Source organism: Equus przewalskii, chromosome X (assembly GCF_037783145.1).
Source record: "Equus przewalskii isolate Varuska chromosome X, EquPr2, whole genome shotgun sequence".
Classification (NCBI taxonomy): Eukaryota; Metazoa; Chordata; class Mammalia; order Perissodactyla; family Equidae; genus Equus; species Equus przewalskii.
The window spans coordinates 11,718,265-11,843,450 of NC_091863.1; the positions used below are offsets into that span (position 1 = coordinate 11,718,265).

Here is a 125,186-nt window from a genome sequence, read left to right on the forward strand (position 1 = left end):
GCTTCTGTCTTTCCAGTTTCATCGTAGTTTTTGCTAAGGAAGTGGATACTGGAATAACAGCTGTATTTCCACCTGCTTTACAACATTTTATTTCCAGTACATATCACCTGGTAATGTGTTCCCTTGTGGCACATTAGAGGATCATTAAATTAAAAATGAAAGGAGTGGTTGATGATTGACTGCTCTCTAATTACCTGGAGTGTTTGTCAAAGGCAGTAGGCAGGAGACATAAGCTCCATTTTGCTGTTATATTGACTGTCGGGTTTACAGCACATCTCTGCTCACATAGAAAACTTCCCCAACAAGGATATTTAGTGGAGCAGACCTTTGCAAGTGGAATAAATCCCTTTGGCATCAGAATAAACAGACAGTGAAGAAAATGATCTAGTGATGAAACTGGTTTATCCGCTGCCTTCAAAATAAGAATCCTATCTAGGATCAGTGTTTCTCAACCATTTTTCCCCACATTATTGAGACTTTTTAGAGATCTTTTCCTAACAGCTCACCCGTGAAATTTTAATACCATAGATATATTTTTTATCTGTTTATGTACTGTGGCCCTTTGGAGGACTATAAATTATTATAATATCTAAACTTTTTTCTCTCCACCAAGAACAATTTCCATCCTCTTGAGAATGCATGTCTTGAATTATGCTTGCTAGTGCACACTGATTGAATTCATATGTTTCATCAACCTTATATGCAAAGTTATCCTACTCTGGAGTGTACAATTCAAGAGGATGTAAGATAGAAAATGGTTCTTGAGTGAATCATATATTGCCAACCAAGAGGTCAAATCTCATTCCTCCCCTAAAAATAAGAAAGCTCTAATAACATTAAAGAGTATATGTTTCCCAAGCCAAAATGGTGTCCAAGTCAAAAATCTTGCACCCAGAGATTCAAACTCTTCCATGTACAGAGAGAGGGGCATGCTTCACTCTCAGAGGGGATAAGACTATGAGTTTGTGACAGCTACTATCTCATTTGCTTGTTTATTAGCACACATTTACTGAGCTCTGACTATGCAGACTTTCAGCACCATGAGGGCAGGGATTGTGTTCAATTTTGCTCACCACTGTAAAGGGAGAAAGGAAGGGAAGGAAAGAAGACAAGGCACTATGCTAAGTAACTTGAACACTCTAAGTGTTCTAATTATATTTAGTGTGAAGTTACAGATATGTAAACAAAGTGAAATATTATAATCATTATAATTAAAAATATGTATAGATATGGTGAGGTTCCAAAGTCATGGCTAATTCTATCTGGTTGGAGGTGGGAGCAAAGTGCAGTGGGTTATGAAAATGTTTATGGAGACAAGGCTTTATTAGGACTTCTGTGGGCGCTAGGGCAACTCCTGCCTTTGCGGTCTCTTTCCTCTAGAAAAACACATTTAAATATGATATAATTATAGTGTAACAGGATGAGTATAATTATCTGGGCATTCTAGGAGCACATAGCCGGGAGGTCCAGCAAAGACCTCCAGGAGGACAAGATGTTTAAGTGAGAGAAACCCTAAGGACAAGCTGTAAGAGTGGCTGAGAGAGAGGGAAGAGTGTTCCAGGTGAGGGGAGGAAGACTTTTCCTCTACCTAATGTGGGTTCGTCTGGCCGGAGAACGAATTAAATTCACATGAGACAGAATAGCAAGAGAAAATTAAACAAAGCTTTATGAGGACCATGGCCCGGGGCCTTTCTTCCTGAAGGAAGAAAGGGCACTGAAGAAGTGGGGTGCACAGAGTGGTTATATACCCCCAAACAGGATATTTCACATATGATTGAAATGTCCCTCCCACAATAGTCACAAGATTGCCCTGTCGGCACAGCGCTTGATGGAAACAGCAGGTAGGGGTCTGCTATCTCGGAGGGTGTAGCAGGAGGCAAGTCTATTGTCTTGAGCTGGGTGGTCACAGGTGAGCGCAGCAATCAGTTCCTAGCCTAAGGAAAGATGCTTAATCCTTAAAGAAATGCCAATGTTGGGAGGGGGAGGGAAGTCAGTTACAGGAGGTTACCAGACAAGCACAATAAACAAATGCAGATTTAAGTCCTTGCCTTCCCCATTGATTAAGAGTTTCTAGAGATAAGGTCATCTCCCCTTCTTCCTGGTACAGAGGGCAATATCTTTACAGACGGAGAGTTCCTTTACAATGTAAATGTCTCTTACAAAGGGTAAGTAAATTCTACTTTTCAGTTGCTTTCCTGTCTGCAAAGTAACTAGCCTGAAATAATCATCATGCCAAAGAGACATACCTTGGGGTGGCCAAATCCAGGCCTCCACACAGGTAAACAGAACAGCTTGTTTAAAGGCCTGTGAGAGATCTATTATGATTGGACGAAAGAGAGAGAGAGACAGAGGACAAAAGGGGAGGAGGGGTGGGAGATGAAGTTAGAGGGGAAGGTGGGGGTCAAACCACAGGAGGCCCTGTATTAAAGAGTCTGACTTTGTCCTAAAGATAATAAGAAGCCATTTAAAGGCTTCTATGTTAGGAATCAACAGGATCAGTTTTGCATTTTGAATATTAATTAAAGCTACATTGCAGCCAATGGACTGGAGAAGGTGTGGTGGATATTCTGGGGGTCCACCAGGCCCCCTCTTCAGGGCCCATGTACCCATCCCCAGCTTCTGGAAATAGTGACTTTTGAAGGCCCACAGCTGAATTCTTCAATGGGAATTGCTCTCAGCCACAGTGAACTGCCTTTCCCAAGGGCAGATACTCTCCTAGAGAGCACCCATGGTCACGAGATACCAAGGTCCAGCCACCTTATCTCAATCAGGAACAGTCTCAGCTCCTAAGCTCCCTGAAGGATTGGCAGAGGTCTCTGTTGTAACCATGTTGCTAGTCACTTTGCCCTCTGCCTAATCCTAATCTATTAGTTTCCTATTGCTGCATAATACGTTACCACAAACTTGGTGGCTTGAAAAAATACACATTTATCATCTTGCAATGTCCATGGGTCAGGAGTCTGGGCACAGCTTAACTGGGTCCTCCGCTCAGGGTGCAATCAAAGTGTTGGCCAGACTGCATTCTCATCTGGAGACTTGACTGGGGAAAAATCTGCTTCAAAGCTCACTCCAGTTGTTGAAAGAATTCATTTCCTTGTGGTTTTAGGACTGAGGACTCCAGCTTCTAGCTGGCTGTCGGTTGGAAGCTGTCTTCAGTACTGAGTGGCCACCAGCAATTCCTAGAGGCTGCTCACAGTTTCTTTCATGTGGGCTTTCCCAACATGGCCATTTACATAATCAAGCCAGCAAGGAGAGTCTCTAGACTTGCCTGCTAGCAAGACAGACTCAGACATAATAGAAAGTAATTGCAGGAGTGACATCTCATCACCTTTGCTGTATTCTATTCAATAAGAAGCAAGTCACAAGTCCCATCCTCACTCAAGGAGAGGGGATTACATGAAAGCATAAACATCAGGAGATGGCAGACACCTTAGAATCTGTCTGCCACACTTGCCTTCCTCACTTCGCACAGGTATAACTCCTGAGAGCAGTCCCCAATAAACCTTCTGCATGCAACTACCCACCTTAGAGTCTGTATCCAGGGAGCAACACTGCAGGCAGAGATGAAGTGAGTTAGAGACTTGCTGTAACACCAATTATGGGTGATAGCAGTGAGAGATTGAGCATCAAATTTTCTTTCTATTAATAAATGTATAATAATTATTATCAGAATTTAGAATGATGCATGGCCTATCTGGAAGTAAAATCAAGTCTAAAAACTACAAGATGTCTTCAAACAGGGATACACGCAACAAAAATAATGCATTTCTAGGGCTGTAGAGCATATTAAACATAACTAACAAGAATTAGGGTTACTATGTTCCACCGTGTGAAAATAAATCTCAGAACACAATTAGTCATATAATCAAAAAGAGATGATTAGCACTTTATTAAATTAGCATAGATTGTACTTTTACAAATTGCAGAAATAGTCAACAAATAGAGCTGCCTTATTAGAGACTGATAGTCAGAAAATATACAAGCAACTGTTGGTATGATAACAGGATCAAATTCCACCTTGTGTATCCACACTGCCATTTCTACTCATTCCATTTACATTCCATTACTTTTTATTCTTGTTTACCTAGTCATATACAGCATGATATAAGTGATATTCAAAAAGGATCCATTTTCAATGATTTCTTCACCACATTATAGGTATTCTCCACTGGAAAAATATTTTTCTTAGGTCTTCAAAATGAGAAATACATATATATAGTGGCCTGACCTGATTTCTGGAAATGCTTAAATACTAAAGCATTTTTAAATCAGTAACTACAAACGCCACATGACTACACTTACGCACTGTGTCGTCAGAGAAATATTTTAGAATATTTTGAGTACTCAACAGTTTATGATTCCAGTGGTCTTCAGGGGAATAACTGATTGCTTTTCACTTTCATGCACATTCAAAATTTCTTACAAAAGAAGAATGGTGAAACAAAATACATAATCTGCCCTTGATAATTTGTGACACTCGGCAGTTGCAGAGAAGCCAGTATTGAGTTTCTTAGAGAAGCAGAACAGCAGCCCTTCAGAGAGGGGTGAGTCGCTCATCTTCTGTCATGAAGGCATCATTAACGTGCCCTCCCTTTGTGTCTAGGGGATCGCATGGGATGCCATTTTCAATTGTGATTGTGTTTTCACACTTATCTTCAGTGTCATCCACTTCAGATGGCCCTTTGTCCTTCCTAAATGAACATAAAAAGAATGATTGGTATCTAGGAGGAGAAAGCATGGTCTTCTGTACAAACATGGAGAGCAGGAAAGGGAAGGGGAACCTTAGAATGATGAAATAATTGATGACATTGTGTATTTTCAAATAAATTTCAAAGATCATAAAGAGCTGATAAGCTGAAAAGATGCTCTCAAGATAAGAAGTCTGCCTGGATGATATATACATATTGATCAGAACAAGTGGGTCTTATTTGGAATACTAAAATAAACATATATGAATATGTACATGAATGTGTACATATGTATGTTTATATGAATGAATATGTTTGTATACACCCACATATACACCTATACATTTACAGACACAAATTGCATGAAGGAATGTGAGGAAATATATGGTAAATGGCAAGTTAAAAATTTAACTCTAGGAGAACAACTTGATAAAAATTGGATTTAAAAAAGCAATAAATTCCTCTCACAGGATTTGACAAATTAATGGCCTGAAAATGTTGAGTGAAAATCAAATTGAAATGAAATATCAAGAAGCAAACTCTCATTACTTTGCAGAAAGGAAGTAACCATTATAAATTGCAGATATCACTGCTTGGCTCTACTTATTACAAAATAGTTGCATTCATTTGTAAGTCAGGTTTTGTAACCCAGAAAACATTTTACTAATTAACAACTCATAGCTATAATTCCAGGTCATTCCAGAAAACTCTATAAGACGGGGTAAATTTTTGAGTTTCTCTTTCTCAGATCCTTAGTAGACCCTTCTACTCCAACCCAAGTGGTAACCAGACCCTTAGTATTTCCTTAGAGTGTGGAAAGCTGTAGCCTTGAATTCAAAGGTTCTTCTTGTCTTTTGTGAAAGACCAAGCCACTGAGCCAATTATGCTTGATATCATGGAGGGAGGGGGAGAAAAAAAGAGTGGTGCATGATGATGCCCCAATGATGACTGAGACAGAGTTTCCTATTAGTCCTATGTAAAAGTCCACTTTAACATGCTTTAAAGAATATGGTGGAGGAAGGGAGTGAAAAAGAGAGAGCTCTTGTTTACAAAAGAATGACAACTAATATAGAAGGAGTAACAGAAATAGAAAATCATCACTACAATAATAATTGATTATGTTGAGGCTCATCAATGGATACTAAACCATTGAGTGAGAGATGGTTAGGGAACAGGACAGTCACATGCTCCCACAAGCAATGTACTAAATATAAAGAGACATTTGTATTTTGTAAAGGGAGAAATTTCGTGAATATCACCAACAATGAGACAAAGTGACAAGTGTCTCCAGATGTGATGCAATGAGAAGATTTTATATATATATAAAATATATAAATATTTTTAATATATATAATATATATATATATATTATCCTGGCCCCCTACCAAATTTTTTTGACCTGAATCTCTCAGGAGGAACTAATCAGACAAATCCAAATTTAAAGATATTTTGTAAAACAGCTGATTTAAAGATATTTTGTAAAACAGCTGATCTGGACTCAGCACAGAGTAGGTACTCAACTACAGTGCTTAGAGTTGGATGGACACATACATGAGTGGCTTGCTAGCTAGTTAGACAGACAGACAGATGGATGAATGGATCAATGAATGCAGATCAATGGCTGGCTGGTTGGATGATAAACCGATGGATGGATGGTGGTTGGGTAATTGAACAAACAATTGGATGGATGGATGGACAAACAGACTAATGCTGTAGGCAAAGTTACTTAGACAGTAGCCCGAGGTAGATCTTGAATGGGATCCACCGCAAGAAAGAGAAAGAAGGAAGGAAGGAAACAACCAAGGAAGGAAGGAGGGAAGGAAGGAAATATATACATGTGATACTTCTTGTATCTCTTATATTGTTATTTTTTCAAATGGATGGAGGAAAATATTCATTTTCGTACCTTAGGAATTAGGAGTTAGTATAGATTTTGCCAGGCTTTGCTGATAGTTTCAAACAGCTAGATAATTTCAAATAGCTAGATTTCAAAAAGAAAGGTAAAGTAGCCTTCTGATACTGCAGATTCCACTGTCATCACTTGAAAGTATTTTGCCATTGTATACGCCACTGTCAAATGTCACAGTGTGTCATAAGGCCCAATACAGGGTTGTAAGTCAGGAGTTATAGTCCCAGAGACCTAGGAAAGGATAGGCTGCTGTGTTTTTCCATCCCAAGGGTGAAGACACTCCATGGCCATTCCAAGCATCAGCAACCAGCGATCGGCGCAGGTTGGGGTGGGCATCGAGTTTCATGTGATGAGAAGGTCCTCCAGCAGGTGAACTCACCTACCAGAGGACTAGAATACTTTGGTCCCTCCTCCTGCGGACAGGAGTATCATAACTTTCCATGTCCTCCAGAAAGCATAAGCAATTGACATTCTATAACCATCAATCACATTACTTCCATTCAGTGTATCCAACTTTCATTCAATATTTTGAGTGCCTACTATGTGTTGGAAGAGACACAGTCCTTGTTCTAAAGTGAAAAGAAAGGACTCAATAAAAGGAAAAAATTCCGAATTTCCCTGGTCCTCCCTCCCCTCATTTTTTATGGATTATAAAAGGAGGGATGAAACCCTAGTAACAAATACACATTTATAAATTATCAAAAATGTCTAGCTCGTGCAATTTTCCCCCAAATCACTCCCCATTGGGCTTGGAGTGAATAATAATTCTCCATAACAATAAATTTTAAACAGTCAGATCTTACCCTGAAATTTGTGTATGTAAGTATGAAACCCATATTACAAAAATCTTAGTGAATGGAGCATTCTGAAGTAAGTGGCAATGCAAAAATAGTGTTAGAAAAAATGGTTGTCAGTGTTTATTTGACAGTTTCTTCAGTTAAAAAATGTTTCGGGGCCAGCCCTGTGGCCGAGTGGTTAAGTTCGTGCGCTCCACTGCGGCAGCCCAGGGTTTCACCAGTTCGGATCCTGGACATGGACATGGCACCACTCGTCAGGCCATGTTGAGGCGGTGTCCCACATGCCACAACTAGGTGGACCTGCAACTAAGATATACAACTATGTACCAGGGGAATTTGGGGAGATACAGCAGAAAAAAAAAAAAAAAGATTGCAACAGTTGTTAGCTCAGGTGCCAATCTTAAAAAAAAAATGTTTTTATGGAGTTAGAAGAAAAATTGCCGAGAACTGGACACATGCAGATCACTGCAAGGAATCTTGCCTCTCCCTCCACCAACCACAAGGGAAAAATAATCTATCAGGTGTCACAAAAGAACGGGAAGAACTAAAAAGGAAGATGCAAACGGATGAGGACAAGTTTCTCTTCGTTAGTAGAAGGATTTCTCAACCAAAAAGATTCTGAGCGCAATCACTCTGGAAATTTATCAAAGCGAGCTGTGTCAGTGGCAAATTAGGTACATATTGTTCTTTTGTGACCTTAGATCCAGTTGTTCGGAGTCATGGCATTGCTGGGCTTCACAAACTGCAGTGTCAGTAACTTGCTGGTTGGTGGACATGATAAGCAGCTCAAAGGTTATCTAACAGTAACATAGCACTTTGTCACATCTCATAGTGTGTACTGTAATAAACTGATTCACTGCCCATGCATTGCTCTTACTAAGAATAATAAAACTTAACTATCTTTCTGGATCATTCTGATTTGATGTTCCGCTAAAAACATGAATTCTTTTTCCTGAAAAATAAAATTGAGCTTTAATGACTTCCGCCGTTCCTGTAATGTCAGCTGGTCCAGGAAGAGGATAAAACAAACAATAAAAAAAAGTGACTAAAATACCTGAAACTAGCTCCTAGGAGCCTTGAGAATGGATATCTCTCATAAATCCAGAGAGAAGAGGGGAAAAAGAAAGGACGAAAAAAGCATCAGGTGGCCCTCGGAGCTGGGAGTGTTGAAGAACAGGGTTTGCTCAAGATAAAGTAGTTGCACCTAAAAGCAGAAAGAGTATTTCTATCTCCTTTCAAACAAGATAGGGCAGAAGAGCCAAGGTCCAAGAATAGCCAGAAAAACAACAAAGGATAGACAAATATGATTTTAAAGCAGGACAGAATCAATTATTGGGGAAATAGGACTGTCCTCATAATCAGTATGGATGATTCCTGGTGAAAATGTCAGCAACGATGTTGTTACTGGAATGATTTCAGTGGGCATTGCAGCACACTGATTGGTGGGCTTTGGGATCAAGCCCACCTGGTTTTAAATACTGGTACTACTACTTTCTAATCATGTGACTGTAGGCAGGTGGCCTTTTATCTGTCATGTGATAGCAATAATAATAATAATCAGTATCTATCACATGGCAGAAACCAGACTAAGTGCTTTGCATACATCATCTCAACTATTCCCATTGCAATATTGTGCACATTTTATTATTATCATTGTTTTTCAAATGAAGGAGCTGAGACTCAAATATATACAGCAACTTGTCTTTCAGAATGGAACAAAATTGGTAAAAAGAGTGGACCTAGAACTCTATAATCTCCCCAAGCTTCACTCAAAACACGTATTTTATTCCTACTGAGTATGTACATTTAAGAAGAGCAAAGAAAGACAATTATTAGCTCTAACATTTCTGATTTTATTTATACGTCTATTTTCAAGACTATTTATTTAATTAAAGGTTATTTTTTTTAAGATTGGCACCTGAGCTGACATTGGTTGCCAATCTTTCTTCTTCTCCTCCTTCTTCTTTTTCCTTTTCCTTCTTCTTCCTTCTTCTTCTCCCCAACCCCCCCCCCACCCCCCAGTACATAGTTGTATATTCTAGTTGTAGGTCCTTCTGGTTGTGCTATGTGGGACACTGCCTCAGCATGGCTTGATGAGTGATGCCATGTCTGCGCCCAGGATCCGAACCAGCGAAACCCTGGGCCGCGGAAGCGGAGCACGGGAACTTAAACCACTCAGCCATGGGGCTGGCCCCTAATTAAGGTTTATATAAGAATATGAAGTTTCAGTATATGAAAATGTCAGCTGAGTCCCATCCCCTTGTGTGAAAAGCAAGATTTGTAGAAATCCAAATTCACTTCTGTTTACTATTGACCTTATGGGAATAGAAATATAACCAGAAATAAACCAAGTGAATTTATTAATTACTCTACTCAACTGTGAGCATTAGGTAGGTTTCTGTGTCCTGAGTCCTTGACTTGGCTTTGCTACCAACTACAAGATTTTAATCTCCTTTAGGCAGGGACCATCCTATCTATGTCTATATATCTCTATCTATATATGTCTATTTATCTATATATGTCTCTTCCACGGTATGTACCATAGCTCCTATCACAGAATGGATGGTCAATAAAGGAATAGGATATTTTTACCTCTGAGGCTTGGTTTTTGGAGAGATGGACTTAGTTCATCGTTAAGGTTGCTTCCTAAGATCCTAACGTTATAACAGTCTATTTATATATGGGATTCTTAAATCAATTCTACTATGCAAATGCAAGTCTGAAATTGTGCTGTATGTGTGACTCTCCTTTCATGGCACAAAGTGCAAGGTTACATAGAATCAGCACTTTGTAACTGCTTTTTGATGGTAATGCTAGTAACTTCCATTGATATGACACTTTCCAGTGTATAAAGCACTTGTGTATATTCTCTAATTTTGTCTTCTCATCAACATAACTATTTAAGAAAATATTATTATCCTCATTTTCCATATGCAACCTTCTCAAGATCACTCAGCTAGTAAATGCCCGGGCCTAAGACTGGAAACCAAAACCAAGAGTATTGATCTAGAGCTCTTTCTACTAAAACACACATCACATTATCAACTTAATCACCATTGCCATTATCACATCACCCTCACCATTATAACCATGATTGCCCTTGTCATCATCCACCATCACTATCACCATCATCGTCATCACCATCACCATAAAGCTGACCAGAGAACTAAAACACCTAGCTCTGGGCTGGCGCTACACACAGATCTAGTACAGACATCATTGTGAAGTACATGCAGCTCATCCTGGCTGCCTTCCAACCTACCCAGCTCCCTAATTGTTGCCCAAAAGTTAAAAAAAATAAAAATCACTTCTCCATCTTTTCCTTTCAACAAAACTCTCTCTTCCACAAACCATTCTCAACTAGATGATAATAGAGAAGCAGCCTCCTCAAACTATTTCAAAAGGAGATGGCAGTGGCAATAGTGTGTTGAAGCTGGCTGTTACAGGCTTGCAAGGGGTGACTTAAATATTCAGAAATTTCATACTTGATAGGAAATTGACAAATGCTACAAACCAGGGTATATTTTTTAGAGAGCTGGTTAACCACTATTATAGTAAACAGCAGACCTAATAAGACCATTTACCTTTTAAAATAGGCGTTTGTTGACTAAAAAAATCCCAAGTAATGAGCCATGGAAAATTTTCTACAATATGGTGGCAATATCTGGATAGAAAAGATATCCTTTTCCAGCATCCCTTAATCACAGAAATGGGTTAAGCTGATCTTGGATAATAATTACTGATTATTTAGTGCATACTATACCCTAGCTACTTTATACACATTTATCTCATCTAATCCTCATGGAAGCCCTGTGAGATATTATCTCCATATTACAGATGGAGAAATGGACTCATGGAAATTAGATGACTCAACCAAGGTCAATCAGCTAAAGAGTATAGCTGGTATTTGAGTTCACCTAGTTCGGGCTCCAATAACTGCATACTTTCCACCCATGGCTCTGAATGATCAGTGTAACACTGTTAGTGACACAGTTAATAGAACTATTAAAGTTTTACTTGAGAAATTTCCTCAATAGTAAGTTTAAATATTTGGGGCTGGCCCGGTGGTGTAGTGGTTAAGTTTGCACACTCTGCTTCAGCATCCCAGGGTTCACGGGTTCGGATCCTGGGTGTGAACCTACACACCACTCATCAAGCCATGCTGTGGCAGCATCTCATATACAAAATAGAGGAAGATCGGTACAGATGTTAGCTTAGTGACAATCTTCCTCAAGCAAAAAGAGGAAGGCTGGCAACAGATATTAGCTCAGGGCCAATCTTCCTCACCAAAAATAAATAAATAAATAAATATGCATATATGTTAGATAATACTGGCACTCTTTTCCATAGAAGCAGAATGGTGACTTTTTATGACCCCATTGTCCTTCCTGATCTTCTAAGTTTAAGATTTTCTATCATGCAAACTATGCTCATTATTATCTAATGTGTATGCATTGGATTGCTGAACAAATCTTTGTCTTGCCCAAGACTAAAGACTTTGGGGCAACTGCTATCTTTTCCATGATTAGAAAGGGATTTCATCACAATTATCAGGACTCGCCTCACTTTAAACTGCACCCTCTCCTCACCTTTGAAGCAATACTTTGCCCAAGAAAAACCCACTGCAGACTGTATCAAACTTAAAACATGACAAATCAATTTATCTTCAAAAGGTTGTCATAATTGTCCTGACTATATTTGCTAATTATTGATGCCCTCCAGGTTTACACAAGAGATCTGTCTATCTGTTTTTCTAGTTTGAACATGAAATGAATTTATGAAGGCAAGGTTGTGACAACAGCCTCACTCTTCCTGGGCAACAGATTATGATGCTACACACCCAATTATCGTGTTACTGCAGAATCTACTCAGAAGGAAAGAGATAGCTGATCCCAGCACAAACTAGCTGAAAGACCAGCAAATGGCAAGATAACAAAGTAATAGTAAGAGCTAACACTTACTGAGCATTCACTGTGTGCCAGGCGCCACTCTAAGCACTCTACTGTATTAACTCTTTTTAGCCCACCAAGTTAATTATTTCCCTGATACTTTGCTGTCGCTCTAGCAAAGCTATCTATGCACAGACAGCAAAGAAAAAATTAACCAACTTGACTCTAGCACCACAAACCATATTCTCCTGAGTTTCGTTTCCCTGACTCATTGCCTGTGCTTCCTGATATCCATACAGTTAATGGATTATACCCAAGAGTAGAATCTAGGAGATAAATACTTTGGATCTAAGCAGTCTATTTCCAGAGCCCATTCTTCTAACTTCTGCACTATATCGTACTAGTGAGAAAATTGGGAACTACAGAGATGAAGTGAATTCATAAAGGTTACAATCAATAGAAACTGAAGAATCATAGCATTTTAGGATTAATACAAAACTTTAAAATATTAAACACAGATATTCAAATACTATAAGAGAATATTTCTTAATATTCTTAAAAAAAATACCAAAACAAATTAACAATTTGTACCAAGTCTCTTTGCATTACATGTCAAGCCAAAATCAAGAAAATCAAGAAAGTACAACTTGATCTTAATCTTTGAGTTTAATTCAGGGACTAGACATAAATTTTATTTATTCCATAGAGTTTCACTTATCATTTGTGAAAAAAATTACAAAGCCCCAAATTTAAAATGATTACCTTCTGCTAGTAACTAGGGTGAACCATACAGGAAGTAGTAAACCTCAGGAGAAACATTTAATTGAACACAGACTAGGCCAGACACACCCCATATGTTCCAAGTGGGCACCAACACTTTTGAAAACCAATGCATGGCCCTGTGATTCCCACTTACCAGAATTCATCTCCCTTGGCATCAGAAGGGGAGGTTTAGAAGCATCAAAACGTCTAGTGAAGAGCTGAGGACTCTTTCCACTTCCCCTCTGGATCAGAGGTACTTGCCAACAAAATTATTTTCTCCTTTCACTGCACTGAGAAACCCTGCCTGTCTCCTCTCCTCCTGTCTCACTACCTTAGTAACTCTTCCACTGATCTGAAATTCTCTCTTGAAGTAATATCAATAATTTAGACAGCAAAGTTTACAAGTGCCCCAGAATCCACGTAAATGAACTTGAGGAGTGGGAATCTATAGGTAAGGAGTTAAATTGGAAGCTTTCAAACTAAGTGAATTAGAATAACCTGGATATTTATTAAAATGCATCCCCTTTAGAAATTCTAATTTAGTGGGTCTGTAGTAGGGGAAAGGAACGAACATTTTAAACAAGTGTTCTAAGTGATCTGATGCAGGGAGTTGATTCAAAGGCCACTTTGAGGAACATGGTTCTGTATAATGTCATAGGGACTAGAAGATGAGCAACCATCAAAGGGAGGGAAGTACAAAACAGCACAAAAGTACCTGGGGCAAGATGGCGGCTGCATGTACTGGGCCAAGAGGAGGCAGGCCAAGGTGGAGAGGCATGGAAATGACTATGGAGCTGCTAACATTTGGAAGTGGATGACTATCAAAGATTAACTCTGCCTACCTGAAAAGTCAGCTTAACTCTGTATATCCAGTTTACAAAATCATAACACAAGTATTAAAATCAACTCTGAATATGAAACATTCATATGGTGTAGAAGAGAGTGAAAGATAGTAATGGAAGGAGCCATAGTCAAGTAAGGGACATTGGACTCCAAAAAGTCTCTAAAAACAAGAGCATAAGTGATATTTTGAAAATCATCAATTTTTTCAAAGTTTCAGATTTAAGGTATTATCTTCAGCTAGGGGAAAAAGATCCTCTCCTTATTTTTCCAAGCCATGAATAAACAGGAAAACACCCTTTAAATTACTCCCTTTAAATATCTTACCTTCTACGTTGCCTGATTCCTGATAAAATCAATAGTATAATTGCAACTATGACGATGCAAAATATCACACCAAATATAATAATCCAGATGGGCACAGGTGGGTCAGTGGGTGGTATAAGAGTGGAAGGAATTTTTAAAAATTCCAGAGTCTGGTCATTCAAAAAGAAGGCATTGTTGATCCGGTTCCTATTCATCCTAAAATACAATGATGATTAAAAACAAACAAGACAGAAAAAAACGTTAGAAACAGAAGGCACAGGCCTCTCTCTCCATGATTATAACTATCCCTATAAACAGAGCTCCCCCTAGCAGGAGGCTTCAGGTTGAATAGACAGTTCGATGAGGGCAATCACACTGTGGTTTTCTTTTCATAAGTTGCTTCCAGAGAGATGCTCGTCTATGCACCACTGCCCTCCATGTTGCGAATGTCCTAGAAGTAACCAGAAATCCTGAGCTCTGAGCTCTGCCCACCATGTTTTATTTCCTGAGAGGTAGCATCTAGATTTAAATGACAGAACTCTATTGAAGGTGGCTTACATAAATACCAACAGGCAGAAAAAATAAAATAATATGTAAAAAGTGGGCAATAAGCATGAGAAGAAAAGAAAATCAGGAGCAGAAAAGAAAACAGGAAGCCAGGAGCAGCTGCAAATCCATCAATTTGATCTTTTTTTATTAATTCAACAAATATTTGCTGAAAATTTGCTAAGTACCAGATAGTGTGCTAGGTGCTAGAGATACAAAGTGAAATAAAAACACCAAGGAGCCTACAGTCTAGAAGGATGGCAGATCGGTCACTCCACAATCACAGTGCAGTGCAAAGTGTCCTATGAAAGAGGCAAATATGGGCACAGTGGGAGCACAGCAGAAGGGTGAGTACATCCCAGTGAGAAGTCAGGGCTGTTTTCCTGAGAAGGCAACTTTCGAGCTGTGTTTTGAGGGACAAGTAGGAGTTCTTTAGACCAGAGTGTGTAGTGAGCACAGGAATGGAGACATGGTATAGTATGACTTGTTCAGTAAACTGCAAGCAGTTCCGTTTGACTAAAGTAAATGGTGCTTTAGGAGTCCAAAAGTCTAGAAAAATATAAAGGTAAATGTGTTATTTTTCCTGGGGAAAATCTGCATTTGGGTGGTGGTGGCAGTTAGGGAGGGCTTGGTAGCAAAGACTTATTTGACTGAAGCCAAATAAGTGAATTTCTAACTGGAATTTGCAAATTGGGTGAGGAGATTTCTTAGAGCTATTGTATGGCCTTTACTGAATCCCCACTAGATAGGCTGACTTCATCCACCTCTAGGGCAGCACTGGGAAAGAGAAATACAATGTGAGCCTCATGTGTGGCTTAAAATTTTCTAGGCACTGCCATTTTTTTAAAAAGTAAAAAGAAACAGGTAAAATTAATTTTAATGGTATACTTTTGCCTCAATAGATTGAAGAAAATATAATTTCAACATATCCTCAATATTGAGTTGGCTCACATTTCGTTTTGTACTGAGTCTTTGAAATTCAGTGTGTACTTCACACTTAGAGCATATTTAATCTTGGACTGGCAACCTTCCAAGTGCTCGATAGCCACATGTGGCTGACTGCATTGGACAGTGCAGGTCTTGAACGATAGTGATGGCTTGAGAACCTCTGCAGACCAGCACCAGGCTATCAGGAAAGACCTCCTTTAGCAAACAGAAATCTGTGCTGAGGCATGATTATTCATGAATGTGAAGGAGAATCCCAGCCAGACAACCTACAGCAGGGGGTAATTTCAATGTAATTTTTATCAAACCATGGAATGTTTTCTTTTTTCATAATTTAATATTGATAATCTGGGGACACAAACCTTCCCACAAAACAATGAACCCTATTACTAAGGGTATGACTCAGAGTAAAATGAACGTTCAGTACAAACTGAATCTCCATCCACCACTGAAATCCCCAGTAGGTGTCAATCGCGATGGCTATCTTCCAGCCAAGACTGGCCTTGACTAAGTCGAGGCCCTCACAACAGAGCTAAAACAGACATCTTAGAACTGGTTGGTCTTTGTCTCCCCTCATTCCATAGGTGTGGACACTCTAGCAGAGAGAAAAATACTCACTGGATATGGTGGCAGCATGCCTGGGTTCAAGTCTGCACTCTTTATTTTTCTAGCATGGCGGCCTTAGCGAATCAGTTAATCTCTCTCAGCCTCTATTTCCTCATTTATAAGCCAGGGATAGTAATAATTACTTAAAAATGATTGGCATTGATATTAAATGCCACAGATGCATAAGAACACATCTTGTGAACCAGAAAGTCTTATGCAAATATTTGGTGAAACTACTATTATTTTGCCCAACCACGTAGATTCTTCAACCTTGAAACTCCTATTACCTGCCCTCTAGCTACCATCTCCTTTCTCTTCACTCTTTCTTCCCTCTTGGTGGTGTTTCCTTTACTTTCATACAATCCTGATGAACCCTACCCATTCCCTGACATAAATTCTCATTCTATTGGCCATCCTCACTCCCTCATAGCTTCTCCTGCTTGGACCTTTCAAATAGACAGTTTGTTGTGAACATATCCATCTACATCCTTGACCTTCACACCTTCAAGAGTGAAGAAGGTCACTCTTCCTTCTCACGTTAACTGAAGCCTGGTTTAACCACAGTGCCTTCATTTTCCTTGTAGCCCTCCCAGATCACATGGTTTGCATAAAATCTCTTTTCACATGAAATACAATATTCCTCATTCTTACTCTCTAAGTGGTGGGTCTTAGTATTCTTAGTGGCAAAAGTGCAGAAACAACTTAGTTCGAACCTTCTTGTTAAAGCAGATTAAATCATTTTCCATTCGTATAGATCTTTGCTTCAGCAAGGGAAATAGAACGATCGTTCACACAAAAACCTTTGGCATTTGATTATATACTCATTATCTTCAGTGTTAATATTTTACAGAGAGCAAATGAGTTCTTTCACTAGATATTTCTCCTTGGTAAAGAGAACAATATGCATTTCAGTAACTTATAAATCCTTTGTGAGGAGAGTTCCTTTGTTTCATTCTTTCTTTTTTGGGAAATAGTTTGTTTCCTGAACTCATCCAATATACCTTTGCCCAATATCAATCATGTGTGGGATTTGAAGTTTTGACACGCATAAAGTGCACAGCCATTGAAATAAAAACAAATTGCATCCTTCTGCTTCTTTAAAGTAAAGAATACATTTCACTTTTGAAAGTTTGTTATGATCACAAGGAAAGGAGGAGGAGAACTGTCAGGAAAAACTGTATAAAACTTGAAATGGGTAAAAAATATTACTGAGTGTCTGGCGAGAGTAACTTTCTGGACAATTTCCACTTTCTATTGTCTTTGAGTTATCTTGCAAATCTGTAAGTTGTAGAAAACTGAAATAATGTAAATGATTCTTGCCAAAGAAAATCAAGTGAACCGTGTCTCATGGAACATGATTGATTACTGCCTGTTGGAAAGACTGGTCCATCTTTTTGCAAATGAACATCACCATTCTTCAATTCCTATATATGCATGGTTCCCTGAAATCTCCTTTGAACCAGTTTTAACATGTCACTAGCTTCTTCATTAATTAATAAGATAATAAAATCTTTGATATTATTTATTTTTAATTTGTATGAGAGTCATGATTTTACCTTTTTAAAAAAATATAGCTTTTAAAGATAAAGACTGTATATTGACTAAAGAAGGTAAGTCTTTAGATATCCAAGAAATGCGAATATTTTTCTTGCTTTTTAAATAAAAGTCAAAGGTATGACTTGTCCCTCAAAATGCCTTCCATTTATTAACTCATTTCATCTCTTCAACAACTCTGAGAGATTAAATTCCCATTTTACAGATGATAAGAGGAAAGTAAAAGAGGGGAAGTAATTTGTCTGTATTCAAACAGTTAGCAAAAGGCAAAACGGAATTACAAACCTAAGCATTTGGGCTCCAGAATCCATGTGATGAACCATCACATAAGAGTGCTGTACACGGTGTTCTTGACAAATGAAGACAGTACTAAACATTCTTAGCTAATATTTAAAGCAGAGTTTCTCGGGGCTGGCCCTGTGGCCGAGTGGTTAAGTTCGCGCGCTCCGCTGCAGGCGGCCCAGTGTTTCGTTAGTTCGAATCCTGGGTGCGGACATGGCACTGCTCAACAGACCACGCTGAGGCAGCGTCCCACATGCCACAACTAGAAGAACCCACAACGAAGAATACACAACTATGTACCGGGGGCTTTGGGGAGAAAAAGGAAAAAATAAAATCTTAAAAAAAAAATAAATAAATTTAAAAAAATAAAAAAAAAATAAAGCAGAGTTTCTCAACCACAGCACAACTGACAATGGGGGGCGGGGGGGGGGGGTTGGCGAATAATCCTTTGTTATGAAATGCTGCCCTGTGCATAGCAGGATATTTAGCAGCACCCCTAACTTTTGCCTACTTGATGCTGGTGACCCTCCCCCCACCACCACCAATTATGACAACAATAATGTCTCCAGGCATTGCCAAATATCTCCCTGGAGGGAAAATTGCCCCTAGATGAGAACCAGTGATGAACTCTAATCTCTAATACAAACTAACAAAATAAATCTTTGACATCTTAACAAGTAAATCATTGTGAAGCAGAGAGAGCATTCTTCAATATCTATGAAAATAACTGAATTAATCACCTAGTGGATTTACCGTAGAAGGCAGTGATTACCTTATGGCTTCCTGTACCTCAACAGCAGGAAGGGTGTGCTTTTCCGAAGGGTCTGTAACCACAAACCAGAATGACACCCGCTGAGTTACATTGCAAAGTAGGACGTGGGAAATTCTGCAGATGATGGGAAGAAAAAATACATTATAAATAAATAATACCAAATTGTATTAGGCCATCCACTCTGGTGTAATGACCATCTAAGAGGCGTCCTAGCTGTGTATGAAAAGTCATTTCCACCATTATGAAGAAATGTTTTATTGAGAACAAAATTATATAGGAAATTTCCATTGTTTCAAAATCATATACTTGAGAATCATTCCTTAAATAAGCAATCTACCAAACAAGAAAAAATAAAGAATTACTCAATAGAGAGCATTAGGGATCTCATTCTCTATCACCTGTCAGCTGATAGCACTCCTGCTTCCCCAACACTTGGCCTCTCTCTGAACCACAGACGCCTTTTGTGTTTCCTCATCAAGCTCTTTTCAGCGTCTGCCTCATTCAGCCTTCCACCTCTCACATCCAGACAAATCTGTTGTCCACACTTGATTCAACACTTGCTTGCTCCGTTGGCCACCATTTCTGTCCCTCTCCCACTGTAATATTGGGGCCTGCCCAAAAACAGACCTCCAAACTGAAGTGCTATAATTAATTTATCGGTGGCCTTTGAACATTGTTTCTCCAGTTACCTGCTTTCCCACTGTAGATGGGAAATGTGACTTACTCTACTCTGCGTACACGGATTATGAGCAGAAATGACAAGAAAGAAATGGATTAGTGTTCAGACTGGAGACAATCAATATATGAATGTATGAAATGTATGAAGGCTGAAAATTCTAGGAGAGTCCACATTAAATGAACATTATCATGCTAAAACATAAATCCTGAACGTCTTTCACCATTTGCTTAAGAGCAAAATTACAAAAAGTGACATTAGCAACCATTCTAGAAAAATGACCTTTACTAACAAAAGTAAATTTGTTGTTTTTCCTTAAAAGAGCATTCAAGTGCATTAGGTTCGTTTTCACAATGAAAGAGCAGCCTACTGTCCATTTTCTGTAATTTTCAGGACCTAGTAGAAATTATTATATTTTCTCCCTTTATCTGCCAACTATAAAAGTCAAGGCACTCCTGGGCCTCTTTGCCCAGAGCCCCAGAGCCAAGCACTGGGAACCAACAGTGGGAAGCCGGACGTTCCTGTTCTCAGAGAGCAGGCGGCCTCCCCCCGCGTGGGGTCTCTGTGTTCGCAGGGCTGGCCTGGCACGTGCGGGACCCCGTGCCCGGAGGGCCCGGACGTGCGACACCCCACGCGCTGTCCTTGCGCCCGGTACCAACGGTCACGCAGCCTGTGCGCTTGGCGTCTGAAGACTTCGGACACGTCTGGGAGCCGAAGGCCCCGACCCGCCGCACCGCGATCATGGGCAGCTACCTGAGCAGCTACCTGGGCACAGCCGAGGCCGCACAGCCGCCCCCAGCCCCGGATCGCAGGTCCCAGCGACCCAGACCCGCCGGCAGCCAGCGGCACTGGGACCAGTGCCCGGTCAACCACGTCCACCCGGAGCGCTGGACGCGGACCCAACCCCGCCACACCTCCATGGGGCTGGATTTGTCCGAGAATCAGAAGAGCTTCAGGCAGCGATGGCTTTGGAATGCCCGGAACCCCCGACACGTCCGGAGCCCGGTCACCGTCAAAATCAATCCTCCTGAGCGCAGAGAGAGCGTCTCCCGAGGTCCACCCCCGGAGGAGCCCCCGGACCCCTGTGCCAAGGAGACCGTCCTGAGGGCCCTCAGCCAATGCCAGAAAGGAAAGAAGAAGTTCGACGGACCTCTCTGGTTTGAGATCCCTGACCCCGAGGAGAGGAGCCCGAGCCCCCAGCCCAGGCCATCTGCCTTCCAGCCTGTACGGAGAAACGGAGTGACCCCTTCCTTTGTGCCCAGGCCTGGGCCTCTGAGAAGCAACCTCCGCCACTGATGCAACAGTGCCTGACAGGAGGAGACTGACCCGGGCCTGACCTCCAGCCTTCCTGGGCCTTCCCGGTCCACCGCCCACCGGCCACCGCCCACCACCCACCGCCCACCCTGCTGCGAGGACACCACCAACCAGCCCCCAGAGCCTCGCCTCGCTGGAGAGCTGGGAGGGATCAGCACTCCACGGGGCCTGGGGCCTCCTGCAGCCTCATGTCCCCCTGTGTCCCAAGAGGCAAGGCCCTGCCACCACCACCTCCTGAGACTCAAACCCACAGTCCTTTTACCCTGTTGGCCCCGCTCTACCCCTCCGTGACTCACTGACACCACCAGGTCACCTCCCACCACCCCAGCTGGCAGGTCTGCCAAGCCCCCAGGCCCACCTCTCTGCTCCCTGTGGAGCCCACGCTGAAGATACACTGTTTGCCTTCCTCCTGCCCAGCCAGGCCTGCCTTGTCCCTGGGACCACGCTTACCCAGAAAGCCTGCTTCTCCACTATTTGCCCAGTTTGTATAGAGGAAAGTTTGTTCTTATTTTAAATAATAATAATGGTGGGCAGCTTTATTATCATAGAGATTGTCATCGTCTTTCTTTCAAAGAGTCACACATTAGGATTTTGTCCACACCATGGCTTCCCCACCTCAGCACTGTTAACATTTGGGGCCAGATAAGTCTTTGTTGTTTGTTGGGTGCTGTCCTCTGCATTGTAGGGTTTTAGCAGAATCCCTGACCTCTAACCTCTAAGTGCCAGTAGTGTACCCATATTGTGAAAATAAACCATATGTGTCCAGTCACCACCAAACATTCAGGAGCCCCTCCTTGGGGGTGGGAGGGTGGTGGGAGTGGGGAGAGGCTGGCAAAAAAAAAAAAAAAAAAAAAAAAAAAATCCCACTGGTAAAGACGCACGGGGGGACGGTGACCCCTACTGGCAGGAACACTCAAGCTTGGTGTCCCAAAATGGGTGGTTTTAAAACACCTACAGGGATGAACAAAATGAAGTGGTGCATGCTTGCCAAAAACATTTCCCCCAATTTTGTAGAATGGTGTGGGGTGTGAATTATTCATGATGTTTGGCTTTATTAATAATCAGAAAATGTATTTTTTTAAATGAGCAACTTAACCACTTCAGGTTGTCAAAATTCAAAAAGGTAAATAATATCAAGTGCTGCTAAAGATGCAGAGAACTAGAATCCCATATATTAAGAAATTTCTATTTTTTAATATAAAAAAGTTAAATAATATCAATTGCTGGCGTGTCAGAGGGTCCAACTGTTCTGGAGCGGCATTTGGAAGTGCTTCCTAGAACAGAGTGTGGCCGCTAGAAACTCTCTTACACACACCCTCACACCCCAACACAGATTGGTGAGGATGCTCTTTGCAGCACACTTGTCAGGGCAGAGAACTGGAACAACCTAAATGTCCAACCTAAATCGAGAGGGGAATGGATCGAGTAAATACGGTGTGCAATCTCAAGGGAATAGCATTCCACAGATGGCAGGAAAGAAACAGCCAGGGTTTCTCAACTATTGGGCTACTGGGCCAGATAATTCTATGTTGGGGAATGCCCTGTGCATTGCAGGATGCTTAGCAGCAAACCTGGCCTCCATCAACTAGCTATCAGTAGGACCACCTCCAGTAGTGGCAACCAAAAATGTCTCCGGGCATTGGCAAATATCCTCTGAAGGACAAAAACACCCCCAGTTGCAAACTACTGAACTAGAGCTACACTGTTTTATAAAAGGAGGAATCTCAAAAGTACAGTGTTGAGTGAAAAAGAAGGGAAGTGGGATACTATGTATAGCACATGCCCTTTACAGAATTAAACAACTACAAAGTAATATTGCTGGCATAATAGAGGAGGCCAGAAACCAGGTAAGAGGCCATTTGGACACTCTGCCTGTATTGTTCTTTCTATCTAGAGCCTCTTTAAATACTGTTCAAACATGAATCTCATGGTATTCCCCTTTAGAGAGTCAGAGACTACGCCGTAAACAAAGCAAAGTCCCTTCTCCTCTGGAGCTTGCTTTCTAAGGAGGTGGAAACAGAAGATAAACAAGGAGATACACACACACACTGCCCGCTGGGGAGAGAGCATATAAAGAAAGAGAAGGCAGGAGGAGGGCTGCACACAGCTCCATCAGCGTAACTGTGGCCCTGTATACTCTCCTGTCCCCGTCACCATGGAACTGCACTATCCCTTACCGTGAATTCAAGTTCTTTATTCATTGTTTCCACTGGGTGGCAACTCATGCTTTAATACAGCCCCTCGGCAGATGAAATGACAATATTTGCTCTACTTAGAAATACAGATTTCCAAATGATTAAAATTATTGCTGAAAATACTCAGTGGAGACAGTTAGTGTTAGATACAAAAAGTCCTGGACTGAATCCCTAAAACTCAAGCTTTTGTCTTGAAGTTTACTACCTGCCATTTACTAGACTTGAGACACTGCATGCCACTCTACATGAGTTAAGAGCAAGGGCTGGAGATCTTAGTGTGTCAGTGAGGGCGCTGTTGGCATTTTGAGTAGGAAATTCCTTGCTAGGTGGGACTGTCCTGAGTTTGGCACCACACTGATTATCTCTCATCCCCTCCTCCAAATGCCATAGCACTCTCCAGTCATAGATATAACCCAAAAACACATCACATTTCCACATGCCACCTGGATATGTTATGGATGGGGTCAGTGTCCATACCTATATAAAAAACACTTATAAATCTCTTCAAAAGTGTCAAGGTCATGAAAAACAAAGGCAGACCAAGTTCATGAAAAACAAAGGAAAATGGAGAAATTGGCAGAGATTGGATCAAACTAAAGTGGAGTAGACTCTGGAACAGAAAAGGAACATTCGTTTTTTAAAAAGGGAAATCCTAAAATACTACAGTTTAATAACATTAAATGAATTTTAATTTCATATTTTTGATATACCTACCATGGTTATTTAACACAATAACATTAGGGACATGGGTGAAGGGTCTAGGGCAGTTAGTTGCTCAACCTCAGCACTATTAACATTTTAGGCTGGAAAACTCTTGCTTGCGAGAGGCTGTCTATCCTTTTGCAGGATGGACAGCAGCATTCGTAGCCTCTACACACTAGATGCCAGTAGCACATCCAAATGTGAAAACCAAATGCCTGCAGACATTTCCAGATATCCTCAGGAGCAGTGGAGGGAAAAATACACCCAGGATGAGGACCATGTACACAGGATCTCTCTGTATTATCTTTGAAATTTTTTTATAAATATCTATTTTTTCAAATTGAATACACACACACACACATACATACAAATACAGGAGCAAAGCAGTTATTTTTAAAGTTGCCTGGGCACAGTAAAATGACCTACAAGAACAAAACAAGGAAATTGAGTAATAATAGTTCTTACTGGCTTCACTGATAAGGAGATAACAGATACAAATGTACTTTGATAATAAGAAAGAGCTATATTCAAATGCAAGATATTGGCATCTATCAGCATAAGGGTGGTCTTAATAATTATGTAAAAATTTAAAAAATTAGTTCTGTTTTCTATTCAGATTTGTCAAGTATTTATTAGAATACCTCCCACTGTACTAGTGTCTTAAGAAGCACCATTTCCATCATTTCTCCAAGATGGATATTAGAAAAAAGGTGGAGAGTTTTAGCTGCTTAGGGTCTTCTTCAACAGAAGAGCACTAGGTACCCCTCCTACACGATGGTTCAGCCAGGAGAAGTAAGTCTAAGATTTTAAGCGAACAAAAATGTAACCGTGTGCTCGACAAATACCAACCATAGAAATACAATTGCAGAGAAGCATTGATAATTTGTTCAGATACTGGCAGCTGAACTAGCAATGAGTACGCCCTCTTCCTAAAGTAGCCAGGCTGTGGGAAAGCACAGCCCTGCTTCTGGAGACAGCTGCGAGGCAGAGGCTGTGGAAGATGATGGAGACACACTCATGGGCTGGGGCTTCCCCCTTGTTTGGATGATTTGAGAAATTAATTGATGTCTTGGCTCCCACAAGAGTGAGAAATTGAGGTCCAACAAGAGATAAAACCCAGGCAGGAGGGAGCTCCTTCTACTCTGGCCATTCCCACCATATCCACCATGGGAGTATCCTCCCATGGGACTAAGGTGGAAGAAGAGGAGAAGTGGGTGGGTGGGTGGGGCCCTGTTTTCTGGTGTCCACTGTGCCCCAATAGACAGGCCTCTGATTTAAGAGCCAGGATGTTAATCATGCTTCATTCACTCACAAATGTTTACTAAGACCTAACATTGATTAGCCAATATGGTTAGGGATGGTTAGGAAGAGTTGCTATTACAGGGGCATTTAGATTTCATGACTCTACCCATAAGTTCCAGGTACAGGAGTTTAGTGCTACTAAGACCATCGAAGCCCAAGGTCACAGTGTCTTGAGCCCACCAGAAGATTAAACGCCAAAGTAGAAGCCAGTAATGCCTGAGATGCCAGAATCTGCACACGAGATTCCATGTCCCACGTGAGAACAGACCCAGGACAGTGGGGAGGGCAAAGGGCTTCTAGATGTCATGTGGTTTGTCCAAGTCTTTGTCAGGAGGGTCTCCAACCCCTGCCCTGGTTTGAACTTCATTGTCTCCAAGCAAAGAACACCCTTTTTAATTTTATCAGCTGAGGGTCACCGGGGAGACTATCAAATATTTTGTCCATAAAGATTTGGCCATTTTGTGCAACAGACGACTTCTCAGGGCCCCAGGACATGAGGGCCAGGCTCGAGTCTGTCCCGTGCTGTGAGCCCCTGTATTCCTGAAGTGTGGCCCACATGGGAGCTCGGTAAGCGATTGTGAAATGAATGGACAGATGAACAAACTAATAGAATGGAGTAGTGACTTCCATTGTTTGTACTCACTGTTTCTACATTATTCCAAGAGGGACAAACTGAGAAAGTAAATTGTGCCAAGACTGCAATAATACAAAAGAGAGGAAGGAAAGGAGGGTGATTACTTCCCAAAACTTTGTTTACCCGACCACAAATATTCAGACAACATAATAACACCAACATGATAACTGTGTAGTCGAAGAAGACTCCTGAATATAGTGTAGATGGGGTAGCCAAGAGGACGTGTAAATGTAAGGAAAGTCGGTGTTGAAATGGAAGGAGCATGAAGGCTGACGGCACAGTCTTCAGTAGTTAACTTGCTTAGCAACCAAAGGATAGAAATTCCTTCCATTTACAGATTGTGTACAACTAGTGTCACTTCTTCCATGGTCTTTCTTCCAAATGTGACCACAGTGAATGTCTTCTAAGATTTGCACAAAATGGAAAATTAACCAAAAAGTACTTACTGAGCTAAACATGTCTTTTTAAAGTATGTTTTAATGTAATAAACCGAAATGTCCAAATCTTAAAAGTTCTCATCAAAAGAAAAAAAAATTCTGTGACTATGTAGGGTGATGGATGTTAACTAGACTTATTATGGTGATTATTTTGCAATATCTACAAATATTGAATCATTATATTGTACATCTGAAATTCATATAATACAGTGTGTCAATTATACCTCAAAAAATAAACTGAAATCCCATTAGTACAGCTAAATAGAAAATCTACATTTTCAAGATTGTAAGTATAGGTGGATCTGATGGAATTATTTGAATTCACTTCAATAATCATTTTATCCAACCCTTTTACAAAGTAATAATACTTATTCATATACAAATAGCTTCTTTAAGCAACTCACTGAACAGGTAAAAACTCTTCACTCCCTTTCCTCAAGTGTGGGGAGCCCTGGTCTGAAGGTAATTCTCTAAGAATTGGCTCCACTGCCATTTCTCATCGATGGCGCCAGACAGGGACAACAGCATGCAAGGGGTGGCAAGAATCGGGCTCTTGTTTCTGGAAATCAAAGGACTAAATAGGAGCTGGGCTGCTGTTTTACAAGCACAAGGCTGTTAATCCCCTTAGCATGGATACAACAGTACGTTGTTCTCTTTTAGGTCACAAGACTTCTCCTTGAATAATTAGGCAGAGGAGGAAATCCATTCCATGCCCTACCCCAGTTAAGTCAGAAAGAAAATGCCGTGGCTGAGTTACCTCTCTTGCTAAAAATGATAAATTATCCTAAGAAAACAATATCTGCTAAACGAGAGAGATAAATTTCCCAGTTTATCCGGGAAATGGATTAAAGTTTAAACATAGATTACATTTTCCTTAGAAACTACTTTCAACATTTAAAAATTCCGGTGAAACTATTTAGTAAATTTGGCCTTAACGTTACTATAAAAACTTGAGAACCCCTGATTGCCATCTTCAGTCGAAGTCCCAAGAAAACTTCAAATAACCTAACCTAAAGAAATAGAAGTTTTTATCATTTAAATAATTCCATCCATTTTCTATTCTGCTTTTAAGCAAATCCAGGAAATAGCAAGAAAATCACTTGATATCAAGATTTCTAGAGCCAGCCCTGGTGGTCTAGTGGTTAAGATTCAGTGCTTTCCCTGTCACAGCCTGGGTTTGTTTCCTGGTTGTGGAACCACACCACCAGTCTGTCAGTTGTCATACTGTGGCAGCAGCTCACATAGAGAACTAAACCAACAACTAGGCTACATAACTATGCACTGAAGCTTTAAAAAAAAATGTAAACAATGATTTTGAAAGAATTGTCTTATTTCTGTCACATTTAGTCCCTATTCCTATAATTTCTACCTGGGCCAGCTTCTTGGGTGTGGGCCCTGTGCTGTGTGGGACCTGATTTTACATATCATACTAATCTCAGGGCCTAGCACATAGTAGGCCTTCAACAGAGGCTACTTCATTCTGTGGCCCCAGCCCAGCAGCGCCGCTCAGCAGGCTGGCCTCAGTAGACCACAGTGAAGAGAGAGGTTCATATGGCTCACAGCGCTGCCTGGGGGCCCTCGGTCAGCTCTCCCTTCCCCACCCCTTGACGGCATCTGGAGCAGCTGGTGTGGCTTTCCTGCCACCGCCGGCTGTTAAAGAGTTCAGGGCAGCCTGATGAAAACCAACTGTCTTCCCGCCTCTGCCGCACAACGGCCCTCCTTGCAGCAGTGCTGGCCTGCATGGTGTGCCCCATGCTGTCACTCTCCGACCTCCACTTCCTCCTGCACATCTCACCTTACCTCCGCCGACAGCTGCTTCGTTCTGGCTCATTTGGGGTGGAATTGGAAAGGGGAGATGGGAGAGGGCGGGAATCAGAGAAGAAAAAGGCAAAGCGCTTTTTCCTTAGCCAGGGCTCTTTGTGGTTCCCTCCTGCTGTTGGGGGTGCTCTGTCATTGGGGGTGTCCTCATGCTCTTAATTCAGAGTGCATTTGTGGGGCCTTTGGGGACCTGTCTGGGGACCTCTGCACTGCATCTTCCCCTGACACGGGTGATGCAGTCTGGCCAACTTCCTCCATCCCAGCCCTGCTCTGCCTCCCTGGTGACTTCCAGCCTCACTCTACCACCTCTCGGCCCTGCAGTTGGTTCTCAGCCCCAAAGGCAGTGACTCCATCCAGCTCCCTTCAGCAGCCCCCACTTGGCCCCAGAACACATTCAAGTGCAGGCTGCTCACAAAGCTGCCCTCTCACCCAGTCACAAGAGGCTCAAACCAGCCTTCCACCTTTAGACTTCTCCAGCTGAGAGGAGGCTCCAGCTCATCCAACCGGGAAGTGGTAGGCCAGTCTCTCCTCTTACAGACAACTCCACTCTCTGAGCAGTCTCTGCCTCACTTGAGCGAGGCAGGAAACAAGCAAGAGTATCACTCAAAACACACACTCACTGGTAGGGCGAGGGCACCGACTCATCAGAATGGACCCGGCTGTCAGCACCCCACCTGGCTGCGTGGTGTCTATGTACTGGAACCCATTCCTGCCCCTGTCCTATGGGGAAGGCAGTGGAAATGCCACAGCCCTCTCTGCAGGCGCACACCCTCTGCCTCTCTGACCCTCTAGCCTTCTCTCCCCGTCTGCTTGGTGTGATGGTGACTGGACCAGGTCAGCTCTCCAGCAAGTCCTGCATGGAAGCAGCCAGAACCTCTCTCTAGAGGTTACATCCGCTTTCATAATCAAGGTTAAACTGACTGGATCAAGGATATGCCAATCTAGGCTTCCAAATGTGAACAGGCATTCTCAGGAGATACTGTGCTCTTATCACTAGCGTTGATTGAGCTTGATATGAGAGATATTGTAGTAAGGACTGGGTGAATGTGGGATGAATCTGAGAGTATTTATTATTCTGTGAATCACTTGGCTATCTTGACTGAGTTACTCTTTACATTTTCAATTCAGTGCATCTCAGTATCAAGTTTTCTGAAATATTCATTGAATACGCAATAACGTGGGAAAAAATAAACATACAGCAAGTGTCCAAGATTTGAATCCCTGAAGCCATCCTGGAAAGCGATATTTCTCACCTTCCAGAATTCACTCTGCCTCACACTGGCACCAAAAGACCTCTGAAAGGCAGAAGATGTAAAATCTGATCCATTTGCCAAGCTACTGGTGTCTTCCATCCACTCACCACATTCAAGTCAGACAGCCCCTCTGCAAAGTTGTTTTCAATGCCATCTTGCATTTTGTGGTCCCCTTTCCCACAGCAGGAAGGCTGTTCATGTAAAGATGCAGCCTCCTTTATGGCAGCGCATGTAGAATCGGGCCCAGCACTTGAATTGCATCTTAAACACATCCTGATTCATTAGGCAGCCCTCATCACTCAGCCCCCTGACAGCAGTATTCCTGTGACTCATGCTGCCTTATATTTTACAGAAAAAAGTTTGTTGACCTCTAATCTAGTTTCACACTTTTCGATTTTTTGAATTGGCAGTGGCAACAAAAGCTTCTATATATCTCGTGTACCCAGTTCCAAGCAAAACACCTTTGCAAATAAACAAGATCAGATATTCACAGACTCCTACCATGCTCCAGGTTCTGCAAAAATAATTTCAAAAGTGAATTTCTCAAAATTAATCTGAAATGTTACATATTTAAATTAACTTCTCCTAAGAATGGAAACATCTGATTTAACATAGTCATTGAAAGGTGAAATTTAGGGGCCGGCCCTGTGGCCGAGTGGTTAAGTTCGCATGCTCCGCTTCGGCGGCCCAGGGTTTCACTGGTTCAGATCCTGGGCATGGACATGGCACTGCTCATTAGGCCACGCTGAGGTGGCATCCCATGTGCCACAACTAGAAGGACCCACAACTAAAATATACAACTATGTACTGGGGGGATTTGGGGAGAAAAAGCAGAAAGGAAAAAAAAAGGTGAAATTTAGGCACTTAGAGGAAGTAATATTATACTGAACACAGCAATGTAGAAAAACCTACTGAACAAGGACAAGAAGATTAAGAGACTAGTTGAGGGGTTAGCATTGTGAGATGACTAGTGGATTTTTTCCTTATATTTTTCCTTTTTAATTTCTTATACTGCAATCACAATTTTTATTGATAATTTTAAAAGTTGTTATAAATAATTGTAGAAAGAATGCTGTAGTTTAAAGGCATAAGAAAAAAGCAAATATATTTTTTCCAAAAATCTACAAAATAGGAATAGAGTTCACTTAGGATATAATTTTGTTTTGCTATATATCTCCTTCTTTTAATTTTTTGAATCACTTGAATATATTATGTGACTATTTTAAAGTATCTATGTGTGTACACACAAATACATATATCATATGTTTATTTTGCTCCCCCATGTTTCACTCTTCTGTTTCCTTCTTTATATTCACAGCCCATGCATCATATATTGTGGGTTTGAGGGAGACCAATAAACAGCAATCCTCTTTGCCAGGTTCTGAATCATTATAGAATTAAGACGAAAGAATGAAGTAGATAGGAGACCAAAATAAAAGGCTAGGTTGGAGGCTACGACTTTAATCAGCAGGCAAATTTCCTTCCTAATTTTAAAAAAATCCTGAAATGAGACAAATTCACCTACAGCGTCCCAGGTAGAGCTGAACTGGGGCACGTGTCATGACATACTGGAGTACTATCCAAGATATTTAATACCCTGTATGATATGGCAGCTACCCATCTAAACAGTCCTCATTTGCGAACAGCGCATACAGCCTTATAGGTATGTATGCATGCCCACGCAGGGCCTGATTCTGTACTTATGTAGGGGATGGCATAGAAAAAATGCCGGCTCCTAGAGAAGCGAACCCATGCCCAGTTTCTCCTTCCAGTTCACCAACCAGATCGGTCATTTCTCCTCTCAATGGGAAGAGGGAGGGAAAGAGTAGAGAGAAACCAGGACTAGTACTCTAATCACAAGTAGAGATGGAAGTAAATATTACAAATAGAGAAGATTCCTCCAGAAGAATAGATAAAAACTAAAGCTTTTAAGAAAATAAACAAGATGCTATGACAGATAGCAACAGTGGGATGAACTCACACACATTTATTTTCAAAATGAGTTCTATGAACTGATTTGTTCCCCTTCCCCCAAAATTCATATATTGAAACCCTAACCCCAAATGTGACTGTATTTGGAGATGGGGCCAAAAGGAGGTAATTATAGTTAAATGATGTCATAAGGGTGGAGTCTTGTTATATAGGATTAGTGTCCTCACAAGAAGAGACACCAGAGAGCTCACTCTCTCTCCCTCCGGTTCCCACCCGCCCCCTGACCACACGCCCCCCAACAAGAGGCCATTCGAGCACACAGCAATCTGGTGGTGTCTGCAAGCCAAAACAAGAGACCTCAGAATGAAACCTCACCTTGCCAGTCCTTGATCTTGGACTTCCCAGCCTCCTGTACTGTGAGAAATAAATTTCTGTTGTGTAAGCCCGTCTGCGGTATCTTGTTATGGCAGTCCGAGCAGACGAATACAATGAGAGTAGAGTCCTTTCTTTCTATCTATCTGTCTATCTGTCTATCCATCTATCTATGTGCAAGAGAAATTATATGTATACAATAGAAATGTAGAAAGCTTATGACATGACTGCAATTTTTTTGGATAATTATCTTCACAGTGCCCAATGAATGAAAAGCATTGTGGGAACATGATATAAATTGCAAGCTGAGCTAGATTATGAAAGTCTTTTAAAATGTTAAATAAAAATGTGGATTCCTTTGAAAAATTGGTTAAAAAATTATTTTCAAGATCGAGTTTTGAATTAATGTACTGTCTCAAATAATACTGCAAATAATCAAGATTTTTCACTGTTTACTTACTCTGTTTTTTCTCTGTTGGCAACTTTTCTCATGGAGAAAGCCACCATCGCTTTGAAGAGATATTCTTCATTTGTATCCCAAGCATACTGAAAGAGAAGTAAAACAGAAAATGTAAAGTGAAGAGGCATGGGGTAAAAAACAGTCCATTGGAATCTAATTGTAGCCACAGTGGTGTGGCGCCCCCCCCCCATCTCATTTTCTTCATACACTAAAGACTGGAGACCATGATAAATCATGTCACCATAATGTTCAGGATAGAGTTTCCTGGACATTCTATCATTCCAAGTGTGGAGTGTTTCTCATTGCATTATCTTCTTCAGAATCTGCAGTATTAGTAGCAGGTCAACAAATAGGGCACTTAGACTTCTTATCCTGGACATATACAGTCCGTTCCCTTTCTCTCTTCACTCATAAACTGACTCCCCCTCTCAGCTTCCTTTCCTTTGTTAACATTGGTACAATTTTTATTTTCATTTTCTTAGCTGGAAACTTGAGTGTGTGCGTACATTATGGGCTGAATTGTGGCCCCCCCTCCCCATTTATATGCTGCAGTCCTAACACCCAGTACCTAAGAAGGTAACCAGGTTTGGAGATACTGTCTTTTACAGAAGTGATTAGGTTGAAATGAGATCATTAGGGTAGGCCCTAAACCAATATGACCGGTGTCCTTGTAAGAAGAGGAAATTTGAACACAGACACGTACAGAAGGAAGACAATATGAAGACACAGGGAGAAGACGGCCGTCTACAAGCCAAGGAGAAAGGCCTGGAACAAAGCCTTCCCTCAAGGACCTCAGAAAAAACCAACCCTGCTGACACCATGATCTTGGATTTGTAGGCTCCAGAACCGAAAGAAAATCAATTTCTATTGTTTAAGCCACCCAGTCTGTGGTACTTTGTTACAGCAGCCCTAGCAGACTAATGTGGCTGACTCCACATTTTAGGCAAGTAATCAAGCGTAACTGGAGAAAGTCACAAAACAGGGTTTGTTGGTTTAACTCTAAATTCATGATGACCTACTCTCAAATTACCTGGGAATCCCTTAGATTTCTCCATCAGTTTTCTCTCCCTCACAGTTCACAGTGACTATTTCAAACTTCTTTCAGGTACCCCAAATCTCAATGCTTTCCCTCATTCCTCACTCTCACTAGACGTTCTTGTTTCATAATTTAGAGATATTTCTCAAGTGATCAACTTAAACTCCCCATCCTCCTGACACCAAATGTAAAACTTCCTCGATAGACACACATCCTATCCACATTCCTCTTTGAAAGGTCAGATGTGGGCTGGCCCTGTGGCCGAGTGGTTAAGTTCACACGCTCTGCTTTGGCGGCCCAGGGTTTCAACAATTCAGATCCTAGGCACGGACATGGCACCACTCATTAGGCCGTGCTGAGGCGGCGTCCCACATGCCACAACTAGAAGGACTTACAACTAAAATATACAACTATGTTTTGGGAGGATTTGGGGAGAAAAAGCAGGAAAAAAAAAAAGAAGATTGGCAATAGTTGTTAGCTCAGGTGTTAATCTTTAAAAAAAAAAAAGGTCAGATGTGATGTTTCTCCTCCTTTCAGTGGCTATTCCATCCACCTCTATTAGGAACTCTTCTCTTCTGCCCTTCTCAGGGTCTAAACAATATCCATTTCCCCCCTTTCTTCTGTGCATTCAACTTTGAGTCCATTGACTTTTAACCACATTCAAGTCTTTCCCATTAAAACAACAGCAAAACCAAGTCACTTTACTCAATCCTCCTTCCACCTACTTCTGTCTCTCTCCTGCCCTTCACAGCCAAAATTCTCAAAGGAGTTGTCCATAATTCCATCTTTACATGTTCACTGCCCACTTCTTCTTAACTCCCTCCATTATCTGCCTTCCATTTCCACCATTCCAGAAAAACAGCTACCTCCAAAGTTACCAATGACCTCCACATTGCTTAACGCAATGAGTAGTTTTCAGTCTCATCTTCCTTGGCCTCTCAACAGCATTTGACGCTCTTGAACACTCCCTTCATCTTGAAGCATTTTCTTCTTTTTTATAATATGACATTCTCCTGGTTTTCCTCCTGTCCCTCTGCCCCTTTACAGGTTCACCTTCTTCTACAGGAGCTTCAAGTTTTGGAGAACCTAAAAGCTCTATGCTAGACCCTTTCCTCCCGTCACTCTGTACTTTCTCCCTCAGAACGGTCATCTACTCCAAGCTTCCATTATTACTTTAGTGCAAGCGACTCAGGAATGTATAGCTCAAGCCCCTCTGTCCTTGCCTATTCGTTAATAATGCCTCAAACTCATCAAGTCCAAAATTAAAGCCTGTTCTTGTCTGTACCTGGTTCCCTGACTCATAAAAGGGCCATCACCCATCCAGTTGCTTCATCTTGACCCCTCCTTCTCCCTTCCTTGTCACAACATCCCTGTGGCTCTCGAATCCCTTAACTACTCTCTCTCCACCCGCACACTGTACTCCAAATGGACATCATGTCTCACCTACACTACTCCAATCACCTCCTGATTCCTCCTTTCTACCCTAGGCCCCTTCAAACTGTCTTCCACGCTGTAGCACAAGTCTCTCCCAAACACTAATTCTACCGTGACGCCTCTTCCATAAAACTTCCACTTGCTTTAAAGATAATATCAAAACTCCCTAACACAGTCCACACATTCTTTGGCCTGACCCCTCCTTTTTCTCTAAACTCATCACGTGCCTTGCTCCTCCTCTCTGCTCCAGTTCCAGACACCTCAGCCTTCCTTCCATCCCACACTCTCACCAAGTTCCTTCCTGTAATAAGCCCTTGCACATGCTGTTCCCTCTGCCTTTTTTTCTTTTATCCCCTGGTTCACTTCTACTCGTGTTTTAGACCTCATGGCAAATGCCAGGTACCGAGGCCCCTGATGAGGCCAAAGCCCCCATGTACTTCTCCTTCCTGTAATACTTGTCAAGGTTGCACATTCGCATTTGGTTCATTGAATATTTAATGGACAACCAATTCTCCCACTACTATAAGCTCCACAAGGGCAGGGACAAGCCTGATTTTAGCTGCATTGCATCCCCAGCATACAGCATGGTGCCTGCCCTCAGAGGATCCTGGGATAAGCAACCCTACACACTGGTAGAGAGAGTGGATTCTACAGTCAGGCTGCCTGGGTTCAAATCTTACCTCTGCCATTTGCTGGCTTGAGATCTTGAGTAGGTCACTTAATTTCTTTGCACCTTGGTTTTCTCATCCATCTACTGAGAATGAGAATACCTATACTACCTTCCTCAAAGAGGTATTGTGAGGGCTGAATGAGCTGATGTGAGCAAAGTGCTTAGCAGGGTCCCAGCTAGAAAGCAAACTCAGTTCTCAATAAATGCTGGCTGTTATGATGATTATTACTCACTGAGTGAATAAAATAATACATTGGTGGATTGAACTGCAAACAGAATACCTCTAAGTTTCTTTAAAACTCTTTTATTGTTTCTAGTCTGAAGCACCTTAATATCACATTCTATTAGGGAAAATTTTCACAGCCCACACTGGAAAACTGAAACTAGAATTGCAGAATGCTATCTTATTCATTTGACAGTCTTTATTGTTCCTATAGCTACATAAGCCCCATGAGTATTTTTTAGCTTCCATTTCATAAGCATATATTTCCTGTTGGTACTTTGATATCTCAGAAGAATTGAAGAAACTTCACGCTAGAACTGGAATTTTGTGCTGTGAAAGATCTTATGTGTGTGGAACATCCCTCTTTTCAATGACTAGAAAACTGAGTCTGACAAAATTCAAATGACCATAGCAGTGAGGAGCAGAGCCCAACCCAGACCTGAGTGCCTGACTCAGGCCCCTTTGCTCCACTATGCTGGGTTGCAATGTTCAAGTTTGCAAAATTGTTTTGTGTAATACAAAACTTCACATATTTTCTAGCATACATTGCAGATGAAATACTTTAGGCAAAGTTATTTTCTTAACAATTTCTGTTTTACTGTAATTTTTTACTTTAAGAAAATAACAGATTTGAGGTCTTTAGAAGTAATCTATACAAGTTTAAGACAACTCTGCAGAAAGGCTTATTGTTAGAGAAAGCACAATGGTATTAGCAAACAAAATTTAAAGTGAACACACAGGTTCTCCACTTACTGCTTTATCTCCCAGAGCTGTTCTGATACTAAGTCTCACTTTAAAAGCATTTTCTGCACCTGCCAGAAAGAAAAAAAGAGAGAGCAGTACATGATGATAAAATCTGCCAAAACAAAGCCTGATGAATCCTAATATTTAATGCAATTCAAATCAACAGAACTGTAATTAAACTGCCCCAAATATTCCTGAAAGTTAACTGCAATCATGTTAGACGGTTTAAAATTTTCTTTCAAACTCATGAAACAGTCACAGGCTCAACTTTCAAGCCACAACATGTCCGCAGATTTAGAAAAATAAAGAGGTCTTTCAGTCAAAGACTTGTCAATCATTTAGAAAACTGTTAATCTATTTTTGAGTTTCAAGGCTACATACCTGGTTGACAGAGTTCAGCATGAATAGCAGTCACCAGAAAAAAGAGCAGCCACAACATTCTCTCAGAGTGTAAAACACAAGGCAAAAGGAGGGGAAAAAATCCACCCTTCACTTAAAGCTGCCTTAGCCATTCTGTGACCCAGATTAGAATATCAGTGAAACAAGCAAGCCACCACCTGAAAGGTTTAATGATTAACCTCCATCATTTGGGTTAATACTTTCATAGAAGCAGCCCATCTCCTGTCAGTTATTTACGAAAATCTGTTTGGAAAACAGATCAGTTGTCCTTTCCAAACTCTACCTCCAAAGAATGTTTCCTCTGCTGACTCCAAGTCGGAATCTTCCCCCACCCCTTCTGTTGTTGTTGGTTAAGTGCATGGTGGAAAAAAGTCAGTCCTCTCTGGAGGTTTTCCTTGGCATGAACTTCCCACCTCTTCAGGGCTAAAAGATCTGGCTCATAGGTAGGCTTCTTAATTTGGGAAACGAACATCACTCCTTTCTATCTCTGGTGAACAAAGGACACCCTTCCAAGAATGGCCTCACCTGACTCTCACCTCTGCAGGTAAACATCCGAGGAGAGCTTCCAACTCAAAGGGAATGGTTTTGGCCAGCCCTAAGATCTGGCAGTTGTGTAAAATCAAAGTTGATGATATAGAGCAGTGCTGTCCAATGGAACATTCTGTGATGATGGAAATACTCTATATCTGCGCTATCCAATATGGTAGCCACTAGACATAGTTGGCTATTGAGCAGGTGAAATGGGGTAGTGCTACTGAGAAACTGACTTTTTATTAATTTAATTTAATTAGCCATGTGTGGCTAGTGATTACATTGGTCTGTGCAGCTATAGAACACTAATTAAGAGCTACCTACCATGAACTAGGTCTGCTAGAGTATTTCTCTAATCCTTGAAACAGCCCCTCACAATTGCTGTTGTTTTAATCATCTTACATATGAGGGAACTGAGGATCCAGTGTTTAAGGTATTGGTGGCAAGGAGGGGAATGGAATGAGTGTCACTTTATCAACCTGGCTGACTTATAGTTGAACCCTATCTCCACCACCCTGAACCGCACTGCATCTTGGGTCATTGTTGGTCAAAACTGAATTGCAACAAAACCTCAGAGATGCTCTGAGGATTAAGATAATGAATGGAAGAGAATCTTATCCCTGGTGGGCATTCTATAGATGCCAATAGAAGCCCCCCAGCAGGTCAATGTCTGGCCTTTCCTCTCTACCATGCTGCCTCTTCATGAATTCGGTCCCCAAATTCCACCTTGTTACTTGAAAACCATGAATGAAAAAATTAGATTGGGTGATCTTGATGTTAACTAGAAAATCTGGATTTTTTTTTTTCTGAGGAAGATTCACCCTGAGCTAACATCCACTGCCAATCTTCCTCTTTCTGTATGTGAGCTGCCACCACAGCATGGCCACTGACAGACCCACTGACAGATAAGTGGTGTAGATCTGCACCTGAGAACCAAACCCAGGCCACCAAAGCAGAGCGCGCTGAACTTAACCACTAGGTCACTGGGGCTGGCCCTACAAAATCTGGATCTTTACAGCAACAATCAGAAAAATATCAACAACTACACTTCTGCAACACTTTGAGAGTCTTAACATTTCCCCCTCCTAGTTAGGGTGATATTTTATCATAGATGACCCATCTCTGTTTGCTGACTCCACCTGAGGAAGCTTTTTCTCCTCTCCTTCACCTTGGTTGGAAGGGCACAAGAGTCAGGAAAAATTGTACTAGAGGGAGAAGCAGCCTAAAGTTAGCCCAGTCATTCTAGCAATTTCACTATCAGGTGAAACGGCAACTTCCTAGAAGGAAGAGCTCACATAACTAAGCCCTGAAAACAAAGTCAGACTGGATGAAGTTATCTTGGGAAAAGTTAGACTAGATAAAGTCATCATGGGAAGGAAAAGCCAATAGATAGAGATGGTAACCAAGCTGAATATTTGCATTTAGGAATAGAGCCATGTTAGAGACATAGAAATCTGATTCAGCTTTCCCTTAATCTTGCACTTCTTAAAAGTAACTAACTTCTCCATTTGCTTTTACTTAGTCATTTGTGTGACTAGGATTGAAGACAGTGAAATACTGAATCATAGTGTAAGCCATTCATTTGAAAAGAGAAGAAAATCTCTTCTCTTTGGAATTATGATTTCTCAATGTTCTTGTCCCATTTTAAAAATGATAAAAAAAAAGAACGATAAAAAAAAGATCGAAAAAGTAGTTCTGTACAGAAAATAGAGAAGCAAAAAGAGAAAAGTACAAAATATCCATAATACCACCAGCATGAATGACCAATGTTAATATATTTAAACAGTTGAAACACACTTTCCTTAGCCTTGGATCTTCTTGTGTGTTCTTGTGTGATGTTGTTATTTTGTCTCATTGTGGCAGCACTATCAAAATAGGGTGATGTAATGGTGGGAATAACATGGACCCTTGTCTTCTTCCTCACTCTAATGGGAATGCTGCTCCTCCACAGGGTCTGGTGGGTCACTTTGAATATGATGTCATGAGACTAAAGTCTCCTTTTATTTCTAGCTTACTAAAAATCCTCTTTATCAATAATTGGTGACGAATTTTCTCAACTGCCTTTTCAGCATCTATTAATATGATTCCAGAGTTTTTATCGTTTGGTGCATTATATTAATAAACTACATTGATCCAACCCTTATATCAGCTCAGTTTGATGATTTTAACATGCTTCTGGACTTAATTGCTGTGGTTTTCCTTAGATTTTTTAAAACTTTTTTTCATAGAAGAATATCACTTGGGTTCCTTTTCAAGTTCTGATTCTTCAAATTTATTTTTTTCCAGCCCTTATATTACCATCCTGAAAATGGTATAGAAAGATTACTAACATTGTCTATGTTTACAAACACTTAAAAATGCAGAAGAAATAAAGAATTCAGAGTTGAAGAATCTGGACCATATATATTTTGGGGGAAGAGTTCTTTCAAAATTTTCATTTCTGAGGCCAGCCCGGTGGCATACCAGTTAAGTTTGCACACTCTGCTTTGGCGGCCTGGGGTTCACGGGTTCAGATCCTGGGCATAGACCTACACACTGCTCATCAAGCCATGCTGCGGTGGCATCCCACATATAAAATAAGTGGAAGATTGGCACAGATATTAGCTCAGGGACAATCTTCCCTCAAGCAAAAAGAGGAAGACCAGCAACAGATGTTAGCTTGGAGTCAATCTTCCTCACCAGAAAAAAAAAAATCATTTTTTTATATTGTCATTTATTGCAGGTTTCATATTTCTTTCTGAGTCCATTTTGGCTGGTTACAATTTCCAAGAGGATCATTCATTTCATTAAGATTTTCCAGAGGCTGGCCCCATGGCCAAGTGGTTAAGTTCATGTGCTCCACTTCAACGGCCCAGGGTTTCACCAGTTCGGATCCTGGGCCCAGACGTGGCACTGCTCATCAGGCCATGTTGAGGTGGTGTCCCACATGCCACAACTAGAAGGACCCACAACTAAAAATATACAACTATGTACTTGGGGGATTTGGGGAGAAAAAGCAAAAACAAATAAATAAATAAAGATTTCCCAGTATTCTCATGGACTTTATACAATATTTCCCATAAAATATCTACATTCATTGCTATATTCCCTTTATGTATTCTAGTGTATATATTAATTTTTTTCTCATTTCTCATTATTCTTGCCAGAGCTTTATCTATTTTTGCTGTTGTTTAATCAAAGAATAAAATCTTGGATTTAATTTTCAATTCTTTACTTTCTGATTCGTCAATCTCATGTACATGTATGAAGTCCCATTGTCATTATACTGGTTTTCTTGTTCTTTTTATAACTTGTGGGTTGGCTAATAGGCTTATTTATTTTTAATCTTTCTCAGTTAATAATGAAAATATCTGTGGCTATCAATTTTCCTTGGAGTAGTGTTCTGGCCACATGACAGAGGAAGTATAAATGTACAGTGATCTCATTCCTATTTTCTAAATAGTCTATAATTACAGTTTTAATTTTTCTATATCCCAGTATTTGCTTAGAAAAGGTATTTGACAATAGCAAAAGAAACAGCAGCCAAAAAGGGAATGATTAAAAATATCAACTTTTATAGCTCCCTTCAGGTGAATAGAAAAAGTATAATGATAAAATAAGATGTCAATAAATTGACTTAAAATATGAAGACTCTTACAAGGTATGGATCACTTAGAACGAGCTAAAAATGATTTAATAATTAAAGAGCTTGATAGATAGCTCAATAAAATAGGTGGAACACAGAACTAGATATTATTGTTCTTGTCTCTCAACACACTGTGTTTTTTTCTTCCACTTTTCAAAACCTTGCACAAACTTAGTCTTTATTTTCATAGACAATTTTAAGTATTAAACCTCCAGAGAACCCATAGTAAACTTGCTTTATTTCACCAGCTTCATATACGAGCTTAATAATTTAGCAGTAACAGTGGTAACAATGACAAATAAAGCCATTTCAATCATTCTGAATATGTTACCATTTACTTCCAATGTTCAGGGTTTAGAGAATGTAGACAAAAAGTTGAGATTACTGTTGCTATGAGCAATACAAAAGGCACTGAGACTCCAGACAGGAAAAAGAAATTGATTTCTCCATGTTTTTTCGTACTACACAACACTATTGAAAAGCAGTTTCTTGGCACACAACTATTGATCTATTGCTCTGGAGGGTAAATTAAATATGAGATCACATGAAAAGAAAACACATGAATCATTCTTTTGATTCACGCAAGAGGCCTTTTAAAGTTCATTGGAGCATATGTATACTCCATTTACCTGCAATAAAACAAGAGGCAGGGAGGACCAATGTCGCTTTTGAATTTTGACCCTGAGTATTCTGTTTCATTGTCACAAACAGACATTTACTAAACCTGTAGCACCTAAATCTACTACAGTAAACTGTGAAACCAAACCATTTCAAATGTAACTTTACTCCGTACATTTTTTATTGGGTTTTGGGAAATACAACTGGCTGTGACACATTAAAAGAAATCAAATAAAACCTTTAATAGCTGAACATGGGAACTTTTCATAAGACAAAAACTTTGCACTTTTAAACTAATGGCTCCACTCAATAATTTTATAGAAGTTGTAGAATTTTGAATAAATGTGATCTTTCATCGTTTAAATTGGAATGAAATCGATATACATTATAATAAACAATATCAAGATGTTTATAGCAATTAGTCTGATATTTTCAGTATAATTAGGAGGTAAAACATGTTATTCTCCTTAAATTGTCAGTACTAAGACGCATGGAGAGATAAATTATTTTTGTCTGTCATGAAAAATATTATATTTTAACTCAGTGGTTCTCCACTGGGAGAGGGAGGGTTGGATTTTTTCCTCAAAAAGACATTTTGGCAATGTCTGGAGACATTTTTGGTTGTCTCCAAATGGAGGAGGGGTGCTACTGGCATCTAGTGGGTAGAGGCCCGGGACACTGCTGAACATCCTACAAACTTTAGAAACATTATTTAGGCCTTTATGTGGTACCTTTTCTCTCCTTCTGTTTGGCTTAATGGGAATAACTCACACAAGGAAGAACAGGAGATAAAAGGGAACCAAATATGTTTGTGTGTGTAAAATCAAGCATCCTATGAGATTTTAACATCATTTCTTCCATATTCTGAAATTATTATTAAAATAAACTCATTTTTTTTTATTAAGATGGCTAATGAGAAAGAATAACTGCCTGGTTGCTGGAGCCCTGGGCACATATGGGCTTCCAGTCCAAGAGCCCATGGTTAGTAAGTACAGACACATCTAAAACTCACTGTCATTGAACGCTCTTCCTACCTTCCATTGTCCTTCTTCTTGTCTTTTACATTGAAGTCATTCACATTGAAATCTTCATCAGCAGCCCAGGGCCTATGTCAGAGAATACAAACTCTTTGGCCTCTAAGATCTGAACCCAACTTGGTTTTTCAGGTGCATCTACACTGATGACGCTTCCCATCTTCCTCTGAGCCATTCCACCAGCTAGTCCTGCAGTGGGCCATGTCCTACCTCTATCCTTTGTGTTCTCATGCTATTTCCTTAACTTGAATACTGTGAGTTTTCATTCCTCACCTTTAAACATCTTAGCCATTGTTACAGGTCCATCTCAATTATCACCTCCTTTGAGAAACCTTTTTCTTTTGTTTTTATTATAGATTTTTATTATTTGTTGTAGACTTGTCCAATCTACTAATTTTTTATTCTCTCCTTCTCCTGTATTCACACGGCATTTTGTTCACATTTGTACACACATCTATCACCAACATGATTTGCTTCTGTGTCTTACAAATTTTAAGTTCCTGGAGAGCAAAGACAATATTTGGATCAATTTTGCATTTCTCATGGGCCATGAATATTTGGTAATTTAATAAAATTAAATTGACTTATTTGAATCCAAAATTGGCATTCTAAGAAGCTTGAGACTGTGGAAATGAAGTATCATGAGGTACACTGCAATTTTTATTTTTACATTCCTAGCCAGAGAAAAACAAATTCTAGTATCTTTGGTAAACAAAGAACTCTGGGCTTTGGAATATTTTTGTCTCCACTCCCATACTTTAAGCCCTTTTTAAGGTGAGAAAAAAAATGTGAAGCTACGATATTTGGAAGACTCATCAAATTTTGCAGGCTAATCAACAGCCATAACCATTATGAACTTTGTCTTTTTTTCCACAGGGTAACATTTTACTAGTTCAGAGAAAGTTAATCTCTACTGTTTAGAAATAAAGATTAATTCAGATAAACTGAGTGAGTGTAATTCTGCCAACTTTACATTTCTGAGATAGGAATTGAAAGGACAGCTTCTTAAATGGAATGCATGTGTGCCTGCGTGTCTCATCCTGCGCATGAAGACCAATACATCATAAGGAGTCCCATGTAGTAAAAGCAAGACTTTACTGACATTTCTTCCTACACGTTTAACTCTTTGCACTGTTGCTTGGGTGTTATATTAAGAGTTTTCTCATAGTTTTGGCAAGTCATGATTTTTTTCTAGGCTAAAATTATTGCAGCCATGCTCTAGAGAGTAGTGTTTCTCATCCTTAATCTTCTGTTTGGCTGCCAGTTGGTGTCACTCAGTCACATCTAGCCTTGCCTATAGGTACTTCCTTTGCCAACATCTATAAAGAGGTGGCGGGGCCATTGGGCCATGTACCTTTTAGGTTAGATGCTCTCATTTTCATAACAGAATCCTAAACAGCCCTCGTTCTGGTTGATATACAAAGCATACGAATTAATCAACAAGTCAGTTTCTGCTCTTAAATTTTGGCCAGCGACAGTGACCTTGACCCTTCTACTGTCTGAAAATCACTAAAAGCTTTATACTAAGAAATGTTGTTTTGGGTGCCGGCCCGGTGACGCAGCAGTTAAGTGCGCACATTCTGCTTCGGAGGCCCAGGGTTCACCGGTTCAGATCCCGGGTGTGGACTTGGCAAGCCATGCTGTGGTAGGCGTCCCACATATAAAGTAGAGGAAGATGGGCACAGATGTTAGCTCATGGCCGGTCTTCTTCAGCAGAAAGAGGAGGAATGGCAGCAGATGTTAGCTCAGGGCTAATCTTCCTCAAAAATAAAAAAGAAAGAAAGAAATGTTGTTTTTGAGGACCACCTAAAAGATATGCATGCAAGACCTCTATTACTATAAATCAGAGATGCCAGATAGATGGTTGCTTGCAGCCTTTCATCCATCCTTCACCCACAACAGACACTGTTAATCTATTACAGAACTTCTCTCTCCTGAGCATGAACTCAGCCACAAAACTTCCCAAGGCAGTTATTCAGTTGACATGTGAGTTGAAACTTACTTGCCATCATAGGGAATGATGATCTAAAGCCGCCCTGAATAAAGCCATACCACTGAAGCTCTGTGATCTTGAACGAACAAGAAAGTTTGGGCGGTTCATTGCACTGATTTAACGCACCGTGCTTTCTAATTGCGGCAACAGTTTACATCGAGGGGATCTGTATGAAACTCCTTATGACACTTTCCTGTTTAGTTCACAGTATCATCATGATGAGGAATCAGGATTTCCCTTCAGACTAAAAATCAAGAAAAACTGTGCTTCTCAAAAACAAACAAACAAATGGACCTGGAGGGCATTATGCTGAGTGAAATAAGTCAGAGAGAGACAAAATACTGGATGATCTCACTTATATGTGGAATCTAAAAAACAAACAAAAATAAAAACCAAACTCATAGATACAGAGAAGAGACTGGTGGTTGCCAGAAGCAGGGTGTGGGGGGTGGGCGAAATGTGTGAAGGTGGTCAAAAGGCATAAATTTCCAGTTATAATATAAATAAGTCAGGAGGATGTAATATACAGAATGGTGACTATAGTTAATAATACCATACTGCATATTTGAAAGCTGCTAAAAGAGTAGATCTTAAACGTTCTCAACACAAGAAAAAAAATTATATGTGTGGTGATGGATGTTAACTAGACTCATTGTGGTGATCGTTTCGCAATATATACACATATTGAGTCATTATTTTGTACACCTGAAACTAATATATGTCAATTATACTTGAATTTAAAAAAAAGAGAGAGAGACCAGCACTTACCAAGTCCTTTTGCACCTATTAGCCAACCTCCTTACTACACCTTCCTTACTTTCTCATCAGTTTTCGTCTCATCCAAACCTAAGGTGGGAAACTTCAGGCTGTAAGCTCCTTGAGGTTTGTCTTATTTGTCGTTGGAACATAGTACTCTATAAACAAGATTTAAACGAATGAATGACTGAATGGCTAATGGAAAATGCCCTTCTCCAAGGTGTGCCCGTTTAGAGATTTATGGATAGAAAAAAAACCTGGTAATAACCTTTTCACTTTTTTCTTGTGGACTCAGAATTGTAAATGGAGGGAATAAAGATTAATCTTAAAGCAGGTCCGGGGCCCAGGTCCCCTCCCACCCCACCGCCAACAGACGTCGAACCCTGTTCCTCCCCTATGAGGGTCTAAGTGTGGTGTTGCCTCCACAGGCCCAAGACAGCAAGAGGGCACTAGGTGCCTAGGGAAAGTCATCGGGAGGAGACATCAGGAAGCAGAGGAGTGTGCTAACGCCATGCATCCGCCTAGCACTTAAGATCTGCTGGGGGGCTGGTAGGAACACAGTTCCAGTCGGTCCCCGGTTATGTTTCCTACCCGGTTTCTGCTCATGGAGTTGTGGGGTTTGGAGCTGGGAGAAATATGAAGAAAGTCAATTTTTAGACCGGGATCAGGTATCCGCAGGCCCGTTTCACTCTACAAATGCCGCTGAAGTCTAGCTCTGAGACCTGGACGGTTTTCTTCAGAAACTTGTGGGCCCCTCCCATTCCTCCGTGGCTTCCCAGGACTAGGCTCCACCAGCAGGGGGAGATAAAGCGCCGCGCACCCAGCCAGAGTAGAAGTGAAACCGAACAGCCTGGGAACTCAGGGAGTGGCCAGGACGGAACGCGGGGAAATGCGCATGCGCGGGACAAGCCTGGCCAATGTATAACGCATGGTCGTGCCGCGTGGCAAGGGCAGAGCGCCGGGATTGGCCAAGAAGGAGGGGCGGGGAGCGCAAGAAGAATTGTGACCCGCGCCTGAGGGGCGGGGCCTGGACACCGTGGGAAACCACGCCGGCGACGGCACTGTTGGGAGGGGCATGACCTGAAGACGTGGGACTTAGTTGTTGCGTGAAGGGCGTGGCGTGGCGTGGCGGCTCGTCAGGGCGTGACAAAACTGGTCGAGATTGTGGGAGGGGTGAGATCAGGCAGAGGGCAGCAGAGGAATTACTAGAGTGGAAAGTAGGGAAATGGGCTCAGGGAGGGACGTGGGGTCAACAGAATGAGCGTGACCGGCGTGGTTAACAGGGATGTGAAAGGACGCAGGGCAGGGGCGGGGCCACCGACGGAGACGCCGGGTCATGGAATGGCATGCGGGATGCTCATGACGAAACAGGAATAAAGGCTGTCGTGTGGGCGGAGCGCAGGGACGTACCGTCAATGTGGGGGCGTGGCTTTGCCGTTCTCAGGGGCCTGACAAAGATGGTCCAGCTCTGAAGGGTGGGCCTAGGCGGAGAGCAGGGGCGGGGCCAAGCTAGCGCGCCTGAAGGCACGGAGGGACGGCAGTAGAGATATAGCCAGGGCAGAGAGCAGCGGGGGAAATCCAGATCCTGGCTGAGTGGACAGCAACTTGGCGCTCCGACGCGAGGAGCGTGGCCAGGGCGGGACTTAAGGCCTTGTCGGGGACGTGGGCCGGGTGGACGCTGGCGTGACGTATGAAGCGAAATGACGTCTCCCGGCGTGAGGGGCGTGGCGAGGCGCAAGGGGGCGTAGCCAAGATGGCCGCGCGCATGAGCCTCTCCCGGTAGCGAGCGGAGGGGTTCGCGCTCAGGGAAACGTTCTGGTAAGGGAGCGCTGCTGTGTGGAGCGTGGTCAGCAGGGGGTCATAGCCTACCAGAGAGGACAGGGATCTTCTGCCCCTCATGGCTACGCGCTGCGATAGGGCCGCGCGAGGAGGCCCACAGTCCCGGCGGGGTTTTTCTGGGGAATGGGCGAGAGGAGGCAAGGCATCGCTCTTTCCCCACTCTACTCTTGTTCCTCCACTATGAGGATCACCAGATAGCTACACTCCGGTTAGAATTCTATTTAAAGGTAGAACAGCTGTCCCAGAGACTTGGGGAAGTGAAGTGGTTGTAGTTCCAGACACTGAGACGCCGCAAGCTGAGACTTACTCAGAACTGCATTGTTGATCTTCCCCCTGCCTATGCCGAGGGTTATGGGCAGGTTCACAGCCAATCCCAGGGCAGGGGGTCAACAGCAACAGCATAGCTGTCCCTTGTGGGCAATTCTGAGCCTTCTCTACTCCTCAATTCTTTTTTTTTATCCTTTTTCTTTTGTGCCCCAGAGCTGGAGGGGAAGAACCTACAAAATACAAACGTTGTTGGTGGCTATGATTCTTTGTGGCATGAGTTAAGAGCTACTGCTCTGAGGCTGCTGGAAATTCGTTTATTATAATTATCGTTATAATTATATAATATTTTTATTTACTTATATATTATATACTACAATATATATTGGTATGTTATATTATTATATTATCAGTATAGTTTTACCTCGTTTATCTTTGTTGAGAAAGTTTGAAAAATATGGGGAGATAACCAAGATGTGTATACCTTAATTTGGGTAGAATTTATTCTCTGTCAGCTACTGAAAACCACACTTTTCTCCTTGCCCTTTTTCCTTTACTGACAGTCTGGTCGTCTCCATTCTGCTATTTAAAAGTCTTGGGGGCCGCCCCATGGCATAGTGATTAAATTTGGCACGGTCCGCTTTGGTGGCCTGGTTGGCAGTTCGGATCCCTGACACGAACCTACACTACTGTCAGCTGTGCTGTGATGGTGACCCACATATAAAGTGGAGGAAGATTGGCACAGATGTTAGCTCAAGGCTAATCTTCCTCACCAAAAAAAAAAAGAAAAAACTCTTGCTGGCGTATGGAGAGAAGTCAGAACTCTCTGGTGAGAGAGTCTGCCCCATACCCTACCATAAGTATCCCTGCACACACCTCAGAGCAGTCACTGTTCTCAGCCTCCGTTGGAATCTACAGTGAACCAAAAAGTTAAGCCCTCCCTTCTGGGCCCTGGTAAAGAGCTGCACTGTTCTTGAGTATTTTGGAAATGAAACCTTTCAGCTTTCTAGAGCTTTCTTCCTTTACTCAGAAATTGTAAACTCAGTACCAGGACTAAAATTCACCTAAAGGGCGAAAGCAGCAAGAGCACCATTCCTGTGCTTGTACACACCTGCCCTCTTGTCTCTGGAGTCAGGCAAAAGGCTGCCACCACTCATGGTTGGAACACAATAAAAGTTGAGCGATCTTTGATTAAATATGACTATTGGGGAAATCTGATGAAAAGAGGGAAATGCATTTCATTTCATTGGCTGCTATAGGGCAGTTAATTGCAGCACACAAACCAGGTTAAGTAATGTATTTTGAAACCTTTGGCAACCCCAGATTGGGATCATGCTCTCAGGGAAGAAGTGTGTGAGAGGAGGATGCTGAACTTTCTCAATCAAGACATAGAAACATACCCTCGAATTTAAATTTCAGAGAATTGCAAAAGGCTGACTTCCTTTCTAAATCAGGAGGTGAGAAAATGAAGGGGCGATCTGGTAAGAATCAAGGAGTTTTTCAAAATGCAATTGTAACCTTTAGTAAGTAATTTTTTTTTGGTGTCTGTTTTGCATATGTATAAATAGCTTGATCAGGCAGAGTTCTAGCCGAGGCATTCAATAAATACATGGTTTATGAATTATTTTAAAGGGCTTTTAGAATCTTTTCTTTTTTCACACATTTGTAAGTCTGCAAAACAGCAGATAAGGTACGTTTAAGTAAAACCCAAGGACATACATAAATAATCAGTGATAGCAAGAGCATATAGCACACAAAGTTTACCTTCCCTGGGACCCATCCTGCCTATGGTCCCAACTTTATGGACAGACTTAAGGGCAGACAGATTGTGAAATCCAGCAATGTGTGCTAGTAGTTCATTGTTGTGTGCTGTGTTTGAGGATTAATCACTATTTGTGGTTTCACAAGCTTGGGGTTTATGAGATCACTGGGTAAGGTGGGTAAATAATCACCTCTTGATAAATTATTTTAACAACCATCATTGGCTTTAGGCAGCAGTGCTGGCCTTAAATAGTATACACCTGTTCTCTCAAGTGTCCATATTTTTATATCTTGGTGTATAATTTTGTTCTTAAAGCCCTAAGGCCACAGCTGACTTGTAATTATTGAATGTGTTTGTCAACATGAACATTGTTTTATGTATTTAGAATCCTTTTATTTTGAATATGTGCTTTTGAGAAAGAGAAGTATTTTTGGTCTAAAACTTCTAGTGAACTATTTCTTGCTCATAGACAATGGTTGATAATAATATAAAACATTTATAATTTCATTCAGTGTTACCTATTTTTCCTGTGCCTGTACTACAAAATATAACTTACTGAGAAAATACATTCTACATTTATACATTCCAGAACTCACCTGGAGCCTATTTAATAATGGCTATTAGTATGTATTTAATGCTAAATTTTGCAGTTTATAGTCTAGGTGCAAATTCATAAACGCTTTTCTGATAAGCATCTTTCTTCCTGAAGCATATGCCTGGACATAAACAACCTTCTGTGTTGTTACAGGTGTTGTAGCCTAGCATTAGCTAACTTGAGTTTCTGTTCATTTGGATTTTCCGGGAAGCCTGCTCGCCCGACCTTCCATGCTCGGTTCCGTCCTTGATTGCCTTTGACTGTTCCTTCACCATCTCTTGGCCTCCTTAATCACTCTATTTTGTCAGCCCCCCTCTATACGCCCGTTACTCCTGGGGAGAGGAGATTTTCCTTCTGTCTCTAGCCTCATGACCTCTCCTGAGCACCAGAGCTGCACTGCCGACTCTCTCCTAGACTTCTCCCCTCGCCTGCTCTCTTGGCGCCTCAAATCCAAGGTGGTTAGCAGTAAGAGTGCCATCTTCCCCTTCCCACCTGCTCCTCGCGCCAGGTTCTGCCTCTCTGTACAGGGATCCGTCCTCATCCTACCACCAGCACCACTCCAGCTGTAAAATCACAAGGCCTTCCTCATCTCCTGTCCTTTTCTGTCTTCCAGTTGAGTGCCAAACCCTCTGTTTTTTATCAAAATGGTGATCTCTTGAATACAAAGTACCTTGTACATCTCTTTTGTCACTGTCTAGTCCAGTGCTTCATAGTCTCTCACTTGGATTATTGGAGTTTCATTTTAAATTCCACATGCCCAAATCTGAGCTACTGATTTCCCGCCCAAAACCTTTCCACACACTGTCATCCTCACCTCAGTTCATGGCAACTGCATCCTTCCAGTTGCTTAGCCCAAGAATCTTCCAGTCATCCTTGACTCCTTCCTTTCACGTCTTATGGGGTGTATCTCCAAGATATAGGTAACACCCAATCACTTCTCACCACGTCCACTGTGACATCCTTACTTCCAGCGCCAGGACTATCCTGAATGATCTCTCTGCTTCTTTCCTGCCTCCCATCCCAGTCAGTTTCTAGGAGGGCGCCCTGAATGATCTTTTAAAACTGCAAATCAGATTCTGTCCCGCTGCACACAAACTCCATTGTGTCCCCATTTCACTTAGAGCAATGGTTTGTAATCAGAGGTGACCCCTCCTTCTCCAAGGGACATCTGCAATGTCTGGAGACATTTTGGTTGTCACAGTTGGAGGGAGGGTGTCACTGGCATCAAGTGGGTAGAGACCAGGAATGCTGCTAAACATCCTACGATGCAAAGACCAGTCCTCTACACCAGAGTTATCTGGTCAAAAATGTCAACAATGTCGAGGTTAAGAAACCTTGAGTTAAAGAAAGAACCTTTACAGTGGCCTAGAAGTCTACTTGATCGGCATCCATTATCTCTTGCCCTCATGTCCTACTACCCTCCTCCTGGTTCACTCCACTCCTGCCCATATTGGCCTCTCTACTGTCCCTTGTATGTGCCAGACAAGCTCCTACCTCAGGGTCTTTGCACTAGTTTATATTTTTATATATATTTGCACATTATATATTTATGTTTTTGTATGTATGCCCTTCCTCTAGATAGCCGCGTGACTAATTCCCTCATCTCCTTCTAGTCTTCCCTTCAATTTGCCCTACTCTGAGGCCTGCCCTGAGAAGCTTTTTAAGGTGCAACATTCCAAATTCACCTTACCCTGCTCTACTTTTCACTGAGCCTATTCTAATTTTCTCCATAATTTACTCATTTATACACTTGCTGTTTATTGTCTGTTTCCTCCTACTAGAATGTAAGCTCTACAAGGATAGGGATTTTGTTTTAGTCCCCTGATGAGCCTAGAACAGTTTCTTGCATTTAATAGATGTTTCATTGATGTCTTGATGAATGAAAGGGCGAAAGAGTGATGGAGTGAATGAAGGATGGTTGAAGGACTCACCTCATCACTGACGTTCCTGGCTCCACTCTGCCCACTCCCATCCAGCCTGTGCTGTGCTGACAGAGTCATCAGAAGCCATCAGTGCTTCATCCTATATGCGTGAAATAACATCAGAAAGTCATCCAGTTTCTTGGACATTCATATTCCCCGAATTAATCTCAAATCCCCATCCAGCTCCACCTTCCACTGTGTACCCTGGACATCTGCTTAGCTAGACTGACACATAAAATTAACCATCCTGAGTAGAGAGGCTGGGAACAGATAGTTCCCTCACAATTCTCAGAAGGAACCAACCCTGCCGACACCTTGAGATGAGACTTCTAGCCTTCAGAACTGTGAGACGATAAATCTCTGTTCCTTAAGCCAGCCAGATGATGGTACTTTGTTTCAAATTAATACACTGGCCTGAAGACAGCAGGTGGAGAGCTAGGCCTGCAGGTGAGGAGTCTCCGTGGGATTCGTGAACTTCCTGCCAGTCCTCTCTAATGTGACGGTGCATCTCTGCCTCTTGAGTTCAGTGTGTTCAATGGCAAAGTGATGCGTACGACAGAGTGCGTGGCACCAGGCTGAAAAGCTGGCTGTTTGCCACCCTTCATTTTACAATACTTGTCTGTGACATAGCTTGTTGTTAGGCAGTTATAGAGTTCTACCTGGAGCCTGCGCTTGTTCCTCTCAGGGTAGTAATAGGAAGTAATTCTGCTTCCTGCTTTCACTGGACACACATCGGGTGTGATTTTTCTCTCCTTCCCCTTGGGTGTAGCCTTCTCCCCTCTAGCTCAGATCTAGCAGGGTCAAGGGCAGCAGTACGGGGAAAAAGAGCTAGTTCAGAGCCAATTAATAGTGAAAGACATGAAGCAAGGGGAGGATGAAATCAGAGTGCATACCTCCTTGCTCAGCATCACTGGGGATCATCATGTGCTTTTTTGTATCTAACATTCTTCTTGGAAAGATGGTGTGAATGAATAATATTGATGTCAGTAAGTGACCTGTGCCTTAGTGTTCTCTCAATGTCTCTTTTTGTGCCTTTTGTCACCTGTCTTCCCCCCCTCCCCGCCCCGGCATTGCCAAACTGTTGGGAGGCCTCCAGTAGGCTGAAGGTAGAAAGTGAGGAGGCACTAACGCCTGCTGAGAGCTGGATTGGTCTGTGTTTCCCTTCCCATATGATGTGCATTTCAAGAGGCTCCAAAGAGGAGAAATTGCAACACCGGGAAGGTAGAGTTCATGCCTTGTACATCTTTGCATCCCAGCACGGTGCCTAGAGCAAAGGAAATGACAGTGAATGTTGAAAGTGTTTGCTGGCAGAATTCTCATCCCTGTGAGACTAGGCTAGGTTCATATTGGAGTAGGTTCCTCTTTCAGATTAGGCAGGAAGGACTTTGGGGATCCTTCAGATATTATAGGTAGGGTATGAGACCCTCCTCTTAAATGACAAGCATTTAAAAGTGTTTCAAAATTACAAATGGGTGATGGTGGCATCTAGGAAAAAGAAAAACACTTAATACTGTCTGAGAACATGCTGGCAGTCACTTCACAGTTCTGGGTTCTTGAAATTAGGATCAACATCTTCACCACTCAGGTCATTCCACTAATCCTCACTGAGCAGCCATCATGTCCCAGGCATTGTGTCCCTAAGAGATGCAGCTATGACAGACAGACACAGTCCCTACCACCATGGGGCTTAGATGCTGGGGAGATGGAGTTGTAAAGTACATCCCTGATCAGATATTTAATTCAACTGAGATAAGCACGGTGACCAAGGAGAAGAGGGCGCTAGGCTCACCTGGTGAGCATGTGGTCAGGGCAGGCTTTGAGGGAGTGACGCTGGAGTGGATCACCTGAGGAGAGGGTAGGAATTAACTAGGCACAGATGGAGGAAGAGTGGTTTGGGGGAAGGAGGAGTACATGCACCAGCTGGAGGGAGCTTCCTCGGAATTTGGAAGAACTAAAGGGCACATGGCTGGTGTGCAGGCAGGAGCATGAAGTGCATACGAGGGAAGCAGATCAGTCTGAGGTCCTGGGGAGACCAGTAAGTTTGAGGAACAAGACTGGATAAACTACTGACTCTCATTTGGGTCCTCCCCGCCGACCCCCAGTGTACTAATAGTCTGAATTCTGAATGTTGTCCTACTTAGAAGTTTCCACATGCTGTCAATCTCTGTTGTTTACAGCTTTTCCTCCTCTGTCCTCCTGCCTCTAGGTTATTAGATTCCTGCAAGTTATTTGGGAACTGATCAAGATTTCAAGCTAAAGATGGAGATAATGAATTGTCTGAGGGCCGTTCTTCAAGCCTCTCCATGCAAGTCACCGTGGAGAAGATTCCAGATTCCGAGGTCCATGCCAGTGAGGCCCTGCAGCCTCTACACCTGCACTTACAGAACCCGGAACCGAGCCTGTGAGTACACCACTGCCTTAAACACAGCGAAAGGCTGGTTGTTTCCTAAGAATCACGTGTGTGTTAAGTGTTTGCACATACTATGTCAGTGGCATTCCAGAGTGGGATTATATGCCATAAGAACTGAAAATAGCTACTTGTTTCTCTATTTGTCTTCTGAAATGTGGAAAGTTCTTTTTTTCCTAGCTTTATTGAGATATAATTGACATTTAACATTGTGTAAATCTAAGGGGTACAACTTGATGATTTGATACGTGTATATATTGCGAAATGATTACCACAATAAGGTTTGGAAAGTTTTTTTCTTGACGAATTTTAACATGTTAGAATGATGTCATGCAAAAATAGAAAAAGGAAGATGTCCCAGTTTCAAATACTTTAGAACCTGTTATTGTTTCTTGTTAGCAATTATCTCCTTGCTAATGTTGATCCACAGACTGCAAATTATTTCTTTGAATCTTAACGTTCTGGAAGTTGCATATTAATGTTTGCAAGCTCAGTAGCTTCATGTTCTGGAATATTTCATCCCTAGTTACAAATTGCAGTTACTTCTAGCTGACCACTTTGCCACGTGTGTGCTCTGCTGTAAACGCAGAAGAACAAGTGAGGCAGCACATGGTCTTCCCTGGAACCTCTCGATCTCCTTCCCCTCCTGAAATACAAGTTACCGTCCATGTCCATGTGCAAGGATTCTCCACCGAGACACTGCTGACTGGGGCGTGGGTCATTCTGTGTTGTCGGGGGCAGTAGTGTACACTGTGGATGTTGAATGGCATCCATAAATGTCTCAAGACATTCCTAAATGTCCCCTGAAGGACAAAATAACCCTGGTAGAGAACCACTGAGAAGATAATGTGTGTGTTGGTGGTGAGATGAGTTTAAAGAAATGATGAAGTATATTTTATATATTTCCCACTATTCACCATGAATTCACACAGTTTTCAAATGTTGACTGGCTTCAAAATTCTAGGTTTCTTAACTTTGCCTCCTTGCGTTTACTCTCTTTGACCCCTTGTGCACATAAGAAAAGGAACTCATTAGTAACGTCAATTTAGCTAAATCCATTGCCTTGAAACTGCTTCATAAATATATTTTTATTGTAAGTTTATTTTATTTCCTCCAACACTGACTGTGTTCTCATTAAGATGAACTGGCCAGAGTCATAATAAATTTCTGGTTGCTGGGTGTGGCTTCCTGCCAGCAGGCCCACATCTTGCCCAGACTGGTTCATTCTCAGTGCTGGCACTTTGTGGTCAGAGGCTTAAAATGGAAAAAAACAGTCATGTTTATGTAGTTACTAAAGTGGGGTTTTTCCTTGGAGTTTTTGTTTGTTTATACTTACAGAAAGATGAAAGTTAAATGTCTAAAATCCAATATGCTCATGTCTTTAAGATAGTTCGCTTCTTTAAGTATTGACAAAAACCAAAAAGTAGTGACTTGGAGGGTGGGGGCTCCCCTTGATTAATTTCCTACATCAGATGAAATATTCTTATTTGTAAGTTACTACAAGAAACAGGTGAGTCACCATTTGATTTTGCCTTTGGCATATTACACTGTCCCTCCCTGTTTTCACCAGGAGAATATTATAGTCTTTGCTGACCTGGGCCATTGAGCTTGTCCTGTTCAGATATCCTGCTCCCTCATCTGTTCAGTTGTAAAGACAGTTCTCATTGTTTCTGGAAGCTCAGTACCCCAGCAGAAGGCCCAGTGTACACTTGTGACCAAGAATGACCCAAGATTGTTGAGAGAGAGAAAAGGTAACGTGTACAGTCCTTAGCTAGTGCCTGCCACACAGTGAGGACTCAGTGTTGGCAGCTACTTCTGCTACTACGATTGTTAGCGGCAGCAGCAGCATCTTTATCATCATCACAGGCTCAGTGCCTCCCTCATGTGTTTGACCATTTTTAAGATTGGGAGAAGCAGAATAAGAAGTACACAAAGGAGGAGGTTATAGCAAATTCAGAAAGCAGCGTTTCTCTGGAGCCCTGTGCTCTGTGCTTTACCCTCCCTGCCCACCCTCCCCCCAGGTAATCACTGGCTGGCAATTTGCTTTGCTGTTGGCTGTCATCTCAAGTAGCAGACAATAACTGTTGACAGTCCTAACTTTGTGGACTAGTAATATAATAAAGATGAAAGCCTGCACCTGTTACCCAAGATGAAGATAAAATCCATTTCACTTAGTGTATCATCTAGTGAAAGTTAACCTAATTGTCACATGAAAAAATTTAGGCATGAGATCTTAGACTGTAAGAAAATTAATTTAATAATGTTAATTTTTTATTTAGTGAAATATAAAGAATGTCATCTAGAATGGAAATGGTACAAATTTGTTATTATTCCAGTGATTCTTAATGTTCATGATCTCCCTAATTTTAGAAGGAAGAGAAACATTTCTTTTTAGGACACCTTGGAATAGAGTGGCACTGTGTAAAATGTAGCCACTAGCCCCATGTGTATTTACATATAAATACACTTTACATTTACGTGTAAATAAATATAAATTTATGAAAATTTTATGGCCACATGTAGCTCTCACTTACCATATTGGAAATTTCCATTATCAGAAAATTCTATTTAACAGGACTGGTCTATATTATAACTGAACTGTGTTAGAAGGTTGTTGTCTTGTTTCTGCAGTTAATTTTAAAGAACACAAATAAAGCCTGGAGAACAACAGTATTCAAAAGCTTGTTTTGCAAGGTCTTCACAAAGAATTCTGTTAATCCCCAGATGATATAGGCTGGGATACCAAGACTGTGTTGTTTTCCATTAACTTTCAAAGAATCTCGAGAAACAATGGACCGAATAAAAGCCCCTTGGAATTGTATTAAGGGCCTCAGGGGAATCTGCAGCTACAAGGAAGTGACAAATAGCCCTGAACTGACCACCAGGAAGCTGCATGTGTATGCTGTGCTTATCTGGGCTCAGCATCAAAGTGCCTTTTACAGCCCTGATGCTCTGAGAAGACAATTTGTGATTCTGTGATCATCCTCAGCAATGTCATATGGAGGGTCCCTGGGTATCCTGTCACTGCGCTAAGCCCTAGGCCTACTAGGATGGTCTTCAGTTAGATGAGGGAACAGCGCATCTCAGGAAAAAGGACGGTACAGGGCAAGGCAGGGGAGAAAAAGCTCATGAGGGTATAGAGCAACCATGTCCAGGAGATAAGTAATGTGAGCCACAAATACGAGCCATATAGGCAATTCTATATTATCTAATAACCACATTTAAAAGAGAACAAATAGTATGTCAATTACACCTCAGTACAACTTGGGGGGGAGGAAGAATAAATAAATTTAGTTGATTTGTGAAGTTATTTCTACTAATATAGCAAATATATGTGAAAAATAGTATATAGGTGAAATTAATTTTACTAGTCGATTTTATTTAACCCAATATATCCAAAATAATATCACTTCTACATGTACTCGATATAAAAATCATGAATGAGATAGTTTATATTCTTTATTTTTATGAAGTCTTCAAAGCCCAGCGGGTATTTTACATTTACAGTACTGCTCACTTTGGCTGACCAAGGGGAGTGGCATGGCCGAGTTCTGGGATAGCATAGCAAGACCAGACTTTGGGAAGAATGAGGAGAAGTGAAATGAGATGGGTGAGGTGCGTTCCTATTAGGGAAACCTTGGCACTTGGACACAGAAGTTAGGACTTGACATATAGTCTTTAACTCAGGAAGAACACGTTGAAGGTGGTCATTTAGGAAAGCTGATGGAATGAGAGAGGAGGAAAAGCAGCCAAGAGACATTGTATAAAGTCTGGGATGTAGCGTCTAAACTAGGCTGGTGGTCATGGGCAAGGCAGCGAGAAATCTGAAAGATCCTTAAAGAAGAAATAATGTGATCAGTAAAGATAAAAGGAGAATGAAACTCTCCCAGTGATGCTGTTTATCTTATACATTCTATGCAGAAGCAGTGATAAAAAGCCAGCTCAGTTTTTCATGGGGCTTGCAGAGCAGTGGGGGAGGCAGATAATTAAGCATATATGCATATAATTATCATTATACTCAGGTAATAAATATTTTGAAGGAAAAGATCAGATGCTGTGATTTAAAAAATGAGGGGGTCATATAATAAGAGGGTAGTCTGAGAGGTGAGGAGGTGACGCTTTTGCTGAAGAGGTGGTAATTAAGCTAATAATAGGAGCCAGCCCTGAGCTGAACCAGGGGAAATTGATCTCTGAGGAGGAGGAGCAGGAACTGAGGGGCTAAGGCTAGAGTGACCTTTCTATGTTTCAAGGACTGAAAGAGGGACACCTCCGAGGCTGGAGACATAGGGTGGTGCCAGCACAAAATAAATCAAAGCCAGGACTAGTGATATAAATAAGAACTAAAACAGAGCACATCCCCACTATGGAATCTAAAGGGCTTTTGCTATTCATCAGGAATAAATTAGTGACACTTTTGTAATGGCAGTGTCCCTTTGCTCACTTAAACCATGGTTGATAAAATCACTCTATTTCATTTTCCTCAAACAAGAAGAACCTGAAAATGAAGGCTCTGTGGTCAGAACACTTAATCATCTTCCTGTTTTGAGGGACAGTATGAGCAACTACGAAGAAATCATTTCAATCTGCATTTGGTTAAAATGGCAGAAGAGGAAGGGAGGAGAGAACAAAAATGTGAATTTATCTTTAGCAAAACAAGCCCTTGGCAAAAGCTGGCTTCACTAAGGGGACAGTGACCAAGGGCCCCCCTAGTGGGGAAATGGTCTGGGTTTGTAAAGAAGGAGGTCGTGGGGGGCAAGTGGAGAAAACCTTCTGGAAGCCGAACTTGTGAACTGAAGGGCATCAAGTGATAGGAGTGTTATGGTCATAAAAGAGCAATTGGAGGAATAGGCCTGGTTTTCTTGGGCTAGTGTTTATGTGGGTGTGAGAGTAGATTCTGGCCATTTCCTGAAGGAAGTGGGGAACGATGGAGGGTGAAAGAGGGCATCGTGTCAGGCATCTGCTCATTATTCCACCTCTCCCCTGGTCTTCACAGGAGACCCTCGTAAATTGCTTTTGAAGGGTGATTCTCAAATCCTCAGCCAAGGTCTGAGTATCTCAGAGAGGAAGAGGGGGCAAGGTCTCTTTGTGCTGGGCATCTTTAAATCTGAATCAGGGCTGTTCTAGGGGTTTCTAATTTGCATCCTAATCAGATTATAATATTAATATATTGTACTAGTTCAAATGCATTTTCCATTTGAGATTTCTGAAACAGAAAATTCTTCTCTAAGGAGCAAGTTCTTTTATACTAAGAAACATAAGTAAAAACATTGGGTTTGGATCTCTCCAGAGAGAAGACAGTACTGTGTTATAGGAAGAAATAGAGGGAAAAAAAAGAACGCTCCGAGTTTGCAGAGACCGAGCTTTCTCAGCTTTGGCATCATTGACACTTGAGACCAGATAATTCTGTATGCTGTAGGGTGTTTAGCCACGTGCCTGGCCTCTGCCCGCTAGATGTCAGCAGCACTCTCCTCCAGTTGTGACAACCAAAAATGTCTCCAGATGTTGCCAAATGTCTTCTGGGGCAGAATCACTCCTCTTGAGAAGCACTGGGCTACTCTCAGGAGAGCTCTATGTTGGTACCATTTTTGCCAAAAACAAACAAACAAACAAACAAAACCCGAAACAAACAAAAAACTAAGGCTGGGATTTTGAATTTATAGCAGCTACCCAAGCAGAACTCCAGGGACCTTAGCAATGCTGATTCTCTGCCCAGGTTTTGCAGGATGGCTGCCTCGTGCTCACAGTTCGCTTACATGGGAGGTAAACTCAGCAGACGCACTTCTATGGGACCGTATAATCCCTCCAATGGGATCAATGTCTCTGCGTCTCTTCCCTCTGACATACTTCTCTGCTGTGATTCAGGAAGGGTCTGAGTCTCTCCTTAAGGCTTAGGGGTCTCTGTGTCCCCTACTTTCCTCTTTCTCCTCCATGGTATGACATGGCCCCCAAACTCTGAACATCTTACTTACACTTCTCAAATTAAGAAGAAATTACTCCTTTCCTTCCCAGATTCATCGGTATCTTTCTTAAGTCTTTCAAAACCCTAGAGTGTGTCCCCATCTCAACCAGAAGCCTATAATATTACATTGTGTCTAGGATTCCAGAAATTTCAAAACAGCAAGCTAGATTACAGGATGCATGCTACGCAAGCCTTTATTTCTACTAGCCAACCAATTAAAACCTTACCATGCTTGGTTGAACGTTCTGTCCAAAAATTCTTCCTCCTCTTCCCTCATTTCCTTTGTTGAAAATAAGTTCAGTACTGAAAATGTCATTAATTTGTATTTGTATTTAAAGCTGGCTTGGCAGGTTGGGCTCCGAAAATTATCAATAAAGAGAAGGAACTCGTTTGAGAATAGCCTATTCCACATGGCGCTCGTCTCCACGCATTTTGCTGTTATCGCAGGACTGGGTGTCACTCGGTTTAGGTGAAATTAGAAGGTCACCTGAGACGCTTTAGCTTGATGAGACAGCAGAAGGCCACTTCTCTACAAGCTGCTCTCTGACTGCTTTGTCTTCTGCTTTGGTCAGTCATTTATGCCCCTGAGCAGATAATTCCTAAGACTTCAATTCCATCGGCCTCGACAGGCTCTCCGCAACTGGAATTGCCTGGTGTGTGATCCCAGATAGTGGACATCTTGGTGATAGCCCGGATGTGCTTTCTCCTAGTGCACCCACTCTGGGAGAGCGTGGACCTGGTCCCGGCGGGCGAGCACCAGTCGCCCATCAACATCCGGTGGAGGGACAGCGTGTATGATCCTGGCTTAAAACCGCTCACCATCTCTTATGACCCGGCCACCTGCCTCCACATCTGGAATAACGGGTACTCTTTCCTCGTGGAATTTGAAGATTCTACAGATAAATCAGGTGAGAGCCAGACTGGTGTTCTTGTCTGGAGTTAAAGGGACAGTTTCTTGTCAGCAGAGGCCATATCACACTGCCTCCATGCGAGCATGAACCTCTCCTGTTAGCAGTGGCATGGCACTCATTGGACTTACTTTCTTTTAAATTGTGCTAAAATGCACGTGGCATGAAATTGAGTGTTTTAACCATTTTTAAGTGTACAGTTCAGTAGTACATTCACATTGTTGTGCAACCATCACCACCATTCATCTCCAGAACTTTTTTCATCTTGCAGAACTGAAACTCTCTACCCATTAAACAGTAATTCCCCATTTTCCCCACCCTGTAGTCCCTGGCAATGACTGTTTTACTTTCTGTCTCTGAATTTGAATACCGGGTACCTCATATAAGTGGAATCATACAGTATGTGTCTTTTTATGACTGGCTGATCTCACTTAGCAGAATATCCTCAAGGTTCATCCATGTTATAGCATGTATCAGATATTCCTTTCCTTTTTAAGGCTGAATAATATTCCACTGTGTGGATGGACCACATTTGGTTTATCCATTCATCTGTCCGTGGAAACTTGAGTTGCTGCCACCTTTTGGCTATTGTGAATAATGCTGCTACAAACATTAGTGTGCAGACATGTTTTTGAGATGCTATTTTCAATTCTTTGGGGTGTATACCCAGAAGTGGAATTATTGGGTCATCACTGGACTTTTTTGAGTGTATGAAAAATGTCCTTTCTTGTTTTTATGTACAATTTCTTCTACAAGTAGTATTTTCTATTAATACATCTCTCTCTATGCATAGATTGTCTAATTGATATAGAAGATAGGGCATGAAATTAAAACTTAGCTAGAAATTTATTTTGTGTGTGTGTGTTGAATACGTGCTAATCTTCCTCTGCTTGCTGACTTTACAAATAACTTCTATATTAAATAGTAATACTGGGGCCAGCCCCATGGCCAAGTGGTTAAGTTCACGCACTCTGCTCCAGTGGCTCAGGGTTTCACTGGTTCGGATCCTGGGCACAGACATGGCACCACTCATCGGGCCACATTGAGGTGGCATCCCACATGCCACAGCTAGAGGGAACCACAACTAGATTATACAACTTTGTATTGGGGGGATTTGGGGAGAAAAAGCAGGAAAAAAACAAAAGGAAGATTGGCAACAGTTGTTAGCTCAGGTGCCAATCTTTAAAAAAAAATAGTAATACTGTTTATTCACATTTTACGTGATAAGATTGCAATACAGAGTAAAAGGATCGGCAAGCAAAAAGTCTACATTTTTGGTCACCTAATAATATATATATATATATTTTGTCATTCATTGATTTATTTATTCATTCAGCATTTACTCAGTGCTAATTATGTGCCAGGCACAACACTAAGTCCCAGGAATACTAACTTGATTCTTGACCTCCCAGAATTCAAAGTCTGGTGAGAAAAGTATGCATGAAATTAGAATTAAAAGCAAGTGTGTTTTGGAAAAGGGTTTCTAAAAGTACTGTGAGACCACAGAGGAAGGTGTGATGTAGACTGCTCAGAGGAGTCTATGATGATTTCAAAGGAGGAACATTTCCGTTGGGTGTTGAAGGATGAATAGGAGTTTGCCAAGAGGATTAGAAGGGCATTCCAGACTGAGGGAAAATCATGTGTAAAAGCAGATGTTCATAAAATGGCCAAAAAACAAAGGGACCAGAATGCAGAATGTGTATTGTGGGGAGAGGCAGGAAGAATGGTGATCATTGAACTTAAGAGGGTAGATGGAAGGCAGGCTCATCAGACACTGGTTATTTTTAAAGAAGAGAGTGGCACAGCATAGTTTCATTTAATTAGTCAGTTACTTTATTTTTTGACATTAACCCAGGCAACAGTGCAGGGCCACAAGGTTGGATTAATCCAACTGAGAGATGGTAGAAGCCTAAATGAAAGGTGTGACAATCGAAACAGGGAGAAGGAGCAAGTTTTAAAAAGCATTTCTAAGACAAAAGCAACAGGACTTGGAGGTGGAGACCTCTTCAAGTTAAACGCAAAGTTAACCATGACTTTGAGGTGTCTCACTTGGGAGGCTGGAGGGCTGATGATGTCAGAAAGTTCATGAATGACGGATGAGGAATAATTTGTAGGGAAGTATAGGGAGCACATAAGAAAATAAAATTTCTTCTTACGACTTTTTCCCCAATTTAATTTTATTTTAATTTTAAATGTTACATTAAAAATAGAAAGAAACACATTTTAAGTGGTTATCCCTCAAAGAAGAAATGTCTTCAACTCCTGATTCTCATAGGGAGAGTGTTTCTCTCAAGATAAACATCATCTCTCCTTTTGACGCAAATGCATTTTGGATTTCAGTATTTCCTGCAAATCAAGATAGGAATAAACAAATGTTGATCCCTCACTGAATTGTTACTCACTTTGCTATATAAGTTTTCTTTTATTTTTCTCCCCAGATAAATCCCCTCATTCCAAAGTAATATTAATTGCTGCTCCTGCATAAATTTCTTCCTCTTCTTTATTTCTGTCTCATTTTGCATCAGATTGTTATATGCTTTTGCCAGTAGCTTTATTTTGGGTGAGGAGACATAATTAAATATAGTAGGTTGAATTAGGCTATTGCTATTGATTTATTTTGGAATGATCCTATATGGTTAGGCATTAATCCTTCTTTTGATGGTATTTAGCTGCATGTGGTGCATCAGAACGCAATCAAATTTGAAAGCTTTGAGGATGCGGCAACTGGAGGAACATGGTTATTATACGAATATTTTTGAAGGTAAAAATGTTACCAACTTTAAATGATGGATTTTAGAATGAAAGAATATTACAATATTGTTTTTTACTTTAAGAATATTGGGATCAATACATTGGTAAGATAAACAATGCTTAAAACATAAGATTGTTAAGAATATGTTTCAAATGGCATAAAACTGTGCTGTCCATGGTAGCTACAAGCCATGTATGGCTGTTGAGCACTTGAAATGTTGCTAGTGTGATTGAGGAAATGGATTTTTAATTTTATTTGATTTTAATTAATTTAAATTTAAGAACCGATACTCAGTTCAGTTATTGGAAAACTTTTTAAAATGTTTGGAACAACTTGGGTATGTGTATCCACATTTTCTAGTGTAAAAATAAAAATCAAGTATTTCTGATCAAAATTTAGCATCCAGATTGGTATGTGCTGCATGTGTAAAATACATACAGCAGATTTCCAAGACTTAATATGGAAAAAATGGAAACAGTCTCATTAATAAGTTTTCATAATGATTACATGTTGAAATGACAATATTGGAATATATTTGGTAAAATAAAATGTTATCAAAATTAATTTCACCTGTTGTTTTTTAACTTTTTAAATGTGGCTCCTAGAAACTTAAAATTGCCTCTGTGGTTTGCATTACATTTCTATTTTTAGGCACTGGAATAAAAGGATAAAGGCAAATAGCATAAAATAAATGATGGTTAAAATGTGAGATTAGTTAAGAATATTTTTTTTAAGATTGGCACCTGAGCTAACAACTTTTGCCAGTCTTTTTCTTCTTCTTCTCCTCCCCAAAGGCCCCCAGTACGTAATTGTATATTCTAGTTGTGGGTGCCTCTGGTTGTGCTATGTGGGGCACTGCCTCAACATGGCTTGATGAGTGGTGCCGTGTCCGTGCCCGGGATCCAAACCCACGAAACCCTGGGCTGCCGAAGCAAAGCACGCAAACTTAACCACTTGGCCACAGGGCTGGCCCCAAGAATATATTTAGATGGAATAAAAAGATAAATACAAACAATTATGGGACATGATCATGAAAGGAAAAAAAGAGGTCTCTGATGGCAATACTGTCGTTTTCATTTTTCAGATGAAGAAAGTGAAGCTCAGCGGAGGTGAAGTGCTTTCTTGCCAGGTCACACCGCTAGCAACTGAAGAAGTGGACTGAAAATCTGTGGACTGTACTCTGTGTAGGACCTCTGAGCTCTTGCAGGTTTAGCAGGTTCAGGCCTCCCACAAGCTCCCTGCTTTAGTCCCGTCTGGAGGCTGAGTGTTTTCAGGGTACCTAGGATTTGTTTTAATCAGGTATAGCAACACACAGACATGGAAATGACTGTTGTGAAGGAAGGATTTTATTATACTCACAGATTCCTAAAAACAGGAGGCATGAAACACCATGCAGGGTCACATGGGGAAGCACCAGGCATGGTCAGGAGGCAGATAGAGCGAGGGGAAGATGTGAACAAGAGCCTTTATTATGGCTTCCATGGAAGGAATGGGTGAGGCAGCATAAGCAAGCTTAGGATTGCTTGGTTTGGATAATTTCAGCAGGCTCTGGGACACAGAGGCTGCCCCTCGTCTGGTGCCTGATTCTGGGATAATTAGGGCAGAGGAATAGTGGCCCAGAGGGTGAGAATCTTATAAAGGAGGAGTTGGGGTCTGGGGTCTGGATTGGTTGGTTTGCGTATTAAAGACGTCCTCCCAGTTTGTTCTGTATAGGAATTAGCTAGCTCGGGGAGGGGCACTTCCTCTAGGGTCAGCAAGGCCTCAGATATCAAAGCATGAAATACAGAAACCAGAAAATGTGGCTATTATGCTGAAGCTCCAGAAATGAGCCCTTGAGGACTCAGGGGCCTGAGCTAAAAGCTGTGCCTTCCCACACTCTGGCTGGCTCTGAGAGCTTCAGCCTCGAGAGCCCCTGTGGGCCAAGTGCCGGTAAGGCTCAGAGGGAGAGGCTGATGGCACAGGGGACACCTTTCCCTCCAGACTGTGGGCTCCAGCTTGTCAGCAAACGGCCTACTCATTTGTTTTGTATCTACTTTCATTCAGTGATGTTTATAACATTCTAAATTGTCAGCTTAAGTGCAGGTTCAGTACTGTGGATTATTTTTAGGTAGTCACCAGGTATCTGATTTTAATTCACATTCCATTACAATTCTAGAGTGAGATGTCAATTGTTTTTAATATTTTCTCATTTATTGTTCTTTACCTACACAAACATCATAAAAAGCTACAGAAATTGGTGGATACTGTGCCATCAATTAAGCATAAGGTAATTTTTCTTTTTCCTAAATCAGTTGAAATCTACTTTATGTTTCAGTCTCATAGTGGAAACACTAAATAGGGCACTTTGAATTGGGAAATATAATTAACCTCAATGTAATTCAGGTTTTCTTTGAAAGTTGCTGAGGGGCCAGCCCCGTGGCTGAGTGGTTAAGTTCATGCGCTCCGCTTCGGCGGCCCAGGGTTTCGCCCGTTCAGATCCTGGGCGTGGACATGGCACTGCTCGTTAGGCCATGTTGAGGTGGCGTCCCACATGCCACAACTAGAAGGACCCACAACTAAAATATACAACTATTTACTTAGGGGATTTGGGGAGAGAAAGCAAAAAAAAAAAAAGAAAAGAAAGTTGCTGAGAAGACAACTTGCCATTTATGATGCTTGTGTTGAGAGAGCCCCTGGCCCTGGGCTACCTTGCAAGGTACAGAAATGATTCTTTAAAGAACATTACCCATATTCTTCAGGTTGGATACCTCTGTCCAGCCCCCGAGATTAATTGTTCAACATTCAGAGTCCCAAAGGGGCTGCTCCCTGGAAGTCCATGTATTCTCTCTCTCTTTTCCTCTCCTCCCCACCTCTGTCTCTCTCCCTCCTGCCTCTTTCCCTCTCCCTCTCTTTTTCCTTCTCTCCCTCTCTCCCCTTTTAGTCTCGGATCCTGGCTCCTCCTAATTTGTATTGCATTTTAGAAAGGAGAATTCTATGAATCTCTTTGAGAAAGGAAAGCCTGTTTACGTACCAGCTACCACCTAATGCCTCCCAAGGAGTTCAGAGGAGATCACCTGCTGTAAAGTCACTAGAATGGAGGGAGCAAATGGTGTCTGCTGTGTTCCCACTGACAAGTATCAGAAATACACAGTTGTCAATTATATTTCAATTTTTTAAAAAGTCAATTATATTTCAATTTTTTAAAAAAGAAATACAGTTAATTACAAGAAGAAAGCATGGGCATAATTCTATCCTAAGGTGCCCAGAGGTACCTAGAGCTCCTCTGGACCACTACTGGTCCCCAGACACCCCTAGAATCATCATCTCATCATCCGATTCCTCAGTGGTTTTTACCACTAAATGATAGCTTGGTGATCTCCTTCTCTTGGCCAGGATGCCCTTGTGGAATCTGGGTCCTTTGATCCTTCCTGCCTGATGCCCACTTGCCCAGATGGACCTACTCAGGGGCCCTGACTACCCCACCACTTGCCGAGTCCATCACCTGGATTATTAAGAAGTAACCTGTAGAGGTTGATCATGATCAGGTACAGTCTTTCTACATTTCTATGTAAGGAAATTCTAGTCTGCCTCTTTAAAACAAGGTTGGGCTCAAACTTTGGCATCAGTTTTTAACATCTTGTAGCGCTTATACGTTTTCATTAAAGTGTGCTAACATCTTGTCTCAGTTTGGACATGAATTTGGTGATACTTCAAGTTAACCAGAGAGAGGAGTTAAAACTAGAAAAACATAAGCTTTTTACTTTCATTCTTGACAATGACGTATATTTTACTGTATACGCGTTATGTAGGATCTCTATAAAAATTAAGACTCTTTTAAATGGAAAAATGAAGCCTGGAAATGGATGTATTCAGAACCCTTTAATTTCCTTAAGGGAGTTTTACTATGGAATCTTGGGGTAAAGACAGAACCAAACAACGTCCATACAGAAATTTTATTCTAAGTCAGGAGTTTTGACTTGGTATTTGTTTTTCCTTTAGAAACTAAAGTTTAAGTGGTAGTTACTACATCAACACACAAAATCCTCTTTAATTTATAACCTAACCAAACTACAATAACTGCTTTTACTTGTTTGTATTGGATTTTAATTGATTAAAAAATTTTTCTCAAGAACAAAAGCTTCCAAATTCTTTTTTATGAAGTCAAGATAACAGTGAAACCAAAACCCACCAAAGATTGGATACCCCCCACAAAAAAGTAAATAATAGGCCAATATCTCTCAAAAATTTTTAGGAAAAAAAGAAAGCTAAATAAAATATTAGAAACAGAATCCAGCAGTACATCAGAAATATATACTTTGCCCAAGTAGGGTTTTTCTAGTAATGCAAGGATGGTTCAGTATTAGGAAGGATATAGTTATGATTAATATACTTCATCCTATCAGCAAGTCTAAAGGGAAAACTCATATTTTCATTTCTATAGTGTAGGGGAGGAAGACATTTCCTCTACCCTGTCTGGGTTCATCTGGCCGGAGAACAAATTAAATTCACATGAGACAGAATAGCAGGAGAAAATTAAACAAAGCTTTATAGCATGTATACATGGGAGAGGCTCAGGCAAGCTGAGCAACTCGCCAAAATGGCTGAAGCCCCCACCTTAAATATCATATCCAGCTAAAGGCAAAGGAGGATGTTGGGGGTGGGGGGAGTCAGTTACAGGAGGTTACCAGAAATAGGAATAAGATTATTATGCAGATTTAAGTCCTTGCCTTTGGCATTGATTAAGAGTTTCTAAAGATAAGGTCACCCCCCCCCTTCTTCCTGGTAGAGAGGGAGATACCTTTACAGATGGAGATTTCCTTTACAATGTAAATGTCTCTTACAAAGGGTAAGTAAATTCTACTTTTCAGTTGCTTTCCTGTCTGCAAAGTAACCAGCCTCAAATAATCATTATGCCAAAGAGACATATCTTGGGGTGGCAATTCCAGGCCCCCACAATAGATTCCTAAAACACATTTTGACAAAATTCAGCTATTTTATAAAAATGCTTTTTAGTAAAACAGGAATGAAAGGACAGTTCCCTAACTTGGTAAAGTAGATAATAGTATGCCTAGTTTGGAAAGGATATCTACTAATTCCACTATTATTAGCATATTAAATATTAAATTAAATTCTGGTAGTAGCCAATAAAGTTAGGCCAAAAAAGATAAAGGAAACTAGAGAAACAATTAGTGGAGTACCATAATTCATAGAAACCAATTCCTTTGAGAAATATAAATCACAGTTAGAAGATATAATGGAAGAAAGAACCCTACTTACAAGGAAAACTAAAAAACTAAAATACCTTGAAACGAAGTTATAAAATGTTAACAAGAAAACTGTAAAACATTCCTAAGGGACACAAAAAACTTGAACTAATAAAATTCATACCATGTGATTGCATAAGAAAACATCATCAAGACGTCTTTGATGTCAATTCCCCCTAAGTTGTTATTCTCCATGAATTGTTTATTCTCCATAAATGTTATGTGGTCTCAATAAATATACCAATAGTTATGTTGTGAGGGGCTGTCCTGTGCATTGTAGGATGTTTAGCAGCATCCCTGGCCTCAATCCACTGGATGCCAGCAGTACCCCCAAGTAGTGACAACCAAACATGTCTTCAGACATTCCCTACTGTCCACTGCAAATTCACCCCTGGTTGAGCACCACTGATAGATGCTAATCTCCAGTATCAACTAACCAGTGAAATTCTTTACCTCTTGGTGCGTGAGAAGAGGAAACGTCTTCAGTGTCTATGAAAACAAAACGGCTTTTAATTAATCAACACATTGATTTACCAGTAAAGGTATATGAGTGACTCACTTATTATTGCCTGTAGCTCACCAGCACACTCTGGTTTGTCAGAGGGTCATTAGTCACAAACCGGAATGACACCCACTGAGTTATATTGCAGATAGGATGTGAGAAATTCTGTAGACATTGGAAAGAAAACTACGTTAGAAGAAATCCATACCCAATGGCATTAGATCATCCAATCTGATACTATTACCATCTTAAGAGAGATGTTAGTTATGTAAGAAAAGTTATTTCTATCCTGAAAAATGCCTTGAAAAGAAAATTATACCATAGGAATTTTTCTGTTTTCAAAATCATATACCTGGGGATCATTCCTTAAATAAGGAATTGGCCAGAAAAAAAAAAAGAATTCATGAGTGAGTAGACTGTTAGGGATTTCATTCCCACACCTACCAGCTAACCACACTCCTGCATCTCAAAAGATTTGGCCTCTCGCTGACCTCAGAAACCTGATGCTTCCTCACTAAGCTCTACTAAGTGTCCTCGCCACAGCCAACCTCCTCTCCGATCTGCAGTGAATCTGTTGCCCACTCTTGGATTCCTTGCAGGCTTCTACTTTCTGTCCCTTCCCAACCCAGCATTGGGGCCGGCCCAACAGGTGCCTTAGGCATGTGCTTTTGAGGGAAATTTTCACAAGAAAAGACTCATTTTTTTCACACCACCTTGAACGGACCTGCAAACCTAAGCACAATAATCAGTTACCCAGCAGCCCTTACACACTTTGTTTTGTGTGAGGAACACTGGCCCTAAACTAACATCTGTGCCAATCTTCCTCTATTTTATGTGGGATGCCACCACAGCGTGGCCGGATGAGTCATGCTAGGTCCGTACCTGGGATCTGAACCTGTGAACCCTGGGCTGCCAAAGTAGAGTGGGCAAACTTAACCATTATGCTGCCAGGCTGGCCCCTTGCAGAGTTTTTGAAGTTGGATGTTTTCAACTACTAGTGAAAAATGTGCCTCGCTCTACTTGCAAGACTGCCATTAGAAATGAAAGGAGAGGGGCTGGCCCAGTGCCACAGTGGTTAAGTTCACACGTTCTGCTTCGGTGGCCCAGGTTTCGCTGGTTCAGATCCCCGGTGTAGACATGGCACTGCTTGGCACGCCATGCTGTGGTAGGCATCCCACATATAAAGTGGAGGAAGATGGGCACGGATGTTAGCTCAGGGCCAGTCTTCCTCGGCAAAAAGAGGAGGATTGGCAGCAGATGTTAGCTCAGGGCTAATCTTCCTCAAAAAAGAAAGGAGAGAAATGGCATTAGTGTTCAGAGAGAACCACCCATCTATGAATGTTTGAAGGTTGACAGTTCTAGGAGAGTCCACATTAAATCAACATTGTCAGTGCTAAAACATAAATCCTGAATGTCTTTCACCAGTTCCTTAAGAGCAAAATTGCAAAAAGCGACATTAGCAACCATTCTAGAAGAATGAAGTACACATCCCCTTTACTAACAAAAGTAAATTCGTTGTTTTTCTTTAAAAGAGCATTCAAGTGTATTAGGTTTGTTTTTACAATAATGAAGGAGCAGCCTTCTGTCCATTTTCTATAATTTTCAGGACCTAGTAGAAATTATTATATTTTCTCCCTTTAAGTGTCAACTACAAAAGTCCAGGTGCAGGTGGGCCATGACCGAATGGTTCAGTTCCCACACTCCACTTCTGGTGGCCGAGGGTTTCAGATCCTGAGCGCAGACATGGCACCGCTCATCAGGCCATGCTGAGGCGGGTCTCCTATAACACAACCAGAGGCACTCACAACTAGAATATACAACTATGTACTGGGGAGCTTTGGGAAGAAGATGGGAAAAAAAAGATTGGCAACAGATGTTAGCTCAGGTAACGATTGTTTAAAAAAAAAGTGAAGGCACTAGTGGGCCCCTCTGCCCGGAGCCCCAGAGCCAAGCACTGGGAACCAACAGTGGGAAGCCGGACGTTCCTGTTCTCAGAGAGCAGGCGGCCTCCCCCCGCGTGGGGTCTCTGTGTTCGCAGGGCTGGCCTGGCACGTGCGGGACCCCGTGCCCGGAGGGCCCGGACGTGAGACACCCCACGCGCTGTCCTTGCGCCCGGTACCAACGGTCACGCAGCCTGTGCGCTTGGCGTCTGAAGACTTCGGACACGTCTGGGAGCCGAAGGCCCCGACCCGCCGCACCGCGATCATGGGCAGCTACCTGAGCAGCTACCTGGGCACAGCCGAGGCCGCACAGCCGCCCCCAGCCCCGGATCGCAGATCCCAGCGACCCAGACCCGCCGGCAGCCAGCGGCACTGGGACCAGTGCCCGGTCAACCACGTCCACCCGGAGCGCTGGACGCGGACCCAACCCCGCCACACCTCCATGGGGCTGGATTTGTCCGAGAATCAGAAGAGCTTCAGGCAGCGATGGCTTTGGAATGCCCGGAACCCCCGACACGTCCGGAGCCCGGTCACCGTCAAAATCAATCCTCCTGAGCGCAGAGAGAGCGTCTCCCGAGGTCCACCCCCGGAGGAGCCCCCGGACCCCTGTGCCAAGGAGACCGTCCTGAGGGCCCTCAGCCAATGCCAGAAAGGAAAGAAGAAGTTCGACGGACCTCTCTGGTTTGAGATCCCTGACCCCGAGGAGAGGAGCCCGAGCCCCCAGCCCAGGCCATCTGCCTTCCAGCCTGTACGGAGAAACGGAGTGACCCCTTCCTTTGTGCCCAGGCCTGGGCCTCTGAGAAGCAACCTCCGCCACTGATGCAACAGTGCCTGACAGGAGGAGACTGACCCGGGCCTGACCTCCAGCCTTCCTGGGCCTTCCCGGTGCACCGCCCACCGGCCACCGCCCACCACCCACCGCCCACCCTGCTGCGAGGACACCACCAACCAGCCCCCAGAGCCTCGCCTCGCTGGAGAGCTGGGAGGGATCAGCACTCCACGGGGCCTGGGGCCTCCTGCAGCCTCATGTCCCCCTGTGTCCCAAGAGGCAAGGCCCTGCCACCACCACCTCCTGAGACTCAAACCCACAGTCCTTTTACCCTGTTGGCCCCGCTCTACCCCTCCGTGACTCACTGACACCACCAGGTCACCTCCCACCACCCCAGCTGGCAGGTCTGCCAAGCCCCCAGGCCCACCTCTCTGCTCCCTATGGAGCCCACGCTGAAGATACACTGTTTGCCTTCCTCCTGCCCAGCCAGGCCTGCCTTGTCCCTGGGACCACGCTTACCCAGAAAGCCTGCTTCTCCACTATTTGCCCAGTTTGTATAGAGGAAAGTTTGTTCTTATTTTAAATAATAATAATGGTGGGCAGCTTTATTATCATAGAGATTGTCATCGTCTTTCTTTCAAAGAGTCACACATTAGGATTTTGTCCACACCATGGCTTCCCCACCTCAGCACTGTTAACATTTGGGGCCAGATAAGTCTTTGTTGTTTGTTGGGTGCTGTCCTCTGCATTGTAGGGTTTTAGCAGAATCCCTGACCTCTAACCTCTAAGTGCCAGTAGTGTACCCATATTGTGAAAATAAACCATATGTGTCCAGTCACCACCAAACATTCGGGAGCCCCTCCTTGGGGGTGGGAGGGTGGTGGGAGTGGGGAGAGGCTGGCAAAAAAAAAAAAAAAAAAAATCCCACTGGTAAAGACGCACGGGGGGGACGGTGACCCCTACTGGCAGGAACACTCAAGCTTGGTGTCCCAAAATGGGTGGTTTTAAAACACCTACAGGGATGAACAAAATGAAGTGGTGCATGCTTGCCAAAAACATTTCCCCCAATTTTGTAGCATGGTGTGGGGTGTGAATTATTCATGATGTTTGGCTTTATTAATAATCAGAAAATGTATTTTTTTAAATGAGCAACTTAACCACTTCAGGTTGTCAAAATTCAAAAAGGTAAATAATATCAAGTGCTGCTAAAGATGCAGAGAACTAGAATCCCATATATTAAGAAATTTCTATTTTTTAATATAAAAAAGTTAAATAATATCAATTGCTGGCGTGTCAGAGGGTCCAACTGTTCTGGAGCGGCATTTGGAAGTGCTTCCTAGAACAGAGTGTGGCCGCTAGAAACTCTCTTACACACACCCTCACACCCCAACACAGATTGGTGAGGATGCTCTTTGCAGCACACTTGTCAGGGCAGAGAACTGGAACAACCTAAATGTCCAACCTAAATCGAGAGGGGAATGGATCGAGTAAATACGGTGTGCAATCTCAAGGGAATAGCATTCCACAGATGGCAGGAAAGAAACAGCCAGGGTTTCTCAACTATTGGGCTACTGGGCCAGATAATTCTATGTTGGGGAATGCCCTGTGCATTGCAGGATGCTTAGCAGCAAACCTGGCCTCCACCAACTAGCTATCAGTAGGACCACCTCCAGTAGTGGCAACCAAAAATGTCTCCGGGCATTGGCAAATATCCTCTGAAGGACAAAAACACCCCCAGTTGCAAACTACTGAACTAGAGCTACACTGTTTTATAAAAGGAGGAATCTCAAAAGTACAGTGTTGAGTGAAAAAGAAGGGAAGTGGGATACTATGTATAGCACATGCCCTTTACAGAATTAAACAACTACAAAGTAATATTGCTGGCATAATAGAGGAGGCCAGAAACCAGGTAAGAGGCCATTTGGACACTCTGCCTGTATTGTTCTTTCTATCTAGAGCCTCTTTAAATACTGTTCAAACATAAATCTCATGGTATTCCCCTTTAGAGAGTCAGAGACTACGCCGTAAACAAAGCAAAGTCCCTTCTCCTCTGGAGCTTGCTTTCTAAGGAGGTGGAAACAGAAGATAAACAAGGAGATACACACACTGCCCGCTGGGGAGAGAGCATATAAAGAAAGAGAAGGCAGGAGGAGGGCTGCACACAGCTCCATCAGCGTAACTGTGGCCCTGTATACTCTCCTGTCCCCGTCACCATGGAACTGCACTATCCCTTACCGTGAATTCAAGTTCTTTATTCATTGTTTCCACTGGGTGGCAATTCATACTTTAATACAGCCCCTGGGCAAATAAAATGAAAATATTTGATCTACTTAGAAATAAAGATTTTCTAAGGATTAAAATTGTTGCTGAAAATACTCAATGGAGACAGTTAGTGTTAGATACAAAAAGTCCTGGACTGAATCCCTAAAACTCAAGCTTTTGTCTTGAAGTTTACTACCTGCCATTTACTAGACTTGAGACACTGCATGCCACTCTACATGAGTTAAGAGCAAGGGCTGGAGATCTTAGTGTGTCAGTGAGGGCGCTGTTGGCATTTTGAGTAGGAAATTCCTTGCTAGGTGGGACTGTCCTGAGTTTGGCACCACACTGATTATCTCTCATCCCCTCCTCCAAATGCCATAGCACTCTCCAGTCATAGATATAACCCAAAAACACATCACATTTCCACATGCCACCTGGATATGTTATGGATGGGGTCAGTGTCCATACCTATATAAAAAACACTTATAAATCTCTTCAAAAGTGTCAAGGTCATGAAAAACAAAGGCAGACCAAGTTCGTGAAAAACAAAGGAAAATGGAGAAATTGGCAGAGATTGGATCAAACTAAAGTGGAGTAGACTCTGGAACAGAAAAGGAACATTCGTTTTTTAAAAAGGGAAATCCTAAAATACTACAGTTTAATAACATTAAATGAATTTTAATTTCATATTTTTTATATACCTACCATGGTTATTTAACACAATAACATTAGGGACATGGGTGAAGGGTCTAGGGCAGTTAGTTGCTCAACCTCAGCACTATTAACATTTTAGGCTGGAAAACTCTTGCTTGCGAGAGGCTGTCTATCCTTTTGCAGGATGGACAGCAGCATTCGTAGCCTCTACACACTAGATGCCAGTAGCACATCCAAATGTGAAAACCAAATGCCTGCAGACATTTCCAGATATCCTCAGGAGCAGTGGAGGGAAAAATACACCCAGGATGAGGACCATGTACACAGGATCTCTCTGTATTATCTTTGAAATTTTTTTATAAATATCTATTTTTTCAAATTGAATACACACACACACACATACATACAAATACAGGAGCAAAGCAGTTATTTTTAAAGTTGCCTGGGCACAGTAAAATGACCTACAAGAACAAAACAAGGAAATTGAGTAATAATAGTTCTTACTGGCTTCACTGATAAGGAGATAACAGATACAAATGTACTTTGATAATAAGAAAGAGCTATATTCAAATGCAAGATATTGGCATCTATCAGCATAAGGGTGGTCTTAATAATTATGTAAAAATTTAAAAAATTAGTTCTGTTTTCTATTCAGATTTGTCAAGTATTTATTAGAATACCTCCCACTGTACTAGTGTCTTAAGAAGCACCATTTCCATCATTTCTCCAAGATGGATATTAGAAAAAAGGTGGAGAGTTTTAGCTGCTTAGGGTCTTCTTCAACAGAAGAGCACTAGGTACCCCTCCTACACGATGGTTCAGCCAGGAGAAGTCTAAGATTTTAAGCGAACAAAAATGTAACCGTGTGCTCGACAAATACCAACCATAGAAATATAATTGCAGAGAAGCATTGATAATTTGTTCAGATACTGGCAGCTGAACTAGCAATGAGTACGCCCTCTTCCTAAAGTAGCCAGGCTGTGGGAAAGCACAGCCCTGCTTCTGGAGACAGCTGCGAGGCAGAGGCTGTGGAAGATGATGGAGACACACTCATGGGCTGGGGCTTCCCCCTTGTTTGGATGATTTGAGAAATTAATTGATGTCTTGGCTCCCACAAGAGTGAGAAATTGAGGTCCAACAAGAGATAAAACCCAGGCAGGAGGGAGCTCCTTCTACTCTGGCCATTCCCACCATATCCACCATGGGAGTATCCTCCCATGGGACTAAGGTGGAAGAAGAGGAGAAGTGGGTGGGTGGGTGGGGCCCTGTTTTCTGGTGTCCACTGTGCCCCAATAGACAGGCCTCTGATTTAAGAGCCAGGATGTTAATCATGCTTCATTCACTCACAAATGTTTACTAAGACCTAACATTGATTAGCCAATATGGTTAGGGATGGTTAGGAAGAGTTGCTATTACAGGGGCATTTAGATTTCATGACTCTACCCATAAGTTCCAGGTACAGGAGTTTAGTGCTACTAAGACCATCGAAGCCCAAGGTCACAGTGTCTTGAGCCCACCAGAAGATTAAACGCCAAAGTAGAAGCCAGTAATGCCTGAGATGCCAGAATCTGCACACGAGATTCCATGTCCCACGTGAGAACAGACCCAGGACAGTGGGGAGGGCAAAGGGCTTCTAGATGTCATGTGGTTTGTCCAAGTCTTTGTCAGGAGGGTCTCCAACCCCTGCCCTGGTTTGAACTTCATTGTCTCCAAGCAAAGAACACCCTTTTTAATTTTATCAGCTGAGGGTCACCGGGGAGACTATCAAATATTTTGTCCATAAAGATTTGGCCATTTTGTGCAACAGACGACTTCTCAGGGCCCCAGGACATGAGGGCCAGGCTCGAGTCTGTCCCGTGCTGTGAGCCCCTGTATTCCTGAAGTGTGGCCCACATGGGAGCTCGGTAAGCGATTGTGAAATGAATGGACAGATGAACAAACTAATAGAATGGAGTAGTGACTTCCATTGTTTGTACTCACTGTTTCTACATTATTCCAAGAGGGACAAACTGAGAAAGTAAATTGTGCCAAGACTGCAATAATACAAAAGAGAGGAAGGAAAGGAGGGTGATTACTTCCCAAAACTTTGTTTACCCGACCACAAATATTCAGACAACATAATAACACCAACATGATAACTGTGTAGTCGAAGAAGACTCCTGAATATAGTGTAGATGGGGTAGCCAAGAGGACGTGTAAATGTAAGGAAAGTCGGTGTTGAAATGGAAGGAGCATGAAGGCTGACGGCACAGTCTTCAGTAGTTAACTTGCTTAGCAACCAAAGGATAGAAATTCCTTCCATTTACAGATTGTGTACAAGTAGTGTGACTTCTTCCATGGTCTTTCTTCCAAATGTGACCACAGTGAATGTCTTCTAAGATTTGCGCAAAATGGAAAATTAACTAAAAAGTACTTACTGAGCTAAACATGTCTTTTTAAAGTATGTTTTAATGTAATAAACCGAAATGTCCAAATCTTAAAAGTTCTCATCAAAAGAAAAAAAAATTCTGTGACTATGTAGGGTGATGGATGTTAACTAGACTTATTATGGTGATTATTTTGCAATATCTACAAATATTGAATCATTATATTGTACATCTGAAATTCATATAATACAGTGTGTCAATTATACCTCAAAAAATAAATTGAAACTCCATTAGCACAGCTAAAGAGAAAATCTACATGTTCAGGATTGTATGTATAGATGGATCTGATGCAGTTATTTGAATTCACTTCAGATAATTATTTTATCCAACTGTTTTACAAAGTAATAACTTATTCACCTATACAAATGGCTTCTTTAAACAACTCACTAAACAGGTAAAAACTCTTCACTCCCTTTCCTCAAGTGTGGGGAGCCCTGGTCTTAAGGTAATTCTCTAAGAATTGCCTCCACTGCCATTTCTCATCGATGGCGCCAGACAGGGCCAACAGCATGCAAAGGGTGGCAAGAATCAGGCTCTTGTTTCTGGAAATCAAAGGACTAAATAGGAGCTGGACTGCTGTTTTACAAGCCCAAGGCTGTTAATCCCCTTACCATGGTTACAACAGTAAGTTGTTCTCTTTTTAGGTCACAAGACTTCTCCTTGAATAATTAGGCAGAGGAGGAAATTCATTCCATGCCCTACCCCAGTTAAGTCAGAAAGAAAATGCCATGCTGAGTTACCTCTCTTGCTAAAAATGATAAATTATCCTAAGAAAACAATATCTGCTAAACGAGAGAGATAAATTTCCCAGTTTATCCGGGAAATAGACTAAAGATTAAACATAGATTATATTTTCCTTAGAAACTACTTTCAACATTTAAAAATTCCTGTGAAACTGTTTAGTAAATTTGGCCTAAACGTTACTGTAAAAACTTGAAAACCTCTGATTGCCATCTTCAGTGGAAGTCCCAAGAAAACTTCAAGTAACCTAACGTAATGAAATAGAAGTTTTTATCATTTAAATAATTCCATCCATTTTCCATTCTGCTTTTAAGCAAATCCAGGAAATAGCAAGAAAACCACTTGATATCAAGATTTGTAGAGCAGCCCAGGTGGCCTAGTGGTTAAAATTCAGTGTTTTCCCTGCCACAGCCTGGGTTTGTTTCCTGTGTGGAACCACACCCCAGTTTGTCAGTTGTCATCTGTGGGGCAGCAGCTCCATAAGGGCCAACTAAATCCAACTCTCCATACGCAGGGCTAGCCATAGACATAGTGCACATGACCATGGAGGTCTTTCAAAAATATATGTGAACACTGAAATTTGAAAAATTCAGATCATATTTCTGTCACATTTAGTCTTTCATTCCTGATAATTTCTACCTGGGCCAGCTTCTTGGGTGTGGGCCATGTGCAGTGTAGGCTGACCTGGTTTTACCTGTCATTCTAATCTCAGGGCCTAGCACATAGTAGGCCTTCAACAGAGGCTACTTCATTCTGTGGCCCCAGCCCAGCAGTGCCGCTCAGCTGGCTGGCCTCAGTAGACCACAGTGAAGAAAGAGGTTCATGTGGCTTACAGTGCTGCCTGGGGCCCACGGTCAGCTCTCCCTTCCCCACCACTTGATGGCATCTGGAGCAGCTGGTGTGGCTTTCCTGCCACCGCCGGCTGTTAAAGAGTTCAGGGCAGCCTGATGAAAACCAACTGTCTTCCCGCCTCTGCCGCACAACGGCCCTCCTTGCAGCAGTGCTGGCCTGCATGGTGTGCCCCATGCTGTCACTCTCTGACCTCCACTTCCTCCTGCACATCTCACCTTGCCTCCCCCCACAGCTGCTTCGTTCTGGCTCATTTGGGGTGGAAGTGGAAAGGGGAGATGGGAGAGGGCGGGAATCAGAGAAGAAAAAGACAAAGCGCTTTTTCCTTAGCCAGGGCTCTTTGTGGTTCCCTCCTGCTGTTGGGGGTGCTCTGTCATTGGGGGTGTCCTCATGCTCTTAATTCAGAGTGCATTTGTGGGGCCTTTGGGGACCTGTCTGGGGACCTGTGCACTCCATCTTCCCCTGACACGGGTGATGCAGTCTGGCCAACTTCCTCCATCCCAGCCCTGCTCTGCCTCCCTGGTGACTTCCAGCCTCACTCTACCACCTCTCGGCCCTGCAGTTGGTTCTCAGCCCCAAAGGCAGTGACTCCATCCAGCTCCCTTCAGCAGCCCCCACTTGGCCCCAGAACACATTCAAGTGCAGGCTGCTCGCAAAGCTGCCCTCTCACCCAGTCACAAGAGGCTCAAACCAGCCTTCCACCTTTAGACTTCTCCAGCTGAGAGGAGGCTCCAGCTCATCCAACCGGGAAGTGGTAGGCCAGTCTCTCCTCTTACAGACAACTCCACTCTCTGAGCAGTCTCTGCCTCACTTGAGCGAGGCAGGAAACAAGCAAGAGTATCACTCAAAACACACACTCACTGGTAGGGCGAGGGCACCGACTCATCAGAATGGACCCGGCTGTCAGCACCCCACCTGGCTGCGTGGTGTCTATGTACTGGAACCCATTCCTGCCCCTGTCCTATGGGGAAGGCAGTGGAAATGCCACAGCCCTCTCTGCAGGCGCACACCCTCTGCCTCTCTGACCCTCTAGCCTTCTCTCCCCGTCTGCTTAGTGTGATGGTGACTGGACCAGGTCAGCTCTCCAGCAAGCCCTGCATGGACGCAGCCAGGACCTCTCTCTAGAGGTTACATCCGCTTTCATAGTTAATCAAGGGTATGCTGACTGGATCAAGGATATGCCAATCTAGGCTTCCAAATGTGAACAGGCATCCTAAGAGATACTGAGCTCTTATCACTGGAGTTGGTTGAGCTTGATGTGAGAGATATTGTAGTGAGGACTGGGTGAATGTGGGATGAATCTGAGAGTATTTATTATTCTGTGAATCACTTGGCTATCTTGACTGAGTTACCCTTTATGTTTTCAATCCAGTGCATCTCAGTATCTTCAAGTTTTCTGCAATATTCATCAAAGATGCAATGAGGAAAAAGAAGCATGAATAAATAGTGAATGTCCAAGATGTGGGTCCCTGAAGCCATCCTGGAAAGGGATATTTGCTACTGTGTTGTAGTGTGTAACTAACACTACAGACTTGGGGGCTTAAACAACAGAAATTTATTTTCTTACAGTTCTGGAAGAGAGAAGTCCAAGATCAAGGTGTCAGCAGAGTTGATTTCTTCTAAGACCCCTCTCTTTGGATTGTAGATGGCTGTCCTCTCCTGTCTTCACATTATCTTTCCTCTGGTGCATGTCTGTGTCCTAATCTCCTCTATAAGGACGCCCGTCATACTGGATTAGGGCCCACCTATTGACCTTATTTTACATTAGTTACCTCTTTAGAGACCCTATCTGCAAATATGATCACATTCTCAGTTACTGGGGATTAGGACATCAGCATATGAATTTTGGGGCGCCACAATTCAGCCCATAACAGCTATCCTCCAGAATTCACTCTGCCTCACACTGGCACCAAAAGACCTCTGAAAGGCCGAAGATTTAAAATCTGATCCACTTGCCAAGCTACTGGTGTCTTCCATCCACTCGCCACATTCAAGACAGGCAGCCCCTCTGCAAAGTTGTTTTCAGTCCCATCTTGCATTTTGTGGTCCTCTTTCCCCTCGGGGGACGCCTGTTCATATAAAGGTGCAGCCTCCTTTATGGCAGCGCATGTAGAATCAGACCCAGCACTTGAATTGCATCTTAAACACATCCTGATTCATTAGGCAGCCCTCATCACTCAGCCCCCTGACAGCAGTATTCCTGGGACTCATGCTGCCTGGCACAGCAAGATCAGCACTTTGTCCCTCCATCCAGGGCATCCTGCCAAGAGCTAGCTCTTCCCGCCTGCAACATTTTTCCCCCTTGCAGGCTCCTTCTTGTTAACCCAGTTTGAGTTTAAATGGCATCTCTTCAGAGAGGCCTTCCCCTGATGACTCAACATAGAGAAGCCCCCACCCCAGCCTATTGTTATCAAAGTGGTCAGTTCTTTTCCTTCATATCATGTGTTTACCACCAATCTCTACATTGGTCTACAGACACCATGAAGACCACTTCCTAAGGATAATCTCAATAGTCAACCATGTTGCCCAGTTTGTGTTTGGGAAATTTTGCCTATGAACAGCTGTCATCTGTGTCATTTGTGTCCCACAGTTTATTGCTGCTTTTTCATGCAACTTTACACAAATACAGGTGTAAGTATGTAGACAGTAGTGGCCCCAAGGGATGATTTGAGGGAATTTAGCCTGTGTTAATTTCTGTCAGCACCTCTCTCGTAGCCACTCCATATAAATGTGAGATCTCAGTGAAAGGGGAGCTTGCTGTCAAAATATTATTTCAACAAACTCCCTTATAGCCTCCCCACCCATCAGTAGACAAAATCTGAAGCCACCACTGTGTCTGAAGCATTCTCATTGACTGAAAACCAGAGTGAATGTCTTTTGTGTCAGTAATAGCTATTTGGCCCAAAGGATGGATTTTAAAAAGTACAGTAATTTACATTACAGTGAAACAACTATCTGAGCATGAAGGAAGAACTGGCTTTAGATAGGCTCCCTTGTACTATCTATAATAACTTCAGACAGGTAAAGAATGACTTGCTAAAATACAAATAAAATCCAGATCTTCATTTTAGTGAATAATTTTAAGATCCTCTTTCCTCAAAGTGACTTTCATATATATAAGGAAAAATGAATGTTAGTTTCATTCTCTCCTTGGTTTCCTGCCCTGCTTAAAGAGCTGAAGTGCAGAAAAAATTCATGTCTACAAACTTAAAAATCAAGAAAGACCGTTCTTGATCAAGGATTGGCACAAACACTCTTCAGAGAGGAAAGGCTTGTTAACAGAATGCTGAGGTGGGGGATAAACCTGCTCAAGTGCAGATGAGAATGATAAGCTTGGTGCAGCAGATAAAAATAAAGATGCTAGCCAGCTCTCCTTGGAGCATGAATTTAACTTGTTTGTCTGATGTTGGGGATAAATTGACCTGATCTCCTGTCCTTTCATTGGTTCCTCTTAAATCTAAGAGCATGAGCTGGCTGGTGCTGGGTAGGAGTGGAGTTCTGGTCACAGAATGAAGCCTCAAACTATTTAGATCAGAACAGGGTTCACGTAGTTCTAGATTAAGTATCTTCCCAATGGAACCACTTATCTTGGGTAAGTGTTAAAGGATCGAAAACTTGTGCATTGGATGTAGCATATTTCTACTAGGCACTCAAAACATTTCAAAGAGATAGGCTCCATGCCTAAAAGGAATCGAAGTGTACAACTTAAGAGAGGATAAGGGAAGAGTTGCTAAAGCGAAACATATGTATGCTCTATGACCTGCAATTTCCCTCCTGGGTAAGCACCCAAGAAAAAGAAAGCACATGGAAAATAATGGACAAGAATGTTCATAGCAGCGTAGCTGCCTGCTGTGCATATACTTGACGTGTAATAGGTGCTCAATAAACATGTGAAATTGAGTTGAACACATCTTTATATCTCACATATGGCTTCACAGATCAAGCAACACATATTAGCTGCATATATTTATCCATCAGTTTGAATTTCTAGCCTATACTAGAGATTAAATACTTTAAGCAAAACCGTTTTATTAACAATTTCCATTTGAATCCATTATTACTTTAATAAAACATCAGAGTGATGTCTTCGGAATAATTTTTTTTTAAAGATTAGCACCTGAGCTAACAACTGCTGCCAATCTTCTTCTTTTTTTTTTTCTCCCCAAATCCCCCTGGTACATAGTTGTATATTTTAGTTGTGGGTCCTTTTAGTTGTGGCATGTGGGACGCCACCTCAGCATGGCCTGACGAGCGATGCCATGTCCATGCCCAGGATCCCAACCGGTGGAACCCTGGGCCGCTGAAGCCAGGCACAGGAAATTAACCACTCGGCCACCGGGCCAGCCCCTCTTTGGAATAATTTATTCAAGCTTAAGATAACTATGCAGACGACTTACTATTAAAGAAAGCACAGTGTTATTAGAAATATATTTTAAAATTGAGCACACAGATGTTCCACTTACTGCTGTATCTCCCAAGCTGGTCTGATACTAAGCTCACTTTAAAAGCATTTTCTTGTGAAGGGAATGGTTTTGGTCAGCTCTAAGGTCTGATCGTTGAATACAATCAAAGTTAATGATATAGAATAGTGCTGTCCAATGGAACATTCTGTGATGACGGTAACGTTCTATGTCCGTGCTGTCCAATATGGCAGACACCAGACATAGGTGGCTTTTGAGCACTGGAAAGAGCAGCAGCATATAATGACAAAATGTGCCAAACAGCCTGCTAAGTCCTAATATTTAATGCAACTGGAATGCCAGAGAACAGAGCTATAAATATGCTGCCCCAAATATACCCAAAAGTTTAACCTCAATCATCATAGATGGTTTAATAGTTTCTTTCCAAACTCGTAAAACAGAGGCTCAACTTTCAAGCTTTGACACATCTGCAAATTTAGAAAGACAACAAGTTCTTTAAGTCAAAGACTTGCTACATCAGATAACAGAAAATTTAATCTATTTTTAAGTTCCAAGGTGACGTACCTGATTCACAGAGTTCAATATGGATAGTAGCCACCAGGAATAAGAGGCCACGACATAGTTTCAGAGTGGAAAGCTAAAGGCAAACACGGAAAGGAAAAACAAATGTCCTGCCCTCCACTAAAAGCTGCCTTCGCCATTCTGTGACCCAGATTAGAATATCAGAGAAACAAGCAAGCCACCACCTGAAAGGTTTAATGATTAACCTCCATCATTTGGGTTAATACTTTGATAGAAGCAGCCCATCTCCTGTCGGTTATTTACGAAAATCTGTTTGGAAAACAGATCAGTTGTCCTTTCCAAACTCTACCTCCAAAGAATGTTTCCTCTGCTGACTCCAAGTCGGAATCTTCCCCCACCCCTTCTGTTGTTGTTGGTTAAGTGCACGGTGGAAAAACTTCAGTCCTCTCTGGAGGTTTTCCTTGGCATGAACTTCCCACCTCTTCAGGGCTAAAAGATCTGGCTCATAGGTAGGCTTCTTTTTTTTTTTTGGCACCTGAGCTAACATGTGTTGCCAATCTTTTTTTTTCTTCTCCCCAATACATAGTTGTATATTCTAGTTGCAGGTCTCTCTAGTTGTGCTACATGGGACGCTGCCTCAGCGTGGCCTGATGAGCAGTGCTAGGTCTGCACCCAGGATCCGAACCAGTGAAACCCTGGGTCGCCAAAGCAGGGCACGTGAACTTAACCACTCAGCCACAGGCCCAGCCCCCAGAAAGGCTTCTTAATTTGGGAAACAAACATCACTCCTTTCTATCTCTGGTGAACAAAGGACACCCTTCCAAGAATGGCCTCACCTGACTCTCACCTCTGCAGGTAAACATCCGAGGAGAGCTTCCAATTCAAAGGGAATGGTTTTGGCCAGCCCTAAGATCTGGAAGTTGTGTAAAATCAAAGTTGATGATATAGAGCAGTGCTGTCCAATGGAACATTCTGTGATGATGGAAATACTCTATATATCTGCGCTATCCAATATGGTAGCCACTAGACATAGTTTGCTATTGAGCAGGTAAAATGGGGTAGTGCTACTGAGAAACTGACTTTTTATTAATTTAATTTAAGTAGCCACATGTGGCTAGTGACTACATTGCTCTGTGCAGCTATAGAACAATAATTAAGAGCTACCTACCATGAACTAGGTTTGCTGAATTATTTCTCTAATCCTCAAAACAGCTTCTCACAATTGCTGTTGTTATAATCATCTTACATATGACGGAACCAAGGATCCAGTGTTTAAGGCATTGGTGGCAATGGGAGGAGTGGAATGGGTGTCACTTGAACCCTATCTCCACCACACTGAACCACACTGCATCTTGGGTCATCGTTGACCAAAACTGAAATTGCAACAAAACCTCAGAGATGCTCTGAGGATTAAGATAATGAGTGGAAGAGAGTCTTTCCCCTAGTAGGCATTTTCTAAATGCCAATAGAAGCCCCCAGGGGGTGGATGTCAGAGCTTTGCTTTCTAGCATGCTGCCTCTTCATGAATTGAGTCCCCCAAAATCTCTCTTTGGCTTTTACTTAGTCACTTATGTGACTAGGATTGAAGACAGTAAAATGCTGAGTTTTTGTCAGTGTAAGCCATTCATTTGAAAAGAGAAGAAAATCTCTCCCCTTTTGAATTGTGATTTCCTGATGTTTGTTGCATCATTTTTTAAAGATGAGAAAAAGAGCAATATAAGTTCTTTATGGAAAGTAACAGAGAAGCCAAAGAGAAAAGTAGAAATCACTTGTAATTCCGCCAGCATCGATGAGCATTGTTAACGTTTTATAAATATTTGGAACATATCTTTCTTAGCTTTGAGTCTTTCTTTGTGTATGTGTGTGTGTTTGTGTAAACACAGATAGATTTCTTCTTAAAAACAAAACTGGGAGTAGAATGATGGTTACCAGGGTCTAGGGGGTGGAAAAATTGGGGAGATGTTGTTTAAGGGTACAAACTTGCGACTAGTTTATAAATAAGTTCTGGAGATCTAATGCACAGCATAGTGATTATTATCAACAATACTATATTATAAACTTCAAAGTTGCTTAGAGACTAGATCTTAATTGTTCTTACCACAAAAAAGAAATAATTTTGTGATGTGATAGAGGTGTTGACTAACGCTACGGTTGTAATCATATTGCAACATATAAATGTATCAAATCAACACATTGTACACCTTACACCTACACATTGTCATATGTTAATTATGTCTCAATTTTAAAAAGCTGGAATCATATTATTATGAAGATTTGTTACCTTCTCTCTTGAACTTAACAGTGTATTTGAATATATTTCCACATTAAATATTTCTCTATAATATAGTTTTTAATGATTGTCTAATGCATTTATTTTATAGATATATGCTTTTAAATCTAATTTCTTATTTTCTTTTTTTTACTATAAGAAAAAGTGCTGTAATAAATATTATGGAAGCTAGTAATTTTTTACTCGTTTATAATAATATCTTTGGTATAAATTGTTAAAATTTAAATTTAGGGGGTCAAAAGTTATGCAAAAAGGTAAGATTTTGATACGTCTTAATTTCCTTTCAAAAGTGTTATGTCAGTGTACGTATTTTTTGCAGTATATACATGTTCCTTTTCCAGTATCCTCAGAACTCTTTGGCAAAACAAATGGTACAGCAGTATATAAATGCTACTTTGATTTCAGTTCTTTGTTCATAGTAAAGCTGAACATTTTATATGTTGAATGGCCATTTGTATTTCTTTTCTTGTAAATTGCTTTTTTGACCCTTTGCCCTTTTTTCTGCCAAAGTGTTCATTTTCCTTAAATTTTTTTGCACAAATTTGTGTGTGCACATTCTTTGTCAGTTGTTAGCTCCCCCTTTCAATTTGATATATGATTATTCTTTTGCATTTTCCTGGAAAGCAATCCTGTATTTCATGTCATATATACATAATTTTGAAATGTTCTCCTACTTTTCAACAGTAATACCTAGCTGTTGACGTTGCTGTGGCTGTGTTGCCTCATTGTAGCAGCTCTATCAGCGACAGAAGGGTGGGAATAGCGTGGACCCACAGGGTCTGGGGAGTCCCATTAAATATGATGTGTCATGTGATAAAAGTATCCTTTATTCCTAGTTTACTAAAAATTCTTTTTATTGATAATTGACCTTGAATTGTATCAATTGCACTTTCAGTATCAGTCTGATCATTGGGTTTTTACCACTTGGTGCATTATTCTAATAAATTTCCTTACCTTGATCCAACTCTTACATAAACTCAGTTTGATGATTTTTGACATGCTACTGGACTTATTTTGCTACTTTTTCCCCTCAGATTTTTAGATCTATTTTCACAAGAAGCATAGCATGTGGGTTCCTTTTCCAGAGCTAATTCTTGAAGATTCTTTTTTTATCATTATCCTACCACCTTCAAAATCGTATAGAAATATATCCAACATTTTCTATGTATAGAAATACTTAAAAAGCATAAGAAATAAAAACTTTACAGGTAAATAATCTGGATCACGCATCTTTGGGGCAAAGAGTTCTCTGAAAACTTTCCATTTTTTCCATTGTGAGTCATTTCAGATTTCATACTTCTTTCTGAATCCATTTAGACTTCTTATAATTTCCAAGAAAGTAATTTAATTCATTCAGATTTTCCAGTATTCTCATAAGCTTTATAGAATATTTTCCATAAAATATTTATATTTATTGCTATGTTCCCTATATATTTGCTGGTGAATACATTTTTTTCTCATTTTCCGTTAGACTTGCCAGAAGTCTTGCTATTTTTTTGCTGTTATTTTTTCAATGAATGTGCTCTTGGAATAATTTTTATTTCTATTCTTTCTGTTTTCTGATTTATACATCTTATTTACATTTATTGAGTCCTTCCTCCAGCTGTTATACTCATTTTGCTGGGGTTTTTTTTAATAACCCTTGAACTGACTAATAAGCTCATTTATTTTTGGTCTTAGTTAATAATGAAAGCATCTGTGGCTATGAATTTTCCTCTGACTACTGCTCTGGCCACATGACATAAGAAGTGTAGATGTACATAATTATTATCTACATAATGTACATAATAAAAATAATCTCATTATTATTAATTTTCAAATTAGTTATAATTACAGATTTCATTTTTTCTATAACCCAGTAATTACTTAGAAAAGTATTTTCTAAGTCCTTTTCAGATTTATCCATAAATATGTATGTATATATCATATTTTAAATAGTATTCTTATTAGTCTCAAGTATATTAATGCATTTTTAATCTTAGCATTTATAAGAGGATGTCTGTACAATTTACCCATTAATCTCCAAAGATATTTCATTAATAACTTCAAATGAGCTTCTAACAATATTCTTTGTAAAGGAATCATGAATGAATATTACACTGTTAGAGTAATTTTCCTTTTTCACAATAAAAGCATTATATGTGACTATTTCATGTTATTTTAAAGCAGAGCTATCATAGTATTAAAGAGCTATGAAATGAAAAATTTCTCAAGGTAATAAAATTTTCATATCAAGATAAAGCAAATTCATGACCACAGGCTGGTGTGTTTATATGTTTAGATTTGTTTGACAACAGCAAAAGAAATTGTCAGATGTGTGGCCCCAAGTGGCATAGTTCAAAATATCAACTTTTATAGGTCCTGTCAGGTGAATAGAAAGACAAAAACTCAAGTGACAAATAAGAGACACTGTCAATAACTTGACTTCAAATCCTTAAATACCACAAGTTACATATCACATAGAAAGTACTAAAAATGAATTAATTGTTAAATAGCTTGATGGAGATGGAAAAATAAAATAGTAAAATAGATGGAAAACAGAATTATATGCTGGGATTCTTACCACACAACATGCTGTTTCAACATACTTACACTTTTAAAAATCTTGCACAAATTTAGTGTTTGTTTTGGTGGACAAGTTTTAAGTAGTGAACTTCCACATGCTTCCTATCTGTGTAACTTGCTTCATACAATGCTCATTTCAGCAATTCCACATATAGAAGCCTAATAATCTATTAGTAACAGTGGTAACGGTGACAAATAAAGCAGTTTAAATTATTCTAAATATGTTACTATTTACTTCCAATGTTCAGGGTTTAGAGAACGTAGACAAAAAGTTGAGATTACTGTTGCTATGAGCAACGCAAAAGGTACCAAGACTCCAGACTGGAAAAAGAAATTGATTTCTCCATGTTTTTTCATACTACACAACACTATTGAAAAGCAGTTTCTTGGCACACAACTATTGATCTATTGCTCTGGAGGGTAAATTAAATATGAGATCACATGAAAAGAAAACACATGAATCATTCTTTTGATTCGTGCAAGAGGCCTTTTAAAGTTCATCGGAGCATATGTACACTCCATTTACCTGCAATAAAACAAGAGGCAGGGAGGACCAATGTCGCTTTTGAATTTTGACCCTGATTATTCTGTTTCATTGTCACAAACAGACATTTACTAAACCTGTAGCACCTAAATCTACTAGAGTAAACTGTGAAACCATTTAAAATATGACGTTATTTTGTACATTTTTATTGGATTTGGGGAAATATATATGTACTTCCTTTGCCAGTCTTTATAAAGAGGTGGAGGGGGCATTGGGCTATGCACTACTTTAATTAGATGCTCTCATTTTCATAACAGAACCTTAAACTACCCTCCTCCTGGTTGATATACAAAGCATATGAATTAATCAATATCTCAAAGTTTCTGCCTTTAAGTTTTGGCCAGAGACAATGACCTCATACTCTCTGCCACATGATAGTTATCAACAGCCCTGTAATGAGAAATATGGGTTTTGGAGGACTGTAAAAGACCTGCATGCAAGACCTCTCTTCCTACAAATCAGAGATGTCAGATAGGTTGTTGCTTGCAGCCACTCACCAATCCTGCAATATTAATCAATCACAAAACTTTTTCCTTCTGAGCGTGGACTCAGCCACAAAACTTCCCAGCACAGGGGCCGGCCCCATGGGCTGGGTGGTTAAGTTTGTACGCTCTGCTTCCGCGGCCCAGGGTTTCACTGGTTTGGATCCCGGGCGCGGACATGGCACTGCTCATCAAGCCATGCTGAGGCAGCATCCCACATACCACAACTAGAAGGACCCACAACTAGAGTATACAACCATGTACTGGGGGAACTTTGGGGAGAAGAAGGAAAAAAGAAGATTGGCAACAGTTCTTAGCTCAGGTGTCAATCTTTAAAAAAAAAAAAACAAAAAACTTCCCAGCACAGTTATTCAGACAGCTACCATGAATAGATCAGAGATAAAATGCAAGTTGAAACCTGCTTGCCATCCTGGAGAGCGATAATCTAAATGCCACCCTGGATTAAGCTAGACCATTCAAGACCTATGTATACTTTACTCCGTTGAACAGGAAAGTTTGGATAGTTCATAGCATTGGTTTAATGCACTGTGCTTTGTGATTGTAACGATGGTTTACATCCAGGGGAAATGTGTGTAATTCCTGTGGTGCTTATTTGCCGCTTAGCTCACGACACCATCTTTATGAAGAATCAGGGTTTTTCTTGGTATTACAAATCAAGAAAACCTGTACTTCTCAAAATCAATCAAACAAAAACCCTAGCTTTTATCTTATGAACACTGGAAAATCTTAAAATGATTGTCATTCTCTTTTGATTCAGACACTTACAGTCAAATCTCTGGCCCACCTTTAACAAGGACATTTTCCTCTGTGCTCACAAGGAAAACGTTCAGGATCCAATGGCTTGCCTGCTTGTTTATCTTATCATTGGCTGAATTATTCTTTCTTTTAAGTTCCCCTTTCCTTAATTCCTTCAACTATTTTATCCAGTATTGTCTATATTTTCATAAATTGCCTCAAATCATTTGTGGAAGAAGTAAGCTATTGATAACTACATAAAAATTAACACAGTAACTTACACAGTCTGTATCTGGTCTCATTTCTTGTTATTTTTTAAGGCAAGAAATGAATGACATTTGAAACATTTTATATAAATGAAGCAGAGTTCTCATGGTCAGAGTGAACTTAACATGTGTTCTGTTGAAAATTGTTCTTATCTCTTGTGTTTCTTCTAGCTCAACATTGTGAATATTCCCACTGTCTTTAAGGCACAGATGGAAGGGAGGGTGGGAGGGAAGAGAAGAGAACTAATATGTGATCCTAAAATCTCTATTGCTGGCATATAAAGAATTACATGTAGCAAATCTTGCTGCTATGGAGGGGGAAAATGTAGCTCTCTACATGAGTTAAAGGAGCATACATTGAGTGAAGATTTATTGAGAATTTATTGTGCAAGGGGCTGTAGTAAGTACTATAAAAGTGGCTTCTTATGTTTTCTGCCCCAAAATAGTCTTACTAATCGGATCAAGAAGACCTGTGGTTACGTTCAAGTGACAAAACTAAAATAATTTAGTAAAGAGTTCGATGTTCTTTATTCAAGGGAACACAGTCCCTGGATTGGGGGGGTGCGGTGCCTCACAGGCAGTGGAGCCCTCTTCCCGAGGGAGTTGGGGCAAGAGCAAGTTTTACTGAGAGAAGAGGCAACATGGAAACAGGGCACGATAGGCTGGGAGGTTGAGGATTTCCTTATGAGGTCAGCGGGTCCTGTCGTCTAGGGTCAGGTGAGCTAGCTAAAGCTGAGTTGGAGGATTGTGATTGGTGCATGTTAGATTTCCTTGAAAGGTTTTTCCCATAAGTGCGGGCTGATTCAGGTTTAGATTTGTGACTTGGGCCAGGCCACTGGGGAGGCCTCCATTTGTGGCTCCTGATATACAAATTAACTTTATCATTACCGAGTCCTTCTCCACCTATCAACTCCCTTAACACACCTTCCTTAACTTTCTAGTCATTTCTTGTTCTATCAAAACCCAAGTTTGGGGCAACTTCAGGCTGTAAGCTCCTTGAGGCTTGTCTTATTTGTCACTGGAACATGGTACTTGATAAATATGGTTTGAATGAATGAGTGGCTGAATGGCTAATGGAGAGAGCCCTTCCCCCAGGATTGCCCATTCAGAGATTTCTGGACAGAGAAGAAAGCTGGTTATAACCTCTTCAATTTTTTTTCCTGGACGCAGAATTGTAAATAGAGGGAACAAGGATAGCAGAGTGATCCCAGAGCACAGGGCTGCAACCAGAATTTCAGTCTAAGTGGGGGTGGTGTCAGGTCTGGCCCTAGAAAGCAAGAGTGCACTGGGTGCCTAGGAAAGGCCTTTGGGAGGAGGCATCAGGAAATAGAGGATTGCTGCTCACTCCACACATCTGCCTAGCATTTAAGGTCGGCTGAGGAAGGAACAAGGTTTTCCAGGCCCGGTTAGAGGACTTGAAAACTGGCTGGAAGGAACATGGTCCTGTGACCCATCTACCAGTTGTGTTTCCCCACTAAACCACTAGATTGCTGCTCATCAAGTCGTGGTGTTTGGAGCTAGGAGAAATCTGAGGAAAGTCACTTTTTAGATAAGGACCATGGGTCCGCAGCCTCATTTCATTATACAAATGCCACGGGACCAAGCTCTGGGGCCTAAGAGGGTTTCTCTGGAGGCCTGGGCACCTTCTGCAAGTGCATCCTGAGGTTCCAGGGACCAAGCCTCACGGGTCAAAGAATGAAGGGGATATGGCACGCACAGTAGGGCGAGGACGAGACAGAGTGCACCTAGCTTTCCTGCAATGGGATGGGGGTGGCCACAGTGGATTGCAAAGATGTGGCATGGGCAGAGAGTGGGAGATAGACCAGTGGGGAAGGGCATGGCTGGACCAGAGGGGCATGAACAGTGGGTGTGAATGGGGCGGGACTATAGTGGGTCGGGAGGGACTATTGACAAGCACAGAGGCTAACCAGGGGAGTGACCTTGGAGGGAGAGGAATGGTGGATACAGGAGGGAATGTGGTTAGCACTGAGTTCATTTGCCATGGCCCAGCCAATAGGGGCATGATGCAGGTGGAGAACAAGGGTGTGGCCTTTACTGAAGGGGTGTGGCAGGTTGGGAGGGGGCTTGTTTATGACAGAGCACCGAAAGCAAGGCCCTAGATAGAGATGTGCTCACAGCTGAGCTTGGAAGACTTTTAGCCTGGCCAAAATAAGAGTGTATTGGGAGGTAGGAAGTGACCAGGTGGGAACAAAAGGAACTTTGCTAGACACGGCGATGGTAGAGGTGGGGCCTGAACAAGAAGTACGTGGTCAAGTGGACCTGAGGAGTATGGCTTTGAACTTATGGGCATGGCCATACAGAATTGCATAGATGCGTTGAGGCAACAGCTGGAGACCAGAGAGACGTTGAGGGGAGTGGGGGGGCGGGGGAGACATGAGGAAGGGTTGCCCAGATGGAGTGCAGGAGCATAGCCATATCAGGAGGGATATTGCTCATGCAGGAAGGTCAGGAGAAGCCTAGAGACCATTTACCTATACATCCCACAATATCTTGTCTTTCCTACAATTCCTTGTCTCTCCTGAAAGGCTCTGCATCTCCCACTATTCCTTATTCTCACCCACAGTTCTCCATTGTCACTCACAATCCTCTGTTCTCTCCCACAATGCTCCTTTCTCCCTCATAATTCCTTCTCCCACATCTCTGTTTGCACCCATAATTACATGTTTCTCTTGCCAATTTTTTTACCATCTTTTTTTTAATTGAGGTATAATTGACATATAATATTGTATTAGTTTCAGGTGTACAACATAATGGTTCCATATGTGTATATATTGTGAAATCACCACAATAAGTCTTGTTAACATCTGTCCCCATACATACTTACAAATTTTTTTTCTTGTGATAAAGGACTTTTAAGATCTACTCTCTTGGCAACTTTCAAATATGTAATACAATATTATTAACTATAGTCACCATGCTGTACATTACATCCCCAGGACATTTATTTAATAACTGGAAGTTTGTACCTTTTGACCACCTTCACTGATTTCACCTACCCTTCACTCCTGCCTCTGGCAACCACCAATCTGTGCTCTGTATCTATGAGCTTGGGTTTTTGTTTTTCAGATTCCACATATAAGTGAGATCATGTGATATATTTTTTTTTTTAAAGATTTTGTTTTTTTAGTTTTTCTCCCCAAAGCCCCCCGGTACATAGTTGTATATTCTTCGTTGTGGGTCCTTCTAGTTGTGGCATGTGGGACGCTGCCTCAGCGTGGTTTGATGAGCAGTGCCATGTCCGCGCCCAGGATTCGAACCAACGAAACACTGGGCCGCCTGCAGCGGAGCGCGGGAACTTAACCACTCGGCCACGGGGCCAGCCCCTAGATCATATGATATTTGTGTTTCTCTGCCTGACTTATTTCATGTAGCATAATGCCCTCAACGTCCATTCATGTTGTCACAAATGCCAAGATTTCATTCTCTTTTTATGGCTGAATAATACTCCATTGTGTATGTATATATAGATATATCTCACATCTTCTTTATCCATTCATACACTGATGGATATTTATGTTGTTTCCATATCTCAGCTACTGTAAATAATTCTGCAGTGAACATGGGGGTGCACTTATCTTTTCAAATTAGTCTTTTCATTTTCTTCGGATAAATACCCAGAAGTGGAATTGCTGGAGCATATGGTAGTTCTATTTTTAATTTTTTGAGGAACCTCCATACTGTTTTCCATACTGGCTGCACTCTAACATTCCCACTAACAGTGCACACAGGTTCCCTTTTCTCCACATCCTCTCCAACGCTTGTTATTTCTTGCCTTTTGGATAATAGCCATTCTAACAGCTGTGAGGTGATAATCTCATTGTGGTTTGGATTTGTCTATCCCTGATGATTTAGTGATGTTGAACATCTTTTCATGTACCTGTTGGCCATCTGTATGTCTTCTTTGGAAAAATATCTATTCACATCCTCTGCCCCATTTTTAATCAAGATTGCCTTTTTGCTATTGAGTTGTATGAGTTTTTTATATCTTTTGGATATTAACCCCTTATCAGGTATATGATTTGCAAATATTTTCTCCCATTTGATAGGTTGCCTTTTCATTTTGTTGCTGATTTCCTGTGCTGTGCAGAAGTTTTTTTGTTCGATGTAGTCCCACTTGTTTAGCTTTGCTTTTGGAGTCAGATCCAAAAAATCACTGCCAAAACTGACGTGAAGGAGCTTACTGCCCATGTTTTCTTCTGGGAGTTTTATGGTTTCAGGTCTTACCTCCGAGCCTTTAATCCATTTTGAGTTAATTCCAGTTTCATTCTTTTGCATGTGGCTGTCCGGTTTTCCCAACACCGTTTATTGATGAGACTGTGCTTTTCCCAGTGAATATTCTTGGGTCCTTTGTTGAAAATTAATTGACCATATATGCATGGGTTAATTTCTGGGCACTCTATTCTGTTCCCTTGATCTATGTGTCAGTTTTTATGCCAATACCATGCTGTTTTGCTTACTATAGTTGTGTAATACAGTTTGAAATCAGGAATTGTGATGCCTCCAGCTTTATTTTCTTTCTCAAGATTGCTTTGGCCGTTTAGAGTCTTTGCAATTCCATGCAAATTTTAGGATTGTTTGTTCTATTTCTGTGAAAAATGCCAGTGGAATTTTGATAGGAATTGTACTGAATCTGTAGATTGCTTTGAGGAGTATGGACATCTTAACAATATTAATTCTTTCAATCCATGAGCACAGAATATCTTTCCAATTATTGTGTCTTCTTCGATTTCTTTCGTCAATGTCTTATAGTTTTCAGTGTATACATGTTTCAATTCTTTGCTTAAATTTATTCCTAGGTATTTTATTCTTTTTGATGCAATTGTATTCTTAATTTTCTTTCTGGTATTTCATTGCTAGCATATAGAAATGCAACTGATTGGGCTGGCCCCGTGGCTGAGTGGTTAAGTTCATGTGCTCTGCTTCAGTGGTCCAGGGTTTTGCAGTTCGAATCCTGGGCTCGGACATGGCACTGCTCATCAAGCCATGCTGAGGTGGCATCCCACATGCCACAACTAGAAGGACCCACAACTAAATATACACAACTATGTACTGGGGGTTTGGGAGAAAAAGGGAAAAAAAAGAACAGCAACTGATTTTTGTATGTTGATTTACTGAATTCAGTTATTAATTGTTCAGTTATTCAGTGCAGTTATTTATTAATTAATTAGTTATTATTCATTAATTAGGTATTAATTGTTCCGTTGTTCAGTATTCAGTTATTAATTTTAACAGTTTTTTGGTGGAGTGTTTAGAGTTTTCTATATATAATATATCATCTGCAAATAGTGACAGCTTTAATGTAATTCTTCCTTTCCAATTTGGATGCGTTTTATTTCTTTTTCTTGCCTAATAGCTCTGTCTAAGACTTTCAATAAAAGGACATTGCCACTATGTTGAATAAAAGTGGCGAGAGTGGGCATTCTTGTCTTGTTCCTGGTTTTAGAGGAAAACCTTTCAGCTTTTCACTGTTGAGTATGATGTTAGCTGTGGGCTTGTCATATATGGCCTTTCTTATGTTGAGGTACATTCCCTCGATACACACTTTGTTGAGAGTTTCTATTACAAATGGATGTTAAATTTTGTCAAATGCTTTTTTTTCATCTATTGAGATGGTCATATGATATTTATCCTTTGTTTTATTAACGGGTGTATTGCATTGATTTGCAGATGTTGAACCATCTTTGCATCCTTGAAATAAATCCCACTTGATTGTGGTGTATAATCCTTTTAATGTATTGTTGAATTCAGGTTAATATTTTGTTGAGGATTTTTGTATCTATGTTCATCAGGTATATTGGCCTGTAATTTTCTTTTCTTGTCATGTCCTTGTCTGGTTTTGGTATCAAGTAAATGCTGGTCTTGTGAAATGAGTTTGGAAATGTTCCTTCCTCTTCTGTTTTTTGGAAGAGTTTGAGAAGGATTGGTTATTAATTCTTCTTTGAATCTTTGGTAGAATTCACTAGTGGAGCTGTCTGGTTTTGGACTTTTGTTTGTTGGGAAGTTTTTGACTACTAATTCAATCTCCTTACTAGTAATCAGTCTATTCACATTTTCTATTTCTTCATGATTCAGTTGTGGATGGTTGTGTTTCTAAAAATTTATCCATTTCTTCTAGGTTGTCCAATTTGTTGTCATATAATTGTTCATAATAGTCTCTTATGATCCTTTATATTCTTGTGTATCAGTTGTAACATCTCTTTCATTTCTAATTTCATTTATTCAAGCCTTCTCTCTTTTTTTTCTTGATAAGTCTAGCTAAAGGTTTGTCAATTTTGTTGATCTTTTCAAAGAACTAGCTCTTAGTTTCATTTATCTTTTCTATTGTCTTTTTAGTCTCTATTTCATTTATTTCTGTTCTGATCTTTGTTATTTCCTTCCTTTTATTAACTTTAGGCTTTATTTGTTCTTCTTTTTCTAGTTCCTTGAGGTGTAAACTTAGGCTGTTTGAGATCTTTCCTGTTTCTTGAGGTGAGCATTTATCACTATGAACTTCCCTCTTAGAATGGCTTTTGCTGCATCCCATAAATTTTGGTATGTTGCACAGTCATGCATTCTGAGAAATACATCATTAGGCAATTGTGTCATTGTGCAAACATCATAGATTGTACTTACACAAACCTACAGGGGATAGCCTACTATACACCTAGGCTATATGGTATTAATCTCATGGGACCACCATTGTATATGTGGTCTGCCATTGACTGAAACATTGTTATGCAGCACATGACAATATTTCTGTTTTCATTTGTCTCAAGGTATTTTTTTCTTTTTTGATTTCTTCACTGACCCATTGGTTGTTCTCTCCAGCAATTCTTTTTTTTTGTCTTCTTCTTTATCTCCCCAAATCCCCCCTGGTACATATTGTATATCTTAGTTGCAGGTCCTTCTAGTTGTGGCATGTGGGACGCTGCCTCAACGTGGCCTGACGAGTGGTGCCATATCCGTGCCCAGGATCTGAACCAGTGAAACCGTAGGCTGTCACAGCAGAGCATGCAAACTTAACCAATTGGCCACGGGGCTGGCTCCTCTCCAACAATTCTTAGTAGCCAGTAAGTAAGAGGTGTAGCTATGACATAGTGTGGGGGTGTGGCCATGGACAGCCACTGTGTCTGGCCCCAGCAAGAGAGGCATTGTGTGGCAGGAGTAGAGTGGCCTAGGAGGGAGGGATACCACTCAGACAGTGATGGCATGGGCAGAATGTGAGAGGCATAGGCCCTGTGGGAAAGGAGGGTAGAAGAGCAGGAAGCGAATTCTCTTTCTGCCACAATTCCATTTTCCCTCTCAAATTTCCTGTCTCTCCCACAGTTCTCTGTACTAACCCACAAGTTTGTTTTCTCCCACAATTCTCTTGTTCTTTCATAGTTCTGTTTTCTCCCACAATCCTCTATGCTCTCCCACAATCCTCTTGTTTTCCAATAATTCCTCATGCTTTCCCATAATGCTGTCCTTCTCCCACAATCCTCAGGGCTGTCCCACAATCCATCAGTGCTCTCTAATAATCCTCCTTGCTCTCCCACAATCCTCTGTACTCTCCCACAATGCTACCTTTCTCCCACGATCCTCTATGCTTTCCCACAGTCCCCTTTGCTCTGCCATAATTCTGTTTTCACCCACAATCCCTTCTGCTTTCCTAGAATACTCTGTGCTCTACCACAATCCTTCATTATCTCCCACAATTCTCTTTCCCCCCATAATTCCATGTCTTTCCCATAATTCTCCCTGGTGGGTAGGTTAGGGTCTTGGCTATGATAAGTGGAAGGGTGTGGCCATGGATAACTGTGGTGTGTGGCCATAACAGGACAGGCATTCAAGGTACACTGTGTGGTCATGAAGGAGCAAAATTGGTATGACATAGGAAAGAGGGCGTGACTCAACTTTAGGGCATGGCCAAAAGGTGAAGAATGGCCCTGAAGGAGGAGGATGGGTAGAGTAGGGAATGAATTCTCTCTCTCTCCCACAATACCTTATTTTTCCCACAATTCCTTGTCTCTCCCACAATTCTGTTTTCTCCCATAATACTTTGTTATCTCCCACAATTTTCCTGCTCTCCCACAATTCCCCATGCTCCCCCACAATGCTATGGCTCTCCCACAATCCTCTGTACTCTCCCACAATCCTCCGTGCTCTCCTGCAATCCTTGTGTCTAGGTTTCCCCCACAATTCTATTTTCTCCCAGAATTTTCTCTTCTCTCCAAAAATGCTCCATTTTCTCCCACAATTACCTATCTTTCCCAGAGTTTTCTCCCATAATATTATGTCTCCTGCAATTCCCTGTGGTTCCTAGGTAAGAGGCATGGCTATGATGAAGCATAGCATGGCCCTGAATGAAGAGTGAGGTGCCATGAAAATGCCTGGGGGAATGGTCATAGTGGGAGAGGTAGATTGGCAGCTTTCTGGGCCATGGTGCTCATGGAGGAGCAAAGATGGCAAAGCAGAAGAGGCAGGGCAAACAGAGGGTGAATTCTCATTCTCTCCAACAATACTTTGCCTTCCCATAGTTCCCTCTCTCCCAAAATTCCCTGCATCTCACATATTTCTGTTCTCATCTACAATTCTGTTTTATCCCACACTCCTCCATGTTGTCACACAATCCTTGCTTTTCTCCCATAATTCTCTATTTCAAATCTTCTATTTCCTCTCACAGTGCTCCTTTCCCACAATTTCCTGTCTCTCCCACAGTTCTCTGTTCTCTCCCATAATTGTGTGCTTCCCATAATTCTTTGTGGTGTCTTGGTAGTGGGCATGTCTATTAAGGCACACAGGAGGTGTGGCTCTGGCAGTAGCTGTGTAATCACCACATTGATCAGAGGCCTTAGCTTGCTGAAATAAGAGGGAAAAAGACATGGCCTAGATGGAATGTTAGGAGCTTGCCCAGGCTGTAGTGGTCAAGGTGGAGCACAGGGATTGTCTGGGAAAAGGAGGAGCATGGTAGGGAGGAGGGATGAGTAGCGACTCATATGAGAATGGTTTGGTCAGGTGGAATAGACGGGCATGACTCTAGAGTGATGGGAACGGCCACAAAGGAGCATAGGGGCAGCCAAGGGAATGTCCTGAGTCTGAGAGGCATGGGGGGCTGGGGTGACTAGAACTGAGCTCAGGTGGCAAGACCAAGGTGTAAGGGGCCAATTCTCAGTCTCTCCCACAATACCTTGTGTATCAGTCAGGGTTCTCCAGAGAAACAGAACCAACAGGATATATATAGGAAGCTGGGTACCTGAGGGTTACTGTATATATTGAACCAATTTGCTGTTTTCCTGTTTAACTTGAGAGGTGACTCAGGGGTCTCGAGGAGTTGTGAGCTTGTTTTCCAGAGCATTTGTGAGCTCGTTTTGCAGAAGAAAGAGAATGTCTTTGGGGAGGTTGCAATCACCTAATGACTGGCCCTCAGGTGGCTGGCCCTCTACAGCCGCTGAAGCCCAGAAGTCAGATTGCCCAGGGGCTTATTGGGAGTGACCCTTGTGTTTCCCCCAGGCTCATCCTGCCAAGACCCTTGGCTCTATAGAGCCCCCTCTCAGAAAGCCCCCCGCTTTCTGTTCTTGGGGAGGCGAATTTGAGTGAACCCAGGCTCCCACCTACTCGTTTTGGCCAATTCAAATAAATCTTTCTCCATCTCCAAGCACCAACGTCTCAGTGTTTGGCTTGCTGTGCATTGGGCACATGAACTTGAGATTAAGAGGCTCAGTATCATATATTTATATATGTGGAGAGATCTATTTTAAGGAATTGGCTCAAACGATTGCGGAGGCTCAGTAAGTCCAATATCTTCAGGGTAGGCTGGTAGGCTGGAGACTTAGGGAAGAGTTGAGTTCAGTCCAAACACAGTTGGCTGGCAGAATTCTTCCAGGGAGGGTTAGTCTTTGTTCTATTAAGGCTTTCAATTGATTGGATGGTGCCTACCTGTATTATGGAGGGTAATCTGCTTTACTCAAAATCCACTGATTTAAATGTTAATCTCATCCCCCTAAAAGACCACCTTCATAGAAACATCTAGAATAATGTTTGACCAAATATCTGAGTACTGTGGCCCCACCAAGTTGACACATAATATTAACCATCAAACCTTGTCTCCCAAAATTTCTTGTCTCTCCTACAATTCTCTGTTCTTGCCCACAATCTTTCATTCTCCCCCAGAGTTTCTCCTCTCTCTCACAATTTTCCATTCTCTCCCACAATTCCCTCTCTTATCATTCTTTCCTATCCCACAATTATTTGTCTTCCACAATTCTTCCTTTATTCACAAAATTCCCCATTCTTTCCTATACTTTTCCATTCTCTGCTACAATTATCCATTCTCTCCCACAATTTTCTGTTCTCTCCTACAATTGTTTATTATAGCAAGTGATGAAAAATCTTGTAATTGTGTCTCAAAGTGTGTATTTCTATCTGCCTATGAGTTTCCTGAAGATGGAAAAAATATAAATACATAATATATAAAATATATTATACATAATATACATAAAATATACATACATATACATATACATTTTATGTATAAAAATACATAAAAACATAATACATAAGCATTACATAACATTGTATATTTTTATCCTCTATATCAGTGCTACTCAAAATGTGTCCCATCAGCAGGGGCCAGTTCTCACACTGTCACCAATCTAGGATTAGAAGAGGACCCTGCCCCAGAAGAGAAAACAACTCATTGCTTCCTTCATCAAGAAAGCCTTGCTATGAAAATTTTTAAAAGTCGTCCTAACTAAACACTGTGCTAGTGACATATCAGATTTACATTCTAGTTCAAGCTAATCAACAAATCTTGAACAGCATCATTCATTCAGCAATATTTACGGAGCATCTCCTGCTGTGCCAGGTACTGTGTTCAGTGCTGCGAATACAAAGTTGAACAAACTGGTCAAAGTCCCTGCTCCTATGGAATTTACATTCTAGTAAACAACCAACCAACAAACAATCCAATATACAAACAGATAAAGAAATAATTTCGAATCGTGAGACACACCACGAGGAAAATGAAACAGATAATGCAATAGAGATGGAGAGGTGGGGCTGCTACTCAAAGTGCCTTCCATGGAACATCAGGTTTGCATCTCCTGGAAGTTTGCTTGAATGCAGACTCTCAGGTCACATCCCAGAACCACTGAGTCAGAGTCTGTACTATAACGTGATCTCTGTGCCCAGGACAGATTGAGAGGCTCTGGATACAACTTCAGATATGGTTGTGAGGAAAGATATCTCTAAAGAGATGACATTGTAGCTGAGAACTGAATGATGAGAAAAACCCAGCCTTGTAAAGCTAGGCAAAGAGTGATCCAAACAATGAGAACAGCAAAGGAAAATGTTCTGAGATGGGAATGGACAGGAGAGGACCAGTGTGGGTTGGTCAGAGTGAGATAGAGACCTTGAACTCTCTACTGTAGGATATTTATCAAAAGCCCTATAATGAGAATTGTTGATTTGGAGTAACTACACAAAAGCCCTGCATGCAACCTCTCTATTTCTATACATCAGAGATACCAGATAGGTTTTTGCACACAGCCACTCACCCATCCTGCATCCATGACAGACGTTGTTAATCAATCAGAGAACTTTTTCCTTCTGAGCCTAGACAAAGCCGCAAAACTCAACATAGTTATTCAGACAGCCACTACAAATAGCTCAAAGTTGACATATGAACTGAAACCTATTTGCCATCCTGGGGAAGGATTATCAAATGTGACCCTGGATTAAGCCAGACCATTGAGGGCCTATGTACTTGGATGAATAGAAACATTTTGATGGTTCATGGAGTTGATTTAATGCACTGTGCTTTGTGATTGTGCCAACAGCTCACATTTGAAGGGCCCCGTGTTTAACTCCTGATGACACTTCTTTCCCACTGAGCTCACTACATCATCTATATGAGGAAACAGGATTTCTCTCAGGGCTAAAATTCAAGAAAAACTGTTTCTGAAAAAACAAAAGGTTGATTTTGATCTTGTGAACACTGAAAAACCTTAAAATGATTGCTATTTCCTCTTTTCTATTTTCTATTTCCTCATTCAAAAGCTTAGGGGCAAATCTTTGGCCCACCTTGAACAACTGTTTTGGATCTGATGGCCTGCATACTTCACTGCTATTCTTATCGTTGGGTGTGTTATTCTCCTTTAGCTTTCCCTTCCCTGGGTACTTCAACTATTTCTTTAATCCAGGAATGTCTGTATTTTAGTAAGCTGCCTCAAATCATCTGTGGAAGGAGGTGAGGTAGAACTAACCATGTAAAAATCAACTCAGCAGTTTATACAGGCTGTATTTGGACCAATTTCTGTGAATTTATTTTTCAGGCAAAAATGACTGACAGTTGAAACATTTTATAAATGAGGCAGGGTTCTCAGGGTCAGGGTGAGCTTAATAAGAGTGTTCAGTTGAAACATGTTCTTTTCTCTGTGTTCCTTCTAGCGCAACATTTTGAATATTCCCACTATCTTCAAGCCAGAAATGGAATGGAGGGTGGGAAGAGAAGAAAAAGTAACTATGCTATCATAAAACTTTTATTGTTGGCATCTGAAGAAAAAAGTAGTAAATCTTACTGCTAGGAAAGGAGAAATGTTATCATCCTATACCAGTGAAAGAGTAGCTATTGAATGAAGATTTGTTGAGAAGTTACTATGTAAAGAAGTGTGCTAAGTCCTATAAAAGTGGCTTCTATGTTTTCCACCCAAAAATATTCCTACTAATCAAATCAAGAAATACTTTTCCACCCATCAACCCCTTGCCACATCTTCTCTAACTTGCTCATCATTTATTGTCACATCCAAACCCGAGCGGAGCGCAGGGGCGTAACCAAAGCGGAGGGGCGGGCCCACGCAGAGCTCAGGGGCGAGGCCCGGGTGAGGGGCCTGGCTGTGGAGGGAGGGGCGTGGCCAGGGCAGCACGTAAGGACGTGGAGGGAGCTTGGCCCTGTCATATGGGAGAGGCCTAGATGGGTGGGGCGTGGCCCAGGCTGCGGGGTGTGACCAGGGGCGTGGCTATGATGGCAGAACGGGCAAGCCGCGGGTACCGGGACTGGAGCGAACCTTAAGGTTCGTGCTCTGCGGAAGCCCTCAGGTAAGGGCGGGCCGAGTGGAGTGGGGGCCACAGCGCGGAGAGGCTGACTCGGGGAGGGCTGGGACCCTTCTCACACTCTGCCGTCCTGCCACGCCAGGTCTCAAAGCCGGGACAGCTGTTGGTCCTGCGAGCCGGGATCCCCACGGGGCGCCCAGGGGAATAGGGAATCCAGTAGGTCATCGCCCCCGTGCTCCTGGCAGCCCTCTTTTGCTATGGGAGTCACCAAACAGATAGCTGCACCTCCTTTAGGGTTATTTGCACTTGATGGGAAAACAGCTGTCCTGGGGAGTTTGTCGCGGGGGGCGGGGGGCGTGTGGGCAGTTCCTTAGGAGGGAGTGTTGTTACGGGTGGTTGGCTGTGAATAACTCAAGAAAGTCCAGCCTGCTGTGAAATAGCTGGAGACAGGGCTAAAGGCTACAAATCTGAGATTGCAGTTCTAGAAACTAAGGCGCGGCAAGCGAGACTTGGGTCTGCCTTGTATTTCTAAGCCTGCCTCTGACTATGCCAGGGTCTGTGGATGGAGTCACAGCCTCACCCAAGGCAGGGAATCAGCATCACAGCTGTGTCACGTGGACAAATCTGAGCCTTCCTCATTCCGCAATTCCTTCTGGTCTTTTTGTTTTGTGCCCCGCCCCAGAACTGGGGGAGACTCTCTGAAGTACAAACATTGTTGATGGTTGAGTCTTTGTGGCATTCAGTGTTAAACGCCACTGCCTTGAGGCTTGATGGCAACTCGTTAACATTAATGTAAGTGTCCTCCCCTCCCTTGTGTTTTCACAGGGAAAGTTTGAGAAATATATGTTCACGTGTACATCTTAATTTGGATAGAACTTATTCTCTGCTAGCCGCTGAAACCACAGTGATTTCTCCTTCCCATTCTTCCTTTACTGACAGTCTGGCCATCTATACTCTGCTTTACAAGCCTTGCTGGAATATGGAAAGGAGTAGCCAGATTTCTCTAGAGAGGGAAGCTGCCCCAGACCCTACCCCTGATCTGCCCCTGCACAGCCCTCACAACGGTCACTGTTCTCTGATATGTTGGAAATGGAAAACCTTTCAGCCATCCAGAGCCTTCAACCTTTACTCAGATAATTTTTACCTTAGTACCAGGGCTGAAATTCACCCAAAGGGCACCATTCCTGTGGCTGTACATACCTGGCCTGCTCTCCCTGGAGCCAGGCAAAAAGCTGTGACCACTCACAGTTGGAACACAATGAAGGCTGAGTGAACTGTGAGTGAATGAGTGCAGAGGAATATTGTGGAATTCTGATGGAAGGAGGAAAATGCATTTCAGCTCATTGGTGGCACTGGGCCAGTTAGCTGCAACACACAAAGCAGTTACTAGAAATGCATTTTGAAGCCTTTGGCAGCCCAGATTGGGATCATGCTCTCAGGGAAGAAGTGGGTGAGAGGAAGAAGCTCAACTTTCTCAGTCAAGACATGGCAGCATAACCTTGAATTTACATTTCAGGGAATTGCAAAAGGCTGGTGGCTTCCTTTGGAAATCAGGAGATGAGAAAATGGAAGGTCAGTTTGATGAGAATCAAGGAATTTTTGTTTCAATGTAATTGTAACCTTTAGTCAGAGTACTGGGGTGTGGTTTTTTTTTTTGCTGTCTGTTTTGCAAACACATAAATGTTAATCAGGCAGAGTTCAAACTACTTGTCATTTAATAAATACATGATTTTTGAGTGATTCCTTAAAGGCTTTCAGAATCTTTTCTTTTTTCACACATTTCTAAGTTTGCAAAACAGCAGATAAGGGACTTGTTAGTAAAATCCAAGGACATACATAAATACTTATAACAGCTAAGGCACTTAGCACAGAACACTTAGCTCTCCTGGGGCCCATCCAGCCTGTGGTCCCTTCTTTAAGGACAGAAGTAAGGACAGATTTTCTCTGAAATCTGGTAGTGCACACTACTAGTTCATTGTTATATACTATGTTTGATTATGTTTGCATTATATTTGTCAAACATTATTTGTGGTTTCACAAGCTTGGGTATTATGAGATCTGTGGGTAAGTTTAAATAACCACCTCTCGATAAATTATAACTTTCAGTGTAACAGAGGGGATTGACTTTAGGCTTTAGCATAAACAACATCTTGTATTGTTGTTACCTGCACGTTGGGTTCTTGTCATCCCCCAGGATGGAAATCAAGGGAGACAACAAACAGGAGTAGAGTAAAAGTTTATTAGCTTGTGCACAAGGGAGGCACAAGGGATCCCATGCAGAAAGGAAAGGGACAGGTGACTTTCTCTTCAGGGAGTGGGGTTGTGGGACTTTTATTAGGCAAAGGTTGAGGAGGAGTGCCTTGTCATGGCATGCAGAGGTGGGGCTGTGCTTGCACCAGCACTGTCATGTAGCATGCTACTACGTGTGAAACATGTATCATCAGCATGCTAACTCTCCACCCATGGGTGAGATTTTTACTATGCTAATGGGGCTAGGGTCACCTTCAGTGGACTCCTGGGTGCTAGGGCACATGCATAAATAGGGAAAAGTCCTCAAACTGTGGAATTTGGATCTTGGTGGCCTTTATCTGATTCTTCCTAGGTTGTGGATTGGTTAGAGGCCTTATGTTGTTAGGTCTGGGGCCTTGCAGATGGCCCTGTCTCATTAGGCTGGTTCCTGTCTCTTTCTGCCCTGAGAGATTTTATCCTCCTTAATCTTAAGCATCATGGGCAACGGTCTCTTCTGAAGCTACTTCCTGCTGACAGGGGACATTGAGAAGGGGGCCCTATATCCAGGAGAAGTAAAAATCTTTTTCAGCTTGTTGCAGGGTCCAGTAGGAATGAGAATGAGGACCAGGTAGGTTAGCTCTTGGAAGTGGCTGGAATCCTTGCATGACTATCAGTTTAACGTGGAATTGTTGGAGCCTAGAGGACTCAAACTTGACAAGAAGGTTAAAACGACATGGACCAAAAATTAATAGAAGTATGATGATTACCAGGGGTCCCAAGAAAGGAAGGAGCCAGGTGAGGAGTGGCAGGGCATCCTTGATCAGTGACCATGCCCAATTGGGGTCTGTTCCTTGGTTATATCAGTGAAGCCAGGACACTTGTTCATAGATTTCCCAGATGTTGATCTCAACCTTCCCTGAGTTATTAACATAAGTAATTTCTGGTGAAAAAAAAAAGAAAAACACGGTTACTGGTGGGAGCAAATTATAAACCAGTTTCTGAGCTCAGGGAGCAGTCAGCCAAAAAGATTTCTAGACGTCAGAGTTGAAGCATCTTTTATAGCTTGAAATCTCTCTGATGATGTTATCGGGTGTCCAGGTATCTTTCTGAGAGACTTACACAGCAACAGACATGAATTTCTCTTAAGTTTATATCAAGTTGTCCAGCTTCAGTTTTCAGGGCTTCAGGAAAATAACAGGTTTAGTTCTCAATGATTCCAAATGAAAGTGATGGGAAAAAACTGAAAATATTAGTTTGGAGATTTGTAGCCAGATATTTCAGGAGACTAGAAGAATTCAGGATCTGGTCCAGTTTACAGATAGAAACCTCAAAGACAATTATCAGAACTAGAACCTAATATCCATGAATGTGTACTATAGTTTCTATTGAAGCATAATTTTTCTCTCTAAAATCACTCTCATTTTTACCAAAGATAGCCAATTAAGACTCATTGGTTTCAAAATAAGTCTAGTTTCAATAAACTTGGCCCAGTTATTTACATAAGTATAGCAAGAATAGCAATTGATTATATAGGTTCTTTCAAATCTGCTTTGCTGGAACTTTTTATAAGGAATCTCAGATTGAACTTTAAAGGCCTCTCGAGTCCAGGCCAAGCAAAGCCAAGGACTTGTCAGACTCCACCTGCAATACCTACAAATCCTTGAGGTTCCTTGCACCTGCCAGAGGAGTGACTTTTTTTGCTCACCCAGTAAGGTTGCTGGGAACTCTGTAAACAAGGTACCAGGCCAATATTTCCAAGTGGCTTCATTCCAGAAAGTCAACCTTTATTCCTCTAAAGCTGTCTTGTCATATCTAAGTCTGTATGTTTCCCTCAAATATGACATTCTAGTCAAAGCCTTGGTAATATAACCAATGTTTCCAATTGTGTCCTGTTATAAGGAGAACAGAATCTTATTGAACTTATGCAAATAACTATATTGCCATGAAAACAATACTCACTCACTAAAAGTTTCCAAATTTTGGAGGGATCAGGTAGGGAGAGAAAAATAAATGTTTTGGTTCTGCTTACAAAGGTATAATTTATCAAATTGCTGTAAGTCATAGTTAGCATGAGAGAAGAGAAAAATATTTCCTTAAATCTGAAAAACACAGAACATTAAAAAAATTGACAATATTTCAAACGAAAAATCATAAAAATTATAATCATTCTCATCAGTTCATTCTGTCCTGTGTGATCAATTCCTGATCTTAATCTTCTGTCAGCAGTTTCATGAAGTCATCAATTTCTCTGTTAGAGTTCTGTAATTTAATGTTTCAGTATTTTATCTTATTTAAAAAATGACCCAGATATTCAATGAGTTTGGTTTTTTTTTTGAGGAAGATTAGCCCTGAGCTAACTACTGCCCGTCCTCCTCTTTTTTGCTGAGGAAGCCTGGCCCTGAGCTGACATCCATGCCCAACTTCCTCTATTTTCTATGTGGGACGCCTACCACAGCATGGCTTGCCAAGCAGTGCCATGTCTGCACCCGGGATCCGAACCGGTGAACCCTGGGCCGCCAAGAAGCGGAACGTGCGCACTTAACCACTGTGCCACCGGGCCGGCCCCTCAATGAGTTTTTTATTGTTTAATTTCACCTAGCAAAACTTCAAAGTTTCAAGTTACCAGAGAGATTTTGGAAGTTATCTTAAATACGCAGTCATGACACATAACTATTGTTAAAAAGTTCACTCAATACTCTTATCTTTTTCAATCTATTTAGTTTAATTGTTCCCAAGAATTACTTAGATTGTCTATAAAGACTTTGAAACATTAGACAAAATAAGTTATCATCCTGAGCCATTATTTTGCTGACAAATTTGTAAGAGGGGTAACATGGGCTTGTTTGACTAGTAAACCCGGGCTGTACGTCTGCATCATATCCAGTGCTGCTAACTCTGGGGACGTCTCCATTTTAATCAAACCAACCATCTTAAATAAGCTTTCAGTTACCAAAGATCAATTTATATCATGTTAACTTAAAAGACCTTTGGGTTAGTTTCTGTTACATTTACAAATAATTTATATAAGTGCTTGCTTTAAGCAAATGGAATAGAGCACTTTAAAAATTATGCCATCTGGAGGTAAAATATCACGCATATTTAACATACATATAGGCACACATATATAGAAACTACACAGCTATTATTTTAAAATTACTGCCATGAATCAGGTATAGTAATACAAAGCTCCCTAGTTAGGAATCCAAATTTTGTTTTAAGCCTTTATACTAATATCTGTGGAGAAGACACTCAGGATGCTAGATTCTTGGCAAGAGCACTTTTATGGCCGTTTTTCTTGCTTTTTCCTTTTTTTCCCTTCAGTCCTAGGAATTAGTGATGGGCTAGATATTCCTCAGAGGATTTGCAAGCTCTTTCAGATAAGGGAAATGGGGGGAACCTGAACTGCCTCTAGAGCTTCATTTCCAGTCTTGCAAGGATTTTCTAAGGACAATTGCTCTTGATTTCTCAGAAATTGGGTTGTAACTTAAATGACGTTGTAGGTTAAACTGCCTGTCCAACTGCATCACAAAGGCACAGAGAAACCATTTAAGTTTTCTCCAAGATGGCGTTTCTGGGGCATAACACATGCAATTGAAAGTGTTTCCAATTAGTTAAAGTGCACCTGAGGGGTGAGTCTCCCGAGATGCTTGGGGCGTTCCCCATGGCAGTAAAGCTCGAGTCTGACTGACAGTGGGCCTAGAGAAGGGTGCAGAGCCCGACTGTGGGTGTCAGTATAGTTGTAAGATTTAGTCAAGTCCTGCTAGCCCAGGTGCTTAGTCCCTGAGCCAGCACCAGGCAAGCCAGGGAGGCAAGAGGCAAAGGCCTGGAGCAGACCAGAGGCCAGGGCTCCTAGTGCTCGGGTTGATAGTTAAGGTCCTTGGCGAAAGGTTTTCAAGTTTCAATTTTACAAAAGGTCCAGTTCTGCTGCTTGGGTCCAGCCCCAACTTAACCTCGACTTGGTGATAACAGAGGAGGTGACAAATGAAAAAGACAAAGAAGGGAAAGAGGTGATGAGGCCTCACCCTCATAGCCTTTTTCCAAAGGTTATCAAGATAAGGGTCACACAAACAACAGTTCCCAGGCAGGACAGTTTACAGAATAGATTACAGGCCTCCCATTCCCATAACTGACTCAGTAGGCCCCTAAAATGCTCAACAGGTTCTTGACAGAAAACAAAATAGGATCCCAGATGTCAGTCAAATGACTTACAGAGGGGCCAAGCTGGAATCACTCCAGGTGCCCAAACAGATTAACAGAAACCAGGACCGCCAGGAGAGGGCACCTCACTTGGGGTTGCTGGGGTGATCAGGTCTGGAAGAGGAGAGCGCCCACAGGTGGAACGCAGAGTCTCCCAAACCAGAAAAGCGAGATTGTCAGGCTAATGACTGACCCAGGGGCTCATGGTGCCCCTGAAACCGGAGGAGAGAAGATACTCCGAAAGAGGATAAAAGATTGAAAGAGAGAGAAGGAAAAGAGGGAGACTTTAAGAAAGTTGGTTGGACTGGAGAGCGTTGGACCCTCTGAACACTGGAGTCCAAAACAGGTTAGGATGTGGCCATTTATGTCCACATCTGAGCAGCCAGGCCAGTCTGGTGCCAACCTGTCCAATCTTCGACCGGGACTCAAGAAAGTCCCTTCAGGGTCACCGAAATGTTACTGGTGTACTGGGTCCTTGTTGTCCCTCAGGATGGAAATCAAGAGAGACAACAAATGGGAGTAGAAAAGTAAAAGTTGATTAGTTTGTGCACAGGAGAGGCACAAGGGAGCCAGTGCAGAAAGGAGAGGGGCAGGTGACTGGCTCATTAGGGAGCAGGATTGTGGGGCTTTTATTAGACCAAGGCTGGGGAGGAGGGCCTTGTCATGGCGTGAGAGGTAGACTTGTGCTTGCGGCTGCGCTGTGGCATGTATCATTAGCGGGCTAGCTTTCCAGCCCTGGGTGTGATTTTTACTATGCTAATGGGGCTAGGGTCGCCTTCAGTGGACTCCTGGGTGCTAGAGCGCATGCGTAAGCCCAGGAAAGTCCCAAAACTGTGGAATTGGATCTTGGTGGCCTCTATCTGATTCTCCTAGCTTGCAGATTGGTTAGGGGCCTTATCATTTTAGGCCAGGGGACTTGCAGATGGCCCTGTCTCATTAGGCTGGTTCCAGTCTCCTTGTTACAGGTGTTGTAGCCTAGCATTAGCTAAATTGAGTTTCTGTTCATTTGGATTTTAAGGGAAGCCTGCTCGCCCGACCTTCCATGCTCGGTTCCGTCCTTGATTGCCTTTGACTGTTCCTTCACCATCTCTTGGCCTCCTTAATCACTCTATTTTGTCAGCCCCCCTCTATACGCCCGTTACTCCTGGGGAGAGGAGATTTTCCTTCTGTCTCTAGCCTCATGACCTCTCCTGAGCACCAGAGCTGCACTGCCGACTCTCTCCTAGACTTCTCCCCTCGCCTGCTCTCTTGGCGCCTCAAATCCAAGGTGGTTAGCAGTAAGAGTGCCATCTTCCCCTTCCCACCTGCTCCTCGCGCCAGGTTCTGCCTCTCTGTTCAGGGATCCGTCCTCATCCTACCACCAGCACCACTCCAGCTGTAAAATCACAAGGCCTTCCTCATCTCCTGTCCTTTTCTGTCTTCCAGTTGAGTGCCAAACCCTCTGTTTTTTACCAAAATGGTGATCTCTTGAATACAAAGTACCTTGTACATCTCTTTTGTCACTGTCTAGTCCAGTGCTTCATAGTCTCTCACTTGGATTATTGGAGTTTCATTTTAAATTCCACATGCCCAAATCTGAGCTACTGATTTCCCGCCCAAAACCTTTCCACACACTGTCATCCTCACCTCAGTTCATGGCAACTGCATCCTTCCAGTTGCTTAGCCCAAGAATCTTCCAGTCATCCTTGACTCCTTCCTTTCACGTCTTATGGGGTGCATCTCCAAGATATAGGTAACACCCAATCACTTCTCACCACGTCCACTGTGACATCCTTACTTCCAGCGCCAGGACTATCCTGAATGATCTCTCTGCTTCTTTCCTGCCTCCCATCCCAGTCAGTTTCTAGGAGGGCGCCCTGAATGATCTTTTAAAACTGCAAATCAGATTCTGTCCTGCGGCACACAAACTCCGTTGTGTCCTCATTTCACTTAGAGCAATGGTTTGCAATCAGAGGTGACCCCTCCTTCTCCAAGGGACATCTGCAATGTCTGGAGACATTTTGGTTGTCACAGTTGAAGGGAGGGTGTCACCGGCATCTAGTGGGTAGAGACCAGGGATGCTGTTAAACGTCTTACAATGCACAGGACATCCCCCAAAACAAAGAGTTTTCTGGTCAAAAATGTCAACAATGTCGAGGTTGAGAAACTGAGTTAGAGAAAAAACCTTGACAGTCGCCTAAAAGTCTGCTTGATCTGGCATCTATTACCTCTCAACCTCATCTCCTACTACCCTCCTCCTGGTTCACTCCATTCCTGCCATATTGGCCTCTTTACTGTCTGTTGCATGTGCCAGACAAGCTCCTGCCTCAGGGTCTTTGCACAGGCAATTTCCTCTGCCTGAAATACCCTTCCTCCTGATATCCATATGCATAACTAATTCCTGCACGTCCTTCAATCCTTAGCTCAAATTTCACCTCACTAAGCTTCCTGTGAGCGATTTATTTAAAAATGCAATACCCCTTCCCATTGGCACTCCAAATTCACCTAACCCTAACCCTAATTCTAATGTGGTCAGGGTAGGCTTTGAGGAAGTGACGCTGGAGTGGATCATCTGAGGAGAGGGTAGGAATTAACCAGGCACAAATGGAGGTTGGTCAAGGGAAGGAGGAGCTTCTGCACAAGCCCTGAGGCTCGAGGGAGCATCAGGAGTTGGAAGATCCAAAGTGCACGTGGCTGGTGTGCAGGCAGGAGCGTGAAGTGGATGTGACGCTGAGAGATCAGCAGGGCCAGGGCACAGGGCCATGCAGCTGAACCGCACTCATGGTTGCTCGAATGGTGTCCTGAGCAGCTGTCTGAATGCATCTCAAGTAATCACTCTAAACTCTTTGAAATTTATAGTGGAGTGAATGTATAATCAAGAAAAAAAATTGTTTTTTCATTTCTGATCCTGTTTGCTCACTTATAACAAGGAAAGGAGTTTTCAGGAAAAGTGGATAAAGCAATATTGGGTGGGAGAGGAGAAGCATTCAAAGTTAACATTACCATGATTTCAGAACACTGTAGTGAATGCCTTACAAAGCATCATCTTCTGAGACTTTCACTGTGAACATGTGAGGGGTAGAGGGGTCATCAGTGCAGTCATATATTAATATTCAAATTGAATCTACCTGTAGAGTAGTTCAGGATTACCCTTCTCCATTTTCCCCGGGATTCAGGGACATAGCATTACACCTAAAACTGGCAAAGAGTCACAGAAAATATTTAAGCTTAGATTTCAAAACCGCCCATGACTATTTTGGCAGAATGTATCTTGGGGCTTTTTTTTAAGCAATCCCAATGCAGATTGATTTTTTTTATTCAGATTGCCTGGAGGGAACTTTAATCTTTGGTTACTTCTTACATATAAATATGCTGGACAATTAATTTGGATTTCAGGGAGTAAATGTTTTCTTGTTGTTTTTTTTTTTTAAAAAGAAACTGTAAACAGTCTTTTCATTCTTGTGGATAAAGAGAATCATTTCTCTGGACCTCTACTATTTGCCACCCCAAAGGGAAGGCAAGGCGCCTGAGTCAGTCATCCGGTCCCTGCCAGTGAGGTGACCAATGAGTTTGAGGAACAAGAGTGAATAAACTATTCACTCTCATTTGGGTCTCCCCGTCCCACCCCACGCCCCCCCCAGCCCCAGGTATACTAATAATCTGAATGTTGTTGTCCTACTTAGAGGTTTCCACATGCTGTCAGTCCCTATTGTTTACAGCTTTTCCTCCTCTGTCCTCCTGCCTCTAGGTTATTAGATTCCTGCAAGTTATTTGGGAACTGATCAAGATTTCAAGCTAAAGATGGAGTTAATGAATCGTCTGAGGGCCGTTCTTCAAGCCTCTCCATGCAAGTCACCGTGGAGAAGATTCCAGATTCCGAGGTCCATGCCAGTGAGGCCCTGCAGCCTCTACACCTGCACTTACAGAACCCGGAACCGAGCCTGTGAGTACACCGCTGCCTTAAAGACAGTGAAAGGCTGGTTGTTTCCTAGCAATCACGTGTGTGTTAAGTGTTTGCGGGTACTATGTCAGTGGCATTCCAGAGTGGGATTATATGCCATAAGAACTGAAAATAGCTACTTGTTTCTCTATTTGTCTTCTAAAATGTGGAAAGTTCTTTTTTTCCTAGCTTTATTGAGATGTAATTGACATTTAACATTGTGTAAGTCTAAGGTGTGCCATGTGATGATTTGAAACACACACGTATTGCAAAATGATTACCACAATAAGGTTTAGAAAGATCTTTTCTTGACCAATTTTAATATGTTAGAATGATGTCATGCAGAAGGAAGACAAGGGAGATGTCCCGGTTTCAAATACTTTGGGACCTGCTCTTTACTGTTTGTTGTTAGCAATAGTCTCCTTACTAATGTTGATCCAGAAACTGAGAATTATTTCTTTGAATCTTAACGTTCTGGAAGTTGCATATTAATGTTTGCAAGCTCAGTAGCTTCATGCTCTGGAATATTTCATCCCTAGTTACAAATTGCAGTTACTTCTAGCTGACCACTTTGCCACGTGTGTGCTCTGCTGTAAACGCAGAAGAACAAGTGAGGCAGCACATGGTCTTCCCTGGAACCTCTCGATCTCCTTCCCCTCCTGAAATACAAGTTACCGTCCATGTCCATGTGCAAGGATTCTCCACCGAGACACTGCTGACTGGGGCGTGGGTCATTCTGTGTTGTCAGGGGACTGTAGTGTGCGCTGTAGGATGTTTAGCAGCATCCCTGGCCTCTACCCGCTAGATGCCAGTAGTACCCCCCACAGCTATAATAACCAAAATGTCCGCAGACATTACCAAATGGGCTCTGGGGGACAAAATTGCCCCTGGTTAAGAACCATTGAGATGATAAGTAGATAATGTGTGTATTTGTGGAGAGATGAGTCTGAGTTTGTGGAGAGATGAAATGGGTAAGTATAGCAGTAAGGAGGAATTTTTTCATCTTTTCAATTATTTTAAGGGAACTGACACAATGTGTTCAAATGTTGGCTTCCTTCTAGATCTAGGTTTCTGCACTTTTTCTCTTTGGGTTTGCTCTCTTTTGACCCCATATGCACATAATTAAACAAATAGTTAAGAAAGGAATGCTTGTAAATTAGTAATACTAATCTAGCTAAATCCAAGGACTTGAAGCTGCTCCATAAATATATTTTTATTGTAAGTTTACTTTGTTTCCTCTAACATTGACTCATTGAAATGAACTGGCCAGAGTCATAATAAATTTCTGGTTGCTGGGTGTGGCTTCCTACCAGCAGGCCCACATCCTACTTGGACTGGCTCATTTTCGATGCTGGCACTTTGCGGTCTAAGGCTTAAAGTGGAAAAAAATAGTCATATTTAGCTAGTGACTAAAGTTTTACTTTTTTTTAACAGGAAGTTGAAAGTTAAAGGTCTCAAATCCAATATGCTTGTCTTTTGGATAATTTGCTCCTTTTAGTGTTAACAAAAACAAAAAGCAGTGGTGGCTTGGGGATGTGGGGGCTTCCCTTGATTAATTTTCCACATCAGATGTTCTTGTTTGTAAGTTGCTAAGAAAAACAAGTGCCAGTCATAATTTGATTTTGTTTTTGGCAATTTCACTGCCCCTCCCTGTTTTCACTGAGGAGAATATCATGGTCTCTGTACCCTGGGCCACTGAGCATATCCTGTTCCTAAATCCCAGAGGCTCATCTGAGAAGTCTGACAATATTCTTTGTTTCTGGAAGCTCAGTACCCCAGCAGAAGGCCCAGTGTACACTTGTGACCAAGAATGACCCAAGATTGAGAGAGAGAAAAGATAACGTCTATAGGCCTTAGCTAGCACCTGCCACACAGTGAGGACTCAGTGTTGGCAGCTACTTCTGCTACTATGATTGTTAACATCATCGTCTTTATCGCCATCATAGGCTCAGTGCCTCCCTCACATGTCTTTTACAAAGGGTAACTTCTATTTGGTTTTCAGAGTTTCTCCTATGTCTGCTGTTTCTTAAAAATAACCAGCCTAAAATAATCCTTATGCCAAAGGCACATATTTTAGAGTGATAAATTCTGCTCCCCTACAATGGATGCATGTCGTTATACGTTTGTCCAAACCCATAGAATTACAATACCAAGAGTGAATCCTCATGTAAACTATGGACTCCAGGTGATTACGATGTGTCAGTGTAGATTCCACAATTGTAACCAATGTCCCACTCTGATGGGGGATGTTGATGACAGGGGAGGCTATGTGTGTGGGGGCACAGTGTGTATATGGGAAATCTCTGTACTATAAATAAATAAAGTCTTTTTAAAAAATTAAGCATGAGATCTTAGATCATAAGAAAATTAATTTAATAATGTTAATTCTTAATTTAATGAAATATAAAGAATATCATCTAGAATGGAAGTGGTACATATTTATTTGTTATTATTCCAGTAATTCTTAATATTCATGATCTCTCTACTTTTAGAAAGAAGAGAAACATTTCTTTTTAGGATAACTTGGAATAGAATGGCATTGTGTAAAATGTAGCTAACTACTAGCCCTAATAAGTATTTACCTGTAAATTTATTATTTATTTTTTTAAAGATTTTATTTCTCCTTCTTCTCCCCAAAGCCCCCCGGTACATAGTTGTATATTTCAGTTGTGGGTCCTTCTAGTTGTGGCATGTGGGATGCCGCCTCAGCGTGGCTTGACGAGCCATGCTAGGTCCACGCCCAGGATCCGAACCTGCAAAACCCTGGGCTGCCGCAGCAGAGTGTGCCAACTGAACCACTAGGCCACAGGGCCGGCCCCTACCTGTAAATTTAAATTCATTAAAATTTTACGGCCAGAAGTGCTGAGCACTTACCATATTAGTCCTTTCCATCATCAGAGAAAGTTCTATTTGACAGTGCTGATCTATATTATAACTGAGCTGTGTTATACAGTTCTTCTGTCATTCCTCCAGTTAATTTTGAAGAACAATAGTATCGAGAGGCTTCTTTTGCTGTTTCTTCACGAAAAACTCTGCTCATTCCTAAATAATCTAGACTCAGGATGCCCCAGATTGAGTCTTTCATTAACATCCAAATAACCTTGAGAAACATTGGGAAGATCAAGAGCCCGCTGGAATTGTATTAAGGGCCTCAGGGGAATCTGCAGGTACAAGGAACTGACAAATAGCCCTGAACTGACCACCAGGAAGCTGCATGTGTATGCTGTGCTTATCTGGGCTCCGCATCAAGGATCCTTTTACAGCCCTGATGCTCTGAGAAGACAATTTGTGATTCTGTGATCATCCTCAGCAACGTCATATGGAGGGTCCCTGGGTATCCTGTCACTGTGCTAAGCCCTAGGCCTACCAGGATGGTCTTCAGTTAGATGAGAGAACAGCGCATCTCAGGAAAAAGGACGGTACAGGGCAAGGCAGGGGAGAAAAAGCTCATGAGGGTATAGAGCAACCATGTCTAGGAGATAAGTAATGTGAGCCACAAATACGAGCCATATAGGCAATTCTATATTATCTAATAACCACATTTAAAAGAGAACAAATAGTATGTCAATTATACCTCAGTACAACTTGGGGGGGAGGAAGAATAAATAAATTTAGTTGATTTGTGAAATTATTTCTACTAATATAGCAAATATATGTGAAAAAGTTATAGGTGAAATTAATTTTACTAATCTATTTTATTTAACCCAATATATCCAGAATATTATCACTTTAAAATGAAATGAATATGTGAAATATTTTCCATTCTTTGTTTTGTGCCAAGTCTTCAAAGTTCCTAGGTGTTTTACATTTATAGCACATTTCACTGGCAACATGGGGTGAGTGGCTACCACATTAGACAGTGCGGGTACAGAGTGGTTGCCGAGGAGTAACAGCAGATGAAGGGATGCTTAATGTAATGTGGGGTTGTTGGAGAAGGGGCGTCAACTGACCTTGAGAGCCTGGTAGGATTTTATGAAATGAAAGGAGCAGGCAGATGCGATCATGTGAATGCAGGAGATGTTCTGGCGTAAACCTGCTTGCCTGGTCGGAGAGAAGATGGGTGTGAGGTAAGGGGAGAGAGCCTTGGTATTGATACCGAACCTCCTAATCTCAAGTTTGTGTGCCCAATGCACAGCAAACGAAACACTGAGACATAGTGCTTGGAGATGGAGAAAGACTTATTCAAATTGGCCAAAATGAGTAGGTGGGAGCTTGGGTTAGCTCAAATCCACCTCCCCAAGAACAGAAAGCAGGGGGGTTTTTTGGAGCTATGGGGCTTGGCAGGAGGAGCTCCGGGAAAACAAAGGGTCACTCCCGATAAGCCCCTGGGCAATCTGACTTCTGGGCTTCAGTGGCTGTAGAGGCCAGCCACCAGGTGATTGCAACCTCCCCCAAGGCATTCTCTTTCTTCTGCAACACAGCTCACAAATGCTCTGGAAAACAAGCTCACAACTCCTCGAGACCCCTGAGTCACCTCTCAAGTTAAACAGGAAAACAGCAAATTGCTTCAATATCTACAGTAACCCTTAGGTACCTGGCTTCAGTATGACTTGTTTGGTTTTCTCTCTCAGTAAAACAGGCATTAAGTGCTTCCTTTGTGCCTGGTACTGAGTTCAGCCTTGGGGCTGTAGAAATAGTACAGGCCCTAAGGGCTTGGAGTGACACAGATCCTTTGAGCAGATAAAGCAAATACACATGACATGAGTAATGCTTGGATGCTAAATGGTGTGAGAGTGACTGCAGTGTGAGTTCAGAAGAAGGAAAGATCAGAGTGGTTGGAGAAAATGTCACTGATGCAAGCTTGGTGAGTCGAGGAGTCGAAAGACGTCTTGGACTCTCAAGGTCTGCCAGTAGTTCTCTCTTATTCAGAGAATAGCATGGAGACAGGACCCATGGGTAGTGAAGAGCTGCAATGTGTTGAGGGTTAGAGCGAAATTTATAAGGCATAGGTGTGTGAGTTATTTCTTTACAAGACAAAGGAAAGATCATGAAAAAAACTGTTAAAATGGTATCAGTGCAGGTGGGGTCTGGTTAATGGGTGGTCCTATAACTTTGGATGGAAATCAGGTCGATCAGGTCAGGATGTCCTGTGCTTCCCGGAGGATGATATAGATCATCGGTATGTAGGGCAGGACACCTTGGACTTCTCTCCTTGGGGCAGGAGCAGCCTTGATCCTCATCATCAAGACCAGAATTTGGGAAGACGGAGTAGAGAGAAGTGAGGAAGAAGGAAAAACAACCGAGAGGCATCGTGTGAAGTCTGGAGTGTAAAGGTCTAAACTAGGTTGGTGGTCATGAGCAAGGCAAGGAAGAGAGAAACCTGAAAGATTTTTAAAGAAAATATAATGTGGTGATCAATGAGGTCCTAGGAAATAAAGCAAGAAGGAGAACGAAACCTTTTCATCAATGCTCTTTATCTTCATTCAGTCCACAAGCCAGCTCAGTTCTGGATTGCAGAGCAGTGGAGAAGCAGTTAATTAAGTATAGATGTGTAGAGGAGGAGAAATAATTTTCCCTCTATCCTTCTGAGTCCTAGGCTGAGACATCTGTAATAAAAGATTAACAAGAGAAAAACATAAGTCTGTTAACATGTATACCTCATATACACATGGGAGAGACCCAGGAAAACTGAGTGACTCCCTGAATTGGTCCAAGCCACCACTGATATCGGCTCAACACAAGGTTGACATAAGGGAAGCCATTTTGTAGGAAAAAACCCATATTGTGACTTTAAATGACCTCTGAGTAACTATCCCAGACAAGCTCTGTAGATTTTCCGGCCCCTCCCAGCTGCTTTAAGATGGTAACTTTTGTTCTTTTGAGTTCCTTAGGAATGTAGGAATGTGATAATCCCAGGCAGAGAGCCTCTGCTGATAACCATAATCAGTGACAACTGAAAGATCAGGGTATAGGGCAGCTGCTCCATTCTCTGATGCATATCCAGTAAAACAAGGGACTATCAGGAACTGGGACCAGATGTCTGCCCCACCCTGAGACCAGCCATCTCCCCCACCTGGAGACTGGCCCTGTATATAACTGGCCTGTAGGCTTTGTTCTGTGAGATGCTTCTTTTGGACATGAGTCAGCCATCTTCCCTCTTGCCAGCAAGCTGTAATAAAGTCCTTTCTCTCCTACTGATGCGGGGTCGGTGAGCCGAGGAGTCGAAAGAAAGATTTCTTGGACTCTCAAGATCTGGCAGTAGTGCTCTTTTATTTAGAGAATAGTGTGGAATAGCATGGGGACAGGACCCATGGGCAGTCGGGCTGCTGCGTGGGGACAGGGCCCACGGGCAGGAGGAGCCGCTGCTGCTGCCCCGAGTTGAGGGTTAGGGCTAATTTTATAAGGCATGGGTATGTGAGTCATCTCTTTACAAGACAAAGGAAGGAACATGAAAAAAAGTTAAAATGGTATCAGTGCAGGTGGGGTCTGGTCATTGGGTGATCCCATGACTTTTAGACAAGAATCAAATCGGATTAAGTAAAGGTCAGAAGCCACCACCCTAAATCAGTTACATGAGATTGCCAGACAGTAACCAACTTAAGTTCTTGCCTTCCCCATTAAGAGTTTCTAGAGACAAGGTCATCTCTCTTCTTCTTCCTGGTACAGAGAGGGAGGCACCTTTTACAGATAGAGATTTACCTTACAAATGTAAATGTGTCCTAACAAAGGGCAAGTTCCATTCCTCAGAGCCTCCTTCCCTGTCCCAGTTTATCAAAAGCAATCAGCCTCAAATAATCCTGATCCCAAAGAGACATATCTTGGGGTGGCCAATTTCAGGTCCCTACAAGGTCATCCCCCCTTCCTTCACAAATGCAAATATCTCTCAAAGAGCAAGCAAATTCCAGTCCTCGGAGCCTGCTTCTCATCTGCAGTTTTAAAAGTAACCAGCCTAAAATCCTCATCACTACCACCTTGCCTCCTGACTGTTGGCATGTCTTGTGGCGCACAGACGAGCCCACTTGGGTAGTAACACCACCTTAAATACCATCTTCAGCTAAAGAGGAAAGAAATATATGGGGAGGTGGAGGGGAGGCCAATTATGGGAGGCGACCAGGCAAAGCTCAGTAAACAAGGTAAGGTTGTTATGCAGATTTAAATCCTGCCTTCTCCACTGAAACAGAAGAGTTTCTGGTGATTTAGTCATCCTCCTCTTCCTGGTAGGGAGAGGGAGACACCCTTACAAATGGAGATTTCCCTCATAAATGTAAATGTCTCTTACAAAAGATTAACTTCTACTCTTGTTTTCCGAGCTTTTCCTGTCTCTGGTGTTTCCAAAATAATCAGCTCAAAATAATCCTTATGCCAAAGAGGCGTATTTGAGGGTGGCATATTCTGCCCCCCTTCACCATCCCAAAATATACGTCGCTGGCATAAGGATTATTTTGAGAAACTGCAGACACAGGAGAAGCTCTGGAAACAGTAGAAGTGACCCTTTTGTAAGGGAAATTTACATTAGAAAGGGGCCTGTACCAGGAAGAGGGCTGTTACCAGAGATGGCTTTTTCACCTGAGAGACTTCGGCATGGCGGAGCAAACTCTCTTTACGATACATTTCCTCTTCTCACCTTCCTGTGAAATTCCTTCCTCCCCTTTCAAGCCCCAGACTCCTGTCCCTCTCCTTAGCTCAGGTGTATCAGCCTCAATTGCCTGGCTGCCTTTTGAGTCTCATATCTTTGTGGGGCTCCCATAAGTAAGTAGGGAATTAAAATTTTTTCCTCCTGTTAATCTGTCTTACAGGTGGGTCTCAAGTAAGGTTTTCTTCTCCTATCGTGGCATATTCTGCTACCCTTCATATGCGTACAATCATAACCATACCTGTTTAATGTTTTGAAGGAAAAGATCAGAGTGCTATGATTAAAAATTAAAAGGGGTCATATCATAAGGGGGTAGTCAAAAAAAGTTTCACTGAGGAGGTGCCACTTAAGCCCAGGACCTAAAGATAATAGGAGCCGGCCTTGAGCTGAATGAGGGGCAATTGATTTCTGAGGAGGAGGAGCAGGAACTGAGGAGGAAAGGCAGGAATGCAATTTCCACATTTCTAGGGCTGAAAGAGGAAGACCTCCACCCGCCTCAGGCTGGAGACGGGGTAGTCCAAGCACAAGATAAATCAGAGTCAGGACTAGTCGTAGAAATAAATGAGAACTAAAACCGAGCATATCCTCACTATGGAATCTAAAGGGCGTTTGTTATTGACACCTTCCTAATGGCAGCATGGCATCACTCACTTAAACCATGGTCGATAAAATCACTCTATTTCATTTTCCTCAAACAAGAAGAACCTGAAAATGAAGGCTCTGTGGTCAGAACACTTAATCATCTTCCTGTTTTGAGGGACAGTATGAGCAACTACGAAGAAATCATTTCAATCTGCATTTGGTTAAAATGGCAGAAGAGGAAGGGAGGAGAGAACAAAAATGTGAATTTATCTTTAGCAAAACAAGCCCTTGGCAAAAGCTGGCTTCACTAAGGGGACAGTGACCAAGGGCCCCCCTAGTGGGGAAATGGTCTGGGTTTGTAAAGAAGGAGGTCGTGGGGGGCAAGTGGAGAAAACCTTCTGGAAGCCGAACTTGTGAACTGAAGGGCATCAAGTGATAGGAGTGTTATGGTCATAAAAGAGCAATTGGAGGAATAGGCCTGGTTTTCTTGGGCTGGTGTTTGTGTGGGTGTGAGAGTAGATTCTGGCCATTACGTGAAGGAAGTGGGGAACGATGGAGGGTGAAAGAGGGCATCGTGTCAGGCATCTGCTTATTATTCCACCTCTCCCCTGGTCTTCACAGGAGACCCTCGTAAATTGCTTTTGAAGGGTGATTCTCAAATCCTCAGCCACGGTCTGAGTATCTCAGAGAGGAAGAGGGGGCAAGGTCTCTTTGTGCTGGGCATCTTTAAATCTGAATCAGGGCTGTTCTAGGGGTTTCTGGAAGTTTAAAGATATCACATAATTACTCAAATACAGCTTTTCATCCCAACACTAGCAGTTGAATAATCAATACTCAAATTAAAGGGCCTATATTGACTAAGGCACTACAGGGCAACAAAAAAGGAGGGAGATATGGCTCCTGCCTGCAAGGAATTTGCGTTCTAATCCAATTATAGTGTGACTTTATTGTACCGACTCATATGCATTTTCCATTTTAGATTTCTGAAAAAGTTCTTGTTCTTCACAAGTTCTTTTATACTAAGGGAGAAAACCCAAAACATTGGATTTGGACCTCCCTAGAGATGAGTACTGCGTTATATGAAAAAATAGAAAGAAAAAAGAGAATACTCTGAATTTGCCTATAGCTTTTTAGCTGTAGACCAAGATTTCTCAACTTTGGCATTATTGACATTTGGGGCCAGATAAATCTTCCTTGTGGGAGCCAGTCCTGTGAATTGTAGGATGTTTAGCTGCATCCCTGGCCTCTGCCCACTAGATGTCAGTAACACTCTCCTCCAGTTGTGACAACCAGCAGTCTCCAGACATTGCCAACTGTCCCCTGGGGGGGCACAAAATCACTTCCTCCCTTGAAAACCACTGATCTAGAAACTGCCTGGAGAGCTCTATATCTATACTACTGGTGCACTTTTCCCAAAAAAGCAAAACAAAATAAGGTTAAGATCTTGAACTTGAACGTCCAGCTTTGGGCAACTACCTCAGGAAGAGATGTCTCCTCTATAAGAGTAAACAAGAGGCAGGTTTCTGGCTTTTTTAGTGGAAAGTGGAGTGCCAGTGACCCTGGCATACACAGGGGTTTTGACTGGGTAGCAGCTGCCCTGTCACTTTCTCAAATCCTTTGACTCATTCTTAGTAGTGGGGTGAGGTACAGAGGGTCGTTGGTCATGATTTATCTCCATTCATATTTCCTCTAGTTTTCCTGTTGGTCTTGGTTCCCATCCGTGGTGTTTCTAAAGGGCAGAGAACTGCACCACCCAAATTATACACGTGGGTTCTGTCCATCATGCATGGATGTCTCAACAGCTCTATCTGTGTTACAGGAAGTCCGCTGAGATTTATCAGGACTTGCCACAAAGACCTGGTGCTTGACTCTTGGGTAGAAAAATCATCATCAGTGATGTCATCACTGTGGGTGCCATGTGGGACAAGTTGTGCATGTACACCTTCATATATAATGTCCATAGCTGTGCACGTGACAAACAGAACTCCAGGGACCTTAGCAATGCTGATTCTCTGCCCAGGTTTTGCAGGATGGCTGCCTTGTGCTCACAGTTCGCTTACATGGGAGGTAAACTCAGCAGACGCACTTCTATGGGACCGTATAATCCCTCCTATGGGATCAATGTCCCTGTGTCTCTTCCCTCTGACATACTTCACTGCTGTGATTCAGGAAGGGTCTGAGTCTCTCCTTAAGGGTTAGGGGTCTCTGTGTCCCCTATTTTCCTCTTTCTCCTCCATGGTGTGACATGGCCCCAAAACCCTGAACATCTTACTTAGACTTCTCAAATTAAGAAGAAATTACTCCTTTCCTTCCCAGATTCATCGGTATCTTTCTTAATTCTTTCAAAACCCTAGAGTGTGTCCCCATCTCAACCGGAAGCCTATAATATTACATTGTGTCTAGGATTCCAGAAATTTCAAAACAGCAAGCTAGATTACAGGATGCATGCTACGCAAGCCTTTATTTCTACTAGCCAACCAATTAAAACCTTACCATGCTTGGTTGAACGTTCTGTCCAAAAATTCTTCCTCCTCTTCCCTCATTTCCTTTGTTGAAAATAAGTTCAGTACTGAAAATGTCATTAATTTGTATTTGTATTTAAAGCTGGCTTGGCAGGTTGGGCTCCGAAAATTATCAATAAAGAGAAGGAACTCGTTTGAGAATAGCCTATTCCACATGGCGCTCGTCTCCACGCATTTTGCTGTTATCGCAGGACTGGGTGTCACTCGGTTTAGGTGAAATTAGAAGGTCACCTGAGATGCTTTAGCTTGATGAGACAGCAGAAGGCCGCTTCTCTACAAGCTGCTCTCTGACCGCTTTGTCTTCTGCCTTGGTCAGTCATTTATGCCCCTGAGCAGCTAATTCCTAAGACTTCAATTCCATCGGCCTCGACAGGCTCTCCGCAACTGGAATTGCCTGGTGTGTGATCCCAGATAGTGGACATCTTGGTGATAGCCCGG

The 125,186-nt window shown here is 42.0% G+C and overlaps 3 protein-coding genes and 1 long non-coding RNA gene across 24 annotated transcripts in view; 2 read left to right on the top strand and 2 right to left on the bottom strand.

Annotated features, from left to right (window-relative positions):
- Window positions 1–3,857: 3,857 nt before the first annotated feature.
- Window positions 3,858–46,600, bottom strand: CLTRN (collectrin, amino acid transport regulator). 7 transcript variants are annotated; one of them, XM_070603767.1, is made up of 9 exons: window positions 46,465–46,600; window positions 45,067–45,212; window positions 43,883–44,061; window positions 42,306–42,377; window positions 36,108–36,166; window positions 31,992–32,077; window positions 18,897–19,010; window positions 14,213–14,407; window positions 3,858–4,691 (listed from the first exon to the last, which is right to left on the bottom strand). In XM_070603767.1, exons 4-9 carry the CDS (start codon window positions 42,310–42,312, stop codon window positions 4,535–4,537), a joined length of 618 nt encoding a protein of 205 aa, XP_070459868.1. In that variant the 5' UTR covers window positions 42,313–42,377; window positions 43,883–44,061; window positions 45,067–45,212; window positions 46,465–46,600; the 3' UTR covers window positions 3,858–4,534. The 7 variants fall into 7 exon arrangements, with proteins under 7 accessions (XP_070459868.1, XP_070459869.1, XP_070459866.1 ...); XM_070603768.1 differs by having other exon boundaries at window positions 43,883–44,065; XM_070603765.1 differs by lacking the exon at window positions 46,465–46,600 and adding an exon at window positions 45,646–45,937.
- Window positions 46,474–72,530, top strand: LOC103545821 (carbonic anhydrase 5B, mitochondrial-like). 13 transcript variants are annotated; one of them, XM_070603769.1, is made up of 8 exons: window positions 46,784–46,872; window positions 48,577–52,657; window positions 53,643–53,837; window positions 60,513–60,710; window positions 63,380–63,471; window positions 64,547–65,728; window positions 66,835–66,986; window positions 71,246–72,530. In XM_070603769.1, exon 8 carries the CDS (start codon window positions 71,413–71,415, stop codon window positions 71,965–71,967), a length of 555 nt encoding a protein of 184 aa, XP_070459870.1. In that variant the 5' UTR covers window positions 46,784–46,872; window positions 48,577–52,657; window positions 53,643–53,837; window positions 60,513–60,710; window positions 63,380–63,471; window positions 64,547–65,728; window positions 66,835–66,986; window positions 71,246–71,412; the 3' UTR covers window positions 71,968–72,530. The 13 variants fall into 13 exon arrangements, 4 of the variants coding, with proteins under 4 accessions (XP_070459873.1, XP_070459871.1, XP_070459872.1 ...); XR_011535811.1 differs by lacking the exon at window positions 71,246–72,530 and having other exon boundaries at window positions 46,747–46,872; window positions 52,536–52,657; window positions 66,835–67,578; XR_011535806.1 differs by lacking the exon at window positions 71,246–72,530 and having other exon boundaries at window positions 46,749–46,872; window positions 48,481–48,614; window positions 52,533–52,657; window positions 64,547–67,578.
- LOC139080934 (uncharacterized) lies at window positions 62,867–83,980 on the bottom strand. The gene is made up of 3 exons (XR_011535820.1): window positions 83,834–83,980; window positions 69,265–69,372; window positions 62,867–63,056 (listed from the first exon to the last, which is right to left on the bottom strand). It is a non-coding gene; the product is annotated as an uncharacterized lncRNA (long non-coding RNA).
- A 19,553-nt stretch (window positions 83,981–103,533) lies between these two features.
- Window positions 103,534–125,186, top strand: part of LOC103543111 (carbonic anhydrase 5B, mitochondrial) — a 38,759-nt gene continuing 17,106 nt past the window's right edge. Inside the window, exons 1-3 of one of the 3 annotated variants that reach the window (XM_070603759.1) lie at window positions 103,570–103,771; window positions 105,243–105,298; window positions 113,880–114,074. In XM_070603759.1, the coding sequence (XP_070459860.1) occupies window positions 113,933–114,074 (142 nt within the window). In that variant the 5' untranslated portion in view covers window positions 103,570–103,771; window positions 105,243–105,298; window positions 113,880–113,932. Of the gene's footprint in view, window positions 103,792–105,242; window positions 105,299–113,814; window positions 114,075–125,186 lie in introns of all 3 variants that reach the window. The other 2 variants (XM_070603758.1, XM_070603760.1) reach the window with 2 other exon arrangements.

Coding starts and splice junctions, on each gene's coding strand:
- CLTRN (XM_070603761.1), bottom strand. CDS start 36,537: ATGTTGTGGCTGCTCTTTTTTCTGGTGACTGCTATTCATGCTGAACTC. Junction 32,078..36,107: donor CAGCTCTGGGAGATAAAGCA/GTAAGTGGAGAA, acceptor CTTCTCTTTCAG/TATGCTTGGGATACAAATGA. Junction 19,011..31,991: donor GCCAACAGAGAAAAAACAGA/GTAAGTAAACAG, acceptor CATCATCTGCAG/AATTTCCCACGTCCTACTTT.
- LOC103545821 (XM_070603769.1), top strand. CDS start 71,413: ATGGGCAGCTACCTGAGCAGCTACCTGGGCACAGCCGAGGCCGCACAG.